Source organism: Schistocerca serialis, chromosome 8 (assembly GCF_023864345.2).
Source record: "Schistocerca serialis cubense isolate TAMUIC-IGC-003099 chromosome 8, iqSchSeri2.2, whole genome shotgun sequence".
Classification (NCBI taxonomy): domain Eukaryota; kingdom Metazoa; phylum Arthropoda; class Insecta; order Orthoptera; family Acrididae; genus Schistocerca; species Schistocerca serialis.
In genome coordinates this window covers 472,687,582-472,831,760 of record NC_064645.1, presented here as the reverse complement: position 1 = coordinate 472,831,760, position 144,179 = coordinate 472,687,582, and the positions used below count along the sequence as shown (strand labels likewise).

General features: G+C 43.5%; 1 protein-coding gene and 1 pseudogene across 1 annotated transcript; one reads left to right on the top strand and one right to left on the bottom strand.

Annotated features, from left to right (window-relative positions):
* The first annotated feature begins 38,044 nt into the window (after positions 1-38,044).
* On the top strand, positions 38,045-131,476 carry LOC126417077 (pickpocket protein 28-like). The gene is made up of 11 exons (XM_050084972.1): positions 38,045-38,256; positions 38,862-39,068; positions 52,225-52,381; positions 58,409-58,554; positions 72,632-72,758; positions 81,152-81,316; positions 89,524-89,668; positions 102,616-102,675; positions 104,802-104,988; positions 117,312-117,418; positions 131,253-131,476. The coding sequence occupies exons 1-11, from the start codon at positions 38,045-38,047 to the stop codon at positions 131,474-131,476; spliced, it is 1,737 nt and encodes a 578-aa protein (XP_049940929.1).
* On the bottom strand, positions 95,748-95,862 carry LOC126417425 (5S ribosomal RNA; annotated as a pseudogene).
* Positions 131,477-144,179: the final 12,703 nt, after the last annotated feature.

Below are 144,179 nucleotides of genomic sequence, written 5' to 3'. Positions count from 1 at the left end.
CAACAGCCTCTGCACAACATTCAAGCACCTGTTCAGTGCAGTGCCGTGATACATCCATGGACTCGAATACTGCTTTTTACGTATCTGGCCACTCCCCCAATCCGCAAAGAACTCGTTGAAACGCAGCCAGCTAATCTGTATCCTGGAAAACGAAGCCTCTGAATTGTCAAATTATTTAAGTGGTGCTGTGATATACAAATAATTTCAGAATCAACATCTATAAGCAATTCACTAACTTTATCTATAATACTTCTTATATTTTGATGAAATATGCCAATTCCTTTCCTACTTGGATACTTGACCTCCTCTGAAGGTGATTTGTGTGTTAGAGGGACTTCCCTTAAGCAGGGATACCTATCAGCTGACTTCAGTCTAAGAAAGGTGCAGCTCTAACATCAACTACTACAGGAATTTTTCCGTGAGTGACCCCACCACCACCCACTACACAGTCATCTACGAGCTTTGCCAGCCTCCCCTTCCCATACCTATTGAGACGCAGGCCATGCCTAGTGACCCCCAATCAATTGATAGACTCATCTGGCACCACTGCAATGTGAGCTACGCCTTCCGCCATCAGTGCCTTCTCCAACCCCATGTTAATACGCTTAAGAGGAGCATTAAGATGAGGTCGATCATGACGCTGAAACAGTTGCAAGAAGTGCACATTAGTGTCTCCAGTTTGAGTGACCATCTTTACCAAGTCACCACATACATCATACTCCCCGCCCCTATGCGGATTATTTCCTGCTACACCCACAAAACTACGTGATCCTCGTTCGTAAAATTCCTCCACTACTCCCCTGTGTTAACAGTCACCTGAGCCAAACCTGCACTAGGCTTTACAATTATGGTGACCTGGGTACTCACTCCCCAACACTGCTGGCCTACACCACTGCCACGCGAACTACCTAACAGCAGAACATTCTTCTTTCTTTTACGATTTGCAACTGACTTAGGCTCCGTAACTGCTGAGGACTGCTGCATGTTTCCTACACCTACAGCTACAAGATGCTCCTCTCCACTCACCTCTGACAGTTGGTCAGATCTATTGATTATATGCAAAGTACAACTGTCTGAATATCTCCTCCTCCTAGCTGCCATCTTACCAACTGCCAGTTCCCATACCTCAGCGCCTTTCACCCTCCTCAACCTATCTAGTTCCTTCTTTGCGTTTTGTAACTCCATTTGAAGGGCACAGCTCTTACGCTCCTGCTCCTCTATCAACTTATTTCTGCCAGAAGTTCTGCATTTCCAGGAGAGGATCTCGCTAGAGTGCCCATTGGCTTCCCCACTGCATTCCCCCCTATGAAAATACTTTGAACAAATCTCACACCATAACCCACTACTCACTAACCTACGACAAAGCCCACACTTCTCACTCATGGTAAAAACTTAACAGTTACTGAAAAAACTATACGTCTACGTTACCTGTGGTGTCACCGCCAGACACCACACTTGCTAGGTGGTAGCCTTTAAATCGGCCGCGGTCCATTAGTATACGTCGGACCCGCGTATCCTCACTGTCAGTGATTGCAGACCGAGCGCCACCACATGGCAGGTCTGGAGAGACGTCCTAGCACTCGCCCCAGTTGTATAGCCGACTTTGCTAACGATGCTACACTGACAAATACGCTCTCATTTGCCGAGACGATAGTTAGCATAGCCTTCAGCTACGTCATTTGCTACGACCTAGCAAGGCGTCATTACCAGTTTATATTGAGATTATAATTCTGTATCATCAAGAGCGATGTTCTACAATTATGGATTAAAGTCAAGTATTACAGCAACTGCATCCGTTTTTCTAAGTTCTCATTTCCTTGTAATGTTCCAGACCTCACGCCAGCCTACGTGAGCTTAAACGCGTGCATTTCGGCCTCCTCTAGCAACACGGTGTTGGCTCTTCTGCCAACACAGTACATGGCGCCGAGGATTTTGTGTTTGTTGTTAGACTGATTTCATTGTGTCATGGCTTCGCCACAATCTCCAGATGTACTGTTCGAATTTTATCGCTTGCAGAATCAGCAGACGCAGGCCTTATTGGATGCCCTTGGACAGCTCGTCCAGGGTCAACGTGCGATGCAAAACGATGCGGCCGCCGCCGCTCCACCGCTACTGCAGCCACAACACGCAGTTGCACCACCTTTTCGTCCTTTTGATGCGGCACTGGAAAGCTGGACGGAGTGGTCACGCCAATTTGGATTCCATCTCGCTGCCTACAGCATTCAAGGTAACGAGCGGCAGCCTTTCTTATTAGCGTGCGTCGGCGTGTCCACGTACCGTGTGATAGTGAAATTGTTTCCCCGACGCGACGTAGCAACTCTGTCCTACGACGAAATTTTGTCTGCATTAGATGCATATTTCAAAGAATCAGTCAATGTAGTTGAAAAAAGGTATACTTTCTTTCGTACAAAACGTATGGCAGGTCAGACTAATAGGGAGTGGGTTGCAACTTTGCAAGACCTTACTACGGATTGTGCTTTTGAGTGTGAATGTGGACTCCCTTATTCAGATACTATGGTGCGTGATGCAATTGCACAGCATGTTTCTGATGTTCGTATAAGGGAACAGATTTTGAAACTAGTCAATCCCTCCTTTCAACGTGTGATAGACATATTGGATAGGCAAGACACACTTGACTTTGCTCTGGAATCATTTGAATCTTCGCCAGCTGTGTGTCCCGTTAATCGGCCCGCCGGGCGAGCTGCTCGGAACGGTAAACAGCCCTCGCGCCCGTCCGTGCAGCTGCCGCCAACCTCTCCGCTACGTGTGTCGCGCAAGCAAGCAAATGCAGTACTAAAATCATGCCCGCGGTGTGCAACTAGACATTCGCGTGAGAATTGCCCGTCACGCCAAGCTATTTGCTTTTTCTGTAATAAAAAAGGACATGTTCAAAGTGTTTGCCGGAAAAAGCTCAGATCGGACACTCCCAACCATTCCAGGCCCTTTGCTTCACGCCGGAATCGGAATCGAACCATGAATACTCAGGCTCGTGAACCTTCGCCCATGGACATTCATGTAGTTAATTTCACTCCACCCAGTGCCGCTCTTTCTAACAGTGACTGTGTTCGTCCCACACATAGTGTGCGTCGACATCGCCGGAAATCGCGTCCAGTCGCAAGTGATTCTGTACCAGTGTTGGTTCATGTTGCATGAGACAGTCGCTCTTGTCGTCAGCAGGACAATAAACTTTTTGTAGATTTGGTCATAAATGGCAACGTGATACCATTCCAGCTCTATACCGGAGCTGCAGTTTCATTAATCAATAAAGACACGTACAAACAACTGGGCACACCTCCGTTGCGTGCCGCAAATTTTAAGTTAAATAGTTATTCCGGTCAGAATATCCCTGTGTTAGGACAGTGCAGCCTTCTTGCAACATAAAAGGGACAAACAAAACTTGTGTCATTTTACGTCCTTCGTTCTTCTTCTGCAGTGAACTTGTTTGGTTTCGATTTATTTCAGTTGTTTAACTTGTCTATAGTAAATCAGGTCCTCTCAGTGAACCATACTGTGCCTTCACCCAGTGTTTCTCGTCTATGTGAAGAGTTTGCAGACATTTTTGCACCGGGCCTTGGTTGCGCTAAGAACTATGAAGCACGTTTGGAACTTATAGTAAACGCACAACCGAAATTTTTCAGTGCACGCAATGTTCCCCACACATTGCGTGATAAGGTCGCCGGAACGTTAAACGATTTGGAATCACAAGCTGTGATTGAACGTGTGCAGGCTTCTCTCTGGGCATCACCCTTAGTAATTTTGCCAAAACCTTCCGGAAAATTGAGACTTTGTGTGGACTTCAAGGCAACGGTGAATCCACAAATAGTGATTGCAACTTTTCTTTTACCCCGCCCGGAAGATCTTTTTGACAAACTGTGCCCGGGTAAATATTTTTCGAAGTTGGACCTCGCAGATGCGTACTTGCAAATACCGGTGGACGAAGAATCCCAGCGCGTTTTGGTGGTTAACACGCATCTTGGTTTGTATTGATTCAAAAGACTGCCATTCGGGTGTACATCCGCCCCTGCATTGTTTCAGCAATATCTGCAAACTGTTTGTGCATCGGTCCCTACTGCAGCAAACTATCTGGACGATATTGTGATCTCCGGAAAGACGGAAGAAGAACATTTAGCCAATCTCAGAACATTATTTCAGGTCTTGCGACAAAATGGTCTTCACTTGCGGAAGGACAAATGTGTGTTTTTTGCTCGTGACTTACCCTATTTGGGACATGTAATCAATGCCCAAGGCATACATCCCAGTCCAGAGCGCCTCCGTGCCATACAAGACTTGCCTTCGCCGCAGAATTTGAAGCAGCTACAGAGTGTGCTGGGACAAATTAATTATTACCACAGATATGTGCCACATGCCTCTTCCATTTCAGCTCCGCTTCATCGCTTACGCTGTAAAGGTGTTCCGTTCGTCTGGACGAGGGAATGCGAACGCGCCTTTCGCCAGTTGAAATAGGCGTTGCTTTCAAATACTTGCCTTACGCCATTCGATCCCCAGAAACCCCTTTTGTTGATAGTAGATGCATCGGATTTCGGGATCGGTGCTGTGCTTGCGCACAAAGATGGATCGCACGATCGCCCTATTGCCTTTGCGTCCAGATTGCTCTCGTCTGCGCAAAGAAATTATTCACAGATCGAGAAAGAAGCTTTAGCTCTAGTATTTGGTGTTACTAAGTTTCATGATTTCTTGTATGGTCGTCACTTTACCATCATCACAGACCACAAACCTTTGACATCGCTTTTTGCATCCGAACAAGCCTGTACCTCCACGTACAGCGCAGAAATTCATTCGCTGGTCTATTTTCCTCTCGCAGTACCACTACGATATCTTGTATCGGTCCACTGCTAAGCACGGAAACGCTGATGCGTTGTCCCGTTTGCCTGTTGCTGAGGATAGGGCATTCGATTCCTCCAAACTTGCTTGCCTGTTCATTGATTCGGAAAACGATGATGTGGTCGGATCGTTTCCGATTGATTTTCGTCGTGTAGCTACAGCCACAGCTGCTGACCCTGTCCTTGCTACCGTTTTGCGTTTTGTTGCTACGCAATGGCCCTTGTCAAAGTCACGGATCGAGGATCCGTTGGTTCGCCGATTTTTTGCTCACAAGGAGAGACTTTTTGTACGACGTGGTGTTTTGCTGTTGCGTTCTGATAATGATCAGTCCAGGGTCGTGGTCCCACGTTCGTTACAGTCCTCTGTCTTACGGCTTCTCCACCAAGGACATTGGGGTATAGTGCGAACGAAACAACTTGCTCGTCAGCACTGTACTTGGTTCGGAATCGATGCTGCGATTACGAAAATGTGCTCTTCTTTCATGGCGTGTGCCGAACAACAATCTGCACCACCGCGGAAATTCTTTGCATGGCCGAAAGCCACTTCCCCTTGGCAACGCATACACATCGATTTTGCTGGTCCCTTCTGGAATGCTCGATGGTTGGTTGTGGTCGATTCATTCAGTAATTTTCCTTTTGTTGTCCGGATGTCTTCCACGACGTCATCTGCCACCATCCAAGCGTTATCTGCCATCTTTTGCATAGAAGGTCTTCCACAGACTATTGATTCCGACAATGGCCCACAATTCATGTCCGCAGAATTTCAGTCATTCTGCAAGGCCAATGGTATTCAACATCTGGCATCCGCGCCGTTTTCGCCGCAGTCAAACGGTGCCGCTGAACGATTGGTCCGGACTTTCAAGTCACAGATGTTGAAGTTGAAAGAGCCGCATTCTCGGGAGGACGCGTTATTGCTCTTCTTGTCCTCGTATCGCTCTCAGCCCCGAGATGGTCGCTCGCCGGCTGAGTTGCTCCATGGTCGTCCTCATCGAACCTTGATGTCTTTGCTCCATCCGCCGCATCAGGTTCCTGTGCAGCGGCAGCCACCTGCTTTTGCTCCAGGCGACGTTGTATACTATCGCAACTATCGAAGTTCACGGCGTTGGCTCGCACGGCGCATTATTCGCTGGCTCGGCCGCGCTATGTATCTGGTTTTGGGGGCCTCTGGTGAGGTGCTTCGGCATCTCAATCAGCTGCGCCTCTGTCGTCGCGCGGGTTCTGCCGCTCCCCGTCTGCTTTCAGCGACGGTGCCGTCCGGTCAGCGCCCTGGGGACCCATCTACTGGCTCGCCTCATCCCCAGGTGTTACCGACGCTGCCTTCCATTTTGCCCCATGGTGACGCGCCGCCGCCGCCGCCGCCTGTTCTCCCGCCGGCGACGCCCGCGGTGGACGCTTCGCTGCAGCCGCCAAGCGCCTCCCTGGGTCACGCGCCGCCGATCGCTTCCCGTGACCCGCTGTCCTCCGACATGGAACTCTTGCCCGCTCCGGACCAGATGGCGTCTTCGCCCGTCGGGTACCCCGACGCGATGGAGGTCGACCCTTCGGCCCCTCCTGTCTCCCTACGGGCGCATTCACCGCATGTTGGCGTGCACCCTGGACTAGGTTTTCGGGCGTTTCCTAGATCCCCTCGGACCGAATGGCAGGGTGCGGGTGGCACAGCCTCGCCTGTTGTTAGGCTCCCCACCTCGTCGCATATGTCAACATCGGGTCCTCCCCACGGCGGGCGGAAGCCTTATAACACAACCGTACGCCGATTTGCGGGGGAGGAATGTGGTGTCACCGCCAGACACCACACTTGCTAGGTGGTAGCCTTTAAAACGGCCGCGGTCCATTAGTATACGTCGGACCCGCGTGTCGCCACTGTCAGTGATTGCAGACCGAGTGCCACCACACGGCAGGTCTAGAGAGACGTCCTAGCACTCGGCCCAGTTGTACAGCCGACTTTGCTAGCGATGCTACACTGACAAATACGCTCTCATTTGCCGAGACGATAGTTAGCATAGCCTTCAGCTACGTCATTTGCTACGACCTAGCAAGGCGCCATTATCAATAGATATTTAACTTGTGATGCCTGTACCGTCAGACCGATGTACACCAATTATGGATTAAAGTTAAGTATTCCAGCAGCAACGTACCTTATTGGCTATATTAATTACATTGTCCTGTTCCAGACCTCACGCCAGTTTGCGTGAGCTTAAACGCGTGCCTTTCGGCATCCTCGCATAGTGACTTGGCTGTCTTGCCAAGTCACAACATTACCTGTGTTCAGTTACAACAATAGAACTATTTAAAGAACTAACAATAGTGATCTGGAAGTTCTCTCTCTACTTTTATTGATACTACTAAACCACAACTAATACCAATACCACCAAAACTTCACACAATTTCTTACCTAAAACCAAAAATTCAAGCGACCACTGGAACACTCTACTGAAATATTTCACTACAAACATAAGAAACGTCAGCTGAAAACTACCGTAAAAATTTAATAAGCGACTTCAACGCACAAAGAACTCTAAGAAGCACAGTGCCGAAAGTTACCAAAAGTTTATTAAACCGTCATTTCGCCAGAAGCAGCACGAGACACCGCTGAAAACTACTAAATTTAATAACTGAATAACAGTGCACAAACAACTTTGTCAGAACTTAAGAACCGCTACAGCTGCGACTGCACGCCGCGAAATTTAAACTTACAGCTCATATTTGGATAAACGAGTGAAAACTACTAAATCTAATATTCGAATACAGTGCATAAACAACTTTATCAGTACTTAGCTATGGAAACGCTACTCTTGCAAATGTGCACGTCTACGCTATGATGTTATGCAAAAGAATTTCCCATAACCCTGTTACTAATTGTGCTGGGGTATAAGTACATATTCTTAACTGCAGTGCACTTAAGTTGTTGAGACTAAGTCTCATTTCGTATAGTAACTCAATTGCTTCAAGTTACTAAGTTTCTTTCTACAAGAGAGCGAAACAACGCTCTCCAAATGAGATCGCCAAGTTTGAGCAGCTTGATCGATGTAAAGAAAATTGCCATCCAACAGTTTGTTTTGAACATAAAATAACGTGAGAAGTTCCCACAACTGTAAAGTTGTAAGCTGATTATTAGTTGTCAGCACCTGTTGATATTCCCTCGACTTTGCAGCAGAGCTAAGAAGAAGCAAAATTGCGTGTGTCGGTAGAAACGGTAATTTTACGCGCGGGCTCTACCACTCAGCATGTCCTCGCAAGTTCGACATATTCTTAAGATGAGAGTGTACGCTACAAGAAGGGCTTTCGGACTGCGTGAGTGGGCTGATTAAGAGAGTTAAGGGCGAGTGTGCAGCAAATAAAGTGCGGAGTGCTACTCAGATCGCGTGTTTGTTATTGCTCATAGCGAGGTGCTAGCTGGCGCGGGCTGACAAGTCTGAAATATTAATGACTCTGCTAGACCCCCATACATCAGTTCCTTTACCAGTTGTCTCGAGCGGGAGTACGACTGTATGTAGCTGTCCAGTTGCTTGACCGACGAACATTATGCGGCAGTTATCTATTTTACGACGTATGTCAAAATGCGGTAAGTCTTCCAGTACGCTATAGAAGATACACAGAGGGTGATTTGCTACTGTTCAACGGCATAACGGGTTTCTTGAGCGCCTTTTCTGCCTGCTACCTGCAAGGGAGCTATCACATCCCTAACGGCCAAAATCGAATAAAAATTATTTTAAAATACGGAAATATGTCTGTTGTACCTACCCATCATGGTCATTTATCTGTTCACCTATAAAACTCTGTGTTTGTGTACAGTCGATGTTTGAACGATAATCCAAGACCAGAGGAGCACAGCTCGTAGGGCAGGGCTTAACGACTGGCCGGTTTTGAGCGCGAGTACTCGCGTCTGCTCAGGCACGTGCTCGCGAGCAGGTGCAAGGTCGCGGAGTAGGGAGGGAAGGGAGGGAGGGGAAATGCGCGCGCGCGTTTGAATAGGGCCGCAGCGTGCCTATTGAATTCGCGCCGACTGTGTAACGTTTAAAGTACTACTATCAGCTCTAACAGTCACTTCGCTGGTTAAGAATCATGTCAAGTCGCCGTTGTGTAACCCCAACCATGCTTTCGCAGTTCAACCCCCATTGGGAGGAATTGTATCTGTTTACAGAAAAAGATTGTGTTGCAAAATGTTTAGTATGTCACAAAACGCTGAATTCTTTTAGGAAATTTAATTTGCAGCGACATTATATGTCGTACCACGCGAAAGACTACGGAAGTGGAAAATGTGATGGACCAGATCGTGCACAGGAAGTTATTAAACTTAAAAGAAAGCTATCCGAAGAAGATCTGGACGACGAAGAAAACTCAACTGCGGCAGCTCTCAGAGTGAGTTACAAAATTGCTTTGCTTTTAGCAAAAACCCTGCGCCCCTTCACTATGGCGATTTAATAAAAGTATGTTTGGTAGTTGCAGCGGAACATTTGAGTCCATCTCAAGTTGAACAGTTTCGGATTGTGCCATTATCTAACATGACCATTATGCGTCGCATACAGGACATGGCAGACGACGTCCAGAGCCAGTTTGCAAATATCTGTAAAGATTTTATGGCGTATTGTCTAGCTCTGGACGAAAGTGTTGATATCACTGGAACAGCGCAGCTTGGCATATTTATTAGAGGTGTTAATAGAGGTCTTCAGGTGAGGGAGGAGCTCCTCGATGTAGTAGCCACGAAGAACACTACAACCGGAGGTGATATTTTAAGTAGTGTTGAAGAAAGTGTTGAAAATATAGAATTGTCGTGGAATTCTTTAGTTTCAGTGTCTACAGACGGTGCACCAGCGATGACAGGGAGAAAGACAGGTTTCGTTGCGCTGTTGAAGGAGAAAATGCAAAAACTGACCGTGCCGAATGAAATAAGGGGCGTTCACTTTGTGATCCACCAGGAAAACTTATGTGCAAAGAGTATCACTCTAAAAAATGCGATGAGTGTGGTTGTTCGTACAACCAATTATATAAGGAAGCATGGGCTACAACACAGGCAATTTAAAAGCTTTCTTGAGCATGAAAGCCAGTATGGTAGCCTGCCTTATTACAGCGAGGTCCGCTGGCTTAGTCGTGGCGAATTATTAAATCGATTTTTTTGCCTATTAGATGGGATAAATATGTTCATGGAAATAAATAACATGTGTGTTCCTGAATTGAAAGAGCCTTCATGGAAATGTGATCTCGCGTTCTTAGCAGATTTAACTAGCCATCTGAATGCTTTGAACATTTCACTACAAGATAAAGATCTGCTAATTACTCATTTCATAGATCGAACACGAGCTTTTAAAATGAAATTGACGCTTTGGGTGAGTCAACTGGAAACAGGAAATCTAGCTCATTCTCCTAAATTATCATCCGTGCAAGATGTTCACAAAGACTGTGAACGTTATTCACATAGTTTAGTTGCCCTTAAGGAAGAATTTGATCAACGGTTTCGAGATCTGACAGCACTAGATAGTGATTTTCATCTGTTCTCCTCTCCATATTCAGCGAATGTTGAAGAGATTCGTCCTGAGCTGTAACTAGAAATTATTGACCTCCAGTGTGACAGAGAATACAGAGACAAATTTCAGAACAAGAAAAACATTTTGGAATTCTACAACTTCCCTCAGGATAGATTTCCTCGTTTGCACAAATTGGCGGCTGCAATAATATCAATGTTCGGTTCCACGTATATTTGTGAACAACTGTTCTCTGCAATGAAATGTAACAAGACGCGCCTGAGAAACGCATTGTCTGATCGAAATTTAAACTGCACGCTGCTCCTACAATGCACAAGAACAATTACTCCGAACATAGACGCAATTGTAAAGAGAAAAAAGTACAAGATAACCAAGAATCCCACACTTCAGTGACATCTTTTATTGTGTAACAGTCCACAAATTAATACGAATGTAGAGGCATACACTAAGCTAATAAAATTATGTGGCACGTGTACATTCTCCTTTATTTGTTTCATTTGTCGCAGTAATAATTCGTGAGTGATATCCCTGCAGGTGGCCGCAGATTTACATTGACTGGCGGCAGCTGTTGTGTGCCCCACGTGACTCTCCCCACTCTCCGCTCTGGTCCGGTAGTGGGGGTAGCGTGCTCGCGCTGCTCCGTGCTCGCGCCTTGCTGCTCACAGCTTGCTCCGCGAGCACGTATGTTGTGGAGCCCTGTCGTAGGGGAAGCAATACTGCCTAACAGACAATTACGTGCAGCAAATTCACGAGAGTCACGAATGACGCATTATTTAGCAAAAATCTGAAAATTGGATTGAAATATGTGTTAACTCATGCTGCTCTTCCCAAAACGGACGCAGTTGTGTGTTGGCGCACGTAGTTTCCTCTTTCGTCACCGAAGTGAAAATGTACAGTTTCAGCCGAGTGATGAAAACACAGTGCAGTGAAACAATATGCACGCTTGACAAAGGCAATATGAGGAAATGCCAGATAATATTCGGTGTATCTGCAGTGGTCTAATGTCGAAAGCCACAGAGATTACTCCGTCTAGATTTCTGCCGCAAGCCATTCCAGCTCGGTGTTCAAATGGTTCTAATGGCTCTGAGCACTATGGGACTTAACGGCTGAGGTCATCAGTCCTTTGAACTTAGAACTACTTAAACCTAACTAACCTAAGGACATCACACACATCCATGACCGAGGCAGGATTCGAACCTGCGACCATAGCGGTAGCGCGGTTCCAGACTGTAGCGCCTAGAACCACTCGGCCACTCCGGCCGGCCAGTTCGGTGTGTCTTAGCCATTTAATTAGTAAAAATATTCGTTGACGAATAAGAAAAGAACACCTGACAACACAACTGCTTCTGTTTCAAGAAACACCTAAAATATTTGAAAGCAAATAAATCACCAGGTCCGGATGAAATCCCAGTTCGATTTTACAAACAGTACTTTACAGAACTGGCCCCTTACCTAGCTTGCATTTATCGTGACTCTTTCGCCCAGCGCAAAGTCACAAGCGACTGGAAAAAAACGCAGGAGACTCCAGTATATAAGAAGGGTAAAAGAACGGACTCGCAAAATTACAGACCAATATCCTTAACTTCTGTTTGCTGCAGAATCCTTAAACACATTATCAGTTCGAATATGATAAACTTTCTTGAGACTGAGAAGCTGATCACCACGATTCAGCATGGTTTTAGAAAGTATCGCTCGTGCATAACTCAGCGTGTCCTTTTCTCACATGATAAACTGCGAACTATGGACGAAGGGCAACAGCCTGAGTCCATGTTTCTAGATTTTCGGGAAAACGTTCGACACGCTGATCCATAGCAGGCTGATGGAATAAGTTCACAGATATGTGAGTGGCTCGAAGACTTCTTCAATAACAGAATCCTGTATCTTGTCCTTGACGTAGAGTGTTCATCAGAGAAGGATATCGTCAGGAGTGCCCCAGGGAAGTGTGACACGATGGCTGTTGTTCTCTATAAACGCAAATGATTTGGCTGACAGGATGGGCAGCAATCTGCGATTGTTTGCTGATGATGCTGAGGTGCACGGTAAGGTGTCGAATTTGAGTAACTGTAAGAAGATAAAGGACGACTTAGACAAAATTTCCAGTTAGTGTGAGTATTGAATGGCAGCTAGCCCTAAACGTGGGAAAACGTAAGTTGATGCGGATGAGTAGGAAGATCAAACCTGTCATGTTCGGATACAGTATTACTAGTGTCCTGCTTGACACAGTCACATCGTTTAAATACGTGGGCGTAGCGCTGCAAAGCGATATGAGATGAAATGGGCATGTAAGAACTGAGGTAGGTAAGGCGAATGGTCGACTTCGGTTTAGTGGGAGAATTTTAGGAAGAGTGGTTGATCTGTAAAGGAGACCGCATATAGGACGCTGGTGCGACCTGTTCTTGAGTACTGTTCGAGTGTTTGGGGTCCGTACTAGACCGGACTGAAGAAAAAAAAATCGAAGCAGAAGCACACAGCTAGATTTGTTACCGGCAGGTTCTAACAGCATGTAAGTGTTGCGGAGATGCTTCGAGAACTCACATGGGAATCCCTGGAGGGAAGACGACGTTGATTTCGAGGAACACTATTGAGAAAATTTAGAGAACCGGCATTTCAAGCTGACTGCCGAACGATTCTGCTGCCGCCAACATATATTGCGCGTAAGGACCATGAAGGAAAGCCGGCCTTTCTGGTCGAGCGGTTCTAGTCGCTTCAGTCTGGAACCGTGCCACTGCTACGGTCGCAGGTTCGAATCCTGCCTCAGGCATGAATGTGTGTGATGTCCTTAGGTTAGTTAGCTTTAAGTAGTTCTAAATTCTAGGGGACTGATGACCTCAGATGTCAAGTCCCATTGTGTTCAGAGCCATTTGAACCATATTGAACCATGAAGGAAAGGTATGAGAAATTAGGGTTCATACAGATGCATATAGACTGTTGACTGGCAATGGCAAGAAAAGCATTTCTGAAGTAAAGAAGTTTGTTAACATCGAATACAGATTTAAGCGGCAGGAAGTCTTTTCTGAATGTATTTGTCTGGTGTGTAGCGAAACATGGCCGATAAACAGTAAGAAGAAGAGAATAGAAACTTTTGAAATGTGTTGCTACAGAAGAATGGTGAAGATTAGGTGGATAGTTCACGTGACCAATGAGGAGGTACAAAAAATGGTTCTAATGGCTCTGAGCACTATGGGACTTAACTACTGAGGTCATCAGTCCCCTAGAACTTGGAACTACTTAAACCTAACTAACCTACGGACATCACACACATCCATGCCCGAGGCAGGATGCGAATCTGCGACCGTAGCGGTCACGCGGTTCCAAACTGACGCGCTTAGAACCGCACGGCCACACCGGCCGGCGAGGAGGTACAGAATAGAATTGGGGAGACAGGAGATTCGTGGCAAAACTTGACCAAAAGGAGTGGTCGGTTGATGGTACACATTCTGAGACATCAAGGATCACCAATTTAGTATTTGAAGGAACTGTGGGGTGTAAAACCGGTAGAGGGAGACTGAGAGATGGATACAGTAAGCAGATTCTGAAGGATGCAGGTTGCAGTATGTATTCGGAGATGACGTTTGCAGAGGGTAGAGTAGTGTGGAGAGCTGCGTCAAACCAGTCTTTAGACTGAAGACCACATCAATAACATATTTTAAGAAATCTGCACAGAAATCTCCACATGCTGCTGTTTCTTCTTGTCTCGCAGGTAGCTCAATAATGCAACTAGATTTCTCATAAATAGCTGAAAAATTCCTAGAGGTGTTCCATAGCCTGTTACAATGATCGTAGGAATATTCTGCAGTAACAACTCAATAGCACAATATTCTATCTGCTGATCAATACAAAATCTATTTGTTTCAGTTTCTTTGACTTTGTGTCCAACTTTTACATATGATGCAATTCCTCCTTTTTCCGTGTCAATTCCACACAAAGATGATGCTAGTCTGTAATCCCTGATATTTAACTTCTCCATCCCTTTGCTTACATGGCGTTCGGAGAGGCACAAACATCTAACACTTCAGAACTTTTCTCATATTCTAGACATAGAAGAAGCTCATCGGCCTTGGTTCCGTCTAATACTCTGATGAAACAAATTAATTATATTTTTGTGAAAATTGCTACCTACGTTATGGTCCTGTTCTGATCCAACTTCTAAAAATAGTGTCTGTTTGTAACCTGCATGTAACCTAAAGGACGTGCCCCTTTGACTCGAGCAATCACAGGGATTTGGTCCTGTGTGCTTGTGGCCCCCATTACACTTTCAGCAAGCTGCTCAGGTAATCTTTCCTTCCACATCCTTTTCAGGTGCAAGCCATGATTTATGTATCCCCATCTCCCAAATGCAGCAACAGGCACGGTACAAATGTGAGACCTTGTTTCAGTCAAAAGCAATTCGATCAGATCTTTATTCGCGTGGTTAACAGCCGTGTTAAGCCAGGGCTCGCCATGTCGCTGCGGAGTCCCCACAAAACCGACGCGAGGGTGTGCTGTTGCTGCTCCCGTTCCCTCCAGGTCACCTTTAACGCTAAACCTAAGTCGCTAGCCATACTGTTTCCTGCTCCTCCTACAATAAGTACCCTATCATCGTTATCACAATCTTTACAGGACGTCCCTTGGTCCTCTGTCACCTGGCTAAGGTTTGGCGCTAGGTTTCACTATGCATGCGGCCTTGTATTCTACGCCTAGCTTTTCCTAGAGCAACTGACCTATAACTCTGCCATGACTGGTACTTAGCAGCGAAATTCTTTCCTTTATACATGTCTTTTCTACTGACATCACCTTAAAATCGTTCTTACGAGTCTGCTGCGCCCTACTTAGCCCAAAAACTCGTTGAACCTCCTCTCCTACTTACGTTAACAAGACAAACTGACTGCTAACCGGAATTTGAAATGTGATTTCTGAGGTTTTCTCCTTTTGCCTATTAATTGTCACCTTCTTTCAGCTCTCACTGTCTCTTTCCCACTTTCACCCATCCAATTCAAAATATACCATTTCTAATCCTGCCCGAAGGGCACAAATCCTTACTTCCGTATTCCACGATTTTCTTGGCTCCACTAAATAATCAATAATTCCATGGAAGAGCCTCATCTGACATCTTTTTGGCTTCCCGCTGCATTATCCCCAGTGAAATACCAATCCAAAATCCTGTTTCTCCCATACCAAGTAACCTACGACAGAAACTAAAAATCACTACAGTACACTTAAACTGTAATAAAATAATAATTAGTAAAAATTTATCTTTCGGTTTGCTGTGCAGCTAACTTCCAGGGGTCAGGTAGACAGTTTTCTTTTATAGTATTAAGGATCACATGTGGGCAGCCTGTATCCGCTTCTTGTGTCGTCGGTGGCAAAAATGTTACTTTACCAATGACAGAGGTCTGTGGGGACTACTACATGGCACTAAAATTGCAGTTCCAGCCAATTCGTCGTAAGCTAGAACAAAGTCTGCCACTCTATGAGCCAAGCACAAACAGACAGAAATGCAAAACTTAGCAATAAGCTGGTGAAGAGCAGTCTAAGAGAGTAAGTTGAGACAGAGAGTCGAAGTCCAGTTCCGAAATATATGCAGTGATCACTGCTGGCAGTGTGAATGCTTACGGTGAGAAAAGTACTGACGGCTGGAACCTGTACCACCAGCAGCGGTAGGTTCGACGTGACACGTCACTGGCGTTGCCTGTGGCGAGGGCTGGCTTCAGCCACGAGGCCTACGAGAAAGGCAGGCCACGGCGCTTACGTCACAGCCGTCTGCAGCGGCGGCCGAGTCACTGTTTAAGACGAGTTTAATAATTCGTAACTACTCTTTTAAATGCAGGCAAGCTTCCGATAGCATACGGCTAGGTTGAGATCCTTAGTGGGTGCCTTTTCATTGACATTTTAATTTCCCTTGGGCCCTACTCGGAGCCGAGCGTTTGCGAAGAATCGCGGACATGACGGCTAGTGTGACGTCACAAGTTCGTTGCAGGGCCCGTATTTCTCGTGGACCCCGCATCAGTCACTGGTGACGCAACCACGAGTATATCGACAATCTTGCTGTTTGTCACGATATGATGCTGTCGTGTCCTGACACTGGATACAGGGAAGACAGGGGGTTTAAGGTCAGTCCGCAGTTCCCGAGCAGTGAGGAGAAAATGCAGAAAGACAATTTCTCAGTGAAGGCGAGCTGGTGTCTTGGATCAGCGCCAAACACTGTCATAGGGCACCTACGAGAGATGCGGATTTTGGGACTCGACAGGATACTTACACCAGGAGACACACGGAATTCAGTGGTCTGATTAGCACTATTTATTTGCGAGGATACTACTTAATACATCGAAGGCTAATTATAGACATTAGAAAAAGCAAAGGAGGCAAATGGTTCCACATCAGAAGTCAGTGTTTGAAGCCACTGGTACGGACGCTGACAGAAATAGCGATCGATAGCAGCACGTTAAGTACAAATTTGAGAGCAGCACTGCAAGTCGTTCTATACAGTTCCCCACAGTCGTTTAATGAACAAAGTAAGAGCACATGGACTATCAGACCAATTGTGTGATTGGATTGAAGAGTTCCTCGATAGCAGAACGCAGCATGTCATTCTCAATGGAGAGAAGTCTTCCGAAGTAAGAGTGATTTCAGGTGTGCCGCAGGGGAGTGTCGTAGGACCGTTGCTATTCACAGTATACATGAATGACCTTGTGGATGACATCGGAAGCTCACTGAGGCTTTTTGCGGATGATGCTGTGGTATATCGAGAGGTTGTAACAATGGAAAATTGTACTGGAATGCAGGAGGATCTGCAACGAATGACGCATGGTGAAGGGAATGGCAATTGGATCTCGATGTAAACAATTGTAATGTGCTGCGAATACATAGAAAGAAAGATCCTTTATCATTTAGCTACAATACAGCAGGTCAGCAACTGGAAGCAGTTCATTACATAAATTATCTGGGAGTAGGCATTAGATGTGATTTAAGATGGAATGACCATATAAAGTTGATCGTCGGTAAAGCAGATGCCAGACTGAGATTCATTGGAAGAATCCTAAGGAAATGCAATCCGAAAGCAAAGGAAGTAGGTTACAGTACACTTGTTCGCCCACTGCTTGAAGATTGCTCACCAGTGTGGGATCATTACCAGATAGGGTTGATAGAAGAGATAGAGAAGATCCAACGGAGAGCAGTGCGCTTCCTTACAGGATCATTTAGTAATCGCGAAAGCGTTACGGAGATGATAGATAAACTCCAGTGGAAGACCCTGCAGGAGAGACGCTCAGTAGTTCGGTACCGGCTTTTGTTGAAGTTTCGAGAACATACCTTCACCGAGGAGTCAAGCAGTATATTGCTCCCTCCTACGTATATCTCGCGAAGAGACCATGAGGATAAAATCAGAGAGATTACAGCCCACACAGAGGCATACCGTCAATCCTTCTTTCCACGAACAATACGAGACTGGAATAGAAGGGAGAACCGATAAAGGTACTCAAAGTACCCTCCGCCACACACCGTCATGTGGCTTGCGGAGTATGGATGTAGATGTAGAAGTGAGAAAAACAGACACGTCGGAGCTTCCCGAGGCTGACCGCGGCGACAGAGTCGGCGCCCCAGCGATCTGACTGAGAACTCCCTCTGAATACAAAAAAACATGGGTTTTTAAAGAATCGCGGCGGCGCACCATTCCACCCTTTCAATAATCGACACACCAGTCCACCAGCACTTAACAATGTTCGGCCAATGTGGCGAGTCGTTCTGCACCTTCAGGGCGCCTCTGGCCAAGCACATTTAGATTCCGCCCCTACTCCTATTCGATAGGTAGGGATGCCTATGGATTTTACACTAACAAACTCCAAATTTCACAGCAACAGCGTTCAGGTGAAGGCTAATCGTCACTACCAATGCTATTACGGCCAGTAACGACTGTGTTTTACGTCACATGGCCCCTTCTGTGGGTCGGAACTGCTGTAGTAGCACTCTAACCTGTGTAAACCCACTGACGTCTCAGGAGCAAGTATCAAACTCGCTGCCTCTGCTAAGAGATGTTTATTCGCGACCATCTTCTACAGAGACCCCTTTCGACAGCGTCTAAGCGGTAAACGGAGTTATCCGGTAATTCTGTGAAGTGAAATTTCTCCCCTGGGACAGCTACACAGAACGTCTGCAGTTTGCACGGCTCTGGTAACGTAAACGCTACCACTTTTGCCTACTCTCTGCATTGTGTCTCTGATTTCTTACCTTGGAGTGCCCTTGATGGCTCCAAATAGCCTTAAGCGTAACAACGTATAAGTCATGTCGTCAATGTATGATAATATGGATGTACCAAGGTAGGGCAAAGAAGTTCTCAGTTGCGAACGTTTGAGTAGATGTTATCAGTTGTATCATTTTTCTGACAGCCAAGGAAAACCCACTAAAAGCATTGATCAGAACTGTGGAAATGGAACTGATTTTGATGTATTTTTGGGGAAATACAATTCCCTGACAGAAACATAAAGAGGGAGACGGAAATAGATAGACAGACAGATAGATAGATTGATTGAGAGAGAGAGAGAGAGAGAGAGAGAATGCAGGACGTCGTTTTCCCGCTATTATTACAACACAAGAGATGAATAACTGTGTTCACTTGCCTGTTCAAGCTTACGACACTAAATCTGGATGGTTCCAACTTCTCTGCGTTGTTTTTATGGGGGAAATGTTTTGGTTATCCCACTGCAATCTATACGAACTAATGTGCTCGAACTTGAGACATTTGCTTTACGTCGGCTAGTGCTCTACCGACTGAACTATCAAAGTATGGCTCACGACTCGTTCTCACAGCTTAACTTTCACTACTACCTCTTATCCTATGCTTGAACTTCACAGAAGTTCTCCTGCATACCTTGCTGGATAACAACTCCTGGAAAAGAAGTGTTGCAAAGGTCACGGCTTCGTGTCTTGGTCCAGCAAAAGGTTTTAATTTTACACTCCGCTGCAGAGCGAGATTCAATTCTGGACGTATTTAATACAATGTTTGGCAGCTCTCAGTATCGTTATGCTTGCTGCACACTCTGTGTGCTAAAAACGGTCCAATACTCAGATTCTTAAACCAATGCTGGATTATTTACTCTTAAAATCCTACAGGGCAGCAACTTTGTTGTTGTTTATGTGTTCACTGCGAATACACCTACATGATGCTAGGGCCAAGATGCGTTATCGCATGAGATATGGTTGTGTTGGGTGCGATTAACAAAGTATTATGTAATACTGACGGGATACATGCTTGTCGCATTTTTACCACTGTGGCAGCCTGTTAATGTGGCGCCGGACCGTCAGCTCTGGAGATACTGACAAATTCCATTTCTCTTATGTGTTACGATGCTTTTCACCTTCAGTAAAGTGGATACTTAAAAAACAATAGAGGAGTGGGGTAGAATAACATGAGTTTTCTCTTTCGCGTTATTTCTACCAGACAGGAGCAATGGAACCATTAGTGATACATACAATGCCTACCAATCACCTTGTGATGCAACACGTAAGAAATACTTGGATAACACAGGAAACGAAATGGATTAGGCTATCTAGCTAACTTATACACACGCACTGAAACCATTCACGAAAATATTTTCGAAATGTTTGGCGAGGAGTGCATCTGTATACAAACACCAGGTACGGATGACGCTCTCATTAATAAAACCTCCGCGAATCTCTACTTTCTGCATTGCCACGATTGATTTTCTCGTATGTCAAGTATAACAGAAAGATATCTGCAAAACATTTTACTGAAAATATTTATCATGAAACCTGTGAAACTTTCTGATGCTAACAATTGCTGTGTTCAGGATCCCCTTCAACTGATAAACAAAATGGTAACAACGTAAGTGTTCTGACCAGCAATTTCAAAACAGTATCGAAAGGATTTTCGTGAAAAGCAGGGGTATAATAATACATAATCATGTGAATGATTATGTTTGTATCTTTACTTCTGCTCTAGTGGCCGCTTGTCTGTGTGGCACATGGTCATACGATGGCTATTCGTAAAGTAACCTCCGTTTATTTATTTTTTTTTTTTTTGAAGCGAATGAAGTTACAGAATCTCTTTTACAATACTGTGAAAGTATGCACACTCGTTCATTTTTACACATAGTTTCCAGCCACATTGTGACATCAGTCGTAGCTCCTGATGACCTTTGAATTTCGGCAGTCGGTAGAATTCTGCGACCTGCATCTATTTGGCATTAAAGTTCTGGTAGTCCAAATTTTCAATAATCACTTTGTACAGAGGAATACGACTCTTCTGTGTAAAATGAAGAAAAAGCTAAGAGATGATTAATCGGCGGTTTCCTCTATCCCTTTCGTCAACCAAACGAATCAGACCTGCATTCACTGTTCCCGATCGACCACTTTTCTCTTCATAATCGATATTGTTTCGTCCAATTTTAAATATACGGTACCATTGTCTTTCACAAAGTTCACGAATTACCGGCCGGCCGGAGTGGCTGAATGGTTCTAGGCGCTTCAGTCTGGAACCCCGCGACCGCTAAGGTCGCAGTTTCGAATCCTGCCTCGGGCATGGATGTATGTGATGTCCTTAGGTTAGTTAGGTTTCGGTAGTTCTATGTTCTAGGGGGCTGATGACCTCAGAAGTTAGGTCCTATAGTGCTCAGAGCCATTTGAACCGTTTTTTGAACGCATTGCATTACCGAAGAGGAGCGGGTGGGTGTGGTGCTGGGGGGGGGGGGGGGGGGGGAGGGAAGTGTCGATGGCAGAATTCTATGATTGTGGAATTTCAAAGCCAGTCAAATATGCGACAACTGTCTGAATGTGGTTGCAATGTACAAAAATAAATTGGAGTGCGTACTGTCGCAGTATTGAAAAACAACTTCTGTAACTTCAATTGTATTTCTTTAAAAAACAGACGGAAGTTACTTTATAAACAGTCCACCTACAACATGAACTGGTAGTTTGATGAAGGGAACGAATCGAAAACCACCTTCTGTAGGGAAGTCCAAAAAACTTTCTCCCTTTCTTATTTTAATTTTATCTAAACCAAACAGTTATATCAGATTCTTTAATCATCATCCTATTTCAGTACCGTGGAAAGATGAATTGGATTTTCTTGAAGGACGCATCACGATATTAAAAACCAAGGATTTGTGCCCTTCTTCAAACTTATAATGTACAACGAATTTCAACTTCTTATAACAACAGGATGAATAGTTACGTGGTCACATATAATTCATAAGAGAAATATTTTGAAAATGTCCATACTACTCACAGGTTTTGAAAGCATTGTCTGTGAAACTTACTCTGAAAATCACTTTCATCATCCCCTGCACAAACACCTCCTTATAAAATGACCTGTACTCACATGGAATGTATGGATCTTCTTGTCTTATGTTAGAATTTTTCCATTGTATATCGTTTCTGCCGGAATGTGGGGCACTCCTGTGTTGTTATTTTGCAGCAAGAAGTATTTGTTACCACACCATCAACGGAATCAGTTGCGGTTAAATAACGTTTAGGTAAGAAGCATTCTAACTGCGTGTAATTGCAAATCGAAAATGAGGAGTCTTCCACGGAGACGCTTTTGTCGAAAGTACGTCAGCAGATCTCGAAAGCAAGTATACTATCACCAGAGGTGTGGGTAACTTTGGATCCTGTCTTCCTTGAGGATTGAGGTGGAGGAGGAGATTATGTTTAAAATCCCGTCATTAGAGACGGAGCACAAGCTCGGATTAGGGAAGGATGGAGAACGAAAACGACCGTGCCCTTTCGAAAGAACCATCCGGACATTTGCCTTAATCAATGTAGGAAAATCACGGAAAACCTAAATCGGGATGGCCGGACGCGGGTTTGAACCGTTGTCCTCCCGAATGAGAGTCCAGTGTGCTAACAACTGCGCTACCACTCTTTGTTTGAGGATTAAATCAAATCATTGTGTTATTATGGTGTGTAAATTCTGTCTAGTCGCCTGATTTTCCTTTTCGCAGACTCAAAATTGCAATCACATTGAAGACAGAAGTGACCGCGCACTGGGAAGTACTGATAAATCTTTGTAAAAGTGCCCAGTAGCAACCAGTGCAAGGAGAAACCGCACTAATGTATTGTTGTGGATTTGACCTTCGCAGTCATCACTGAAATGATGTAGTTCCTTAATCTCAAGGTCCATCTTGTTTATTTTCAAGAACATCACGCTACGTACTTCTTTAGGTCCATGTTTAGCTTCTCCTTCGAGATTAACATAGAAATCGGCAGAATCTGTTTTCATATCCTGTATACAGAATACATATAAGAAGAGTTTCCTCAGATAGGGCGTTTCCTGGACAGGCAGTTTTGGTAAAGGGAGATGTTGCAACAGTCAAATTTAAGTACTCCAACCATCGGATCATTAGAACAAAGAATTTTCTTCCTGTGTTTGTTACAGAACTTCCGAGGCCGACAAACGTGAATGATCTATCCCGCGACAGCAGCTCGCTTTGCCTAGTCATTCAGATAAGGACCTTTCTTCTTTGAAGTTAGTTCTTCACAAGTATCACAGACTTCGATTTGAGTACTGCTTCTTTTTGACATTGCCTGCGTATTCATGATTTTCGAGCAATCAGCCCCATTAAGACTTTGTTCTGCTCTTTTTAGAACGCATATCAAGCAACGTTTTCGAGCTAAGTCCCTTCACATCGACAACCTCTGAGTACATTTACGTTTACAAGAGCAAACACCACTATTATTTGTCTTAGAAGATACTGTTACATCTGTCTCAATACTCGTACATTCGTCTCCACGAAGTCGTTTGTTTTTCTGCACTTGATAACTTCACGTTTCTGGACGTCGAATACCTTTCTTCTTTTTTAGTATAATGGCGTCGGTTTCACTGTAAGAGGTGGACGAAGACACTGTAGCAATAATCTCAACACCAAACAACTTAAACGTAGGGCTACATCAAAAATATGACATCACATACGAAACGCCAAACAAAAACGCTTTGTAAACATGTAGAATTGTTACTATATCAATAACTACTATTGATTTACCTTTAATGAAGGATATCCAGACTCAGACATCATATATTGAACACAAAACAATAATCTGCTCTGCTCACACGAGATTTTAAGCAACTGAACAGCAGTTAGCGCGACCGCGGAATTGAGGGAAGACTAAGTCGAAAATGGGACATGTTCCTTTCTTGAAACTACCGAATAGTAACGAGTCCGATTAAGCCGGCACTTAGTGGTTGATGGTGGAACTACTACATCACAGTGTTATTCTGTAGTAGTCTCCAGTAGTCAATAAATTTAACTTGCATGTTAATAAAGAAAATTGCAAAAGTAGCCGAGGTCGCTAACGTTTGCCTGTGCGGTGGCACTCGACTCGGCGGTACGTTGTTCGAAACCCGGTGGAGGATGAAATTTCCACTGCTAGTATTTGGCCGGCAAGAGGAGGAGATGTAGGGCACAAAGTTCCTGATCGCCACTGTTTGTACCATTGTCCTGGATTAAATTCCAAACCTCTCTGCAGTGTCTCGTGGAATCGTGGCATGTCACACTGGAGATGAGTGATCCGTCCCTGGGATGGGGACACTAAGCTCGATAGCACACTCGGTACTATTCGAGAGGAGTAGGCTTTGTTGGTTGGTTGGTTGATTTGGGGGAGGGGACCAAACAGCAAGGTTATCGATCCCATCGGATGAGGGAAGGATGGGGAAGGAAATCGGCCATGCCCTTTCGAAGGAACCATCTTGGCATTTGTCTCAAGCGATTTAGGGAAACCATGCAAAATATAAATCAGGATGGCTGGACGCTGGTTTGAAACGTCGTCCTTCCGAATGCGAGTCCAGCGTGCCGACTACTGTGCCAACTCATTTCATGGTAGGCTTTGTGCCGGCATTGGAAAATACGTTCTCCGTGTCATACTATCAACATGCGGGGTGATTTTACTTAATAGGGGCATGGTGCAGAGAATTATCCCTGAGAGGTTAAGGAGCAAGAAATGTGTACATCTACATCATAACCCGGTCGAAGTGGCCGTGCGGTTAAGGGCGCTGCAGTCTGGAACCGCAAGACCACTACGGTCGCAGGTTCGAATCCTGCCTCGGGCATGGATGTTTGTGATGTCCTTAGGTTAGTTAGGTTTAACTAGTTCTAGGTTCTAGGGGACTAATGACCTCAGCAGTTGAGTCCCATAGTGCGCAGAGCCACTTGAACCATTTTTTCTACATCATACTCCGCAGGCCACCTAACGGTGTGTGGCGAAGGGTACTTTCTGTACCAGTAACTGAGTCCTCCAACCCCCTTACACTCACGAATAGCGCTAGGGAAGAACGATTGTCGGTAAGCCTCCGTATTGCCTCCGATTTCTCGAACTTTCTCCTCGTGGTTTTATGCTGGGAAGTAACATGTTGTCCGACTCTTTCCGGAAAGTGCTCTCTCGATATTTCAATAGTAAATCCTTTCCGATGGATAACGCCTCTCTTGTAACGGCTGCCAGTGGGGGAAACGCTCTCGCGTCAACTTAACAATCCCGTGACGAAGCGCGCCGCTCTTCGTTGGATCTTCTCTGTTATCAGTCCTATCTGGTAGGAATCTCAGATAGATGAACAATACTCAAGAATAGGTTGGACAAGCGCCTTATAAGCCACTTCCTTCGCGATGAGTTACATGTTCTTAAGATTCTTCCTATACATCTGAGTCTGGCACCTACAGGGTGTTTCAAAAATGACCGGTATATTTGAAACGGCAATAAAAACTAAACGAGCAGCGATAGAAATACACCGTTTGTTGCAATATGCTTGGGACAACAGTACATTTTCAGGCGGCCAAACTTTCGAAATTACAGTAGTTACAATTTTCAACAACAGATGGCGCTGCAAGTGATGTGAAAGATATAGAAGACAACGCAGTCTGTGGGTGCGCCATTCTGTACGTCGTCTTTCTGCTGTAAGCGTGTGCTGTTCACAACATTTCAACGGACTGGGAACGTGACGGATGAACGTGCTGGAAAGGTAGGGCGACCACGTACGGCAACCACAGAGGGCAACGCGCAGCTAGTGCACCAGGTGATCCAACAGCGGCCTCGGGTTTCCGTTCGCCGTGTTGCAGCTGCGGTCCAAATGACGCCAACGTCCACGTATCGTCTCATGCGCCAGAGTTTACACCTCTATCCATACAAAATTCAAACGCGGCAACCCCTCAGCGCCGCTACCATTGCTGCACGAGAGACATTCGCTAACGATATAGTGCACAGGATTGATGACGGCGATATGCATGTGGGCAGCATTTGGTTTACTGACGAAGCTTATTTTTACCTGGACGGCTTCGTCAATAAACAGAACTGGCGCATATGGGGAACCGAAAAGCCCCATGTTGCAGTCCCATCGTCCCTGCATCCTCAAAAAGTACTGGTCTGGGCCGCCATTTCTTCCAAAGGAATCATTGGCCCATTTTTCAGATCCGAAACGATTACTGCATCACGCTATCTGGACATTCTTCGTGAATTTGTGGCGGTAAAAACTGCCTTAGACGACACTGCGAACACCTCGTGGTTTATGCAAGATGGTGCCCGGCCACATCGCACGGCCGACGTCTTTAATTTCCTGAATGAATATTTCGATGATCGTGTGATTGCTTTGGGCTATCCGAAACATACAGGAGGCGGCGTGGATTGGCCTCCCTATTCGCCAGACATGAACCCCTGTGACTTCTTTCTGTGGGGACACTTGAAAGACCAGGTGTACCGCCAGAATCCAGAAACAATTGAACAGCTGAAGCAGTACATCTCATCTGCATGTGAAGCCATTCCGCCAGACACGTTGTCAAAGGTTTCGGGCAATTTCATTCAGAGACTACGCCATATTATTGCTACGCATGGTGGATATGTGGAAAATATCGTACTATAGTTTTTCCCAGACCGCAGCGCCATCTGTTGTTGAAAATTGTAACTACTGTAATTTCGAAAGTTTGTCTGCCTGAAAATGTACTGTTGTCCCAAGCATATTGCAACAAACGGTGTATTTCTATCGTTGCTCGTTTAGTTTTTATTGCCGTTTCAAATATACCGGTCATTTTTGAAACACCCTGTACTTTTCCCATTATTTGTTTTAAGTGGCCATTCCACTTAAGGTCTCACTGATGACATAGAAACAGGTCTAAAATTGTCTACATTATTCCTTTCTCCCTTTTTATAAAGCGGCTTTACTACTGAGTACTTAATCGTTCAGGAAACTGACCATTCTTAAAGGAAAAATTACAAATATGGCTAAGTATATGGCTAACACGGGCGGCACAGTACTTTAATATTCTGCTAGGCACTCCATCATATACATGCGAGTCTTTAGTCTCAGTGATTTAATTAATGACTCAATCTCCCCATTGTCTGTATCAAAGAAGAGTATTTCAGACATCAATCTCGGAAAGGAATATTCCAAGAGAGTTATATGGTTCCCTGTAGAAACTACGTTTTTATTTAATTCACCAGTAATATTCAGAAATAGATTGTAAAATACTGTACTTATATCCGATTTATCAGTAGCAGAAATAAATGATAATTAATTAAAACCCTCACCTGCCGACAGGTGTTGTTGATATACTTCGATGGGGACAGCTGAAAAATGTGTTTCCCGACCGGGACTCGAACTAGGGATCTCCTGCTTACACGGCAGACACTCTATTCATCTTTTTTTTATATCTCATTTTGTTCGTTTTCGTTCGTTGTATCTGCTCTGGGCGGACGTCGAAAGACACCCGTTTCAGTTCGTTGTTGATCCATTAACTCGGTTTTTTTATTACAGAGGGCAGCTATCCCTCTGACCGAACACGCTGAGCTACCGCGCCGGCATAATAATAATAATAATAATAATAATAATAATAATGAGCGTATAGCATTGGTGGCCAGGAGACCCCTGTCCATCTGAGCCACCGAGGCTGCAGGGACTTATCCCTTGCACGCTTCCCGTGAGACCCACATTCCCAAGTGCCCACAATCTACATACGTAATGTACCTAATAGATATTTGCCCATCCACTCACTGCTCGTTCACACTAAGGTTACGATTCCCGTAAGAGTTCGGGCAACCTGTGCGCATTCGCACAGGCATAGGTGAATGGCTGGGTAGCATTTAACTATGTTTATGAAGATAGTAACTGTTCTCGAAAGAACCCCATCGAGGTATATCAACAACACCTGTCGGCAGCTGAGTGTTTCAATTAATTATCATTTATTCTAGAGAAGCTGGACGGTCATCAATGGTATCTGTTCTTTCGAGAACAGTTACTATCTTCATATATATATATATATATATATATATATATATATATCCTAACAGAAATATTTTTACTACGAACTGACTTTATCTCGTGGACCTTGTGCTGCTGAACGGACACATCCTCCAAAACTAGACCATATGGTCTTAATTTTATCCTGTGAATTAGCTATTATATTTTCGTACCACGTACTCTTTTCACGGCCGGCCGGTGTGGCCGTGCGGTTCTAGGCGCTTCAGTCTGGAACCGCGTGACCGTTACGGTCGCAGGTTCGAATCCTGCCTCGGGCATGGATGTGTGTGATGTCCTTAGGTTAGTTAGGTTTAAGTAGTTCTAAGTTCTAGGGGACTGATGACCTCAGATGTTAAGTCACATAGTGCTCAGAGCCATTTGCACCATTTGAACTCTTTTCCCTCCTAATAACATTTTAACTACCTTACAGTACTGTTTGTAGTGACCTATCGTAGCTTGATTGTGAGGATTTGTAACAACAATTCATTTATAGCATAAAATATTAAAAGAAATTAATTGGTCTGCTGCCTGTGCCTACACAATAAGCCTTTATCTGCTTGTAGCCTTTGAAAACGGACAAATTAACAGGAAAAACAGAGTCCTTCAACCTCAGTTTTCACCTTTTAGCACTGACTGTTCGTAGTGCTCAAACAATGCTATGATCCCCGATTACAGAACTATTTTTGAGCAGAGTTTCGAAAAATTAGAATCAGTAGAGGTACACTGGTGACTTTTTGTTCTATTCAACCACTTATCACTTTTCGATAAAAGCAGCGAACGGTGGATGGACTTAGTTTTCTTTTATTTGCCTACTTAACTTAAAATTTTGATTGTATGTGTCTTGTAAAGAGAGAGAATTTTTCAATCTCTATTCGATTTCTTCGTTTATCACTTGAAATAATAGGGATAAAAAACAGGAAATCGTTTACTGCAGAATTTTGTTTTGATCGATGTTAACAGTCAGGTTAAACTAGCGTAGAAAAAGATGGTACAACTGGAAACCTGCTGTTTCAGCGAAAACCGCCATCACTAGTTCCAAGAGAGGTTCACCCAACTGAAGGTGGAGTTAAAACATCTTTGACAGTGTAGGCTTCAGTGACTGAAGGACACATGAGACAACACAAGCCAAGTGTACGTGTTTCAGCTCCACGCTAAAAATGGAAATGTCGTGTGGCTACGGCCTCCCGTCGGGTAGACCGTTCGCCTGGTGCAGGTCTTTCGATTTGACGCCACTTCGGCGACCTGCGCGTCGATGGGGATGAAATGATGATGATTAGGACAACACAACACCCAGTCCCTGAGCGGAGAAAATTTCCGACCCAGCCGGGAATCGAACCCGGGCCCTTAGGATTGACAGTCTGTCACGCTGACCACTCAGCTACCGGGGCGGACAGCTCCACGCTCAACAGGGCAGTAATGTGTTGTCCACGACAACTGCCGCTACACGCATCATTTACAACGCGTGCAGGCCCCATTACCCATGGATATGCCTCCCATAGACTTACTAAAAATCACTACACCACTCACTGGCACTAGTGTAGCGTTCCGATACTGAGGCCGCCATTTGGATGGCAACGCTGTTTTTGCGCTTGGTAAATGATGTCAAATATCAGATAAAACGGTGCATTTACAGTGACTTAACATATGCAAATTACGTTCACAAGGACTCTGTATCCCTGTTAGAAACAAACGCCAGTATGAAATGGCTAGTTCAAGCTATACTGCAGATTACAATTTTTCCAGTCGAAGCTAGCTGAAGGAGAAATACTATCGTATTGTGGGATGAATGGTAGATAATGTTGTGAGATACAAAGATAAATTAAAGACTGAAAAAAGTAAGCGCAAAACACAGAAACAGGGTATGTGTAAGGGGATACTAAACAGGAACTTAAAGTGGGAAACATAGTATATGATAAAATAATCTCACTATATGCTACTTCCTAAGTTTCGTGCAACGGTCTTCCATCTACAACTTGCTGCATTTTCGCTCTTACTTGTAAGAACGAATCCTACATTCTTCAATATACATTTATAACTTCCTGGCTTTTGTTGCAGATCTAAGACAGAGAAGTAGGAAACTACGTTCATTTAAGACAAACTTGATTACTCATTAGAAGCTGTGAAGTAAACAATCTTTTACTTTAGGTTCTTGATGATTCGGCCTGCAGTGAAATATGTGTCTTGAAAGGTCTTTAAGTAAGGTTCTAGTATCACTGCTTGAAACATTTACTTATTTTATAACAGCAATTTCGGAAGATTTCCGTTTTCAAGTTCTTCTACGTTTCCTGGCGGATATACAATATCTGGAGTGGTTGTATCTGGTGACTGTTCTCGTCATATATCAGCTGAAATTCTAAAATATCGATTTCACGTCGATTTTGAGCCGTTTTATACAGTGTGGAGTCATATTTTCATATAATATTGTAAATATTTCCCATAATTTTTTGAGGTTCACACGATAGATGTTTTATCCTTACATAGTTATTGTGTAATGTACAGGATGGCGTAATATTCTGATATGGTATTGTAAATATTTCCTGTAATTTTTTTACTGTTCACACCATAGATGTTTTATATTTACACAGTTACCATGTACATATAAAACACCTATCGTATCAAGTGTCAAAAAATTGAGGGAAATATTTACAATATTATATCAAAATATTACTCCGCACTATACAAAAGACGTGAAATCGATATTTTAGAGTTTAACGTGAAATACACTGAAGTGACAAAGAAACCAGTATAGGTATGCTTATTCAAATACAGAAATACATAAACAGGCAGAATACGGAGCTGCGGTCGGCAACGTCTTTATAAGACATCAAGTGTCTGGCGCAGTTGTTAGATCGGTTACTGGTGCTACAATGGCAGGTTATCAAGATTTGAGTGATTTGAACGTGGTGGTATAGTCGGCGCACGAACGATGGGACACAGCATGTTCGAGGTAGTGATGAGGTGGGGATTTTCCGGTACGACCTTCTGTCGAGTGTACCGTAATATCAGGAATCCAGTAAAACATCAAATCTCCGACATCGCTGCGGCTGAAAAAAGATCCTGCAAGAACTGAATCTACGACAACTGAAGAGAATCGTTGAACATGACAGAAGTGCAACCATTGCGCAAATTGATGCAGATTTCAATGCTATGTCATCAAGAGGTGTCAGCATGCGAACCATTGAACGAAACATCATCGATATGGGCTTTCGGAGCCGAAGGCCCACTCTTGTACCCTTGATGACTGCACGCCTGGGCCCGTCATTACCGACACTAGACTGTTGATGACTGGAAACATGTTGCCTGGTCGGACGAGTCTCGTTTCAAATTGCATCGAGCAGATGGGCGTGTACGGGTATGGAGACAACCTCATGAATCCATGGAACCTTCATATCAGCAGGGGACTGTTCAAGCTGGTTGAGGCTGTGCAATGGTGTGGGGCGTGTGCAGTTGGAATGATATGGGACCGCTGATACGTCTAGATACGACTCTGACAGGTGAACGGATTTGTGGACAGCCCTGCAGAATTCATGGTGTCAGTTTTCTCCAGCACTACTTCAGACATTAGTCGAGTACATGCCACGTCGTGTTCGGGCACTTCTGGGTGCTCGCGGAGGCCCTACACGATTTTAGGTAAATGTATCAGTTTCCTTGGCTCTTCAGTGTATAACGGGAACAGCCACCAGAAACGACTGAAATCACTCAACAGAGAAAAGTCCACTGGACCTGACGGGATACCAGTTCGATTCTGCACAGAGTACGCGAAAGAACTTGCCCCCCTTCTAACAGCCGTGTATCAAAGTTTCTAGAGGAACGGAAGGTTCCAAATGATTGGAAAAGAGCACAGGTAGTTCCAGTTTTCAAGAAGGGTCGTCGAGCAGATGCGCAAAACTATAGGCCTATATCTCTGACACCGATCTGTTGTAGAATTTTAGAACATGTTTTTTGCTCGAGTATCATGTCATTTCTGGAAACCCAGAATCTACTCTGTAGGATCAACATGGATTCCGGAAACAGCGATCGTGTGAGACCCAACTCGCTTTATTTGTCCATGAGACCCAGAAAATATTAGATACAGGCTCCCAGGTAGATGCCATTTTCCTCGACTTCCGGAAGGCGTTCGATGCAGTTCCGCACTGTCGCCTGATAAAATAACAGCCTACGGAATATCAGACCAGCTGTGTGGCTGGATTGAAGAGTTTTTGGCAAACAGAACACAGCATGTTGTTTTCAATGGAGAGACGTCTACAGACGTTAAAGTAACCTCTGGCGTGCCACAGGGGAGTGCTTTTGACAATATATATAAATGACCTAGTAGACCGTGTCGGAAGTTCCATGCGGTTTTCGCGGATGATGCTGTAGTATACAGAGAAGTTGCAGCATTAGAAAATTGTAGCGAATGCAGGAAGATCTGCAGCGGATAGGCACTTGGTGCAGGGAGTGGCAACTGACCCTTAACACAGACAAATGTAATGTATTGCGAATACATAGAAAGAAGGATCCTTTATTGTATGATTATATGATAGCGGAACAAACACTGGTAGCAGTTACTTCTGTAAAATATCTGGGAGTATGCGTACGAAACGATTTGAAATGGAATGATTATATAAAATTAATTGTTGGTAAGGCGGGTGCCAGGTTGAGATTCATTGGGAGAGTCCTTAGAAAATGTAGTCCATCAACAAAGGAGGTGGCATACAAAACACTCGTTCGACCTATACTTGAGTATTGCTCATCAGTGTGGTATCCGTACCAGATCGGGTTGACAGAGGATATAGAGAAGATCCAAAGAAGAGCGGTGGGTTTCGTCACAGGGTTATTTGGTAAGCGTGATAGCGTTACGGAGATGTTTAGCAAACTCAAGTGGCAGACTCTGCAAGAGAGGCGCTGTGCATTGTGGTGTAGCTTGCTGTCCAGGTTTCGAGAGGGTGCGTTTGTGGATGAGGTATCGAATATATTGCTTTCCCCAACTTATGCCTCCCGAGGAGATCACGAATGTAAAGTTAGAGAGATTCGAGCGCGCACGGAGGCTTTCCGGCAGTCGTTCTTCCCGCGAACCATACGCGACTGGAACAGGAAACAGAGGTAATGACAGTAGCACGTAAAGTGCCTTCCGCCACACACCGTTGGGTGACTTGCGGAGTATAAATGTAGATGTAGATACAGTCATACCAGATGTTATACGTACGTCAGGACAACGTAGACGATCTTGAAAATGGAAATCTTCCGAAACAGCTGTCCAATAATCAATAAATGTTTTACGCAGTGATACTAGAACCTTACAATAACCATTTACGTTGTTCTCGATTTACTAGGCCAGTATTCATATTCGTCCCTGCGGTATCGACGGCATCTTTTTCGACTACTCACATACGCCGTGGACTGATCATAGCTACGTGCGAGAGAGAGAGAGAGAGAGAGAGAGAGAGAGGGAGGGAGGGACGGAAGGAGGGGGAGAGAGAGGCGGCACTTCTAAATCTCCCGCCGCGCCAGGTGAGTCCGCTCTTCCGTCGCTCGCTGTTGTCCGATAGGGAGTACCACGCACACACGCGAACAGAGGGTGCGGAGCCGACATGACGTCACTGCTCGCTACTCTGGCCGGCGCGTCTTTCTATGCAGCCGCTCTCAGAGCTTTGCCGCCGGATTCAATGCATCTGTAGAGGTCGGCAACATTACTGCGGAAGACTACACTGTCGTAGTAGAACCCTGTTAAACATTACTAACATTGAGAGACTATCAGAGTGTGCAGGCATATCAGCTTTCAAGACAGTTTGTTACTATCAACACCATTACTCTCATTGTACGAGGGGCGTTCAAAAAGCAATTCAACAATTATTTTCTGAAAGCAGGTTGGTTTTATTCAGGATTCAAATTATGTCATTCCTTACTCTTCTGGCTATAAAATCTTATTTATCAACATTGCGGCGGTCTTATCCCACTTTACTGGGAGGGCCTGCATACCCGCATGGTACCACTCTATTGCTCACGTCGGAGCCAACGTCTTGCTGCATCAGTAAGCCTCCCGTGATTCAGGTACTGCTTGCTGCGGAGTGCTTTCTTCTTTGGGTCAAACAGATGGAAGTCGGAAGGTGCGAGATCCGGAGTGCAGGGTGGATCAGCAAGAACAGTCCAATGATGTTTTGTGAGCTCCTCTCGGTTGTGCAGACTTGTGTGAAGCGTTCTCATGGAGAAGAAGAAATAGGAGAAGAAGGAGAAGTACCACCTCGAATGAGAGTATCCGCACGTCCCAATATTGCAGAAGTCACAGCTGTGTGAGGGCGGCTGACACGCGGGAGATAGGACAGGTTTAGGCTGCCTTATTGCGATGATGAGAGATGCCGCTTCGCCCATCGACTCACTGTGATTTTGTTCACTGCCAAGTCACTGTAGACGTTCTGGAATCACCTATGAATATCTGCGAACATCTGGTTTCCCACCAAAAGAAACTCAGTGACACCTCTCTGCTCGGCACGCTCCTCCATTACAGACGCCATTTTGAAGGCTACGTATAGTGCTGCAACCTCTCGGAACTTCGTGAAAGTATAGGTGCTGAAGTGGCAACATGCCGCCATATTACACAACGAATTCCGCATTTGTAACCGAAATTGGACGAGAAAACGCGCCTCTTATATAACAGAACGACTGTACCCCAAACTGAACTGTCAGCAATCGGTGGGAAAGACTGCAGAATATGTATGGGTCTACGAGTATGTAGGGAAAATATCCAGCATGTTGGAGACTGCGTTACAACCGCTAGCCACGTCTCAGAGCGCAGCTAGTTGAAGGTTGTCCCTCATGTTGGATGAAACGACTCCTCTTTATGTTCGCCATTAGCAAACAAGGTAAAGAGACCAACTTGGTTCAAGCGGTGCCAATTCAACTGACAATCTGCAGAACGGATCAGTGTAATGGTTCAAATGGTTCTGAGCACTATGGGACTCAACTTCTGAGGTCATTAGTCCCCTAGAACTTAGAACTAGTTAAACCTAACTAACCTAAGGACATCACACACATCCATGCCCGAGGCAGGATTCGAACCTGCGACTGTAGCGGTCTCGCGGTTCCAGACTGCAGCGCCTAGAACCGCACGGCCACTTCGGCCGGCGATCAGTGTAATCTGTGATACACCTGTATCTGTCACTGTAGTGAATAGCTAAAAAGGCTTGCATATGTGTGTGATACTCTAATGCTGGCAAATGAAGTGGTAAAGAAATATAGTCAAAAGAAATAAACACACTCTGAGAAAAAAATAGACGCACCTCGAAGGACTCATGCAAATTGGTCACAAATTGATATTCATACAGGTATCAAGAGAAGATGCAAAATTCTATACTTTGGCGGCCGGCTGATGAATATGTGACGCTACAGCGCAATTTTACCACGCGGCTGGTGAGCATAATAAACAGGGAGCATGTCGATACCACGGCATGAAGTTTTTGCAAGTATCATTTCGTATACTCCGTTGGACAGGAAGTATGCCTCGCTGACAGGAACATGATCAATATACAGATATGTCAGCTTTTGGAAAGGATGTGTAGTTAGGCTGAAAGAAGCTGGTTGGAGCGAATGTAGAGCGAATCGCTCTACATTTGAGCAGGAGCGATGCCACGATGTTGGCAGGAATGAGTGATCCGTGGCCAAGCTCAACGTCAAGAAGGAAGCAGTCGACCTAGAGAGATGACAGAACGGGAAGACCGAACGATCGTCTGAGAGGTACTCAGACCACCGGATTCATCATTGTCATCGATCCGAAGTGCAACTGGAGTTTCGGCGGCCACAAGGACCATTAATAGGCGTCTCTCAGACAGGGAGTAAGCTCACAGCGGCCCTCGTGGTGACTACCTTTGACTTCCGTACACCAACAAGCCCGTTTGCAGTGGTGTCGGTCACATTCGATCTGGAATCTCATTGACTAGAGTAGAATGGTCTTTAGTGATGAGTCCAGCTTCGAAATGAGCTCCCATGGCCAGTGACGACGTGTCTGGAGTCGCCCCAGACCACTGTGGGATACCACCCTAACTGTCGCTCGCAATATGGCCCGGCAACCAGGAGTCATAGGCTGGGATGTCTTTTGATTTCACAGCAGGGCCTCTTTCGTTGTCATCCACGGCACTCTTATAGCACAGCGGTAGATCGACGATATTCTACGCCAGCTTTTGTTGCTTTTCGTGGCAACACTTCCTGGGCTTGCAGTTTAACAAGATAATTCCTACCCACACATGCCGAGAATTTCTACTGCTTGTCGTCGTGTTTGCGAAACCCTGCCTTGGCCAGGAAGATCGTTGGATCTCTCCCCAACCGAGAACGCTTGCAGCACTATGGGCAGAGCTTGGTGTTTTGAAGATCTAACGTGCCAATTGGACAGAATTTGGCAAGATATCCCTCAGGAGGACATCCAACCTATCAATTTGTGAAGCTTTTTCTCTTGAATAAATCATCCAATTTTTCTGAAATTTTAATAATTTGTTTGTCTGTACATGTACATCACATCTGTCGATTTCTGTGTCATTCGGATAATTCCTCCGTTGTAGGTTGTTTTGCATAACAATGTGTGATGAATATGTGCAAAATTAGCTGGGTTTGTAAATTATATTAGATGGCTGCGACATCTGCTAGCTATACGGCAGTTTTTTCTTTTCATTTTCAAGGTTAAAAATGGCCTGTATTTACTGCGCTTTGCCCTGCTCACAGGGAGTGTCGTTGCATGCCACGCCCGTCTCTACTGCGATCTGTCCTCACTACATGGCGTACGACATCTGAACGCTCCATTCCTGTCAGAGAGGTGAGTAGAAAACTATGGCACATAACGCATACAACTTTCTGCACTTCCTCACATAAACTAGAATAACACGTAATGTCCCCAAATCCTTACATTTCAGTGTGGATATGCAGCACATAATTTTATGCTAAAGCTTTGTTGAAGAACCACTTCTGACTCTAGAGCAGCTTACTTGGAAAGTTGTTGGATGAGTTCTCCAATACCATGGTGATCGCACGATCAAGAATACTTACTCAAGAACGACATTTTTTGTTATTGAATGCTTCCACACTGGAGATCGATGACTGTGAACCAAGTGCCAATCATGTTTGCTAGTAGCAGCAGAATGCTGCGCCAGCATAACAGTAGCTGGTGCTGACAGTGCAATTGCTGATGCAAGTCTGGTGTCAGCTCTGCAGTGCAGCGAAGCTTTGGCAACTGGGCTGGCATACACTGCATGCAGCTCGAGGCGACTGGCAGGAACATGGAGACGGCTCAAATTGAAACCAGGACCCTCAGAAAATGGCAGGCGGTGATACTTACTGTGCATCCTTGCCTCAGTTGATCCAGTTTGTAGCCTGGAACCATCAGGGCTAGCTGACCGCTAATAGATCAGCAGCTTCACCCAACGGATGATGGTGCATGATGAGGCTGTAGCAGACTAGCCACACAGTTCACTGATGACTGGCACCAAGACCACATGGCACTGATAGAATCTGCAGCTACCAGATGAGCCAGGAATGTATACTCACTCTGGCCAGGTGTACTGGGGCAGTCATTTGAGCAGAGTATGGATAGTTAGCGAATTGTGTCGAAGGGTGGGTAAATTGGAACTTCCAAATAGAATGCTTCCTGCGTTTTCCAGCGCTTTTATCATAGGACATGACGATGAAATGGACGAGGCAGCTGTTTGAAGAAAGACTGTTGACAGACAATGGTACTGTCTGTTCTGATATGCTTCACATATCATCTGGGAAAGTAGGTACATTAAAGCTAGTACAGATACTGTGATTATTCCTGCATAAGGGATTTATCTGAGGGTATTATTACGGAATTTTTTTTTTGGGAATTTGTGGGAAGATCTTATGGAATCAAACTGATGAGGTCATCGGTCCCTAAGCTTACATCACATTACTTAATGTAGCTTAAACTAGCTTATGCTAAGGACGACACACACACCCATGCCCGAGGGAGGACCCGAACCTCTGATTGGGGGGGGGGGGGGGGGAGCCGTGCGGACCGTAACAAGACGCTCCAGACCGCGTGGCTACCCCGCATGGCTATCATTACGTTTGTAATCAGAATTTTTTTTTTTTTTTTGGGTTTGACAAAATGGAGGTTGGATATGTCGAAGTTTTCTAGAAGAGTAGAGATCCAAAATCAAACTGTACCAGTAGGAACTTTGTGTGGGAGACAATATTTCACAAGTGAAGGATGGTCTAATCCCCACAATCATTTAAAACGAAACAGTAGTGCAAAAATGACTATGATGAAATGATAAGAGGCTAAAACAAGAATAAATCTTGAACTAAGTAAACGAAAGGACATAGATAATAATTTCTGAAGATAATTGTATGCAGAAGAGTCGAGGACACAACACACATACACACACTCATATACACACAAAAGGACACTGTTTATGGAGTATCATACGTTAAATGAACTTTGTATGTCCCAATAACAGGCTGTGTTGATGACATTCATGTACAGTGTGTGCAACTCCGCTTGCAGTGTGCAGTGGTGAACAAACTAGTGCGTAAAGATGCTGTCACAGCTCCACCACCACATCCATAGAGATCAGCTCATTCCTATGCAGATAGCAGATATGTTTCTGGTTGTTGGTGGGGAGCTGCATGCACAGTGTATTCCACCTTGGCTTCAGTGCACTATGCAGAGCTGCTTAGTGTGTATAGATGCCTTCACAGCTCCACCACCAATTGTGCAGAGACCAGATCCTTGCCAAGTTGATGGCAGGTATATTTCAGGGTACTGTGGTGAACTGAATGTACACTGTACACCACCACAGCTGCAGTGCATAGTGCTGACCCGATTGGTGTGTAGAGATGCCATCACAGTTCCACCACCACGTCTGTAGAGATAGCTCCTCCCCACTCAAGTGGCAGGTATGTTGGAGGCTTCTGTGGGGAGTCGCATGCACAATGCATGCCACCATGGATGCATTGTGAAGAACTGATTGGCATGTAGAGAAGCCATCACAGCTCCATGGAAACCAGCTCTTTCCAATCTAGTGGCAGGTATACTGGAAGCTCCTGTGGGGAGTTACATGTGCAATGTAGGCTACCCTGGCTGCATTGTGCAGTGCTGAGACGGTTGGTGTGTAGAGACACCATCACAGCTCCACCATCACATCTGTGGAGACCAGCTTCAGCTTGTGCGCGTAGATTCAATGAGAGCCTCACCACCACCTTCTCCCCCATCTAGGTGGTAGGTTTGTTGCAGGCGTGAGGAGTTGTTGTACAATGTACACTACTTTAGCTGCAGTGCATGCCTTTTGGCATGCCCAGATACCACCATAGTCCCACCATGTTCTTCCTCACTTAGTGGCAGGTGTGTTGCAGGTTGCTGTGGGGAGCTGCGTGTGCAGTGTGTGCCATCCTGGCTGCTGTGCTGAGCCAGCTGGCGTTGGACAGGTATCGCCACAGCCCCACCATCACTTCTGTAGAGACCACAGCCTTCCCCATCTGGAACGTGCCATTCCCGGCTCTCACTCTCTGCAACAACAACAAGGTGTATGGGCCAGCTGCGGATCGCTTTATAGAAAATCTGTAAGTTCACTCGCATTACAAAATCAACATTACTGAGCTCTCTAGGCTCATTGGTTTCACACTTTATTTGTTGCTGTGTTTCATCATGGACAGATGTTATTCTAAAAGAAATGGTTAGTGTGTTGTAGTTACAGACTGGTGGAAGGGTTATGTTACCAATTAGCGCATTGTAAGATGTTTAACACTCCTATTTTCTAATGTAAAAAAGCCAGTTTTTTGAGTTATTGAATATTTCAAGGATTAGTATATATTTAATAAAATTGATTCTATTTCATTCTGAATTATACAGCTATCGTTACTTATTTTTCGGAAAATCACCTTGTGTTGCATAGTTGCAGCTCTTTTCTTATTTTCTAATGTATGAGGTTATCCAAGAAGCTAACTCATTGTTATTATGTAATTGCGTCACATCTTATGTATAATTTTATATTACTGGCATAATTAACTACAGCTCTTGCCGTTTTACTTTTCAACATTATCTCAAACAGTTTAGAAACTTCAATGCAGCAAGGTCTAAATGATAGAGAAAACTCATTAATGCACTATTCCCTTGTCAAAGGTTTCAGCGTGTTCAAAATCAAATGCTTTTTTTGAATCAGTCATCAAGAAAGTGTTCATGAACTATTATTTGCTTGACAATTTTAGGTGCCTAGTCAGTACTTCCGTATCGTTTTCTATAACGTGCACAAGAAAATGTTGCAATATTTGTTCGAAATATAGAGGTGCTTCGTTGTGGGGAAGTGCAGATCTTCCTTGTCATTAGTTGTTGCAACAATAGTAAAGAAGAATATTTCTAACTTTTTGTACCTTTTCATGTTCATCATGTTAAGGAGATTACATTAATCCAGAAAAATACAATACTGAATATAAAACCACAGTCTCACATATGGACGGAACTGAACTTCCTCATTTGTAAAATCCTCAAAAATGGTTCAAATGGCTCTGAGCACTATGAGACTTAACATCTGAGGTCATCAGTCCCCTAGAACTTAGAACTACTTAAATATAACTAACCTAAGGACATCACACACATCCATGCCCGAGTAGCATTCGAACCTGTGACCGTAGCGGTCGCGCGGTTCCGGACTGAAGGGCCTAGAACCGCTCGACCACACCGGAGACAACTTCATTTGGCCTCAGAACACGACTCAAGATATGGTGTTATATTTTCAACAGACTAGCATGGATTTAATTGACAGCACCTTGATTTCACAATTCTTCTTCGGCTGTCATTTAGTGACAGGAGCTATCTGTGGTTTTCTGTGTACCTCCTTCGTTAAATTTAGTGTCAGACAGTACATCAAATCTGATTCTTGGGTCTTGTCTCGCAATGCTGAAACAGATTTACAGGCTTCTGTAAGAATTGTCCTCGATGTATCCTTACCGGTTACTTAATGACTGTAGTCCTACGCATATATTAGTTGTTCACAATACTATTGTGGCAACTGCTGCACTGATGTCCCACTTACATCAAAAATGGGCAGCTATACTTCTATCTTGTTGATGAGTTACTCCTAAAACAGACAAGAACTGCATATCAGTATCCGAAATGGCAAAATCCATCCTACTTTATGCTAATGTTAATAAGCGGTTTCACCAGTTTGTTACTGAACTAAATTAAATAAAAGTCGAAATGCCTTTAAAGATTATGCTTTAAGTATTTCTCATAGAATTTTCCTTCCTCTCCTCCCTCAGCAAACGATTTAGAAACACCATGCACTTAGCTCTTCAATACCTGCCAGCCATAGGTAAGAAAAGTTTTACTTTCGTTAACAGAAACCACCAAATCACACGTCACAAGGCATGCGAGGTAGGCGTGGATAAATTAGTACTACCAATGGAAATTCAGAGCGGGGGAGAGGGGGGGGGGGGGAAGGTCACCCAAACTAAAGAGCTGGGTTGCTATTAGAACGAGTGAGTGAAGACTAAAGACGACTGATCCCTGTTGACTGTAGGCCACAGTTCGAGCAGTGGTGGTATCACCTTGGGTTCAACAGGACTGGAACCTTGGTATGCTTGTATTGTTACACACGTTACACAATCAGAGCTTGGGGAGGATCATTCAGATTAAAGAGCGGGAGTACTACTAGAACGAGTGAGTGGAGAATGAAGACGATTGATCCCTGTGGACTGTAGGCCACAGATTGGGCAGTCATGGTATCACCATAATTTCAACAAAATTGGAACCATGGTATGTTTGTATTGCTATACATATTACACATTCAGAGAATGGGGAAGGACACCCAGACTAAAGAGTCGGGGTACTATTAGAACGAGTGATTTGAGAATGAAGACGACTGAGCCATGTGGACAGTTCGAGCAGGGTGATATCATTTTGGGTTCAACCGAATTGGAATCTTGGAATGTTTGCTGTTATTCCTTACAGCTGAACGATATGGGAGTGTATTTGCGGTTATATGCAACTGTTTGCTGCCTAGAGCGTCCAGCTACAGAACTGCGTTCAGAATCGCTTCCTAATTATGTCAGAATGGTTCACCGACGTGACAGGACATGTCATTGGCCTCAGGTCCCGCCTCACCACTGAGTTCATTCAGGGTGTTTCTCAGAGCGACGTGGACGTTCTGGATCTGTATCTGGTAAGCATGCTGTGTCTACTAGAGCCAAGTTTTTTTGCTAGCGTGGCAGACTGTATTTGGACATAGAAATAAGCTTAACACCTGTGCAACTGCTGAGGGTAGAGTGGGGCTATCTGGAGGGGAGAAGCTATTTGTACGCTCAGCTTAATCGGAAGTGACACTAATATGACGTGAACGTGTCCAGCAGCACATTTCGATTAAGCCGAGTGTAAAACTGACACTAGCTTTTCCCGTGGCTGGATGGTTCCTTGGAAATTGCAGAAACAACAGCTAAATATTTAACTCGTAACAGTTCAAGCTATCCTCTTAGCTTCCTGACTAAACACAGTCAAGTTTCACTCGCAGCAATTTGATCCTTCGTTTTCTAACCAGACAGAAGTCACAAAACCGAAGAAACTCATTGCTGAGAAAACAAGCTCAAGTACGTAAGTAACATAAAAAAAACAACAACAAATTAACGTGTAAGAGGACGCGAACCTGTTTCATTCAAGTTTGTGATCCATGTCCTTAACCATTACTTTCGCATTTTGCGTTTTCTTAGGCAGCCCTAAAAATAATCACCATATTGGTAACTCCACCTCCTCCATACATCACTGTTGGCGCTACACAAGATGGCAGGTAACTTTCTCCAGGCATTCGCCAAACCCAAACCGTTCCATCAGGTTGCCCACAGGGTACAGCGTGTTTCATCACTGCAGGTCACTTGTTTCCGGTCACCCACTGTCCAGTGGCGTCGCCCTTTACAGCACTTCAAGCGTCACTGAGAACTGACCACAGAAATTTGTGGCTTATGTTGAGCTGCCCAGTCACTGTACGCCATTCTTTTTAACTCCCTACACACAGTCATTGTACTAGCTCGACTGCTGGTTGCATTTTGGAACCCGCTAGTGATTCCTTCCGTTGATTTCATGAGGTCTCTTGCAACCGCATCACCCAATATAGACTGTGCCTGACCGTCAACACGACTGTGGTTGTTCCTTCGCGTACCCACTACACAATTACATCACCAACAGTTGACAGGGGCATCTTTAGAAGGACTGAAATGATCCTGATGTTTTCGTCACTCAGGTGACATACGAAGGCCAGTCCACGATCAAAGTCACTGAGCTCTCCTCAACCACCCACGCTGTTGCCACTGCTCCTCTGCTTACAACACAGTACTCCCCGCCTCCTTTTATACTGCCGGGTCCGCCTCTCACGACATCTAGTGGTCGATTCTGCATTACATAGGGCTGTCCACCTACTGTTCATCGGACGGTGTATCTGTGATAGATTATTCTGATGTAGTGTCTACAATCCCGCCATACCCCGCATAATTTGGGCGTCATACTCGGTACATCTTCAAATGGAACCACTCAATTCAGTTTTGGCCATTCAGTTCAGTTTTGGAGTGACCTTTTTCTTTCTACATTGAATATGTATCATCGTTTTGTGTGAAGTGTCCTTAGGTCAACATACTGCAGTAAATTATTTACGTACAACATTTTGTAAGGATTGAATGCCACTACGCTTTTCATGTTCTCACTTCTGGACTTAACTCCTCTTACCACAGCGCATCGCTAGCATTGGTATTATTATATTATTGTATGCAACTTCCATTTGTATTTAAATCTGCGAGGGAGTACACGTCTTACTGACAAAAGCTTTATAGCTGCACGTTGAGTCTAAAGTACCGTGTACTTTCTGCAGGCGGAAACTATCTACGCCGGCCGGTGTGGCCGAGCGGTTCTAGGCGCTTCAGTCAGGAACCGCGCTGCTGCTTCGGTCTCAGGTTCGAATCCTACCACGGGCATGGATGTGTGTGATGTTCTTAGGTTAGTTAGGTTTAAGTAGTTCTAAGTCTAGGGGACTGATACCTCAGATGTTAAGTCCCATAGTGCTTAGAGCCATTTGAACCATTTGAAACTATCTACGGCAATAACGAAACAACCATTCAGTGCAATAACTTTCAGTGAACCGAGCTGAGGTAGTAACTACGATGTCAAACCAAAGGACTAGGTTTTATTTCGCATCGTTGCTACCAGCTGCAAATGCGTGTAACCCCCAGAGGCACTACTACGAGTAACCACATCAGGCAACTCAGTTGCATCAACAGCTGACTGACAACAATGTTGTACGGTCTGGGGAACAATTATTTCCAACTTAATTACACGATTGTGGATCTGCATCCATACTGTGCAAACTACTGCGAAGTGCATGACAGAGGAAAATGTTCCCCACTGTACATTCCTAGAGTCATCAGATATCAGAGATTCTTCAAATTTATTAAGTGGGCATTCAAGAGTTAGTGTGCGTATTTCTTCAGTGTTTCCCACCTCAGTTTGCTCTCCCATGGTTAAAGAAATCTGTGACCTTTCGTGCTACCCTCCTATGTAGACGTTCAATATCCCATGTTATTCTCATCTTGTGTGGGCCCTACACACTCGATAAATATTCTAAAATGGTTCGCACGAGTGTTTTGTGAGCAGTCTCGGTTGTAGACGGATCGTATTTCACTAGGACCCTACCAATGAACCGAAATCTGCATCTTCGTTGCCTAAGATTGTGCCTACGTCATCGTACCATTTCGTATATCTAAAAATACTTATACCTAGATACTTGTGTGGGAAGACCGATTTCAGCTGTGACTGACTGACTGATATAATGGTTATAGGATATCACATTTTCCTTCGGTTTGTGAAGTGCACAATTTCACAGGGTGACAATTACTGAAGTATATGAAATAAAATCGTCATAACTTCTGAAAGGATTGCGTTAGGACGTTCAAATCGTACGGTTGGCGGCGGGGCGTGATAGGAATTACTATGGTTTGGTTTAGCGACGCAGCACACTTTCATTAGGATGGATTCGTTAATAAGAAAAATCGGTGGATTTGGGGGACTGAGAATCCGCATTTCGCGATCGAGAAGCCTCTTCACCCTCAACGGGTTACAGTGTGGTGTGCAATGTCAGTCACGCAATAATTGGTGCGATATTCTTTGATGGGACCGTGACTACCGAACGGTACGAGAAGGATTTGGAAGATGATTTCATCTCCATTATCCAAAGTGATCCTGATTTCGACATGATGTGGTTCATGCAAGACGGAGCTCGACTCCATCGAAGCAGGAGAGCGTTTGTGGAGCACTTTGGGGACCGCATTCTGACTGTGGGGTACCCAGAGGCCAATGGCATGGGCCTCGATTTGTCGTCATATTCTCCGCATATGAACACATGCGACTCGTTTTTGTGGAGCTGTATTAAAGACAAGGTGTGCAGCAATAACCCCAAAACCATTTCTGAGCTGAAAGCAGCCATTCAGGAGGTCATTGAAAGCGGGTCATGCAGAATTTCAATATTCGTTTGCACCACATCATTGCCGATGATGGCAGGCATATCGAACATGTCGTAACCAAAATCCGAATATCTGTAGCTACGTTTAGATATTGAATGAAGTGTGTGCACACCGTTGTTTGTAACTAATTTGGTTTTTTTATCAAATAGTTCAGTAATTCTCACCCTGTACGTTTCAAGCTAATTGCCAATCTTTGAATGAATATTTGTGCAACATTTTTCAGACAGCACTTGATTATAGATAACTGCATCGCCAGTGAAAAATCCGAGGTTACTATTGTCTTCAAGATACAGCACGAACCGCAACGGTCCAAGGAGACTTCCCTGGGGCACACCCGAAGCTTTCGTTCGAAGATAACGTGTTGAGTCCTCCGTACCAAGAAATCCTGTATCCAGTCATAAAATTCCCTTAGTACTCCATACGACGGTACTTTCGATGATAAGCGCAGGTGTGGTACTGACAAGAGGAGGCCATCACGTTCGGGTCACGGATTTACTTCAAACATTGTATGCCTTTAGTAGGCCATCGTAACAACATAATGTGCAAGTTGTAAGGTGCGCTACTCTGGCAGTTCCATGAAAATCGCAAGAGAAGTTTTACGTTTTCATTATGTGGCTTATACGTTTGTCGTAGGGGCAGCACCTTAGAGTTCATGGTGGTCAAATGGTTAGCGTTTGAGCGTCCCAGTCTGCTTTCGGCCGGTGAGCGGCGAGGACGTCTTGTTCACGTCCCGTCCGCAGAGTCGCGAGCGCGCGTAGTTTGTTTACTTCCTCGCCGCAGCTAATACTCGAGTCCGTTAACACTGAGTCGCCATGGCTCATTCGTACAGAAAAGCTACCATCAAGATCAGCTTCCAGCCCGACTACCCACGACCACGAGCCTTTGAAGTCGAACGATTCATCCGTGACGAAGTTCAAATACCAACACAGCACATCATCGGTATCCACCTATCCATCACAAGTAGCGTCATTTACGTCAAGATGGTCGATGACGAGTTATGTCACGCAGTTGTGAACAGATGCGCGAACACTGTCAAGTTCAAACACTCCGATGGTCTCATCGGAGAGGTTACTGTTGACCATGCTGGACTAGGATTACGCACACTAAGAGTCTTCGAACTCCCTTTCGAAGAACCACCGGACGTTGTTACCTCAGCTTTCCGCCCTTATGGGACGGTAATTAGCCACGTGGCCGAAAAATGGAACACCTTCGAGACGTACCAGGTCCTCAACGGCGTCGGACAAGTGAAAATTGAATTAAAGAAACATGTGCCATCCTACTTAGTTATAGGTGGCTGTCGAGCAATAGTAATGTACGACGGACAACCTCGTACTTGTTCTGGTTGCGGCCAGGAGGGTCATGTGCGCTCGGCGTGTATTCAACGTCGGGTTACACAACTTCCATTACATGACACGACACCACCTCCTACGCTCACAGCCCTCCCCCTCAATTACGCAGAGGTGACACGATCGACCGTCATGCCAGACGACAAACCCCTCGGAAGACAGGAAGCGTTAGAATGCGCACCTGTCGCCAGTCCTGGATTGACCAACGCCATTACGGTGTCTGCAGAGATTGAAGAACGCCGTCCATCGACTCCACATGAGGATTCGGACGCTAGGGTTGTACCGACCTCTGCCTTTCTACCTGAGGGGGATGCTATACGGGAACCACAAACTCTTTCGGACACAGAAACCCACGTCCGCAAACAAAGGTCACCGAGAAAACATAAAAAGCGACGTCGCACACCCTCAGACGATTGCCTCCAGCGGACGTCTTCTCCAGATGACGACCGGACGGCCGACGAAACGACGAGGAAAATGGATGACACGAGATCGCCCTCACCTGTCACTTTGTCTGATTTTGACAAACCCGATTCCGCTCTCTCGGGCAAACGGATGGCCAGCACAGCGCCCGCCGTTGATACACAACCGGAAACAACTGCGGATTCACCCTTAGTCACTTAGCCCACAAGTGTTCTACCGCAGCCACCGTTAACTTACGGACCTTGGGCGGATGACATTGAAGACGATTCTACGGCAGCTGTGGTGGATGAGAAGAGGGGTCTCTCCTCCCACACCTCAGCCCCTCCCGAGTAGCAACAGATGACGGCGCGGACGCGGCCAGCAGATCACAGGCCCCACCTTTTACGGCGACAGTGACGGCGGCCCCCACCGCAGGAGACGATCTACAGACCTATCGCTTAACGACCATCAACATTAACACCATTCGGACACGTACGAAGTTGTCGCTGCTCCAAGACATGCTCAATGCAGCAGAAGTTGACATTGTCTTTCTCCAAGAAGTCTTCGTCGCCGATTTCCCGGGTGTGTATGGTTATACGGCTCATGTGTCCCACGCCTCGCCAACTAACAGTGGAATCGCAATTCTCCTCAGAGAGGGCCTCGAGGCGCACGAAGTCCGATATCTCCCCGCCGCTAGAGGAATGGCCGTAACAGTGCAAGGCGTCCGGTTTGTCAATGTATACGCCCCTTCCGGAACGAATCGCCGTCGTGACCGATCGCTCTTCTTCGCAGAAGGAATAGCACCGCTTTTTCAGGGCAGGCACGATGACTTGATATTAGGGGGCAATTTCAATTGCACCCAAGCACCTAAAGATCAGCTGCCACGCCATTCACCGTGCCCCGAACATGGGACACTCATCGGCGATCTCCAGCTGGTAGATACATGGGAACATGTCCGAGGAAATAGACAGGAATACACCCATTTCACGAGTCACTCGTCTAGTCGCATCGATAGGATTTACGTCTCCCGTTCTCTCGCGGCAACGGTGAGTGCTCGTTAACGGGCGTCTCTCGCAGTCCCTCCCGATTTTCCGCTCCGTGCGTCAAGGCTGCCCCTTGTCGACGTTACTATATGCTCTGGCACTGGAACCTCTCCTCTGTGGCCTCCGTCAACGCCTCACCGGTCATACCCTACGTGACGTCACATTTCGCTGCACAGCATATGCAGACGACCTGGTTCTTGTGTTCCACAATCGCGACGATGTCATCAGAGCACTAGAATGGATTACCACGTACGGTATGGCTTCCGGCAGCTGTCTCAACGTCGCCAAATCGGTCGCCATGGCCATAGGAGACGGGTTGACGCCAGCGTGTGTCGAGCCCCTACAGCTTCGTGGCACTATCAAATGTCTCGGAGTAGAGTTTCACGACGACTTACGACGCACTGCGGCTCTTACCTACCGCCGCTTATTACAAAAAAATCGGGTCCAGATCTTCAATCTTCGCCTGCGGACCCTCGACATTCTCCAAAGGACACACTTCGTTAATGTTTACCTCGCATCGCGCCTTCCACAAATAGCGCGTGTTCTTCCAATACCGTTACTGATGGCTCGACGTCTATTAGCGGCATTCGGAGCCTACGTCAGTACAGGCATGCTCTTCAAAGTCAGTTATGAGTCACTGACCCTTCCCCCAGAAAGGGGAGGTCTTAGTCTAGTCCATGTCCACGACAGAGCTGTGGCCCTGTATGTCAGCTCACACATCAAGCTGTGGCGCCACCACCCGGAAAGTTTGACAGGTTTGCTGTTGGAGTCCCTAGCTCCGCCCTCCCTTATGCCCCCACTGACGACGCAAGACATACCCCCACCCTTCTACTACTTCGGGAACTTTTACATTGTCCGTATCGCAGTACCACCGACGAAACAGGCGTCGGATAGGGATATATATCATGTCCTACAGCAGAGGCGCCCACCAAACATCGTGGAGACCAAAAGCCCTCAGGTTAATTGGAAGGTGGTGTGGAAGACGATTCACGCGGTTACACTGGACACAGCCGTCTGATCCACATGATACATCACAGTCAATGGTAAACAGATCACCCGATCACGCCTCCACAAGATAAACATGGTGGAATCGCCTCTCTGCGTAGACTGCGGGATACCAGACACGGACGAACACCGTCTCACATGTGGCGCGGCAGAAGACGTATGGCGCTTGGTGCGACAAATTTTGTCGTATTTTCTACGAGTGACTCCGGAACACATTACACCTCGGTTTCTACTGTTTGCGGATCAACAGTATTTCCCGCGCGCCAAGACCAACGCTGTCACGTGGATCCGTGCGCATGCGGTACACTACTTATTTCACGATGGACCTAAAGATGTATTCGACTTTTGGAACTACCTACAAGAACTTCACTGCAAGATCGTACGGAACCCAAAATACAGACAGTATTTTTCTAATTACGTAGGGAGTGCCCTACGCGACCCTCCATGCAGCTGGAACATCAACGGGTAGGAGAAGACACCCATTGAGTGAGCTGACAAGACTAAGTTCGATTCTCGGTGGAATAACATGATATACGATAAGACGTACCTGGATGATGAAGCGTAAGGAGAGTAGCGACACACCCTTCTGCATCCTGTATGCAGCACTTTTTTTTTCGTTTTCCCCATATACATTACCTCGGTGCAGGAATGTCCCGAGATATTGTTTTCTTTACTCAGAGCACGATGCGGTGCTAGATACATTTATTTTTGTTGTGTTATAAAGTAAAACAAAAAAAAACAAAAACAAAAAAAAGAGCGTCGAAATACGAGTGTGGATGAGGCGACGGTTCGACTCACTTCAAGGTTGATCAACTTTTTTTCATCACTGGTCATGTTATTTAATTTGGATGACATTTGAGAGGTAATTTACTGAAAAAGAAACAACGTGTATTTGTGTGAAGTTTCAATTTATGTTTTCCACGTCTGTATGACAAATATCATCCTGCAACGTGTGACGTCGAGAGCACATTCGAGGAGTACTTGTACATTGCTCTTGCGGACTGGCACATTGTGACTTACTGTGTTACTGATTCTGAATAATGTCGTTCGCATCATTATTTATCGTGCTCTTTCCAAGCCTGTCTCTCGTCCTTAAAATTTAATTACAAATAGTAAGTAGTCAAATAACATATGAAAGTCACTACAAGTTTATGAAAATGCACGTGTTTTTTTTATTGCATTACTTCTCAAATGTCAGAGGACCCGCCAGGATAGCCGAGAGCGCTAACGCGCTGCTTCCTGGACTCGGGTAGGCGCTCCGGCCCCGGATCGAATCCGCCCGGCGGATTAACGACGAGGGCCGGCATGCCGGCCATCCTGGATGTGGTTTTTAGGCGATTTTCCACATCCCGATAGGTGAATACCGGGCTAGTCCCCACGTTCCGCCTCAGTCACACGGGTCGCAGACATTTGAAACACGTTCGCACTATTTCACGATTTACAGTAGACGCAGACAGCTGGGGTACACTGATTCCATCCCTGGGGGGTACGGGGTGGCGGCAGGAAGGGCATCCGGCCACCCCTAAAACTAACCTTGCCAAATCCGTTGTAACCACGCTGACCCTGCGATCGTTGCGGAACTATGGCGTAAGCGAAAGAAAGTCTTCTCAAATGTCATATAAATTAAATAATGTGACCAGTGATGAAAAAAATAGAGACTGCACTCAAGCGGTACAGGAATACGAACGGCCTCGTCCACGACCGGCTTACTACGGGCGAATCCTAACCGCTTGATCATAATGATGTCTTACGACTGCCACCTTCGCACAGTTACATCAGTTACACAATAGATGCGTAAAACTTCTTTCGTGATTTTCTCGGAATTGCCAGTGTAGTTCACCTTACTACTTTCACATTACGTCCTTTTAATGGCCCACTAAAGGTGTGCAATTTTTGAAATAAATCCCCGATTCCAACGTCGTCGCCTCCACCTGTGAGTCAAATACTTTTCATAGGTTAGGAAACGCTGCATCTACGAGGGCAGTTCAATAAATAATGCAACACATTTTTTTCTCTCGGCCAATTTTGGTTGAAAAAACCGGAAATTTCTTGTGGAATATTTTCAAACATTCCCACTTCGTCTCGTATAGTTTCATTGACTTCCGACAGGTGGCAGCGCTGTACGGAGCTGTTAAAATGGTGTCTGTAACGGATGTGCGTTGCAAACAACGGGCAGTGATCGAGTTTCTTTTGGCGGAAAACCAGGGCATCTCAGATATTCATAGGCGCTTGCAGAACGTCTACGGTGATCTGGCAGTGGACAAAAGCACGGTGAGTCGTTGGGCAAAGCGTGTGTCATCATCGCCGCAAGGTCAAGCAAGACTGTCTGATCTCCCGCGTGCGGGCCGGCCGTGCACAGCTGTGACTCCTGCAATGGCGGAGCGTGCGAACACACTCGTTCGAGATGATCGACAGATCACCATCAAACAACTCAGTGCTCAACTTGACATCTCTGTTGGTAGTGCTGTCACAATTGTTCACCAGTTGGGATATTCAAAGGTTTGTTCCCGCTGGGTCCCTCGTTGTCTAACCGAACACCATAAAGAGCACAGGAGAACCATCTGTGCGGAATTGCTTGCTCGTCATGTGGCTGAGGGTGACAATTTATTGTCAAAGATTGTTACAGGCGATGAAACATGGGTTCATCACTTCGAACCTGAAACAAAACGGCAATCAATGGAGTGGCGCCACACCCACTCCCCTACCAAGAAAAAGTTTAAAGCCATACCCTCAGCCGGTAAAGTCATGGTTACAGTCTTCTGGGACGCTGAAGGGGTTATTCTGTTCGATGTCCTTCCCCATGGTCAAACGATCAACTCTGAAGTGTATTGTGCTACTCTTCAGAAATTGAAGAAACGACTTCAGTGTGTTCGTAGGCACAAAAATCTGAACGAACTTCTCCTTCTTCATAACAACGCAAGACCTCACACAAGTCTTCGCACCCGAGAGGAGCTCACAAAACTTCAGTGGACTGTTTTTCCTCATGCACCCTACGGCCCCGATCTCGCACCGTCGGATTTCCATATGTTTGGCCCAATGAAGGACGCAATCCGTGGGAGGCACTACGCGGATGATGAAGTTATTGATGCAGTACGACGTTGGCTCCGACATCGACCAGTGGAATGGTACCGTGCAGGCATACAGGCCCTCATTTCAAGGTGGCGTAAGGCCGTAGCATTGAATGGAGATTACGTTGAAAAATAGTGTTGTGTAGCTAAAAGATTGGGGAATAACCTGGTGTATTTCAATGCTGAATAAAACAACCCCTGTTTCACAAAAAAAATGTGTTGCATTACTTATTGAACTGCCCTCGTACATTACTGCCTTGATCCATGGCTTTCAGTACCCATGTGAGAAGAGCGCAAGTTGGGTTTTATCACACAATCGACGTCTTCGGATCGGCCTGTACTCAGCGGCTGGACGGTGTTTCAGGACGCGGGCGACTGGTGTGAGCCGGGCAGACGCCCTGGAGGCCCTGCAGCAGCTGCCGCATTTGGTGAACCCAGTGATGCCTGAGGGGGGCCGGCGGGCGGTGCGGGGGGCCGCCGCCTTGCTCTCTGGCTATCCCGCAGACACGCTCATGCGAGAGGCACGCACCGTTAAACTAACTCTGTGATTTTTTCCTCCGTAGACTGTTTCTTTTCACTTAACGCGCTGCGTCCGTGGACTCGTTTTTCTTTTCTTTCAACTTTCTGTTTGAACTCAAGTCACGAACGATGGCGGTCGAGTTTAGGGTTGTTCTGCGCACATACATCACAAATTCTCCTATAGTCAACGAGAGTTCAGTAGTGTTTTCAGTGTTCTGCATGGATGTCGTAGCCAATGCGAGCATTAAACGTGATAGTAACGAGTTATTTACTGCCAATTGTCAGGGCCGATTGGTGTCGGTAAGCGACAAACTCTGCACTAAGAAGCGAGAGACATCGCAGTATAGACGATTTCTTCAGGTACAGAACACACGTGTGCGTTTACCGCAGCCGAAACAGTGCATTCCACGTCCGTGTCTCGAGCTGCGACAAACGCCATCGTTCGTGGCTCGGGCTGTAGTAATCAAACCTACCTTTCTTTGGACACCATAGATTTGATTTCAGTACAATTTTCAGCGTTCTAATCTTCTTGCAAACTCATCCTAATGTTGGCGTTGAACCTTTTCGGAAAAATAATCATAAATACCACTCATGGACTTCGTTTTCATGATGCATTTTTGACGCCCAGCACTGTGTACAGGGTGTTTCAAAAATACTTTTACAAGCATTGTGGACAGGTTCCTTACACCAGAACGAGAAAAATTTCAGATAAACACATGTCCGAAAGTTCTTCGATTTCAGTTTTAATGAAAGTTAACGATTCAGGTAAATAGAGCTCATCAACATATAACAAATGTTCCAAATGTCCTCCTCTTGCTTCTAAACACGCATGTAGTGGTCGAATCATGGACTGTCGCATCCTTTCTGAAACACTGCCTGACGGTACAGTATGGTTTCGCTGGCTTCGATGACACGCCGATGAAGAGTTTCTGCGTTCGAGTGGTCTGCTGCATAGACCTGTAGTTTAAGGTGTCCCGAGAGATAATAATCCAAAGGATTCGGGGGAACGTGCAGGCCATGCAACTGGTCCGCTACGTATATATGTGTCATGGTATATACCTGTCAGAGCATCTCGAACATTGAGACCAAAATGTGCTGGAACTCCATCATGCATAAACCAAACGTTTCTCCTTATTTGTATCGAGCGAGGTGGCGCAGTGGTTAGCATACTGGAGTCACATTGGGGAGGACGGTTCACAACCGCGTTCGGCCATTCAGATTTAGGTTTTCCGTGATTTCCCTAAGTCGCTCCAGGCAAATGCCAATATGGTTCCTTTGGAAGGGCACGACCGACTTCCTTCCTCATCCTTGACACAATTCGAGCCTGTGCTCCGTCTCTAATGACCTCGTGATGACCTCGACATCGACGGGACGTTGAACACAGTCTTCCTTCTTTCCTTCTTCTTATTTCCAAGAGCATATCTTGTATTAGGTCTTGTACGGTCTTTTGATGAAGTCCCTCAAGACAGCACCTGTAAGACGTGCTGGGAGAATGTATGGCCTTGGCAGACAGTCACCTATAAATCCAACCCGTTCATTAATCTTTTACTGATGCTGATGTCTAGCAAGTACTGCAGCGTAAGGCCTGGTATCGGCCCAAATGTGATGCTTGCGAAAATTTCTTAATCTGTCTCATCTAAACGTGTCTGTAAATAGAACTGAAGGGACAAACAACGGATTGGCCGTTTCTACAACAAACAATCGGCAAAAGTTCTTTCGTGGTGGATGATAAACGGGCGTAAGGCTCCGCACACTGTTGAAGTTAATAAGGATGCATGAGTTGTTCGTGAAGTGTCCTCCATTCTGAACTTGGAGGTGAGCCGCATGCAAGGGCCACTTGTACGACGCCGATACCTGGCTCTTCATCGACAACCTGTAGAACGCATTCTTCCTTATAGGCACACGAGCCACAAGTGGTCTTCCTTGACCCATAGTCTGTGGTGCTACGAATCCTGTTTTATAGTACCAAAGGCTGGATGACACGGCTGTCTTCGTCCTAGAAACGCAGTCTGGTACAGCCATGCGGCCTCTTGCCCATTGCCATACTTGTAGCCTGTTTAAAAGTCGCGTCTGCCGGCTCAGGAAATGAATATCCTGCCATGCTTGAACAGAGGACTTTCAGTAACTCAATATCTGTAGTACTTGTACAAAATGGAGACATTCAAGATAAACGAACGACGAATGTCAACAAGTCTCCCTGGCAACATAACAGCATCTAGGATAAAATGAAAAAAACGGGTGCACCGATTAGTGAAGCTGTTGGGTTGTACCTGGTAAGTCCTTGAGCACTACTTAGCGTTTCTCAATGAAAGAAATTATATAAAAAAATAAGATGTTTTATTTAATTACTATTGGCTAGATGGAGATGAATTAAAATTGAATGTTAATGGATTTTATCTCTGCTAATAAAAGTGACCTTTGAGAAAGCACTGAATAATTGGTAAGAACTGATTGAGAAGACTACATGAACGTTGCTAGCTTTTCTGGAGGCAATAATATTGAAATGATAAAACATGGCATCTAAAAATTTTACTCCCTTTTCTAATAAAGCTGCCTTCCAGCATAGTCATTGCATCAGACCGGCGAGTACGTTGGCAGACGACATTGTTTGGGGCCAATGACAGATCTGAATATTAAGCGGTTCGCATAACAGCGTTGCCCAGGTTTTGAGAGAAGAACACCGGTAAAAATGATCTCAGGCATGTACGAATTATAATCTGATGGATTAAAAGGCGAATGAACACTAACAGTGTTCGGCTGCAGTCACCAAACAATGTACCAGCAACTTCTCTTCGATGCAACCTGAAACTGGACTACAAAAATGCATGGTAAAATCACATATGACGTGGATAATAATGAAAAGGAATCTTCGAATGAAAAAAGCCTACTAAACATCAAATTAACGTAATTGTTCAACAAAAGCGTAGAAGTGACAGTTACACAGCTTCTCCAGGTAGCAAAAAAAAAAAAAAAAAAAAAAAAACAAAAAAACCACCAGAAAGAAAGAAAAAGATAAGAGAGAGAGAGAGCGAATAAGTCGAGTTCCGTTCCGCTTTCTTATATCACTAGGCAGCGAAGGTGCTTACTACGTTTTGTTTCACAGAGTTTTTTCTACACATTTTGATGTGTTGGTAAATGTGCCAACACCTGGTAGATAGAGGAGGCCGAAATCTAACGCAGACGGGCGTGAAATCTGGAACAGGATAAGTAGTGAATTCTAATAAGAAAAGTATGCAGCTCCTCGAATACTTATCTTTTATTCTTTGATGTGAATACAGCCTTCTTGATGAGACATTTCATACGATAGCTATCAAACTATGTAAGGCTAATTGCGCCTTGCTAGGTCGTAGCCATGGACTTAGCTGAAGGCTATTCTAACTGTCTCTCGGCAAATGAGAGAAAGGCTTCAGTGTAGTCGCTAGCAAAGTCGTCGTACAACTGGGGCGAGTGCTAGCCCGTATCTCGAGACCTGCCTTGTGGTGGCGCTCGGTCTGCGATCACACAGTGGCGACACGCGGGTCCGACATGTACTAAATGGACCGCGGCCGATTTAAGCTACCACCTAGCAAGTGTGGTGTCTGGCGGTGACACCACATATTTTAACTCACAGATATTTTTTTACAAAATAAATCATGAATAATTAAAAATACATCTCATTAATACTTCGTTTCCTTCGATTAATATACAAATTTATTTGTACAGGGTGGTCCATTGATAGTGACCGGGCCAAATATCTCACGAAATAAGCATCAAACGAAAAAGCTACAAAGAACGAAACTCGACTAGATTGAAGGGGGAAATGAGATGGCGCTATAGTTGGCCCGCTAGATGGCGCTGCCATAGGTCAAACAGATATCAACTGCGCTTTTTTAAATAGGAACCTCCATTTTTTATTACATATTCGTGTAGTATGTAAAGAAATATGAATGTTTTAGTTGGACCTCTTTTTTCGCTTTGTGATAGATGGCGCTGTAATAGTCACAAACGTATAAGTACGTGGTACCACGTAACATTCCGCCAGTGCGGGCGGTATGTGCTTCGTGATACATTATCCGTGTTAAAAAGGACCGTTTACCAACTGTGGAAAAGATCGACATCGTGTTGATGTATGGCTATTGTGATCAAAATGCCCAACGGGTGTGTGCTGTGTATGCTGCTCGGTATCCTGGACGACATCATCCAAGTGTCCGGACCATTCGCCAGATAGTTACATTATTCAAGGAAACAGGAAGCATTCAGCCACATGTGAAACGTCAACCACGACCTGCAACAAATGATTATGCCCAAGTAGGTGTTTTAGCTGCTGTCGCGGCTATCCGCTCATCAGTAGCAGTCAAATTGCACGAGAATCGGGAATCTCAAAAACGTCGGTGTTGAGAATGCTAAATCAGCATCGATTGCACCCGTACCATATTTCTATGCACCAGGAATTGCATTGCGACGACTTTGAACGTCGTGTACAGTTCTGCCACTGGGTACAAGAGAAATTACGGGACGATGACAGATTTTATGCACGCGTTCTATTTAGCGACGAAACGTCATTCACCAACAGCGGTAACGTAAACCGGCATAATATGTTCTATTGGGCAACGGAAAATCCACGATGGCTGCGTCAAGTGGAACATCAGCGACCTTGGCGGGTTAATGTATGTTGCGGCATTATGGGAGGAAGGATAATTGGCCCCCATTTTATCGATGGCAATCTAAATGGTGCAATGTATGCTGATTTCCTACGTATGTTCTACCGATGTTACTGCAAGATGTTTCACTGCATGACAGAATGGCAATGTACTTCCAACATGATGGATATCCGGCACATAGCTATTGAATAGCATATTTCACGACAGGTGGATTGGTCGTCGAAGCACCATATCATGACCCTCACGTTCACCGGATCTGACCTCCCTGGATTTCTTTCTGTGGGAAAAGTTGAAGGATATTTGCTATCGTGATCCACCGACAACGCCTGACAACATGCGTCAGCGCATTGTGAATACATGTGCGAATATTTCGGAAGGCGAACTACTCGCTGTTGAGAGGAATGTCGTTACACGTATTGCCAAATGCATTGAGGTTGACGGACATCATTTTGAGTATTTATTGCATTAATATATGGTATTTACAGGTAATCACGCTGTAACAGCGTGCGTTCTCAGAAATGATAAGTTCACGAAGGTACATGTATCACATCGGAACAACCGAAATAAAATGTTCAAACGTACCTACGTTCTGTATTTTCATTTAAAAAACCTATCTGTTACGAACTGTTCGTCTAAAATTGTGAGCCATATGTTTGTGACTATTACAGTGCCATCTATCACAAAGCGAAAATAGGGGTCCAACTAAAACATTGATATTTATTTAATACTATACGAATATGTAATAAAAAATGGGGTTCCTATTTTAAAAAAAACGCAACTGATATCCGTTTGACCTATGGCAGCGCCATTTAGCGGGCCATCCATAGCGCTATCTGGTTACCCCCATCAAGCTAGACAAGTTTCGTTCTTTGTAGCTTTTTCGTTGGCCTGGTCACGATCAATGGACCACCCTGTATATGTAAAATTAATTGTAATATTTTCAGGCGTTAATTAAGATTGGGGTTACTTTTTATGCATATTTAAAGTAATTTGTCAGCCTACTTAATTAATAAATTGAAAACGAAAAATTTTGGCATATATTTTTATAAGAACCTTTCCTCTTGTTTTGCTGTAAGGAATCTGTCGCCAAGGTTTGTAAAAGTATTTTTGAAACGCCCTGTGTATCTTACTAAAAGTAGTAATGCCTTCCTTCTCCTCCTTCTGCTCCACATACAGTTACATCCATTTCTTCATCACTATTGCAGTTCCCTATATTTGGATATTTCGTGACCACACTTCTTTTCACGAGTGGTTCGTCTCAAGCTAACCCTCAGCTGCCACGCTGAGAATTCGCCAAGTGAACTGCACTTGCACCGCTATCACCTGTGACGTATTATTACCCCTGAGTTGCGGAGCTGCGTTGAGACAAAAGACGGCCGTGATGTGCAGCTGATGCAGCCCTGCGAGAAGCTGGTGGTGCGCTGCGAGTGGAACGGGCAGCCGCGGCGCTGCGCTGACCTCGTCCACGCGGTGCCCTCCATGGAGGGCTTCTGCTGCGGCTTCAACTACCGTGCCCTGCTGCCGGAGCTCGACCCGTGAGTAGTGCGGCGCTGCCGGAGTGAAGGCGTCGGTAAACCCTAGCGTCCGATTCCGACCGTCGGCTTTGACCAATTACCGTGGATCACCTCCATGGAGGCAAATTGAGTACCCCATTGCCGCCACATTATCCCCTACTTTAGTGTTCTCTGCAACTCATAACCATAATTTTGCCAAGAAGCTCAATCAGGCACGTGCATTAGTTTTTGACTTGATTCTAGACCATTTCAGGTCAAATATACTAATCTTGAATAATGACCATCTATTTTATATGGCCCATACTGCCGGATTATCAGGAGAAAGAAAACTGGCGTTTTACGGATCGGAGCGTGGAATGTCAGATCCCTTAATCGGGCAGGTAGGTTAGAAAATTTAAAAAGGGAAATGGATAGGTTAAAGTTAGATATAGTAGGGATTAGCGAAGTTCGGTGGCAGGAGGAACAAGACTTTTGGTCAGGTGAATACAGGGTTATAAATACAAAATTAAATAGGGGTAATGCAGGAGTTGGTTTAATAATGAATAAAAAAATAGGAGTGTGGGTAAGCTGTTACAAACAGGATAGTGAACGCATTATTGTGGCCAAGATACACACAAAGCCCACGCCTACTACAGTAGTACAAGTTCATATGCCAACTAGCTCTGCCGATGACGAAGAAATTGAAGAAATGTATGATGAAATAACAGAAATTTTACAGATAGTGAAGGGAGACGAAAATTTAATAGTCATGGGTGACTGGAACTCGGTAGTAGGAAAAGGGAGAGAAGGAAACGTAGTAGGTGACTATGGATTGGGGGTAGGAAAAGAAAGAGGAAGCCGCCTGGTAGAATTTTGCACAGAGCACATCTTAATCATAGCTAACACTTGGTTCAAGAATCATAAAAGAAGGTTGTATACATGGAAGAAGCCTGGAGATACTGACAGCTTTCAGATAGATTATACAATGGTAAGACAGAGATTTAGGAACCAGGTTTTGAATTGTAAGACATTTCCAGGGGCAGGTGTGGACTCTGACCACAATCTATTAGTTATGAACTGTAGATTAAAACTGAAGAAACTGCAAAAAGGTGGGAATTTAAGGAGATGGGACCTGGATATACTGAAAGAACCATAGGTTGCACAGAGTTTCAGGGAGAGCATAGTGGAGCAATTGCCAGGAATGGGGGAAAGAAATACAGTAGAAGAAGAATGGGTAGCTTTGAGGGATGAAGTAGTGAAGGCAGCAGAGGATCAAGTAGGTAAAAAGACGAGGGCTAGTAGAAATCCTTGGGTAACAGAAGAAATATTGAATTTAATTGATGAAAGGAGAAAATATAAAAATTCAGTAAATGAACCAGGCAAAAAGGAGTACAAACGTCTCAAAAAGGAGATCGACAGGAAGTGCAAAATGGCTAAGGAGGGATGGCTAGAGGACAAATGTAAGGATGTAGAGGTAAGATAGATACTGCCTACAGGAAAATTAAAGAGACCTTTGGAGAAAAGAGAACCACTTGTATGTATATCAAGAGCTCAGATGGCAACCCAGTTCTAAGCAAAGAAGGGAAAGCAGAAAGGTGGAAGGAGTATGTAGAGGGTCTATACAGGGGCGATGTTCTTGAGGACAATATTATGGAAATGGAAGAGGATGTAGATGAAGATGAAATGGGAGATATGATTCTGCGTGAAGAATTTGACAGAGCACTGAGAGACCTAAGTCGAAATAAGGCCCCGGGAGTAGACAACATTCTCTTAGAACTACTGACAGCCTTGCGAGAGCCAGTCCTGACAAAACTCTACCATCTGGTGAGCAAGATGTATGAGACAGGCGAAATATCCTCAGACCTCAAGAAGAATGTAATAATTCCAATCCCAAAGAAAGCAGGTGTTGACAGATGTGAAAATTACCGAACTATCAGTTTAATAAGCCACAGCTGCAAAATACTAGCCGGCCGCGGTGGTCTAGCGGTTCTAGGCGCTCAGCCCGGAACCGCGGGACTGCTACGGTCGCAGGTTCGAATCCTGCCTCGGGCATGGACGTGTGTGATGTCCTTAGGTTAGTTAGGTTTAAGTAGTTCTAAGTTCTAGGGGAGTGATGACCACAGATGTTAAGTCCCATAGTGCTCAGAGCAGTTTTTTTTGCAAAATACTAACGCGAATTCTTTACAGACGAATGGAAAAACTGGTAGAAGCCGACCTCGGGGAAGATCGGTTTGGATTCCGCAGAAGTGCTGGAACACGTGAGGCAATACTGACCCTACGACTTATCTTAGAAAATAGATTAAGGAAAGCCAAACCTACATTTATAGCATTTGTAGACTTAGAGAAAGCTTTTGACAATGTTGACTGGAATATTCTCTTTCAAATTCTAAAGGTGGCAGGGGTAAGATACAGGGAGAGAAAGGCTATTTACAATTTATACAGAAACCAGATGGCAGTTATAAAAGTCGAGGAGCACGAAAGGGAAGCAGTGGTTGGGAAGAGAGTGAGGCAGGGTTGTAGCCTCTCCCCGATGTTATTCAATCTGTATATTGAGCAAGTAGTAAAGGAAACAAAAGAAAAATTCGGAATAGGTATTACAATCCATGGAGAAGAAATAAAAACTTTGACGTTCGCCGATGACATTGTAATTCTGTCAGAGACAGCAAAGGACTTGGAAGAGCAGTTGAACGGAATGGATAGTGTCTTGAAAGGAGGATATAAGATGAACATCAGCAAAAGCAAAACGAGGATAATGGAATGGAATCGAATTAAGTCGGGTGATGCTGAGGGAATTAGATTAGGAAATGAGACACTTAAAGAAGTAAAGGAGTTTTGCTATTTGGGGAGCAAAATAACTGATGATGGCCGAAGTAGAGAGGATATAAAATGTAGACTGGCAATGGCAAGGAAAGCGTTTCTGAAGAAGAGAAATTTGTTAACATCGAGTATAGATTTAAGTGTCAGGAAGTCGTTTCTGAAAGTATTTGTATGGAGTGTAGCCATGTATGGAAGTGAAACGTGGACGATAAATAGTTTAGACAAGAAGAGAATAGAAGCTTTCGAATTGTGGTGCTATAGAAGAATGCTGAAGATTAGTTGGGTAGATCACATAATTAATGAGGAGGTATTGAATAGGATTGGGGAGAAGAGAAGCTTGTGGCAAAACTTGACCAGAAGAAGGGATCGGTTGGTAGGACATGTTCTGAGGCATAAAGGGATCACCAATTTAGTATTGGAGGACAGCGTGGAGGGTAAAAATCATAGAGGGAGACCAAGAGATGAATACACCAAGCAGATTCAGAAGGATGTAGGTTGCAGTAGGTACTGGGAGATGAAGAAGCTTGCACAGGATAGGAGAGCTGCATCAAACCAGTCTCAGGACTGAAGATCACAACAACAACATTGCCGGATGTTACAGATTAGATATAGACATGTTCCTATGTTCAATCATGACCATTTGTGTGCTAGGTAAATAAGATGTTCATGCATTGTAACCATAGCTAAGCAAGTGCTTAACAATTACGTCTTAAAAATTTCTAGATCTAGTCGTAATAATGACGATGTCAGCTTTATATTATCTTTCCCACTCCTAAGTTCTTTTTAGGTGATCAAACTTTGTGCTTAAGCACAGAAATTTTCCTAGATAGGCCATACCTTGTAAGCACATGTCTTCCTCATATCATGACCACTGAATACTTCATAAATGTTAAGACAGTAGATTTAAGTACGTTCTGCACAGGTTAACATATACGCCCTTTTCCTCAGCTAAACCTTTTATTTCACTTTACTAGTAAATTCAAGGTCAGGAGTTAAGTTCACGTCTTGTCCCAACAAGTAACTATCATACAGTTTATGCGCAGTCGCAAGGTATTGTGTCCGCCTAGGCGGGCCTCATGACGCTACGGTCAATTCCAGTACAGCACTCGTGGCTGCCGCATCGCGGCCGCGAAGTCGGGCCGAGGCAGTTCCAGTTAAGTTTTATAGTCTGACGATAATTTATGGATTTGTAGTTTTAGCTTGACGATGTCCACTATGGACAAACGGTAGTTACTGTTATTCTGAAGAAGGTTGCGTTATCCCGACTGAAACCTAGGTAAATTCTAGGCAAACGGTGCAACTGAGGCTGTTAATTATTAAAATTAAAAGTAATTTGACCAATGACGCTACATACGGGCGATACCTGAAGCAAACGGCGCTAATTCGCATTCAAACTAATGTATCACAGTAAAGAAAGATAATACACATGTGCTCTGGTGTCCAAAATTAAAGCAACGAACCGCTATCTCCCTGTCTTGTGTCTTATCCACCGTATAATCATACAAACTGACAGCAGATTGTGTCTAATTCACCGTATAATCATACAAACTGACAGCAGATGTCCGTACAACCGTCTTCTGCACTGAAAATGGCTTTCCTGTCACGGACAACCGCGTCACCGATGACGCGAGGGCACCTATCAAAGAGGGTACTGTTTGCCGGGTAGTCCCACATCCCCGGTGGTGCAATATGGCACAAAGAAGACGCCTGCCAGCTTCTCTGCGGTGGGGGACCATAAGAAGAATGGAAGCAGGACAGTCGCAAACTGGTGAGACTCGATGGCTCAATGTGAATCGTTCTGTTGTTTCTCGGATGTGCAGGGCCGACCACGTGTGATATCGGAGACAGAACCGTTATTTGCATGTAAGTATGGTTCCACCTTAGCACTGTGCGGCAACTGGCATCTGACTTCGCAGCATCAACTGGACGTGTTGTATCGAGTCAGACGTTGTCCAGAAGGTTTCAGCAGAGTGGCCTTTATTGTCGGAGACCTGGTGTATGGGTACCTCTTACGCGACTTCACAGAAGGGAGCGTCTATAGTAGAGTCGTCAGCATGCCATCTGGGCGGGCGAACATTGGACCAATACAATATTCTTTTCACAGATGAGTCCCGATTTGTTCTGGAGAGTGGTTCTGGGCGCACTCGCATCTGGAGGGAACTGGAACACGATTTCAGATCCCAAACATCATATAAAGATACCGATATTGAGGAGGATCCTTAATGTTGTGGGCAGCGATTATATTGACCACATGAACAACTCTTGATGAAATTATATGGGTGATTGCTGCCAGGTATCGTGACGAGATCTTGAGACCTCATTTGCGAGGTGGTGTGCGCCCAGGTTTCGTTCTGATGGATGATAATGCTCGACCTCATAAGGCGTGGGTGGTTGATGTTTGCTTGGAAACAGAAGATACTGCACGCATGGCGTTGCTTCCTCGCTCTCCCGATTCGAATGCCAAAGAGCATGTCGGGGATGCACTAGGGCAGGCTCGTCCAGACTGTGCCCCTGGGGCGCTAGCGCCCGCGATCGCCCGCGGCCAGCGCCCCGGGCGAAGTTGTATCTTGTCGCAGTGGCCGAGCCGTGTCGCTTAGCTGGCCGAGCGGACCGCCCGCCGAGCCTCGCCATGCCGCTGTACGCGCGCTTCGTGCGTAATTGTCTTCTTTAACAATGTTGACTGTAAGAATTTAAGAGCTTTATAACCTTAATTCTATTTTTAATAAGTTTTCAAACTTGGTCGGTTGAAATTATTACGTACAAAACAGCAAACTAAGGATACGATTTCTAAACTCTGAAAAGGGATACAAAAAGATGTAGCCCGAAGTATAACAAAAAATATTTACTTGTAACTGCTAACAGTAAGAATGAGACTCTATATCCCTTACATAAAATTATTTCTAAAATATTTACGACTCTAGTTTTTTAAGAAACTGATATATTGTTCAGAAGACGCCTATTGTACATAATGACGAGTGTGCATGTGCAGTACTAATAGAATGAACCTGTGGGTCAGAAATAAACTAAGATGTTCTTCGATTCTTGTTTTGGATATTGTTGTCTGAAGCTTTGCGTAGTAATTCTGCCACACGAACACTAGTTCTTACCTAAACAGTAAATTGTTTGCTTGTTTTACCGCTCATCGACCTCTTTTACAGAGGTGTGCTTCCTCTGTTACTTTGTTTACGTTGGATCTGCCTGCGGGACAGTCCAGCGCAGCGCAGCGCAGTGCTGTGCGGTCTCACTTGCTCCGCTGCTCCTATGCCGACTCTAGCGACACACGGTCGCGGACGGGGCGCTGAACTACACTGCCTTGCGCCCGCAGGGGCGCTGGCGCGCCCGGCGGGCGCAATTCTTGGATGAGCCTGCACTGGGGAGACTGGTTGCATTACGTCAGCATCCACCAACCACTCTCCAAGACTTGCGAGCAGCTCTGCACGAAGAATGTGTGTTATTACCTCAACATGAGATTGGTGACATAATTCACAATATGCCCTGTCATTGTTAGGTCTGTACCGCAGCCAGACGTGGTCATATCCCATACTGAGCACATTAACCAGTTGTCAGAATATGTGTGCAAATCCGTCTAGTGGGGAAAAACGAACATTTTTGTCTACCGTTATGCATGTTGCAGTTATTTAAGTTGCGTATTCCTTACATTGTTTCTACTTTACTATCACCTGTTTATACTGTTTTGTGGTAAAATAAACACAACCTTGTAAAATTTCCATTTGTTGCCTTAAATTTGGACACAATTGTATATGATAAAATATAATCACAGATCACGCGATTTATTATATAGCCACGAATTATATCGCACAGAAATTGTGCTAACGAAGAAGAAAGTAACAACAGAAAAAAAAGGATTACACACCCAAGAAACACGTTATGATCATAGTTTACACAAGTAAGAGAAATAACGACAAATGATATTTAAAGTCCAGTAAAGCATCACACATCGCAAACTAGTAATATTGTGGACTAGCAGTAATTCTTAACACTAAATGTTCAATCTAAGAGGACTACTGCGTGGAAGTGGGTGTTTTGGGTGGGGACAAACTGAAATCTAACTCAACAACCGCAAAACGAAGGAAATACTAACATACAGGAAACGTAAAAAGGCCCAACAGGTAATAATGAGAAAACAACAAACCAATCGTCAAAGAAAATACATTACACAATTAATGAAAAATACGAAAAAAAAAACAAACCTTGGAATCGGTCACCAGAACTGATCTATATAGATCAAATACAATTACCTGATACGTTGTTCATTATTGTGCTGTGGTTCCTTGTAGGATTTCTGTTTTTGGTCGTTCTTTCTGTGATACTGGTTTTACATTAGCTGTGTACTCTGCATTCTTTGAAAATTTTCGTTTGTCGTATCGCTCTAATTCTCGATTCCATATTCCTTTATTTTGTGATATTTTCGTTAAGTGTGGATTGTTAATTCGTTAAAGATTTAACCGCATGGTATCGCTCTCTGTACTGCTGCAGTAATGCGGTAAATAACAAGCCTCGGAATTGACAACTACATTTGACCTATATACGTCAGTTGTAGTTAGTGATTCATAGGTTCGTTACTTTCGCTGTAGCACAGAGAGCGATACCAATGTTAAAAGAAAGCGCTGCAGACCCATATTGCAAAAACGCAAATGAAATAGATCTTAGAATCGGCAAGTAGAATTCACTTAGAGAGATCAAATGTGCTCGTCGATTATAACGATCTGTATTATACGCAGTGCTACAGAAAACAGGGCCAAAAATGAAAAAAAAACTAAAAATATCAGTGCACACACCAACTACAAAAACGCGGAAAATAACGAATCTTGGAATCGGTAGCTAGAATTCACCTATGTAGGTCAATTGTCTTTGCTGATTCCAAGGTTTGTTGTTATTCGCGTTTTTGCAGTAGGTTTACCAAGTGATTTCTTTTAGGATTTTAATTTTTGGTGTCGCTGTTTAAAATTGAAGTATATAGGTCTGTTCTAATCGTGGATTCCATGTTCCGTTATTTTTCGTGATTTTTACATGGTGTGAGCTGTAGTTCCATTAAGTATTTAACTTATTCGTATCGCTCTCTAGACTACTACTACTTCTACTACTAAAAAAAAAAAAAAACAAAAAAGGCAAACCTTGCAAGCGACAACTAGACTTGACGTACGTAGCTCAAGTACAGAGACCAGAATTAGAAAAAATCAATCCACACTTGAAGAGAAATCACGAAAAATAACGAACTGTGGAATGTAAAACTCAGAAATCGTGCCTTATTCTGAAAAAAATCCCAAATATTCGTGAGAACCAAGATTATGAATATGGCTGTAGATCGTATCACTCGCAACCATGTAAGATTTGCTCTTGGGTTCCTGCCTAACCTAACCTACGAAAATCGTGGTGCCCACGCAAAAAAAGCGAAATTTGTTTGTGATAACTAAGATCATCAATATCATTCCTAATCGTTTCACTTTCAGCAACTTAAGATGTTCTCTTAGTTTCCTGCCTAATCACACCCTCGGAAACAGTGCCACATTCGGAAAGAAACAACCAAATATTTTGGTTTGAATATACGATTGATAGTTGATTCAGTCACGGCGTTTAGATTCCTGCCTGACTACACCCAAGGAAATCGTGACGTATTTGGAATAAAAACATGCTTTACGACAGTTACTAAGACAACCACAGATAACGTTTAACTAGCCACTTACATCGATCGCATCGTAAACTCATGTCGTCACACACGACCTCACTGGTCAAAGCTGACAAGTGGACACCAGAATTGATCCCAAAAAGTCGCGTGGCACCACTGGCTGGAGAGACGCCTTGTGGCTTAACCGTTCGAATAGGTTTCGTTTAGTCGCAACCAATTGCCACTCTTGCTTTGCGGAGTGATAATGTAGTGTTTTGAGCATAGTTCTCTCATTCAGCAGACTGGGATGAGTCTCCCAGCAAGTAGTTTGAAATTAATGAACACGATGACTGTATTCCAACGTATGTATCTACGGTGTTTGGCCAGTTAATTCCCCTTTGGTGGTCAAAGGATGCGCTGCAGAAAACAGGACATTAATTCCTCAGCTTCACAAAAAACCCTTAGGGCACTCTCTGGTTAAAGTAACCCATCAACTCCAGCCGACAGCCTGTTCAATGCTCTCAAAGCTTTCCAGATGCAGGAATAAACTGTTTGCCGGGTAGCTATCTTTCTCCACACTACCACATGATGCGTCTCAGACCTGTGTACTACAGGCAACAGAAATTTAACGAAACTTCTGAAACCCAACCATCAGCTAGAAAGTGCCTTTGCAGTGGTTGGCGTTGACGTTCTTAGATGATTCTCCATCATGTTGCCTGGTGCTTCAAGACATAGCTCAGGAGATGATATGCTAGCAGCAATGTAGCCTTTGTCTAAATGTGTCTGTGTTATCAACAGAAACAACTCAGAAGGATAGCATGACTTCAGGCTCGATAAAACTAATACTTGTAACGAGAAATAAAAAATCGAAAATTGGTGCGGGACGGGGATTCCAACCCGGGTTTCCTGCTTTCTAGGCAGATGCTCTGACCACTAACCCATCCAGGCACAGTGGTCATCTCGACTTCAAGGATTACCGTAGCACGCCTCCCGTCAGATCCAAATTCTCAGCTTATCGAAACACTACGAATGTAGTGCCCCTTCCCTGTTAACCTCATTACGCTCAGCATTTCGCCGATTCCCGCAGGAGTTCGGGCCTGGTGTACATCTGCACTGAAGAGATCACTGGCTGTCCTCGCATTGATTATATATATGTGATATGTGGCATCGTTCTTTCGCACATGGCTGAAAGAACAGACACCATTTTGATCCAGCATTCACTATGAATTAAGACTCAAAGGAATTACAGACAATGGCTACGAGTGAGCATTGGTTTCTCCGAACAACCCATACTATGCACAAAATTTTAAGAAAAAGTGGAGAGTCAAGCCAGAAAGAGGGGTCTATACTTTATTTTTCCTAAAATGTTAAGGATAGAAGAAAAGAGGGGAGTGGCTGGGCAATACGAGAGTTAGCAATTAAGAAATGGACAGGCAGGATCTAAATCCAACACTGGGGCCTATAGAGACTGAAGAGAGACACTCTTTATAATTGGAGGAGACAGGGCTGGGGGTGGATGGCGGTATTTGTAGCATGGGAAGGGGAGAGAAAAAGAAGGCATAACAAGACGTGGGCCCCAGGGCAACGGGGTGTTACTCAGAGCCTGAGTCATTCAGAGCTGAAGCCATCCACCACCACAACACATCAAAATCGTGAACACTTTACCTTACATATTCTCACATTTCCAATTGGATGGTGAAAACTTTAAGTTCCATGTCTCTAATCCATACACATACACAATTTTTAAATTATTGTCTCAGACAATTGACAACATTGTCCCAATTAAGTTAGATAGTACCCTTCGCCCAATGAGACTGATGTTTTTGGTGGTTTTCCGTGGTCATCATCCAAACGCTGGAACTTGAAATCTCCTCCAAAAAACTTCCAATTGGTATTTCCTCTGATTCATTCTAAACCCGTTGAGATATTTGACAGGACGTAGTCTGCTCTCACGGGTTGGGAATGAAGTATGTAAAAAAAGAAACAATCCTGTAACCGTAACTGATCTCAACTTTCCTCATCATCTGATCAAAAACATTGAATAATCAGATGTCATACTAATTGATCTCTATTCAATTAGTCCAACAATCATGTGCTGCATGGTAATGCACTGGACTCACAGTCGAGAGAGTGCCGATTCAAATCCCGGTTTCACTATGGAGATTAAAGTTTTCCCCCAATGTGTTGAGGTAAATGTCACGATCTAACCACTGAAAAGAACATCATTCATTTTCTTCTCCATCTTCCCCTCAATCCGGTCCTTAAGATACCAGACAATGGTAGACATCGTTACCCATTCCAGCTTAGCTTAAGCCTGGCTCGGGTAGCTGTCAATTAAGGAACACTTTGCTCCAAGCTTTGGAAATCCTGCTTTCTCTTTCACCAATCGTCTACCCGCGATGTGACGATCTCACTAAATCGGCTTGCATAATATCCGTTCCAAGCACTCGCTCATGGTGATTAAGCGGCTAAAGAAGTCACGTGGATTGCCAAACACAGCTGCAATATATCCGCAGCTACTTTGGTATGGCGGGCCTTAAAGGAGGGTGATCAGTCGCAGAATCCAGCGAGCGTCTACCTTTGTGACGTTCAAAATGTCGTGGAAGATGTTGGAAACTGACCCATCACTGATTAGTATTTTTTCCAACTGTCTCTTCGATTATTATACGTCGGTCTTCGACCACCACAGCTTCGCTTCAGTTGCAATTCCCAGACAGTCGCGAGAGGTGGCCTGTCACCTCGTTCTTCGTCATTCAGAGTTGTTTGACCGCACTGGAAGAGTATGCGCCAACTAATTACTGTGTCATATGATGGTGCATTGTTGCGTGCACTTACACCAACATAGCAAGGGTTCTTCCAGTGTTGTTCCCCTTCAAATTTTGAAAACGAATTGACACCTGATACTCGACTTTATTGATGGGTTGCGCCATTTTGTTTTCGCTCCCATAGAGGCGGCGTGCTACGGTACAACACAAAATCGGAGAAATAATTTCACCAAAGCGCTCCAGGATTATATACTGTAACATCTAAATTGTAAGGCAAATAATTACCCAGAAAGAAGTAAGCCATTCTTAGTACTTACAACAATTGCACAAGCATTAATATCGCAGAATCAGTACAAATGTGAGTTTATAAAATCGATGTGCACTAGAAACTAGTAAAAATATATATTATGTCTTTCCCAGACTTAACACATGTTGCAGGCCCATCAGAAAAGAAACTTTTGGAATCAATGCTGAGAACAACTATAGGCAATTGTTGCTGAACATACACGTTAAAATTAAAACAGTAAATATTATAGAGAGCATAAAATTCAACAAACAGTGCCTCACAAGAAAAAATACCAAAATACACATGTACAAATGTGCAAGCGAAATTTAACTTAACGCACCATATTAGAAGGTTTGGAGCAAAAATCTGGATTAAGCATGAAATTACCAATAAGTTAGACCAAACAGACAGAATAAATTAAGACTTATATCTGGCACATTTGATACTATTAATGAAGAATCAATTTTGCCAAGATTGCCAGTAGTTGTTTTTATTACTGTTGCCGGTTTGTACAGAACCATACTGTCATCATCAGATCTGTCGAAACTGGTATTGATGATAAAAAGAATTACTAACAATCTTGACAAACTTGAGGCTTCAAGAATAACATAATATTCAGATCACCTCCAATGACTCACACAATGACAAAAATATACAGCTTACTTATAGTTAAGTAGGAGCCCGTAACCTTTGATATTTAGTCCTGTTAACAGTTCATTAAACAACTATATCTGATATACCAACTGTGAAATACATACTAAAATTTGTATGTTAATAGAAGTACAACAACACAATGTCAAACATGGACCAAAGCAGGAAATCAAAACACCATTTAAACTCTTTGAATGTAAAGAATTCACTAACATTCAGTTAGTTCATAGAACTACTCAGTAGAGGTCTTAAATACAACATAGAATCCCGCCCATATTATACAACTACAAATAGTCTAATAAATACAACTGACGTTACAATAGACATGACAAAATTATCAGTGTGAGAACAAAATGAGTTTATGTCAAAAATAGCAAAATTCGTGGAAAGAGAAATAAAACAACAGAAAATGCTTAAACAGAACTACAGACAATGAACACAATACTCTCAAAAATATAAATAATAATTTGAGCACACAGAATGCAGTAACAATGAAGCAGAGAAACATAATATTGCAGTAATTATGAAACTTGAAAATTATGTTAAAAAGGTATTGCATTCCTTAGAAATAACCCTTAGAAATAACAATATCATAACTATAAGCACATCCCAACTAACAGATTCACTACAAATGTTAGAAAAAAATTGTAAAGCGATCTTCTCAGACCAGGAAAAGGAATCATGTGTTGTAATGAACCTCATCTTTATGAGTACAGCCAAAAATTCACAAAGAATTCTTCCCACTAAGCCTGCAAGTCATTGCACTGATAGTCCAACCTAGTAAGAAACCAAACAGATTAATAACCAAATTATATAGATACACTGAAAAGTACACAATAAAATTCTATGGTATTGACTTACATTATAAAAGTCAAAGACCCTCCAGAGAGGAAAGTTTGTATTGCTGAATATAAAAACCTCCTACAAAGATAATAAGAAAAAATCTTATACACCATGAGAAAGTATTTGCTTTGGAACTCGAATTCAAGAAGAATTAACAAACAATTAGTTGGAGTAACTAATCCAGGGATACATAAAATCTCATGCGGTGATTGTAACAAGTTTCACATTGGACAAACAGTTAGAAACTTGGACGTCAGGTTCAAAGAACATACACAAAACTGCAAAAGTAATCAATCAACATTTTACAAGCACCTACATAGCCAAAAACACAAAGCAGAACGAATAGAAAATGCAACGACAGTTTTGCATTTTGTACGGAAAGGAACTACAATGGATGTTCTGGAAGAATTCAAAATCTATATCCACACTTATTCATATCCAGGAGAAATTCTTAATGAACAAATGTAACTTAAACAGAAACAACATTTGGAAAACTTTTATTGACTTCCTAACAGAAAAAGAATAAATTTCACAACCTCACTAGAGGACCATATAATTTAAAAACAACAGAATTCTCAAGATACAAATATCTTTACACGATACACGAAAACATGTACTAATATATTTGTAATGTTGCTATTACCGTAGGTTTTTCGCAAATTTAAAGTCATTGTAAATGTGTATGCGCCAGTGAAGGAAACATTCCTGTCAAACGAATACATTTGCAAATACAAAAGTGAGCACCTTACGTAATTTCCAACATAAAAACTGATAAATAATTTCAGTAAAACACATTAGGACGCTGTATTATAACTATAAAACACAAGGCGAAAAATTACCAAAATAGATGTAAGCCATCCAACAGGTACTTTTATAATTTCATACAAAAATTATACCTTCATTAATATTGCAGGGTCACTTGAAAATGGCATAATAACTGACTAGTCGTTTATAAACAAGTAATTGATAAAGTCTTTGTGCATCAGAAACTTGCAAAACTGTGTAGTACATAGAATTTTGAGGTGATAATTATGCCGTTATGACTATCTCTCGTAATAGGTAACTGGTCCTCACGTATGCCGTCATACGAACCATGTTCTCTCACTTATGAAGTTCTCACTCACTGTGCAGGTGGGTGAACCCCGCCGAGCCGATGCTGAGGACAGCTATGGCGGGACCCCGCTCCGGTGTGTCCCTCTTGATGGACTGCGAGACGCAGCACTACGTGGCATCGCTAGGCGGCTACTATGGCGTTTCGGTAAGAGCTCTCTCTCTCTGAAACTAGCGCCTGAGACAACTGTTGGTCTGTATCTTATCACATCTTCTGGTTATCCACGGTAGCAAGGCTGATAACAGTGTGCTGGTGGGCACTGAAATCACTACACCCTCTAACTGAAATCCTACTCAACTTAATTTCGATCACTCATCACATCAGTAGGGAATGTGAACGATTAAAGAGGCACCGCAATATCGTCAACACAGTGCAAGGTACGGAGGGCGCAACCATAAGGGGACAGTCAGATGTTTGAGTCGTTAATTGTCATTCTCAAGTTGTATTCCATGAATCTGGTGGAGAGGGTGTCTGATATGGAGAGAAGTGAAGGAGGTACATTTTATTTAAATGCAATACAATGAAATGAATTAAGTTACATTATCAAGTTGTATTCCATGAATTACTTGCAGAAGGGTCTCTGGGATATGGACGAAGTCAAGGAAATACATTCTCTTTAAATACAATGCAATGAAATGACATACAAATGTAAAATATTGTTCAATTAAACTGCTGGTATTAATTAGAATATAATCTCAAATGTCAATTTTCTGTGAATATCCTGTTCAATCGAGTAAAAGGAATTCTCCTACGGAAAGTTCTCCAGATCAGTCTTAAGCTCCACCACGTTACCTATAAGATACTTAATATGCTCTTAGAGTAGTGGGAATGGAGCGGAATTATGCCTTTTCGTTGCTTCTAGGGTGTAGCTTTCCCAAGTAACGTTCAGTTCTACGTACATCCCAAAAAACTTACCACCTGCTTCTTGTATTTTATTATTTGAGCAGACTGTTGTCGCAGCTTGTGGATATCTATGAGAAGCAATGCATTATAAAGTCTGATAATCATTTTTTTAACCTTATGTTGATGTTTAAGATATTTCATTAGCTGCTTTATCATTTCGAGAACTACTAATACTTTCTGTTCGTGTGCTTGCATAATTTGGAGTAAGGATAACATCTGCATCACTAGACAATGCAAGTGGAAGATCATTTATGTTTATCAGAAAAAATGAAGACCTAAAATGGAACCCTGTGGTACATTATATCTGACTGTTCTAAATTTGTAGCACTTATTGCTATTTTATCGACATGAAAATGATACGCAGTGTGTTTGTCGTAGATAATAAACGAAGACAGCTAATAGTGAAGGCCAAAACTGCTGTGTAGGCCCTTTGGAAATGGGTAAAGGAATCAAAATTTGGCCTAAGAGGACTAAATTCCATAAAATTTTAACAGAGACCTGCTAAAAGCCCAGCAGCAACCGGTGCCTTAGCCGGATACTCATACAGACCATTAATAATAAGATAGTGCATCAGTTATATCAACCAGGATAGGGAACACCTAACACAGCCAACAGGAGATGAGAATTTAATAGAGACTTAATGGAGCTGGAACGAAAGCTAGAATCAGATCAGCTAGAGGAAGGAACTACCTAAACTAAATACAGAGATGCGACCCATGCTGAGATATTAGTGAGGTTTCCCTCAGCGTAAAGGGCAATACAGAAGACATAATAATCATTTCGATAAGAAACGAAAGCGATGAATAAAACAAGGAATACAAAATTCCAGCCTACCAGTTTCTTAAAAACAGTTTCGATATCGTAAGAAAATCTTGAGTGAACTTCCTGCGCCAATAAACAGTGAGAATAGGTGGGGTCCATTCCAGAGAGTAACTCTTGCCATGTAATTTAAATCAGTGTTCGCAAGAAGCAATACACAAATACTATATTTCAGGAAAACTGAATTGTCAATCCGGTTTGACACCCGAAATTACATGCACATCTTCTCTTTCAGTACGAAGGGAATGTCTCAGAAATCGCAGCTGTAATCTATAAGGGGCAGTCAAATGAAAACGAGGTACATGGGAAAAAAGTAAATGAACTGTTTATTATTTCAAAGTAATCGCCATAACTGTTAATATTCGTACATTTATCCCACTGTGAGACAAGACGGTCTATGCTTTCATGGAAAATGGTTTCTGCTGCCTACAAACCATAATTAGTCCGTGGAAAATTGTATACCACGAATGGCTTTCTTCAGGGCCAAAAAATATGGTAAGCGCATGGAAAGAGATCAGGACTGTGTGATGTGGAAGGGCTTCCCAAGGAAACTTCTGCACCATAGTCGAAACACTCTTTGTAACACGTGGGCCAGCGTTATCCTGCAACACAATGATGCAGTTTCTACTACAGTGTTGAAGTTTCGCTGGTAGCCTTACACATCCTTCACACAGTCCAATCTCTCCAGTTTTCCGCAATCTTCAGGCAACTCAGATATGGTTAATATAACGAATTTTTCTGGTCGAAATGTCTCCAAGAATAATAATTTTTTCCGCTATATTTACTGTAAAAGCCGCAAAGAGTCATTCCACTGCCTCGTTCGTATGTTCTTCCATGATATATGCTGTTTCTTACGGCACTTTATGTAGGATTAGACAAATATTTTGCTAGGAACCCGGCTTGAGATTCTGCAGATCACTGACAAAACTCGGTCATTCTTAGCCCACGCGCTAAAGCTGTATATCTTATACAACTTAAAGCGTGACTCGCTGCATTTCTTCGTCAGTATCTCTGCTAATTGCTCGATAAAGGCAACCCGATTGCCTTCTTGGTTGCACGAAAAGGATGAGGTACGCAGATAGATACAAATATCTCGCTACCTCCGTTATTATAATCTTGCCTCGTTTCCGCTTCCCTGTCCTCTCGTCTTGACTGATTTGGATTTTCAAGTGGGCCATATAAAACAGATCTACCAGTGGCGCAAGTAAGTTTCACCTGCTCCATCGCGATGGTCACCTTTTTTGAAGGTGTGAGATACTTACAGAAAGTTATGCCTTTTATCGACAAAGTGATCACTTTTATCCTTCAGTCCTGTGACTGTGAGTACTGCTCTGGTCTCTGTCTGTTCTGTTCTATATCAACATCTACATCTACATTACTACTCTGTAAATTACACTTTAGTGCCCGGCAGAGGGTTCATCGAATCACCTTCACACTAATTCTCTATTTTTCCACTCTTGAAAGCGCAAACGAACACATGTATCTTTCAGTGCGAGATACGATTTCCATTATTTTATTATTATGATCTTTTGTCCCTATCTAGGACGGCGTCAACAAAATATTTTCGCATTCGGAGGAGAAAATAGCTGATTGAAATTTCGTGAGAAAATCCCGCCGCAACGAGAAACGCCTTTGTTATAATGCTGCCCACCCCAAATACTGTACCATATCTGTGACACTCTCTCCCCTATTTCCCGATAAGACAAAACGTGCTGCCCTTCTTTGAACTATCTCTATGTACTCTGTTAATCCTATCTGTTAAGGATCCCAACACTGTGCAGCAATACTCCAAAAGAGGACGGACAAGCGTAGTGTAGGGAGTCTGTTTAGTAGCTCTGTTTCATCTTCTAAGTATTCTGCCAATAAAACATAGCCTCTGGTTCGCCTTTCCCAGAACATCTTCTATGTGTTCTTTCCAGTTTAAGTTGTTCGTAATTGTAATTCCAAGGTATTTAGTTGAATTTACGGCCTTTAGATTTGCTTGATTTATCGTGTCACCGAAGTTTAACGGACTCCTTTTAGCACTCACGTGGATGACCTCGCACGTTTCATTATTTAGGGTCAATTGCCAATTTTCGCCCCATACAGATATCTTATCTAAATCGTTTTGCAATTGGTTTTGATATTCTTATGAGTTTACTAGACGACAAACGACACCGTCATGCTGAAAAGAAGAATGTACAGGCGTAACGAGTGTGCACAGGGACAGTGGTAACCATTAGTGTTGCTTCAGTAGACATGTGATTAACTGTGTTCTAAAGCTGAAAATTGTTACCCAGTTCGCTAATATAATGCGGTAGGTGATTCCAGAGTCGAGCCTGCTACTAAGAAGGACTTCGAGAAGGTAGCTCAATGATGGAGTGGGAGAGATGGGATTTTGCTCTGATGGGGATGGGTGTTTCTGCCATGTTGTTCAGACAAGAGCGTTAAGGTCGAGGTGAGATATGGGGAACAGTGTATGTCGATAAGACACTAGAGTAGATGGAGGCTAACCGAAATTTAACGCAGTTTGTTTAGTAATCATTTGGAGGACCTCGCACTTTTTATTGTTTGGGTTTAATCGCAATTTTTCACACTATGTTCAGTCCCAAGAAAAAATCAAATTAATAATGATTTTATTAAGCAATACTTGTCAGATGAAATGAGCTGAAAACAATTGTCACTTCAAGAAGTTAGAGGCCTCAGAGTTTAAGCACTGAGAAACCCTAGTGGATGATATTTGTGAACGGGAGAGAGATAAGGCGCATACGATCAAAACACGCACATTAAGACATTATTTGAACCGCAGTTGGACGACAACTGAAGTTTTAAGTATTTTACGTAAAGTATGGACCTCCAGTAGCCCGTCAGATCACGGACTAATCACATGATGGAACTATTTGAGACTGCGCCAAGGGATACAAGCCCTGATGTCAACGGAAGCTTTCCAGTATACGTAAGTGGTAACATCGAGTGGAAACCTCTAGGAGAAATCAAACATTAAAATATTTATGTGTCAAGGTGAAAGGACTCTGTTGGATTCCTTTCATGTTAATTTCTTAAATCTGTTGTCATTTACGGCATACATTCCACTTCTGAATTTACTGTGGTGTTTCTGACTCCATCTGGGAGGAGACTGAGCAGTGGAACGTGTTACTTTTACACATAAACAAGAACCATCTGTCACACTACTACACTTTAAAACACAATTTATATGTAATTCATGTCACACAGTCTCATATGGAACCTACCTGCGCTTTTTTTTTATATAGTGTATATGATAAGATACTGTCATCCCCGTTCCCTTCTGTGTGAGTGGATGAATGAGCAAATGTATTTCTAGTTGCATGCTGGATGGTAGCAGACAAGCCTGTCTGCTAGAGAACAGTAGGACCAAGGTCGGAACAGGTAGCTATGCTTTCTAAAAGCAGAGGTTTCTATTCTTAGTATGGTCCTGTCCGTCCCTTGTCACGTTGGTATAGGAAGCTCCCTCTCTGGTCACTTCCATTTGTATCTGTGAAGCACCCTCGGTAGGGGCCCATGCCAGTCTGTCCATGGCGAGCGTCTGAAGTGGTAAGATCTCCAGCTAAGCGCATCTCTGCTAAGTCTGTAGGATAATGGATTTCTTAAGTTCAGCCTGACTAAAAATTTAATCACCTTTATTTCAGGTTTAGATCTAAAATAGTTTATGTTATCTTAAATTGCAATGCAGTGTAATTGGAGTGTGAAGTTCAGAATATCTTCCAGTAGTTGCTTTGTCACTACTTTGTGAGTAAAGTGGAACCACGTGTTGATGATCTGTAACTCTAAGATCATCAATCTTAAATACGAATGTGCATGAGATTATAACTGATGTGTCGACAGAAGTGCCGACACAGTGTGATTTGAGGGGACCGCAATGCACGCTATAAACACACGAAGGATGGCGTGAGGTCTGAAACAGGGTACGTAATGAATGCTATAAAGAAAAGTACGTAGCTTTTGGAATACTTAACTTTAATCCATCCTTGTTGTATACATCGTTCTTGATGAGACATGCTTTATACGATAAGTATCAATTGCTATGTAAGGCTAATGGCGCCTTGCTAGGTCGTAGCCATGGACTTAGCTGAAGGCTATTCTAACTACACTCCTGGAAATTGAAATAAGAACACCGTGAATTCATTGTCCCAGGAAGGGGAAACTTTATTGACACATTCCTGGGGTCAGATACATCACATGATCACACTGACAGAACCACAGGCACATAGACACAGGCAACAGAGCATGCACAATGTCGGCACTAGTATAGTGTATATCCACCTTTCGCAGCAATGCAGGCTGCTATTCTCCCATGGAGACGATCATAGAGATGCTGGATGTAGTCCTGTGGAACGGCTTGCCATGCCATTTCCACCTGGCGCCTCAGTTGGACCAGCGTTCGTGCTGGACGTGCAGACCGCGTGAGACGACGCTTCATCCAGTCCCAAACATGCTCAATGAAGGACAGATCTGGAGATCTTGCTGGCCAGGGTAGTTGACTTACACCTTCTAGAGCACGTTGGGTGGCACGGGATACATGCGGACGTGCATTGTCCTGTTGGAACAGCAAGTTCCCTTGCCGGTCTAGGAATGGTAGAACGATGGGTTCGATGACGGTTTGGATGTACCGTGCACTATTCAGTGTCCCCTCGACGATCACCAGTGGTGTACGGCCAGTGTAGGAGATCGCTCCCCACACCATGATGCCGGGTGTTGGCCCTGTGTGCCTCGGTCGTATGCAGTCCTGATTGTGGCGCTCACCTGCACGGCACCAAACACGCATACAACCATCATTGGCACCAAGGCAGAAGCGACTCTCATCGCTGAAGACGACACGTCTCCATTCGTCCCTCCATTCACGCCTGTCGCGACACCACTGGAGGCGGGCTGCACGATGTTGGGGCGTGAGCGGAAGACGGCCTAACGGTGTGCGGGACCGTAGCCCAGCTTCATGGAGACGGTTGCGAATGGTCCTCGCCGATACCCCAGGAACAACAGTGTCCCTAATTTGCTGGGAAGTGGCGGTGCGGTCCCCTACGGCACTGCGTAGTATCCTACGGTCTTGGCGTGCATCCGTGCGTCGCTGCGGTCCGGTCCCAGGTCGACGGGCACGTGCACCTTCCGCCGACCACTGGCGACAACATCGATGTACTGTGGAGACCTCACGCCCCACGTGTTGAGCTATTCGGCGGTACGTCCACCCGGCCTCCCGCATGCCCACTATACGCCCTCGCTCAAAGTCCGTCAAATGCACATGCGGTTCACGTCCACGCTGTCGCGGCATGCTACCAGTGTTAAAGACTGCGATGGAGCTCCGTATGCCACGGCAAACTGGCTGACACTGACGGCGGCGGTGCACAAATGGTGCGCAGCTAGCGCCATTCGACGGCCAACACCGCGGTTCCTGGTGTGTCCGCTGTGCCGTGCGTGTGATCATTGCTTGTACAGCCCTCTCGCAGTGTCCGGAGCAAGTATGGTGGGTCTGACACACCGGTGTCAATGTGTTCTTTTTTACATTTCCAGGAGTGTATATATATATATATATATATATATATATATATATATATATCACCGGTTGTCGTAAGATGACTATTAAAAGATTATAATTAATGTTAGTCTGGTTGGGAATTTGGCAAGCTAGACTGGATACCTGGTGAAACAGTTGCTCAGTAATGCAAGGTTAACTTCCCCAGATAGCTCACAAATTTAATCCGCTTTTATTGTCTTGAATATCAGCACCGCTTTCAGAGTAACTTAATGCATCAACTTTACAAAGGGAGCCAGCTGATGGAAATATCCCGAACGGCTATTATCGAGGGTCAGCTGCGACGTAGACGATATATAAGCAAGAGATAAATTGGGAAGAGTTAGTCTGATGGAGAAGTCTGATGGAGGATTCTGATGGAGTAGTCTGACGGAAGAGTGAGAGAGCAGTAGTACGCCAGTCCGCCGCAACCTGAGTATGCAGAAGTAATATTCTCAGCGAGAAATCGGTGATCAGATCTGGAAACACACACAGCAGCTGCAAGATAACTAATCGTTATCTGTTCTGGGGAATAGCTCTGAACAGAGACGATCTGTCTTTGTCTCAAGGAACAGCTAGCATTTGTAGCTTCATAATTAACAAGAAAAATTTACGGAATAGCAATTGTCTCTTGTAAGCTTAGGCGAGTGACCTGCTGACAAGAGTAAACTGAGTCTGACAGGTAATACAGAAAGGGGGTTAGGAACTGGCACCTCTTTTATAAGTTATCGAAGAGAATAAAGATATTACTTAAATAAATACTGAATTCTTCAGCATACCCAGCCTGCCATTAATCCTAAGAGATTACCACTGTAACCAATAACCACCCAGTTCTACCTCAGAGAGCTTTCTCCCTCTCATCTCTGACAATAAAGGTGGACACTCGAACAACCCTCAGATTGTCGTCAACGTTCCGATCGCACTACAAAACAGTGCTGGGACACAACAATATTTTTGCAATTCGTTTTGATTTTCTGTTCACTTTACTAGATGCTAAACGACAGCAACATATGTAAACAATCCAAAAGAGCTGCTCAAATTGTTCCTCTCCTGCCATTTATGGCCAAACACTGGCGGTAAAAATTTCTGTCACCATCGGATTATGACCCAGATACCTCCGAGCCGCACGCCAAAGATCAGGCGTGCGTTAGCTAAGGGCGTGTCTTCCCGTCCGTAAGAACGTGGAGGTGGGCTGCTACCTCCTAGAAATAACTGTCAAACTTACAGTGAGTGTAAATTTAAAAGAAATCAGAAGAGCACGAGTAGACTTCGGTAGGTGGATCTGACGTTGCAGGTGTTCGTGCACGACCCGCAGGACTACCCGGAGACGTCGGTGCAGCAGGTGCTGGCGCAGCCGGGCACGGAGGTGTCGGTGGTGCTGGACCCGCGGGCCATTCACAGCACCAGGGACGTCCGGCGCCTGCCGGCCGAGGCGCGCCGCTGCTGGTTCGACGACGAGGTCGGTCACGCTCCGATCTCGCTACTGGAGGGGGAGCAGGGTGGAGTTGGGGAGTTTGATGTTGACTCTGTCTTCACTCCCCTCCCCCACATCTTCAAATACACTGATCAGCCAGAGCATAATGATCACCGACCTGCTGTCGATATAAACCCGTCCAGCATTAGCAGCGTCACTTGGCGGGGAATGACTGCTAGTCATGTAGTATCGGTCAGCGTGCTGTCCTTATTTAGAATGGGGAAAGTGCGCTGTCTATCTGAGTTTGACCGAGGGCAGATTGTATGTTCCGCAGGCTCGGAAACTGCACAAATTGTTGGTGTTTGAGGAGTGCTGTGGTGAGTGTCTTCAACACGAGGCGAAACCAAGGTGAAACCACGTCCAGAGATCCCGTGGAGGTACTCCTCGTTACAGTTGTCGGACGTCGTAGGCTGGACAGACTGGTAAAACAGGACAGACTGCGAACTGTAGCGTGACTGACATCAGATTTTAATGCTGTCTAGAGTACAAGCGTATCTGAACCCACACTGCATCGAACACTCCTAGCCATGGGCCTCCGCAGCCGACAACCTGTGCATGTTCCCGTGTTAACACCACGATATCTGAAACTACGACTGATATGGGCACGTGACCATTGGCACTGGATGTTGACACTGTGGCAGAGCGTTGCAAGGTCTGATGTGTCCCGATACCTTCTTTATCATGCCGATGGGAGGGTGTGGCCCAGTGGTTCTGGACGCTTCAGTCTGGAACCGCGCGACCGCTACGGTCGCAAGTTCGAATCCTGCCTGGGGCATGGATGTGTGTGATGTTCTTAGGTTAGTTAGGTTTAAGTAGTTCTAAGTCAAGGGGGATGATGACCTCAGATGTTAAGTCCCATAGTGCTCAGAGCCATTTGAGCCATTTTTGGAGGGGGTGAATCCATCATCTTCCAGGGGAACAGCTCCTTGACACGTGTACTGCGGGACAGAGACAAACTGGCGGTGGCTCCATTATGCTCTGGGGAACATTCACGTGGGCATCCATGGGTTCAGCAGAGCCCATGCACGGTACTATTTTGGCCAAGGAGTATCGTACACTGGTTGCAGACCACGTACACCATATCATGAAGATCATGTTTTCTGATGGCACTGCTTATTTTCAACAAGACAATCCTCCATGTCGCTACGCCCAGAGTGTGATGGAGTAGTTCGAGGCACACAGTGGCGATTTCCTACCTATGTGCTTGGCCCCCGAACTCGTCAGATCTGAACTCGACCGAACAGATCGAGGATGTTATCGAACGTGGTGTTAGATCTCATCACCGACCCCCCTCCCCGCAATTTACGGGAATTAGGTGATTTGTGTGTGGAGATGTGGTGCCAACTTCCACTACCGACCTACCAAGGTCTCATTGCTTCCATGCTATACGCGTCGCCGTTGTTATCCGTGCCAAAGGTGTACATACTGGCTATTAGGTAGGTGATCATAATGCTCTGGCTGATCAGTGTAGACTGTTGTTGGTATTAACTTCGTCTCTGTCTTCGCTACTATAACGCGTTCGCTATCCTGTTCGTAGTAGCTTACCATCATTGTTCACTTTTTGGCCTACTGTTGCATTATCCCTACCTAATCTGAGTTGATAGCCCTGTACTCACCTGACCAAAAGTCCTGTTCTTCCTGCCACCGCACTTCACTAGTTTCTACTATTTCTAATTTCTACCTATCCATCTACCTTTCGAAATTCTCTAATCAACCCACCTAACGAAGGGATTTAAAATTCCACGTTCCGACTCGTAGAATGCCAGTTAATTTTTTCTGATGACGACATCGTTCTGAGTAGTCCCTACTGGAGATCCACGTTGGGAACTATTTTACCGCAGAATATTTTATCCAGGAGGGCATCCCCATCATTAACCCAGTATAGGGCAAAACTTTCTTTTTAAAAGTGACTCTTGAAGTCTAATTTGTTAAATTACTTATCATACCCAGACACATAAAAAATATTTAAGATATGAAAAATCTTATGGTACTAATTACTATAAATTTTCATGCTTGGAAAAATATCGACCACAATCCATTCACTGGAAGTACTGTTTTTGTGGTCGGTAATTTAACCAAATTGTGAAAACGGGGTCTTTTATTGAAACAGCAGTAAACAGAAGAAAACAAAGCTTCATTTATTGTTATCTTTTGTTATTTTATATACGTATATAAAAATGCATATAAGATACACACACATTAAATCATAAACTTGATTTGTTCTGTTACGTAGTTCTGCTGGTGGAAGGGTTCAAAGTGTTGTCTGCTCAAAGCTTCATTGCCAGCAGTCACGCTGACTTACTACGTTTAGGTTTGCTTTGTATTCTATAAGATGCACACCTCCCTGATGCACCCGTTGAAGCCATATGCACAGTCACATTCCTGAACTGCATCGCTTGGAATCCTGTATCTCTTTTGTGAAGTTTTGACCTGCTAATTACAATTTTTTGGGCTGGGTGTTGCTACCGTTTTCGGTTTTGACCAGAAACTTCCAGTTAGCTCGTTGCCAGAATATTTCGAAATTTTAGATGTGACAGAGGTTTTATATTCGCAGCAAGAAAGCTAGTCCCCTTATAAAGAGCATACTAATTTATTGTTGTTGCATCAATGAAGTTCATCCATCCACGCCTGGGAACACTAGGACCAAATAGTAGTAAACGTATTTGACATGGGTTCCTTCTCTGTTTAGAAAACTTCAGCAGATATGGAGTAACTACAGGCATATTAGAAATTTTAGAATCTGTTTGTGAACTAGAAGTTTACTCTAACACTTCTTCACTGTTTGACTGACCTTCATCCTCTGGATGTTCCTACTAGAACACCCTCTTCATCTGTGTCTCCTTCATAAACCGATGTCTTCTAATGCATTTCCCAAGAAAAGCTGTCCTTTTCCATAAGGGATGAAGACTGATTTTCACCAAGCCTAAGTTGTTCCGTCGTAACATCAAGCGCCGGCACGTCGGCCTGGAACCTCACAGTAGAGAAGGCTGTGAGACGACGTCAGCCAGTAGAACGCTGAGTGGGACGACACCACGACAGGAGCAGCACCTATATGAAGAGAATATTAGCGCCGCTCCAGCTAGCCTCGACCGCACCAGAAGAACTGTACTAGAAGACGAGCCGTCATCTTAACTCTTTAGTCGTGACTTGTGATCTATATTAATTGCTTGCATGGAAATTGTATACATCGAAGGATATTGATTATTTGCATGTTGCCAATTGCCTGCGACACCTATTTGTAAAAAGGCAAAGTTAAGTATTGTCAATCTAACTTACTGTAATAAACTCCATTAATAATATTTGCTTGAATTGTTGTCTAGCTATCCGAGAAAACAGCTTCCTAGCCACGATATAGTAGAGTGGGCATGATCCCACATAAATTATAAAGAAATATTAATGATGTTATGATATTGTAATTTTTGTGCAAATATTTAAGAAACGATATAGAAACAAGAATGCAGATTAACACTCTTTACTGAGTGGAATACTACAGGGTGATTCAAAAAGAATACCACAACTTTAGGAATTTAAAACTCTACAACGACAAAAGGCAGAGCTAAGCACTATCTGTCGGCGAATTAAGGGAGCTATAAAGTTTCATTTAGTTGTACATTTGTTCGCTTGAGGCGCTGTTGACTAGGCGTCAGCGTCAGTTGATGCTAAGATGGCGACCGCTCAACAGAAAGCTTTTTGTGTTATTGAATACGGCAGAAGTGAATCGACGACAGTTGTTCAGCGTGCATTTTGAACGAAGTATGGTGTTAAACCTCCTGATCGGTGGTGTATTAAACGTTGGTATAAACAGTTTACAGAGAATGGGTGTTTGTGCAAAGGGAAAAGTTCTGGACGGCCGAGAACGAGTGATGAAAATGTAGCATGCATCCAGCATGCATTTGTTCGGAGCCCAGGAAAATCGACTCGCAGAGCTAGCAGAGAGCTGCAAATTCCACAATCAACTGTATTGAGAGTCCTACGAAAAAGGTTAGTTATGAAACCTTATCCCGAGGCGATGGATCGGCCGCCAGGCAGCCCGTGACAGAGCACTTCATCACTAGCCTCCAAGAAGCCCTGATCTTACCCCCTGCGATTTTTTCTTATGGGGGTATGTTAAGGATATGATGTTTCGGCCACCTCTCCCAGCCACCATTGATGATTTGAAACGAGAAATAACAGCAGCTATCCAAACTGTTACGCCTGATATGCTACAGAGAGTGTGGAACGAGTTGGAATATCGGGTTGATATTGCTTGAATGTCTGGAGGGGGCCATGTTGAACATCTCTGAACTTGTTTTTGAGTGAAAAAAAACCTTTTTAAATACTCTTTGTAATAATGTGTAACAGAAGGTTATATTATGTTTCTTTCATTAAATACACATTTTTAAAGTTGTGGTATTCTTTTTGAATCACCCTGTATAATTCTGAAACTACTTGCTAAAAACATCAAGTAAATACTGAGGTACCATAACAGCACGAAATAACTTGTGCAGATGTATTTGTTTGCAACTTAAATATTACTATAAATTCGCGGGAAATTAACGTCATGTACGTATTTTTGGCAACACGAGACAAAGAAACTCATTTCACAATGATTTGCACTAGGTGCAGTGAAACTGGAGGCAGGTTACAATTGGCATATGTTTATTACACTATAGTATTAGAATAATTATAATAAATCTATTCAATTTCATAAATGCAAAGACTTATCCAACACCAAAATTACGACAGATTGCGTGCACTGAAAACTTCTCCTTCGGCTTCCCGTGCTCTTTGCAGCTCTCTGCTCACAAAACGTCGACCTTGCTGCACTGACGTGCCTATAACATCTGAGCGAAATGCTATATTTTAGAAACTGTTTGATAAAAGTGTCAAGCAATTACTTAGGTACCAAAATACACAACATAACGTGTGCAGAAGTACTTGTTTACAACTGAAGTATTACATAAACTCAAGGAAAATCGAGATTATGTACGTCTTCTTGCACACGTGAGACAAAAAATTCATTTTACAGTGATTCGCAGTAGATACAGTGAAACTGGAGGTAGATTTATGTACTACATCAATATTATACTAGAAAATCATAATGAATAGACTAAATTATCTAAACGTAAAGACCTACCAGCTAAATTACGACACACTGCTGAGACTGCTTCGTGGTTAAAAATCGAGATTATGTACGTCTTCTTGCACACGTGAGACAAAAAATTCATTTTACAGTGATTCGCAGTAGATACAGTGAAACTGGAGGTAGATTTCTGTAATACATCAATATTATACTAGAAAATCATAATGAATAGACTAAATTGTCTAAACGTAAAGACCTACCAGCTAAATTACGACACACTGATGAGACTGCTTCGTGGTTACTTTATCGACCACAAAGTACAACGAGTGCCACCATGCGTTGACAAAACAACGTAAGTTCATTGTGGTTGCTTTGTTGGCCACAGGTTGGTCCCAAAAATGCAGTAGCTGAATGCGATAGGGTCGTTTAGAGGCATCAGATTACTGATATTTTGAATCTTATGTGGTGTGGTTAAAATATCGACCACAAACCTATAAAGGATTAACTAATACAGTAAAGCTGCATGCTCTCGGGGGAAAAAATTATGGGTGTAGTTTCGCCTTGATTTCAGCTGTTCGCAGCATCAACACAACAATGTTGTGTTGGCTAATGTTACAAGGGCCTGTCAGCCAGTCATCCAGGCCGTTGCCCATTGCAACTACTGAAAAGGCTGTTGCCTTCTTCAGGAAGCACGGGTTGATCTGCCCTTTTCTGCAGATACCTGCCTCTCGTGGTTGCACCTGTGGTACAGCTATCTATACTACTGAGGCATGCAAGCCATCCCACCTCACCCCGGTCCAAGGTTCATGGTGAAAGGAGGAGGACAATACGGGAACAAAGATAAATAGAGTACATAATCAAACGAAATGCAGCTATTTTATTTTAAGTACAAGTTTTTTTTTAATTTATTCTTCGTAGTGATACAGGTTGCACGACAAGCTCATTTCGGCGATTTGCCATTATCAGGTGTGCCTGTGAAGATGATATAGTAGGTATAATGTTGTTCCTTACGGCTATATTAGTCTCTGTCTACATATGGCACTTTATGCTTACATCTTAGCTGGTATGACGTGGTCCATGCGGCATCTTGCAGTGTAAATATTGCTTGCCTTTTGTTAAAATATTACCACGTTACTTACATGTTTACTTTTTTGAGTGATATTGTAAAGTTATGTTTTGACAGCTTTCCTGACAGCTTCGGCTCCAGCGATGCTGTTTGTTTACAATGGAATTTCTGTTTCGCGAAAGTCTGTGATTGCGTTTAATTTATCAGAGATAGCCATGGTGCCAATATCATAACGAAAACACAGCCGACATTTACGCTCTAAGATGCCATATGGACAACGTCATACCGGCTAAGACGTAAGCATAAGGTGCCACATTTATACAAGGACCAACATAGGCGTAAAGAACAATATTATACCTATTACACCATCTTCAGAGGTACACTTGATAGTTGCAATTAGCCGAAACGGGTTCGTCGTGTAGCTTGCATCACTACGAGGAAATAATAATGCAGCAAAGAATTTATACTTAAAACAAAATATGTCGTTCTTCGGTCTCGTGTAGGCAAAGGAAATGCAATTACTCTGTACCCAGCCACAGTGAACAAGTGTTCTTCGTATCAGTGTACTCGGAAAATATCCCTGAACAGTCTTTGAGATTTCGTCGATGGAGTTCCGGTTTACTTTGCATATCTTGATCCAACCTGGACTAACAAGTAGAGGGCCCCAGTGATGCGATCGACTTTTTATAGCTATCCGTACGGTGATGTAGGTTAAGAGCCCAGGTATCACACACTGCAGCCATTCACCCTGGTAAGCCCTCATTTGCAAGTAATTGACGAAAAACGAAATTCAGAATTTTCTGTGATACTCAGTTACGTTAAGAAAAGGTGCATAACGTAGTGTGGCTACGTGTTGTAATGGGTAGGATAACAGATTCGCATGCAGTACTTTGTGGGTTCGAATTTCATATTTTTTATTTTTCGATCTTTATCGTAATTAGCCTGGATTATTAGTTTTGTTAAGGTAATTGGTTTAAATGTAATTTTTTATTTCTGTTCCTTATCACATCATTTTAATCACCGTATGAACTTTGTAATTTGTTTCATTTTTTCTTTATTACATTCATTTTCGAATAGGAAATTTTGTGAATATGAATTTTATTACATTTACCTATTACAAAGTCTAAGCACTTGAAAATGCTGATGTATTGTTTAAAAGGCAAAAGATGAAATAATCTGTCTATATTTGTGCAATGGTGTGAAAAACGTATTTTTGTTACCAGATTTGCGATTTTTTTTTGCACAGTAACTGTCATACAAACATTTAAAATATAACCTAAATACCTGTTACACTACGGACAAAATAGCGCGGTTGAAAATTTAAATAAAAGACGGGTTTATAAGTAAAACGAAATTCAGGCAAAATGAGGAACAGATATAGTGAACGCAATAATGGGGACGAAACAACAGGGTGATAAAACAAAAGAGATTAAATCGAAATTAATACATGAATTTGATTAGAAACTCATGAACAAACGTTTCAAGTGGAGAAAGAATGGCAGGACGAAAAATGAGAGCAGATGAAGAAGTTATTATGGACAAAGGAATGGAATTAAAAAATTATATTTAAATCAATTACATGAATAAAAATGATGAGCAACGTCGTTTCGATAATGATTTGAAAATAAAAAGAAACTTAGCGCTCCTCTTTAGAGTCAAACCCCTAACCTCCAGCATGCAAAGCTGTTATTGTATCCATCAGTCATTTCGATAAAGATTTGGAAATAAAAAGAAAACTTAGTGCACCTGATGAGAGTCGAACCCATAACCACCTGCATGCAAAGCTGTTATTGTATCCATTACACCATGCAACCGCGCTATGTAATGAAACTTCTTGCCGCTATTATCACATAAAATTCTTAATTTTTTTTTCGTTAGTTACTCTCCAATGAGGGCCTACTAGTGTGAATGGTTGCAGTGTGTGATACCTGGGCTCTTAAGATACATCATCGTATATACAGTTTCAAATACTCGATCGCACCTTGTAAGTGTGCCATCTACTATGATCCCTATGTCAACAGCGTTGTGCGGTGTACTGTCAGCGGAGTGTTGCTCGCCCGGCAGGGAGAGACTGCGCACGCCCCCGCCCTGTTGCAGGTGCGCTCGCTGTCGTGGGCGGACGACTACAGCCACCAGACGTGCATCAGCGAGTGCCGCCGGAACCTGCTGCTGGCGCTCTGTCACTGCGCACCCTTCTACTACCCCAGAGGTGAGCTAACCTGCGTTACGAGCTGCAGTGGGTGGACAGAAACATGCAGACACCAAACACACAACACACTACCTTGTCTAACATGTGTAGAGCTCCAGTCGTCTCGGAGTGGATAAATACAGATCCTGTATGGTTTTCAAGGGAACCGTATACCATTTTCCCTCCAAAGTTGGGGCAACGATGATGGGGGTGAATAGTGATCATGCACCCTTCTTTCCAAAGTAGTCCATAAAGGCTCAATAATATAGAGATCTGTTGAGTGTGAATGCCAGAGGAGATGTGGCAATTCATTCTCGTGCTCACGACACCACTGTTCGATGATGCGAGCTGTGTGGACAGGGACCCTGTCGTCCTGGAACGCAGCATCACCATTGGGAAACAAACATGGATGAAACTGATCAGCCAAAGGGTAGAGCCTACCGTCACGTTAGCTCGTCCTCTCTATAGATCCTTGCATCAGACTGCGTTCACAGCTTCCCGTTTGCTTTAAATTTTGCACGAGGCGTTTCGGGAAATGATTTTCAGATAAGTTTTTCGTGCTCTATACCATTCGTTCGTGATGTTTTAGATGTTTGACGTGCGGCATTGTTCTGTTTTCATTCGATTTTCTCTTGGTCCAATTATGCAGAGACTCATACATATAGTAATTTTTGAGAACATTTCTCTTAGAGTACAACCGCTTTATTATTACTTAACAATGAACATGAGCAGTAACAACCGCAAGAAACTTTCTTTATGAGGTTAGCGGTTTCTGCCTATTTTAGACCATCTTCAGACCAAACAGCGTGATAGTATGTAAGTCTGTAGGCTTTCGTGGCCGTTGTCACTGAAGTTAAAATCTTCTGGGTTATTAGGCCGCGTCATATTTCTTCTAAAATGTTCGACGTTTCGATCCCTCTTCTGGGATCTTCCTCAGGATCTTTTGGTGTCCACTACTGTTAGAACACTGTCAGAGACTAGTGTCGCGTCCACTTATAAAGGGGGAATTTTCTGGAGTTAGTGCGGAGAAGTGATAGTATTGGTTACAATTCATATGGCTACCATTGGTGGGCCATAGTCATAGGCTAATACAGAAGAAGGGGCATTGGTAGCTTATCTCCTGTGGATACCATTGGCGGTCATCGTCATGGATAGAAAGGCACTATTCCACACTATGCTGGAGAAGGGTTATTGGTTGAAATGCCTGCTACCGCTATTGGTTGGTCGTCATCAGTGTATAGATTCGAACCGGACAGAGCAAGAGAGGGGGAATGTTTACCCAAAATATTATTCTCCGCCGAGGTGACTTGCAGCGCGTTGTTTATGCCGCTACCACACCGCGGCCGCGTATTTACTTCCTTGATAGCGGGGAGCCACGATGCCGGAAGCCAATAGCCGTCCTCTCTATTGAAATTAAATACATTCTTAGAAATTTCAACCGCTTCTCGGACCTTTCTTCTATCGGCAGTAGCGGAAAATCACGAGAACTGTGGCTCTGACATCGATTTTAATAACGTACGTGTACTGGCTAAAGAAACAAACATTTACAGAAGAAAGGTCCGAGAAGCGGTAGAAAACTGTGTGTAACGTATAATATGTGTTAGTTTTTGCAGAAGTGGATCACAAGAAAACCCAAAGAGAATAGGGCAGTGGAGCACCTCATCCATCTAAAACATCGCGAATAAATGGCATAGCACACGCAAAACACACTTGAAAATGGGAATCACTTATCAAGATGCCTCGTGCAAAATATAAATGAAAAGTAATTCGTCACTGGTAACAGAAAAAGTTATTTTATTAACAAAGCCATTAAAAATTCTAGGTGAAGCAATACATTGTATACACTCAAGAATTACTTGAGTAACACACAGCAGAGGCTTTGTAAAAACTGTAACACAAGTAAATAATAGTAATGATAATACTGATAATAATAAATATGTCTTACGTAACATATCCCTACTATGTTTCTTCTCTTCTTTTTCTTTTATTTTCTGGAAAACGTTATTCCACAAGCCACGCAATGTAAATTATAATACTAAGACCTTATCTTCTTTATGAGCTCAAAATTTCACTCATTATAATGCAATTAGACTCAGTAGTTCAGGCTGCCAAATAGGAAGTTGCGGTACACAAAATGGAAACCAAACATCTTCGCTATGGCCCTAATTTCAGCTGACAGCGTGTGTCCTGTTATTTAATTATTTTCATTCTTCTTCCTTTTGTTTTGCCTTTGCCCCGCATCGGCGCAGGGTCGGCATGGTTATTAAGGGATTTAGCGCGGTTAGTTTAAGGCAGGGGTCTCCAAACTTCTTAGTCCGCGGGCCACATTGACTCCTCCACGAAGTCATAAGGGCCAAGATCTACCTAGTGGGATTAAAGCACCCTAGCACTCCATGATCACCGTAATGTAAGGCTAAAGGAAAGATGAAATCGCAAAAATCTAAGGTTGTGGGAATACCTAGCACTGAAACGAACTACGATTTTTATTTAATTACATAATTTTGATTGGTGGACGTAATTGACCAAAATTCTGGCGTATTTTATTCTGGCGAATTTCACCGACAAAAAAGTATGTCACTGCACATTCTTCACGAAAGCGTCCCGCAAAGTTAACGAAATCTCAAAATCATTGTTAGCAACGCTATTACTGCAAGACGTAACGGAGGTAGTGTATGTCAACGCATTGCTATTTCAAGCGGCGCAACAATAAATTTAGTTATGTAGTCTTGTAGCAAGTAGCAGAGTCAGAGCATATATTTGATAGTTCTGTCGCGTGATTGTGTCTATGTTGCGCGTGTCTCACGACTTTTTTAGTGTTTTATGTGTACTAGTAGGTGAGACGACGAAGCGTGGGACAATTCAAAGTTTGAATTCGAAGAGACAAGGAAAATCTGAAAATCGAAATACGTATAGCACGACTTGAGTATTTTTTCACTGTATTTTTTGGTGGAACTACAGTGTAATTGTGAGTATTTAATTTAGTAATTAAAGTACCTTAAAAATAAATTGATTGCAGTTTGTTTGGCAGACTACTCCCTAGTTTTATTAGTATTAAATAGTACAATTTTACTTTCAGGTTACAATCTTTTGTGAAATTCTGTACAAATATGGAAAAGAAACGAAAGGTTGACAGTGAATATAAAATTTTTAAGGAGCAGTGGGGATGTCAATATTTCTTGGTGCAGTCAAGCAACAAACCAATGTGTATTATTTGGATAGCCACAAGTTTAACCATGACCTTCCGCTTTGTAAAGATAGAGCTGCGACAATGTCGCGGTGTATTGCTCGCGATAGGCCTCGAAACTCAATTGTTGGCAGTATAGGTACCACTTCAAATATTTGGCGGGCCGGATACCGGGGATGTCCGGCCAGCTAACGCGGGCCGGTTTGCCGGCCCCACGCGGGCCGGTTTCGGCCCGCGGACCGTAGTTTGGAGACCCCTGGTTTAAGGGGTCGCAGGATGCCCTTCCTGTTGCCAAGCCGCTACCCCCAAGAACGGAATACGTGTGTGTCTACCGCAACTGTCTGCTTGCAGTGTTGCTCGTGTGAAAGCGAGGGAAAGTTTTCTAAATGTTTGCGAATCGTATAACTGAAGCGGAACTTGGATACCAGCCCGTTATTCACAGAGTGGAATGGGGGAAACGGCCTAAAAAAACATCCACGCTGGCGGCACACCGACCCTTGTTAATCCGCCGGGCGGATTCTACCCTATGCCGGCCCACCTCCCCGTCCTGGAAGCGGCAAATTAACACGCATGGCTATCTGGGCTGGATTTCTGTGTGTATATAGCGTTCCATTATGAAATAATGTGTATATAGCATGTGCAGTTTTTGCAGTGTCTGGTGGTGAGAAATGAACTAGCCTTTTACATTACTAATCGTAGGCCGGCAGGAGTGGCCGTGCGGTTCTAGGCGCTTCAGTCTGGAACCGAGCGACCGCTACGGTCGCAGGTTCGAATCCTGCCTCAGGCATGGATGTATGTGATGTCCGTAGGTTAGTTAGGTTTAATTAGTTCTAAGTTCTAGGCGACTGATGACCTCAGAAGTTAAGTCGCATAGTGCTCAGAGCCATTTGAACCATTCGAACTAATCGTAAATAACTGCTCTGAAAAACAGTATCGTACACGAGGGGTAAATCAGACGAGGTAGCACTGCTTTAAAAAGACTGGCCTTGTACTCGGAGGGATGGAGGTTCCAGTCTTCATCCGGCCATTCTGAGTTAGGTTTACAGTCGTTTACTTCAGACAAATGGTGGGATGGTTCCTACTACCGGTCACATAACTAGACCTGCAAGTATGTAAATTCCTGTATATATTAACCATATTATTTGCGTTGTTCTTAAATTGTAATACCGTAACACGTCCAGTAACCTCGTAAAAGTAATCCACGAATAAATAAAATTAATACTTGTACTACTCCCACAAGTAAGTCCGAAGCATACAGCGATTGATCTATGAAGCACGGTACTGTAATCACAAATATATGTGGGCTGTGGCAGGGTTTCGCGGTGGTCAGCCAAGTGGACCAAGCGACGTCGCAAGTTTGGCCGCCGACAGAATGCGTTTCGCTGTGGGCAGGGTTGCAAGTACGACACACTACGGGACGAGGCTTTATTCGAGTGCCATACTCAGTGCGCTCTCTGAACCGAAGCTGCCAGTGAAGAACGGGGAACAACCTGAGAGTGGGGCTGATTCTGTTTGGTAAATCATTTAGGTATATATTGAATATACACTGAAGTGCCAAAGAAACTGGTATACAGATGTATGTCAACAGGCATAATACGGCCCTGCAGTCGGCAACGCCTGTATAAGCCAACAAGTGTCTGGCGCAGTTGTTAGATCGGTTACTGCTGCTACAATGGCACGTTATCAAGATATAAGTGAGTTTCAACGTGGTGTTATAGTCGGCGCACGAGAGATGGGACACAGCATTTCCGAGATAGTGATGAAGAGGCGATGTTCCCGTACGATCATTTCAAGAGCGAATCGTGAATATCAGGAATCCGGTAAAACATCAAATCTTCGACATCGCTGTGGCCGGAAGAAGGTCCTGCAAGAACGTGACAAACGACGATAGAAGAGAATCGTTCCACGTGACAGAAGTGCAACTCTTCCGCAAATTACTGCAGATTTCAGTGCTGGACCAACAACAAGTGTCAGTGCGCGAACTATTCAACGAAACATCATCGATATGGGCTTTCGGAGCCGAAGGCCCACTTGTATACCTTTGATGACTGCACGACACACAGCCTTAAGCCTCGCCTGGGCGTATCAACACCGACAATCGACTGTTGACGGCTGGAAACATGTTGCCTCGTCGGACGAGTCTCGTTTCAAATTGTATCGAGCGAATGAACGTGTACGGGTATGGAGGCAAGCTCATGAATCCACGGACCCTGCATGTTAGTAGGGGACTGTTCAAGCTGGTGGAGGCTCTGTAATGGTGTGGGGCGTGTGCAGTTGGAGTGATATGGGACCCCTGATACGTCTAGATACGACTCTGACAGGCGACACGTACGTAAGCATCCTGTCTGATCACCTGCATCCATTCATGTCCATTGTTCTTTCCGACGGACTTGGAGAATTCCAGCAGGACACTGCTACAGAGTGGCTCCAAGAACATTCATGTGTGTTAAAACACTTCCGCTGCACAGCAAACTCCATAGACATGAACAATATTGAGTATATCTGGGATGCCTTGCAATGTGCTGTTCAGAAGACATCTCTACCCCCTAGTACACTTACCGATTTATGGACAGCCCTGCAGGATTCATGGTGTCAGTTGTTTATTGGTATTCTGAAAATTCGTATGTCGCATATCGAAATCAAAGTCCGCATAGATCAGCCATGTTGTGAAATACGCGAAAGTTCATTTAATTTTTGCTACACTCAAACTCCTCCCGAACAGGCCATGAAGGCCCAAACGTACTGACCGGCCGCCGTGTCATCCTCAGCCCACAGGTGTCACTGGATGCGGATATGGAGGGGCATGTGGTCAACACACCGCTCTCCCGGCCGTATGTCAGTTTCCGAGACCGGAGCCGCTACTTCTCCAACAAGTAGCTCCTCAGTTTGCCTCACAAGGGCTGAGTGCACCCTGCTTGCCAACAGCACTCTGCTGACCGGGTCACCCATCCAAGTGCTAGACCAGCCTGGCAGCGCTTAACTTCGGTGATCTGACGGGAACCGGTGTTACCACTGCGGCAAGGCCGTTGGCTTAATGTTTGTTGCTTGTAAAATATTTAGTATTACAGCGTACACTTCCGGCCTGACTCGTCGAAATCGTCTTCTGGAAAAAAGAATATTACTTTTGGTCACTACCCATGAACCATGGACCTTGCCGTTGGTGGGGAGGCTTGCGTGCCTCAGGGATACAGATAGCCGTACCGTAGGTGCAACCACAACGGAGGGGTATCTGTTGAGAGGCCAGACAAACGTGTGGTTCCTGAAGAGGGGCAGCAGCCTTTTCAGTAGTTGCAGGGGCAACAGTCTGGATGATTGACTGATCTGGCCTTGTAACAATAACCAAAACGGCCTTGCTGTGCTGGTACTGCGAACGGCTGAAAGCAAGGGGAAACTACAGCCGTAATTTTTCCCGAGGGCATGCAGCTTTACTGTATGATTACATGATGATGGCGTCCTCTTGGGTAAAATATTCCGGAGGTAAAATAGTCCCCCATTCGGATCTCCGGGCGGGGACTACTCAAGAGGATGTCGTTATCAGGAGAAAGAAAACTGGCGTTCTACGGATCGGAGCGTGGAATGTCAGATCCCTTAATCGGGCAGGTAGGTTAGAAAATTTAAAAAGGGAAATGGATAGGTTGAAGTTAGATATAGTGGGAATTAGTGAAGTTCGGTGGCAGGAGGAACAAGACTTTTGGTCAGGTGAATACAGGGTTATAAACACAAAATCAAATAAGGGTAATGCAGGAGTAGGTTTAATAATGAATAGGAAAATAGGAATGCGGGTAAGCTACTACAAACAGCATAGTGAACGCATTATTGTGGCCAAGATAGATACGAAGCCCACACCTACTACAGTAGTTCAAGTTTATATGCCAACTAGCTCTGCAGATGACGAAGAAATTGAAGAAATGTATGATGAAATAAAAGAAATTATTCAGATTGTGAAGGGAGACGAAAATTTAATAGTCATGGGTGACTGGAATTCGAGTGTAGGAAAAGGGAGAGAAATAAACATAGTAGGTGAATATGGATTGGGGGACAGAAATGAAAGAGGAAGCCGCCTGGTAGAATTTTGCACAGAGCACAACATAATCATAACTAACACTTGGTTTAAGAATCATGAAAGTAGATTGTATACATGGAAGAACCCTGGAGATACTAAAAGGTATAAGATAGATTATATAATGGTAAGACAGAGATTTAGGAACCAGGTTTTAAATTGTAAGACATTTCCAGGGGCAGATGTGGACTCTGACCACAATCTATTGGTTATGACCTGTAGATTAAAACTGAAGAAACTGCAAAAAGGTGGAAATTTAAGGAGATGGGACCTGGATAAACTAAAAGAACCAGAGGTTGTACAGAGATTCAGGGAGAGCATAAGGGAGCAATTGACAGGAATGGGGGAAATAAATACAGTAGAAGAAGAATGGGTAGCTTTGAGGGATGAAGTAGTGAAGGCAGCAGAGGATCAAGTAGGTAAAAAGACGAGGGCTAGTAGAAATCCTTGGGTAACAGAAGAAATATTGAATTTAATTGATGAAAGGAGAAAATATAAAAATGCAGTAAGTGAAACAGGCAAAAAGGAATACAAACGTCTCAGAAATGAGATCGACAGGAAGTGCAAAATGGCTAAGCAGGGATGGCTAGAGGACAAATGTAAGGATGTAGAGGCCTATCTCACTAGGGGTAAGATAGATACCGCCTACAGGAAAATTAAAGAGACCTTTGGAGATAAGAGAACGACTTGTATGAATATCAAGAGCTCAGATGGAAACCCAGTTCTAAGCAAAGAAGGGAAAGCAGAAAGGTGGAAGGAGTATATAGAGGGTCAATACAAGGGCGATGTACTTGAGGACAATATTATGGAAATGGAAGAGGATGTAGATGAAGATGAAATGGGAGATACGATACTGCGTGAAGAGTTTGACAGAGCACTGAAAGACCTGAGTCGAAACAAGGCCCCCGGAGTAGACAATATTCCATTGGAACTACTGACGGCCGTGGGAGAGCCAGTCCTGACAAAACTCTACCATCTGGTGAGCAAGATGTATGAAACAGGCGAAATACCCTCAGACTTCAAGAAGAATATAATAATTCCAGTCCCAAAGAAAGCAGGTGTTGACAGATGTGAAAATTACCGAACTATCAGCTTAATAAGTCACAGCTGCAAAATACTAACACGAATTCTTTACAGACGAATGGAAAAACTAGTAGAAGCCAACCTCGGGGAAGATCAGTTTGGATTCCGTAGAAACACTGGAACACGTGAGGCAATACTGACCTTACGACTTATCTTAGAAGAAAGATTAAGGAAAGGCAAACCTACGTTTCTAGCATTTGTAGACTTAGAGAAAGCTTTTGACAATGTTGACTGGAATACTCTCTTTCAAATTCTAAAGGTGGCAGGGGTAAAATACAGGGAGCGAAAGGCTATTTACAATTTGTACAGAAACCAGATGGCAGTTATAAGAGTCAAGGGACATGAAAGGGAAGCAGTGGTTGGGAAGGGAGTAAGACAGGGTTGTAGCCTGTCCCCGATGTTGTTCAATCTGTATATTGAGCAAGCAGTAAAGGAAACAAAAGAAAAATTCGGAGTAGGTATTAAAATTCATGGAGAGGTAATAAAAACTTTGAGGTTCGCAGATGACATTGTAACTCTGTCAGAGACAGCAAAGGACTTGGAAGAGCAGTTGAAAGGAGGATATAAGATGAACATCAACAAAAGCAAAACAAGGATAATGGAATGTAGTCTAATTAAGTCGGGTGATGCTGAGGGAATTAGATTAGGAAATGAGGCACTTAAAGTAGTAAAGGAGTTTTGCTATTTGGGGAGCAAAATAACTGATGATGGTCGAAGTAGAGAGGATATAAAATGTAGGCTGGCAATGGCAAGGAAAGCGTTTCTGAAGAAGAGAAATTTGTTAACATCCAGTATTGATTTAAGTGTCAGGAAGTCATTTCTGAAAGTATTCGTATGGAGTGTAGCCATGTATGGAAGTGAAACATGGACGATAAATAGTTTGGACAAGAAGAGAATAGAAGCTTTCGAAATGTGGTGCTACAGAAGAATGCTGAAGATTAGATGGGTAGATCACATAACTAATGAGGAAGTATTGAATAGGATTGGGGAGAAGAGAAGTTTGTGGCACAACTTGACCAGAAGAAGGGATCGGTTGGTAGGACATGTTCTGAGGCATCAAGGGATCACCAATTTAGTATTGGAGGGCAGCGTGGAGGGTAAAAATCGTAGGGGGAGACCAAGAGATGAATACACTAAGCAGATTCAGAAGGATGTAGGTTGCAGTAGGTACTGGGAGATGAAAAAGCTTGCACAGGATAGAGTAGCATGGAGAGCTGCATCAAACCAGTCTCAGGACTGACGACCACAACAACAACAACAACTTTTGGTCAGGGCGTCAATGATATAGATGCAAATGATTTTTTTATTGACATTTGCCCCTCCCGTTACTACTCCGTGGATTCGCACATTTGTATATCTGATCTGATTCGTATTTCAAGAACATGAGGTGCTGAAATGCGTCTGGCGTTTGTAATTTGCTCTGCTTCGGCGAACGAAGTTGCTGTTGTGATAGTAAGAGCATGAGCTAGTTGCCTTGGAAAAATACACTACTGGCCTTTAAAATTGGCACACCAAGAAGAAATGCAGTAATAAACGGGTATTCATTGGATAAATATATTGTACTAGAACTGACGTGTGATTACATTTTCACGCAATTTGGGTGCATAGATCCTGAGAAATCAGTACCCAGAACAACCACCTCTGGTCATAATATCGGCCTTGATACGCCTGGGCATTGAGTGAAACAGAACTTGGATGGCCTGTACAGGTACAGCAGACCACGCAGCTTCAACACGATACCACAGTTCACAAAGAGTAGTGACTGGCGAATTGTGACGAGCCAGTTGCTCGGCCACCCTTGACCAGACGTTTTCAATTGGTAAGAGATCTGGAGAATGTGCTGGCCAGGGCAGCAGTCGAACATTTTCTGTATCCAGAAAGGCCCGTACAGGACCTGCAACATGTGGTTGTGCATTATCCTGCTGAAATGTAGGGTTTCTCAAGGATCGAATGAAGGATAGATCCATGGGTCCTAACAAATCTGAAATGTAGCGTCCACTGTTCAAAGTGCCGTCAATGCGAACACGAGGTGACTGAGACGTGTAAACAATGGCACCCCATACCATCACTCTGGGTGATACGCCAGTATGGTGATGACGACTACATGCTTCTAATGTGCGTTCACCGCGATGTCGCCAAACACGGATGCGACCATCAGATGCTGTAAACAGAACCTGGATTCATCCGAAAAAATGACGTTTTGCCGTTCGAGCACCCAGGTTTATCGTTGAGTACACCATTGCAGGCGCTCCTGTCTGTGATGCAGCGTCAAAACGTTCCCATCTGTTGACTCAGGGATCGAGACGTGGCTGCACGATCCGTTCCAGCCATGCGGATAAGATGCCTGTCATCTTGACTGCTAGTGATACGAGGCCGTTGGGATCCAGCAGGCGTTCCGTATTACCCTCCTGAACCTACCGATTCCATGTTCTGCTAACAGTCGTTGCATCTCGACCAACGCGAGCAGCAATGTCGAGATACGATAAACCGCAATCGCGATAGGCTACAATCCGACCTTTATCAAAGTCGGAAACGCGATGGTAGGCATTTCTTCTCCTTACACGAGGCATCACAACAACGATTCACCAGGTAACGCCGGTCAAGTGCTGTTTGTGTATGAGAAATCGGTTGGAAACTTTCCTCATGTCAGCACGTTGCAGATGTCACCACCGGCGCCAACCTTGTGTGAATGCTCTGAAAAGCTAATCATTTGCATATCACAGCATCTTCTTCCTGTCGGTTAAATTTTGCGTCAGTAGCACGTCATCTTCGTGGTGTAGCAATTTTAATGGCCAGTAGGGTTAAAAAAAGGGAAAAAAGGAATGTAAGTCAGGCAGATGGCGAAATAATCTTCAAATCATACACACATCAAAAACGTTTTGCATCACCGCAGTTCCCAGAACTCTTGAAGATAGACACTGACTGTGGATATTGTATCACAGATACAGTCGCTTTGACTGTTCAGAGATGTCACTAAACCCGCCCAAAGATGTAAACAACCATACATGAGCAGCGCCTATTAGACGGAGGCCGCGCGGAGTGGCCGTGTGGTTTGAGGCGTCATGTCACGGACTGTGCAGCCCCTCCCGCAAGAGGTTGGAGTCCTCCCTCGGGCATGTGTGTGTGTGTGTGTGTGTTGTTCTTAGCATAGGTTAGCTTAAGTTAGTTTAAGTAGTGCGTAAGTCTAGGGACCGATGACCTAAGCAGTTTGGTCCCTTAGGAATTCACACACATTTGAACATTTTTGAACATTAGAGGACGGGGTCCGACAGCCGACCAGTTCCAGTCTTTCCACCAGGAAGAAGGTGCACGGTTCCTGTTGTCTGTAGTTAAACCATGCCTAGACGGTCAATACCGCGGTTCACTCTTGTCCGCATTGTTTCTTTGTGCCACGAAGGGCTCTCAACAAGGGAAGTGTCCAGGCGTCTCTGAGTTAACCAAAGCGATGTTGTTCGGACATGGAGGAGATACAGAGACACAGGAACTGTCGATGACATGCCTCGTTCAGGGCTACTACTGCTATGGATGACCGCTATCTACGGATTATGGCTCGGAGGAATGCTGACAGCAACGCCACCCTGTTGAATAATGAATGCTTTTCGTGCAGCCACAGGACGTGTTACGACTCAAACTCTGCGCAATAGGCTGTATGATGCGTAACTTCACTCCCGACGTCCATGGCAAGGTCCATCTTTGCAACCACAACATCATGCAGAGCGGTACAAATGGGCCCAACAACATGCCGAATGGACCGCTCAGGATTGGCATCACATTATCTTCACCGACGAGTGTCGCATATGCCTTCAACCAAGACGATCGTCGGAGATGTATTTGGAGGCAATCCGGTCAGGCTGAACGCCTTAGACACACTGTCCAGCGAGTGCAGCAAGGTGGAGGTTCCCTGATGTTATGGGTGGCATTACGTGGGACCGACGTACGCCGCTGGTGGTCATGGAAGGCTCCGATACGTGAATGCCATCCTCCGACCTATAGTGCAACCATATCGGCAGCGTATTGGTGAGGCATTCGTCTTCATGGACGACAATTCGCGCCTCCATCGTGCACATCTTGTGAATGACTTCCGTCACGATAACGACATTGTTCGACTAGAGTGACCAGCATGACCAGACATGAAGCCTACCGAACAATCCTGGGATAGATTGAAATGGGCTGTTTATAGACGACGTGACCCACGAAGTACTGTGGGGGATCTACGCCGAATCGCCGTTGAGGTGTGGGACAGTCTGGACCAACAGTGCCTTGATGAACTTGTGGAAAGCATGCCACGACGAATACAGGCAAGCATCAATGCAAGAGGACGTGCTACTTGATATTAGAGGTACCGGTGTGTACAGCAATCTGGACCACCACCTCTGAGGGTTTCGGTGTGTGGTGGTACAACGTACAATGTGTGGTTTTCATAAGCAATAAAAAGGGCGGAAATGATGTTTATGTTGATCTCTGTTCCAATTTTGTGTAGAGCTTCCGGAACTCTCGGAACAGAGATGATACAAAACTTTTTTGATGTGTGTATATTCGGCAAATGCCTTCAGAATGTTAATGCACTGACCACTGCATATGCACGTTACTGAACGGACTAGCAATCTGCTGAACAGTAACAGTTTTGTTTTCGTGTTGCAGAAAGAGAAGGAATTCGTGTTTGCGGCTTGCAGGACGCCGCTTGTATCGAGCATCACCAGGGTGAGTTTGTATTGTATTTTCTTTCCTCAAAATGTCATATTAGTGTCATACTCATGCGTTCAGATTTCTTCTGTTTTACAGCAATTCTTTCCTTTCTAAAAGTCGAACTGACGGAAAAAGTAAATATCCCTTTGTTATGTAATTATTTTGAGTTCTCCGCTGTTGCCGTTAATCTAAGTTCGAAGCAAACACTCGAACTATATCGAAACGATAGCTTCAGAATGTAGGCTCATTGTTCATCAACACTTTAATTTTCAACTAATACCAGTTGTTCCTGATGTAACATCACACAGAATTGCTCGAAATTACTCATCTCTTTTCATATCGCCGTTTTTATTTATCCAGTCAATTTGTATTGTGCCAAACCCTTTCCAAGTTTCATACATCTATGATTTATAAATGTGCAGACTGAAGCAACGAATGAAAATTTGTACCAAGGCCTGATTTGAGCTCAGGTCTGCTGCTCACAAGGCAGATGCACTAACCACTACGCCACTCTGGCATAATGGCTCAGCAGAACTCCATCGACTGCCGTAGCATGCCTCCCCACTCAATCCAAATTCCCATTCACGCCTCAACCCATACGGTATTCCCGCTTAACTCGGAGCGCACTGCAGAGGCTCTTCAGCTGCATTGGTTTATCACATCAGCATCGAAGAAACGGGGGATTCTGCCTGAAACCCAGGCATAGGTGCTTTAATCAACTGACTCAGTATGTCTCCAGACCTTTTCAAATCTCAATCATTTATGATGTATGTATATGCAGACTTAAGTGACGAATGAAAATTTGTACGAAAGTCAGGATTCGAAGTACCTACCCCTGGGATTCGGGCAGGATTCCCCATTTCATTCGCTGCTGAGGTGCTATTCAAATACAGTTGGAGAGCCTTTGCAGTGCTGTTTGAGTTTAGTAGGAATGCCAAGTGGACTGAGAGGAGTACAGGAATTTGGACTGAGGAGGGAGGCGTGCTAGACTAGTCTGTACAACTGTGCACCGCCAATGTGCCAGGGCGACGTAGTGCTCACCGCAACTGCCTGGTGAGCAGGAGACTTGAGTTCGAATCCTGGGCCTGGCACAGCTTCTCATTTTTCGCTTCAGTCTGCATGTATACATCATGAATGTTCTTACTTACATTTACTTTATTACCATACTTGGTGTAATTCACGTTTTTACAATTAACTCCACTTTTAGAAATTATCCCCAGAATTTATTGAATGTCATGATCATGTCTTGTCCGATTGGTTCGTTGGAGCTACCATCCAATGTGGGCTATTTACCTCCCGCCGGAGGTTCAAGTGCTCCCTCGGGCACGGGTGTGTGTATTGTTCTTAGGATAAGTTAGTTTAAGTAGTGTGTAAGTCTAGGGACAGATGACCTCAGCAGTTTAGTCTCTGAGGAATTCACACACATTTGAACAATTGTGGGCTATTTATATTCCAGTGTGAGACTCAAAAGTCGTTCTGAAATGCCACAAATGAGGAATTCTCTATCCCTCGTGGGAAAATCTTTTATTGTCAGCTTCCACGCAGCTGTCGTTTCCATCTTGGACCGTCTGGAGATTTTGTACTGGGAGAAGTATACGTTCGGCTATGGCAGTGGTGCGAATTTGAGAGCGCCATCGCATCACTTTCAATAAAGTTCACTTGCTCTTTATGGTAAAACATCTTGCCGTATGGACAGTCTGCTGTCATGCGACATTACCGTGTCTAAATAGCTACACTGGTATCTGAACTATCCGCAACATGTATAGTGATGACCGACATCTTCTGTGCGCTTTACTGACCCCCTACCCCCTCCTTAAATATGGCTGCGAAGTCCAACGAGATGCGATTTCACACTAAACCCGTGTACTGCGGTTGCGTGGATCAAATGCTTAGCACCACTCATTGTTACTTTAAGCCAGTCTGTGTCTTTTGCAGCTTCTCAAGATGAAAGGGAAGCTGTAGCCTCTCATTGCGTTTTTCAAACCTCCTTTTGCCACCTCGAAGAAAAAGGGGGTGAATTATTGTCGAACAGTACAGATAACAACGCTAGTGATCAGAATTTTCTTCAGTACTTTGTGTGATCCTCTCAAGTATCTTAGTTTAGACGACTTGGTTTCAGACGTTGTGATGTGTTTTTCCAGGTGAGTTGGCGCGCATGCGATTCCACACGTCAGGTGGAGACCACGTCGGGAACGGTGGAAGAGGTCGGGAGTCGTCGGATCCAACCGCCAGCTGCGTGTGCCTGCCCCAGTGCTCCGACAAGTTCTACTCTGCCACCGCCGAGAAGGTCGTTCTCACCCCGCAGCTCTTCAACTCGTCCCTCGTCCTGTGAGTCTGCACGTACATATGTACGTGAGCCGTGCACGGCTCCAGTTCATGCCATTTATCGTTTGTCATCTTCTACTACGGTACTGCCGCCTCGTTTTCTTATTCCATTTACTCGCGTCACTAACTTCCTGCCTTACTTGCCTGTGAGTGGAAGCGGCAGCGGCAGCGCGTATCGATAGTGCACTGTCGTACCATCTCCGGAGCGACCGATAGTATTTCCGGGCCGTCGTGCGTCTGAAAGTCGGTTGAAGACGGACCAGCAGTGCAGTCGGAACGCAGCAGCACGGAAGTTCAGTCGGGCACGGAGCAGCAGTCGGGTACCAAGCTGGCAGTCAGTAGCAGGCGGATCCGCACGGTGCAAGATGCAGACGGAAGGCCGTTGGTCGGTCGGTCGGCTGGTCGTCGGATGGTGACATGTGGACAGCTGAGCACTGGCGAAGGTGGGCTGCCGTTGGTCGTTTGCTCGACCGGTCGTCTCAGCCGACGATGTCTTGGAACCTCGGAACGAACACCATTTTCCGAGTTGGGATGTGGTTGGACATTGTCGTTGGATCTGGCCATTGGAAATCGGTCAGATTGTCGGTCGGTTGTGAACCGTCCCTAGGTCGTGTTGCCTCCTGATTAAGAGGTTGTCGGTCTGGCTGCCTGTCTCATCTAAGCGTGCGTTAGTGTTATTTCCCAGGCCGACCCTTGGAACCTTCTGAGCGCCGCTCCTTCTATTTTACATAGTGATTTCCTTTTATTTTTAAGTACTGTGTGTGGCCTTCAGTCGAGGTTTAGCTTATTTAAATTGCAAGGCTGTTCTTTTAGGCCTTAAGCCGTAAAATTGTTTTCTGCATGGTGTGTGTGGCCTTCAGCCGAGTTTTAATCTCTCTTAAACTAAAAATTCAAAATTTTGGTATTGCCCTTAAGTCATAACATTGTTATTGTTTAGTATGAGCCGAGTTTTACATGAAATATCTTAAGCTAAGGACCTCAGCCTTTTTAAATTAAAAGCTCTTCTTCCTAGCCTTTCACCCGTTAAATTGTTTTGTTGATATGCGGCCTTCAGCTGAGTTTTCATATTATTTAGAATTAACTTTGAAAATCTTTGTTTTGGCCTTAAACCGTAACACTGTTCTTGCTTAATGTGAGGCCTTCAGCCGAGTTCTACGGGAGAGATTTAAGCTAAGGCCTTCAGCCTATTTTTATTGAAGTAAAAGAAGTGAAACTTCCAGAAGAGCTACTGTACCTCATCCAAGGCCTTGGGCCTTGGATTTTCGTATGTGGCCTTCAGCCGATTTAAATTAAATCTCAGGAGCTCTTACGTTAAAAACCTGAGAGTTTTATAATTCTTGCTTATGCTATTGTCTCTTTTAAGTAATAAAATTTATATGTTGAGTGTAACTGGCAGCAACTTATTTTGGCCCCTTTGCACGCCCGCTCTGTCCTGCTAGATCAGGGATTTCAATACATGTACGATTTTTATACATACACTTTCGGAAAAAAATTAGTACTCCCTTTCAGAGGTTTCTAATTCACTCTAAATTTATTGTTGCAACAGTGCATATGGAGTTCATGAAATGATTACGTTTCCAAATCCATAGAATAAACTGTTATGAGGTACCAGGTATCGACCCAAGATGCAACATCCGTATTAGTACGTGGTGTAGCCTCCTCGGGCGGCAATGCAGGTGCTGACCCTGGGATTCAGTCGATAGTGCAGATGGTGAATACTGTCCTGGTATACATTATGCCACGCCTGCTCAATCTGTTCACGTTGTCCTGTAAGAGTTGTTAGTTGACGTGTCGCACGAGTCACTTCTTATCCCATTATATATCACACGTGTTCAACTGGAGACAAGTCCGGAGGTCGTGCTGGTCAGGGAAGCTTCTGATGCTTTCAGACCATCCTGAGTTTCAGTAGCAGTGTGTGAGCGAGCATTATCCTGTTGGAACAACTCATAATGTTCCTGTTGCAAGAATGACAAACGAACCGATCTAACAACATTCGAGGGCTGGTTAGCGTCCCTCCAGAAGCAGCAAAGGTGAACAAGAGTTATAACTTTTCGCACTGTGGGGCGGGCCAGTGTGTTGGAGGAAAGCATTCTACGAGACAGCGTTCATCAGGCCTACGTCGTGCACTCAAACGAACATCACTTGTGTGCAGGCAGAACCTGCTTTCATCGCTGACGACCACGGCGCGCCATTCCATCTTCCAAGTGATCCTCTGGTAGCACTTGTCGATCCGAACTGTGCACGCCGATGGTGTGGCGCGAGAGGAAGATAGGCTAGAGTTGTGCGTGCCCGTAGTCCCACTGCTAATAACTGGTTCGCAACAGTTCGTGTTTACACGTCTCAGCACACAAGCCCTCTTATCTGTGCTGTGGCAGCTGTTCGATCTGCCACTGCTGCCCCTTCCTATACGATGATCCTGACAGACGTCTGTGCTGCGTGGACTCCAAAACCTCGTCTACGGCAGAACGTCCTCGTGGCCGTTGATACCAGCGCGTCCAACTTGTGTGGCAGTTCTCCGAAAGGACCGTCCCGTCAATAGGAAGGCCACAATTTGTTCCCTTCCAAACTAGCTCAGTTGGCTGTAGGAAGCATGAGTGCATCTCTGTGGCACGGTCGCCTGCTCTCTCCACACTTTCGCAACACAGTCTTCTGTGATGGTACGCTGTTAGCTACGCCACAACGCTATCTGTTGGCGGACGACGTTGAAACCATTACAGTACTTCTACTATCTACCAGGTGGCATATTCCGTCATCGGATCAAAATCAATATCATCTTTCCAGGTGCGCCAATATTTTTTCTGGTAGTGTATTTGACGTGCAAAATTTACCGTGTTTCCAGTAACTTCGGCTAGAAGAATGAAAGTTCCTTTCGAAGGTACCCACCACTTCTAGTCACTTTACGGAAACCGTTCTTATTTTGGTGCGTCAGAGAACTATCGGGATCTTTTCGATTATTAGTTTCCTGCCTTTCCTGTGCTCATTTTATTGCGATGCTCACTTTTCCTTTTTTCTGACCTTGTTCCTTGTTTAGTGTTTTAAGATTCCTCTTTGTTGATTTCATTTTCTTCTTTGGAAATGGGAAACGCTGAAAGTGCCAAAATTCGATATTTTCGTCTTTTTTTTCTAAACCCCTGAATGTGTCACGGTTGATAACTTGAGGTACGTTGGAAGTACCAGAGAAGCGTTCGCGTTCTTCAAAGAACCCACACTGCGTTTAGTAGTGTTAAGTTCATTTGTTCGTGACATTAGGAACGTCTTATGTGTCGAGGGTGTCTGACCGTGGTGATACACATGTTGTAACGTGTTTCTCGCTTGCTTTCCTATGTGCAACAAGCAGTAGTTCATTTAACTTCATTCAAGTTATCTTTTACTTGTATCTTTTGTGTCCAGTTCTTTATGATGAAAAAGAAAGGCAAGGTTAGAAACACAGAGAATCATAATGAGTTAAGAAACCAACGAAGCCGCATGTAAGAAAGAAATGGCAGCTTTTTCTCAGAAAGAACAACGATAAAATTATGTAAGTTCAAACTGTTAAAATTTAACTACATACTGGACAGCGTAATGAAATAAAATTTCGTGTGATTTTGGGTTCAAAGTGAATGATCTTCCCATACCAGGAAATATTCCTCATTTTCCATTAACCAACAAATTAATTACTGAAAAAAGAAAGACCTATTAGCCACGGTCGATTTTCTTGATGTGAAATGACAGGGAATTGTATTTTTTTCTGTGCCAGTGCTCTGTATTCTTTATCGCTGCCTAGAAAATAAATGAGGTGATGCTGTGCACATTCAGTGATTCCTTGGAAGGGAAGCATGGCAGTTACATCTTTACCTAAACTTCCGTTTCTTATATTTTTTAATTATAAACGGATTACACTTCTCCGACACATTTTCTGTCAGACGTTACAAATGATGTGAAACAGTCATAATTTACATGCCTTCGAATAAAAATGTTTGTGATGTGACTCTTTCTTGGATTTTTCCTGTTTTATTACATTTGGACATTTATTCCTATGAAAAAATTTGTTCTTGATCTATTCGTTGGTGTTTTTCCTACTTTAGGTTACTCATCTTGAGGTCACAGGTCTCGTATCCGTTTCTGTGTACAAATTTGTCCTTGGGCGGGACCCCCCTTGAGCAAAAACAATTTTCTCTTCTTTTACCCACAAAAATTTTGGTGATGTAACTGTATTATCAGCGGGATTTTACTTCATTTTTGTTAAACAGTACGAAAAATGCTTTTACGACCCGTACAAATATAAACTGAATTTCTTATGCGAGTATTCATAACTTATAAAACAGACAAGACTTTTTATATATACTGTAGTTCTTGGGGTTTTTAATGTTTTAATTTACAGTTGTTTTCCTTTTACCGTTTGTCATCTGTAGCCATATACAACTTAATGTACAGAAGTTATTTACAAAGAAAATTTACGAGTGGAGATGTAATGATAGGCATTACATGAACTAGTTCTGTGTTGGAGACTGTATGTTTGTATGTGTGTGGCTGTGTCTGTATATGCAAACATTTCACTTACTTTTTTTGCTAACGTAGTTTTGTAAACCGTGACAGTGAAAGTAAAAATTGTAGTTTTTCTCAGTGAAGATAAAGAAATTACAAAAAATTAATTCTTATAAGAAAGGTTTTTCAAGGTATTCCAAGGTACAACGTGGTCACGTACATAGAAAGAGATATTCTGTTCAAGTTTAAAGATGTTGCACCCGAGATAATCATGTCAGTACCACATTTAATTGTCTACGCGTTACATTATTACTCTACTACACACCATTAATCAGTAAGTGAAATCAAATTAAGTGGAAGTATTATCAAAAACCAGTTACAAGTTAAAAAACCTTTTAAAATAGAAGTTGAAGGCAACTAACAGAAATTTCCATTTTCAAGACAGGGAACGTTTTTAAGACATTGAAGAGCTCAGTTCATTTGAAAACGTCACTTGTTCCACGGTAGAAGACATTTCGTTTCGAGATGCAAGTCGTGCATGACTGACGAAGTATGACTTAACTGTCCACACGCTATGTAACTAGTTGTAAAAATATGTAGAATGTTACTCATCACTGAAACTCTGTAATTGAAGAATTAAAAGTATCCTCCAAACACATTTAATATATTACATAGCAATAGAACACATAGGACTCGTAATATTTGCAAACGCAACCTGATGTCTCACAAGAATACAAATACCAGAAAATGATGCAAACTGCTTATGGCACCGATCAGGAAACATCATGTGATCCTAGGTACACTGTCTTCTAGGTACAGCAATCTCCCTATGGTGAATATTAGTAGTCATACAACAGTGTCTTGGGTACACCCGGAGTTCTTTCACGTATGAAGATTTCTCTCCGTTAAGAATAACGTGCTCAGACCTCTTAAAGCCGATCACAGAATTCGTCTATTCCGTACGCTCATATTTCTTTCATTAGATGGCGGCTCGGAACTGAACGCCTTCCTTCAGTCAAGGAAGACGGCATCAAACTGGGCGCCTGTATCTATTGCTTTCTGGATCTCGTGGACGAACAGATGGAGCTGGGTTTCACTCAATAAACGTTTCCGGAATTCATGTTGACTTCTACAGAGGAGATTTTCAATAAACATCACATAACACGCGAGCATAAGATGTGTTCTAAAATTCGACAACAGAATGACGCCTGTGACAGGAGTCTGTAGATTTCTGCGTCTGTTCGACGGTATTGCTCCGTGCACTTTTTCAGTGAGTAGAAGCCTTCTGTTCTCCCAGCGGCCGAGGACCTACAGCAGACTGTTGCCAGAATAAAAGCACGTTGTTTCACACTATGTAGAGTCGTATCGAAATCCCATCAGTTCCTGTCATCTGTGCTATGCCAAGCGATTTCAGCTGATATTTGCTCACGCAGTTGTTTATTTCGACATCTGTCATTTTGACGTTCGTGCGACGACTGAAAAGTGAAACCGCAGTACTCTCTTCCCCGGTGAAATTATTTTAGAAAAAAAAAGGTTTGTTTATAAATAACTCATCTGCTACCAGTCACGATTTTTTTTTATTTTTCTCACGACGCATTTCAGGAAATGATTCCAATTTTTAAGTGAGTTTTTTGTGTTTGTCATGTCATTCCTATGTGACGTCGTTGATGTGTGAGATAGAAATGACATAACAAACACAAAAACGCACTTGAAGAAGGGAATCATTTACCGGAACGCGTCGTGAGAAAAAGAAAAAAAGAAAATCGTGACTGGTAGCAGATGAGTTATTTATAAAGAAACCTATTGTTTTCACAGTCGCAGGCTTTCAGAACCATTTATAATGGATCAAATAAGATTTTAGAAAAAAGGGATTTAGTACTTCGGGCTTCACTCTGTCAACCTCTGTTTCCATGCCGTTAAGGCACGGAGAAGTTGGACAGATCGCTTGTTTAATGATTTAACGTAAGACCAAAATCAGTTAGGGTTTTCGGACAGGTCAACAGACAGAGTTTTATTTTCGAATCTGTTTTAGGCTTCACGCACCGCTCTCCATCTGCTAATTACGTTTTTTCGTAGTTTTGTTTATCCATGAGGTTTTGGTTACGTTTAAATCTGCGCTGAAGCTCTCTTTGCTTTCGGAGCAGCTTTCTGACACGGCTCCCGAACCGTAGCGGGTCATTCCCACCCCTCACAATTTTGCTCGGCGTACATTTGTCTAAGTTGTCTAGTCAATACTCTTCAACTTTGTCCATTTATACACGTTATTTTCAGTCTCAGAGAAGAATGTTTTGCTCTGATTGCTCAGGTTAACCGTAAGGTCTTTCTCGGTCTTCTTCTTTTTCTGGTTTCATCCGGATTTCTGGCGAGCGTTATGGAAGGTGGCCTGTTCACCGGCATCCAGGCTTAACGCGCAACCCAGTGTAGCCACAGGTGCATTACTCGGCCGATACTATCGTATTTCCTTATTCTCCATTCCAGTAGGTTTTCGTTCACATTGGGTCGATGATTTTCACTTGATTCAGTACTAAAAGTCTCTCAACGACTTCCTAATGAGTAATCTCAGATCCGTAAAGCAAAACAGACATAGTGACTGGCTGATAGAAGCAGGTTTTGAGATTTGAGGAGACGGATCTTTATTTATTTATTTATTTATTTCAAAGACTGCCACAAAAAACAGACTTTGAATTCTATATGTATTTTATCACTTTTAAGAAGGCTTCCTAATTATTTAAAACTGTTGGCTGTTGTAGACGAGCTACAGACGGCTGTCTATAGAGTGTGGAGCTGCTAGATTAACTGATCAAAATAATTTTCGGGTTCTTCTTCAGTTTCATGTAGACCCACTTTCAAAGGAACTGTATAACAGTTTTCCGTAAGACTTTTGAAATCTTCTGTTGAGACGATTTTAAGTACTTCACCATTTGCGTGAGCAAACCTACAGGTGGATGCAACATTTGGGTCGATGATTTTCACTTGATCCAGTCCTAAAAGTCTCTCATCGACTTCCTCTTGAGTAATCTTTTGTGTTTCGTTTTCATGACTTTTCTGTCAAGTTATATCCAAGGTGATATTTAAGGCGAAATGGATTTTTCCTGATTTGACTCCATCGTAAACTCTGAATTTCTTTGCCACAGTCGTCTTCATTCTGTAGGATGCATATATTTGTAACGATATGATGAATTTTGTGGGGAATTTGCATTTCGTTGACGATATTTATTAATTTTTGGTGATTTATGGCGTTATACAACATTTTGTGAGATACGAAAAGAAACTGACATCTGTATTAAGTTCTATTGTCTATTATTGCCCCAGATGTGATTAAGTAATGTTTTATAGAAATGTTCTTTCGAAAGCAACAATGATAGTCTGCAATTAGTTCTGATCTCTTCTGGAGACACGCGGAAAATGTTTTGTATGTAACCTCCAGAAAGCAAATGGTCTGCAATTGCTACAAACAAAGGCCTCAGTTTTCTTTTTCGTGCGGAGCTGATAATTTCCATAAAATATTTTGTTCTGCAATACGTTAATCGCCTTTTCTATACCCGACAGCGGTGGAGGTTTGACTCCTGATCTGCCGTGTCTGGGCACAGAAATTAAAATGAAGCTGCCTGTTTTTGCAGTTGAGAACATCAAAGAAAAAATTCACCGACTTTTTAGTGATTTAGTTCTTGACTGTTAATATGTTACCTTGCTTACTCTAACCAAAGTGGCTCTTTTGTCAAAATTATTTGTAGTTATCCTAAGACCTTGCTGCGTTTTTTTGGTTTTATTATATTAAATAAAAAAATCTCGTTAGGACTGCCATGAAATCACATCATTTGCTGGTATCTTAGGGGCTATCGTGTTTCCCTGCGTATACTAAAAGACCTCTGGTCTGTTACAGCACTGTCTACATATTTCTATTGCTCTGATTCTCTGCAATACTTTTTATTCATGTTTTTGATTAAAATACTTCATATTCGTACTTTTCGTTTCTTCCAAAACTTCAGACATTGGATCGTGCAGCCCGCCGCTTGCTTATTTTCATTTGTCCTCCACTTTAGAACAGAAAAAAACAGTCTTGGTTTCACAAGACAGGTTTCTTTAATTTTCACATGTGACGCGTTTCGCCTGTTCTAGGCATCATCAGACAATCTTGGGAAATTACAAACTGGTATTCGTGTAAATTGCTGTTAAAGGCAACAGTAAATGAATAAATTAAAAACAACAAAAGGAATACATACACTGATTGGACTATGGAGCACAGGGTGATGAAGGGTATAGATTTCAACTCATAAAATATTGCACCATAACTGAACTTACCGATAAAAATTCTTGCAAATCGTGACCGAGGCGTCAAACGTAATTAAAAGTCCCATAGAACTGGGAGGTAACAGCCAAATAACGACTGTCAGTGCTTCATTACATCATCTAGAAGCAACACGAAAAAAGGTAACGAAAGCAAGGGAAAGAAAGGTTCTAAATCGTGCAAGGAGCACCTAACGCAGGTAAATAGGCTTGAGCGTCGTGCTTAGGTAGCTCAGCAGGTAGAGCGCTTGCTGCGAAAGGCAAAGGTCCCGAGTTCGAGTCTAGGTCTGTCACACAGTTTTAATCTCCCTTGAAGTTTCATATCAGCGCACAGTTCGCTGCAGAGAGAATGTTTCATCCTGTATATAAGACTTCCTTGGAGACAGAACTCAATATGTATTCATAAACGGAGTACCTCATGGGGGAGTTATACGGCCTTTACTGTTACACTGCCCAGTTTGATGTGTTTCTTGACTTCCGAAAGGATTCGGCACAGCTCCACTCTGTCATCTGATGGACAAAGTTCGATCTCGCGAAATATCGAACCACCTTTGTGACTAGATTCAGAACTTCTTAGGAGAGGAAATAGTCAGTTGTAAAAGTAACTTTGGGAATACCCCAAGGGAGCCCTTATAGCACACGATTTATGTATAAATTATCTTTTTCCCCGTGGCTTTGCTCGCATTCGTGTTCGACATATATATTGTGTACATCTATGCTCCCTGTCTGACTCCATTTCTTACCCCCCCCCCCCCCCCCCCCCTCTGTCCACGTTATCCTTCCTCCTCTGTCATTATCCATTAAGTGCCCCCCCCCCTTGCCCTGTGTGTAGCCATGCCAACCCATACACGTAACCCATGCAACACATACCGATACTGCCCACAAAACATGCTTGGCTTTTGGAGGAGCCTACATGTGAGGATCTGAAAACCCTTTTCTCCCATATCTCTTGGCCTATGTGAGATAGGAGGTTCTAGTGAAAGTGAAACTCCCTGGAAGATTCTAATGCTCACAGTGCTAATTATCATATAGCAAGGAATTTGTGTACCAGGTTTGCCTGAAATCGATCCACTGGTTTAGGAAGAGATGCTGGATATAACACACACACACACACACACACACACACACACACACATATATATATATATATCGCCGGCCGGTGTGGCCGAGCGGTTCTAGGTGCTTCAGTTCGGAACTGCGTTACTGCTATGGTCTCAGGTTCGAATCCTGCCTCGGGCATGGATGTGTGTGATGTCCTTAGGTTAGTTAGGTTTAAGTAGTTCTAAGTTGTAGGGGACTGATGACCGTAGATGTCAAGTCCCAAAGCGCTGAGAGCCATTTGAACCGTTATATATATACATCAAAAAAAGTTTTGTATCACCCCAATTCTCAGAACTCCTGAAGACAGACGCTGACTGTGGATATTGTATCACAGACACAGTCCCTTTGACTGTTCAGAGATGATACTAAACCCGCTCAAAGATATAAACAACCATGCATGAGCAGCGCCTATTAGACGGAGGATGTCGGACAGCCGATCACTTCCAGTCATTCCACCAGGAAGGAGGTACTTGGCTCGTGTTGTCTGTAGTTCAATCATGCCTAGACGGTCAATACCGCTTATCGATCGTATCTGCATTGTTACTTTGTGCCAGGAAGGGTTCTCAACAAGGGAAGCGTCCCGGCGTCTCGGAGTGAACCAAAGCGACGATGTTCGGACATGGAGGAGAGACAGGAACTGTCGATGACGTGCCTCGCTCAGTCCCCCCCAGGGCAATTACTGCAGTGGATGACCGCTACCTACGGATTATGGCTCGGAAGAACCCAGACAGCAACGCCACCATGTTGAATAATGCTTTTCGTGCAGCCACCGGACGTCGTGTTACGATTCAAACTGTGCGCAATAGGCTGCAAGATGGGCAAGATCACTCCTGATGTCCATGGCGAGGTCCATCTTTGCAACCGCGACACCATGCAGCACAGTGCAGGTGGGCCCAACAACGTGCCGAATAGACCACTGAGGATTGGCATCACGTTCTCTCCTCCGGTGTGTGGCATACGTCTTCAATCGTCAGAGGCGTGTTTGGAGGCAACCCGGTCAGGCTGAATGCCTTAGACACACTGTCCAGCGAGTGCAGCAAGGTGGAGGTTCCCTGCTGTTTTGGGGTGGCATTATGTGGGGCTGACGTACGCCGGTGATGGACATGGAAGGCGCCGTAACGGCTGTGCGATACGTGAATGACATCCTCCGACCGATAGTGCAGCCATATCGGCAGCATATTGGCAAGGCATTTGTCTTCATGGACGATAATTCGCGCCCCCATCGTGTTTATCTTGTGAATGACTTCCTTCAGGATAACGAAATAGCTCGACTAGAGTGGCCACCATGTTCTCCAGACATGAACCCTATCGAGCATGCCTGGGATAGATTGAAAAGGGCTGTTTATGGATGACGTGACCCACCAACCACTCTGAGGGATCTACGCCAAATCGCCGTTGAGGAGTGGGACAATCTGGACCAACAGTGCCTTGATGAACTTGTGGATAGTTTGCCACAACGAATACAGGCACGCATCAATACAAGAGGACGTGCTACTGGGTATTAGAGGTCAGGTGTGTATAGCAATCTGGGCCACCACCTCTGAAGGTCTTGCTGTGTGATGGTACAACATGAAATGTGTGGTTTTCATGAGCAATAAAAAGGACGGAAAGCATGTTTTTGTTGATCTCTATTCCAATTTTCCGTACAGGTTCCAGAACTTTCGGAACCGAGGTGATGCAAAACTTTTTTTGATATATGAGAATGCTGTTTGATAAATCACTGTGAGTAGCAACAACTGTAAAATATATAGAAGTATCTCTTTGGTCCCAAGTAAAACTAACTGGAAAAGCAATTTCAAGACTAATTTTCATTGGAAATATCTTGGGTAGATATAATTCATCCACAAAAGAAGTGACTTAGAGAATAAGCATTTCGATCGATTCTTATGTATTGCTCTCTTATTTAGTATCGTTATCAGATTGATCTGATAGAGCAAATGAAGACAGTAGAAGGAAGAGCGGTGATTTTCATCACGGTTTCGGTTTAGCCATTGGGAGAGCATTACAAAGGAGCAGGCTCATCTCTACCATATGCCAGGTGCTACAAGGTAAGAGCTGTGTACCACACCCGAGTTTGCTGTTAAAGTTCTGGGAACGTACATTCCAAGAAGAATCAGGCAAATTATTACTGTCCTCCACGTATGTCTCACGAATGACCACTTCTTGGGAATTGGGGAAGTTGCAGCTCATACGAGTGTTTGCGTGCTATTGTTCTTTCCAAGCACCATGTGTGGATTGAGTGAAAAAAAAGGGGGGGGAGATTAAATTGACACCAGAAGTACCCTCCACCTCACACTGTAAGATGACTTGTGAAGTGTAGCTGTGGATGTGGAAATACAGTCATTATGTGCTCGGCATTTTCATGCGCGGTATGTAGTTTCTGCTCATTCCACGGAATAGCAGTTTGAGTGACTTCCTTCTCGCTCTTTGTTTTCAGTTGTGACAGTGTTTTGTGTTTGTTCTTTCAACCACAGGAAAGGCCAGACGTCTCCAAACCTCACGGTCCTAAACGCTTACTTTGGTGACATCACATGCATCAAGTACCAGAGGACTGTCTACATGACGTGGGACAACCTGCTTGGTAAGTGCCTCTCTCACTTCGCTATGTGTTGAAACAATGTGACAATGAATTTCTTCTATAGATCTCTTTAGCCCGTGTTTCCATTTGTTTTACTCGATGGTCATTTAACTATAAGAGCCAGTATGTTGATCTAGATCAATAGTGCCCAACCTGGAGCTAATTCCCCCCTGAGGGGTAAGATGAAATTTTCTAATGGGTAAAAATCCAAAAACGTGTGATTGTGTTTCACTCATGAAACTAAATTACTTTTAAAACATCATTACCATTAACACAATTTTGGAATACGTTAATGCTGATTGTAATTCTTTTTCCTCAGTTACTAGTATTAACGCATGACACCATGCAGTGGAGGTCACAGATATTTCACATAGATCACTGATTACACACGTACTTTGTACTTGGAACTGTACCTCTATGAAAGTGAAAGTAAGACTTCCGCAACAAACGTTGAATATCTCATGAAAATATCTTCTGTATTGTAGATAGTTCCTGCAATAGACGAGAAGTTGCTTCATTACTAACTTAGAAATGTATACACTATGTGATCAAAAGTATCCGGACACCCACAAAACATACGTTTTTCATATTAGGTGCATTGTGCTCCCATCTACTGCTAGGTGATACATATCAGCGACCTCAGTAGTCATTAGACATCGTGAGAGAGCAGAATGGGACGCTCCGCGGAACTCATGGACTACGAACATGGTCAGGTGATTGGGTGTCACTTGTGTCATACGTCTGTAAGCGAGATTTCCGCACTCCTAAACATCCCTAGGTCCGCTGTTTCCGATGTGATAGTGAAGTGGAAACGTGAAGGCACATGTGCAGCACAAAAGCATGCAGGCGGATCTCGTTTGTTGACTGACAGAGACCGCCAACAGTTGAAAAGTGTCTTAATGTGTAACAGGCAGACATCTATCCAGACCATCACGCAGGAATTCCAAACTGCATCAGGATCCACTGCAAGTACTATGACAGTTAGGTGGGAGGTGAGAAAACTTGGATTTCATGGTCGAGCGGCTGCTCATAAGCCACACATCACGCCGGCAAGTGCTAAACGACGGCTCGCTTAGCGTAAAGAGCGTGAACATTGGACGATTGAACAGTGGAGAAACGTTGTGTGGAGTGATGAATCACGGTACACAAGTGGCGATCCGATGGCAGGGTGGGGGTATGACGAATGCCCGGTGAACGTCATCTGCCAGCGTGTGTAGTGCCAACAGTAAAATACGGAGGCGGCGGTGTTATGGTGTGGTAGTGTTTTTCATGGAGGGGGCTTGCACCCCTTGTTGTTTTGCGTGGCACTATCACAGCAGAGGCCTACATTCATGTTTTAAGCACCTTCTTGCTTCCCGCTGTTGAAGAGCAATTCGGGGATGGCGATTGGCCGCGCATGATTAGCCGAGCGGTCTAAGGCGCTGCAGTCATGGACTGTGCGGCTGGTCCCGGCGGAGATTCGAGTCCTCCCTCGGGCATGGGTATGTGTGTTTGTGCTTAGGACAATTTAGGTTAAGTAGTGTGTAAGCTTAGGGACTGATGACCTTAGCAGTTAAGTCCCATAAGATTTCACACACATTTGAACATTTGATGGCGAATGCATCTTTCAACACGATCGAGTACCTGTTCATAATGCATGGCCTGTGGTGGAGTGGTTACACGACAGTAACATTCCTGTAATGGGCTGGCCTGCACAGAGACCTGACCTGAACCCTACAGAACACCTTTGGGACGTTTTGGAACGCCGACTTCGTGCCAGGCCTCACCGACCGACATCGATACCTCTCCTCAGTGCAGCACTCCGTGAAGAATGGGCTGCCATTCCCCAAGAAACCTTCCAGCACCTGACTGAACGTATGCCAGCGAGAGTTGAAGCTGTCATCAAGGCTAAGGGTGTGCCAAAACCTTACTGAATTCCGCCATTATCGATGGAGGTTGCCACGAACTTGTATGTCATTTTCAGCCAGGTGTCCGGATGCTTTTGATCACGTAGTGTATATGAACTAACAGTATACTGTTGTACACATAGTCATTATCATTATTGTTGTTAGAGTAGTCAGACACAAAGCGTTACCGGCCTGAAGTCTTGCAATGTGTGCCACTTCAGAAGTAGAAGTCCAGCAATCAAGTGATTTAGAAACAGTAACGGCAGTGCACACATTTTACCTAGGTGGATTTTAAATGGGGATGCATGGTGTGGGTGAAGCAAATGCCGCTAGGGACAAGCGTAGTGCAGAGAACGCGCATTTTGTTGCAAGTGTCTACCATCACTGGGGATGTTACCTTTCGTGACTGAGCTGTGGGTAGCACTCGCTCACCGGGAATTGCTTCATCAGTCATTACAGTACACACACACACACACACACACACACACACACACACACACACACACACACACATAAACTAAATATCATGTATCTTTCATCATTTTAAAAACATAGCTTTTCAAACAAAATTATTTTTCATTCAAAAGTTTAGTTAGGCGTTAAAGTTGATGATGGTGGGGAATCGGTTGAGGGGTGGGAGTGGTGTAGGCGGGGGCGGGGATACTATGTAACAGATTGCACTTAGGGATATGGGCATGGGTGTGTGTGTTGTCCTTAGCGTAAGTTAGATAAAGTAGTGCATAAACCTAGGGACCGATGACCACAGCAGTTTGGTCCCATAGAACTTACCACACATTTCCAAAATACGATGGTTGGAACTCAAATAGTGGCAACTATTCATTCACAACCGGTACAAAAGAGTTACATGTTTGCACCTCTTACTGTCCTTCAAAGTAGTCACCAGCGTTGTGTAGAACCCATAGCCAGCGATATGGAAGGCGTAGTATACCGTTAGCAGAGCCTGTTCTGTTGACGGTGCGAATGGAGCGGTATACTGACTGTCGAATCTCTGGAATAGTTCTGAAGCGAATGCCACGAAGTGGCTCCCTCATCTTCAGAATCAAATCAGAGTCACAAGGGCTTAAGTCCGGGGAGGATGGTGGATGGTACAGTACTTCCCAGTCCCATCGACCGAACAAAGCTGCCACAGCTTGCCCACACATTGTCGTGCAAAATGAGGGGTAGGTTGCGCAGGAAGTGTCGCCGCTTCTGTCGTAAAGCTGGTCGCAGGTGATGCTCCAAAAACGAACAGTAATACTGTGAATTGACGGTCTGCCGTGGAGGAACGTAATGCTTTAGGACAACACCTTCACAGTTGTACACGAGAATCACCATAACTTTAGACAGCTCCATTCGCACCATCTACAGAATAGTCTCTGTTAACGGTATACTACGCCTTCCACATCGCTGGCAACGGGTTCTACACAACGCTGGACAGTAACAGGTACAAACATGTAACTCTTTTGTATCAGTTGTGAGTAAATAGTTGCTACTATTTAAGTTCCAACCCTCGTATTCTCATTTCATATCAGACGAAGGTTTCTTTCAGTAGCATGGGATATCTTAATAACGTTTCTGTTAGACGTGTTACTGCCCTTGTCTTCCTCCGACCTATTAAATGAATCATCAGGGTAGTTACGGGTGCTCATACAGCGTGACACAGGATCCAAATTACAGCGCAACTTCGCAGCCTCTTCTTAGGTAAAGTGTTGCCAGCTGTGAAAGCCAAAAAATGGTTCAAATGGCTCTAAGCACTATGGGACTTAACATCTGTGGTCATCAGTCCCATAGACTTAGAACTACTTAAACCTAACTAACCTAAGGACATCACACACATCCATGCCCCGAGGCAGGATTCGAACCTGCGACCGTAGCAGTAGCGCGTTTCCGGACTGAAGCGCCTAGAACTGCTCGGTCACAGCGGCCGGCTGTGAAAGCCAGATTAAGCCCCGAAGCACAAATAGACCGAGAGGGACAAAACTTTAAACCTGCAGCAATTAGTAGCTTGCCTCAACGAGTCGGTAAAACTTTAGAATTGCTGAACTTGGATGACAGGTTTCGCAATTATTGAGTGTGCCCACTAGGTAGTGATGTTTTGCGGCGACTTTCATAAGGCAGAAATGTAATTCATGGAAATCACACACGTGTGAGGTGGTTTAGCACTCTTTCGCAGTTTCATTTTAATTAAGAGTTTCGTATATGTTGTTGTAGACTTATTTGTGATTTGACTCTGAATTGCCTGTTAAGTTTCCTTCTCGTTGATGATAGTGATGTCAGTAAATATTTCTCCATCAGCTAACCGTTCGAAAGAGTGATCTAGGAGTGCGAAAACGAGAAAATAGGATAACAATCGTCTGTCGACGTCACAAGCCCACAGATTTAGGTATTAGAGTTTCGGCAGTTTGAAACCCAACAAATTAAAGACGCGTTTAATAACATAGCTTCTTCAACTTACTAATAAACCTACCCAAAAATCTTGCAAGATAAATGACCCTGGATCCGATAATTTTCTCCCAGACCAAAGTAACACACAAGTCCAAGTAATCAGGAAACTTTCCTAGCGATGGCAACTACTCAGCAAATGGTTACTTCTGAGGTAAGTTCACTATCTGATCAAAAGTACGCAAATACATGTTAATGGGCATTTATGTGGGAGGGGTCCATCCTTTGTCCTTATGAAAGCTTGGACTCTTCCAGTGACACTTTCAACGAGCTGTCTGAATGTCTGTGGAAGAATGACAACCCATTCTTCCTCAAGAGCCTAAACCTGAGAAGGTAGTGATGTCGGACGCAAGGGTCTCGAGCGAAGTCGACGTTGTAACTCATTCCAGAGGTGATCCATTGCGTTTAGGTAGTGACTCTGGGCAAGCCAGTCCATTTCAGATGTGTTATTCTTCGCAACCCATTTCCTCACAGATTCTGCCTTATGACACGGTACATTGTGATGCTGTGATGATGATGAGATTTGGTTTGTGGGGCGCTCAACTGCGCGGTCATCAGCGTTCGTGCAAAGACCCAGTTTCTACACAGTGCTATCCAGTCACTGTTACGAATGATGATGAAGATGAAATGATGAGGACAACACAAACACCCAGTCCCCAAGCAGAGAAAATCCCCGGCCTGGCCGGGTATCGAACCCAGGACCCCGTGATCCGGAGTCAGCAACGCTAGCCACAAGATCACGAGCTGCAGACGCATTGTGATGCTGGTAGAATCATCGTCTCCGGACTGACCCTCTACTGCATGCAATACACTGTGCTGGAAGATGTGTTCACATCCTTCTGAAGATAGTGTTTCCTTAAGCGCAATAGGGGGATCACACCCTAACCAAGAACATCCCCATACCCTAACATCACCTCCTCTGTACTTCATTGTCGGCAGTGTACATGACGACTGGTAACGTTCTCCATGCATTCGCCAAATCGTTACCTTCCGTCTAACTGCCGTAGCTTATAGTGCGATTCACCACTCCGAATCACTCTTTTCGATTAACCCACTGTCTAGTGGCGTCGCTCATCACTCCACATCAAGCGTCGTTTGTGTTGGCTACAGAAACGTCTGGCCACTGAGGAAATAGACGACCATTGTACCCGTTCATTTTAACTCTCTTATGCACAGTCATTGTGCTAGCTGGATTGCTGGTAGTACCTTGGAACTCACGAGTCATTCCTTAATTCCTTCCACTGATTTCATGCGATCTTTTACAACCACAGCGCTTGATGGTTGTTGTCCATCAATACACGAAGTCTGCCTGGTCTTGGTTTAGCAGTTAAGTTTAGTTTAGTTATGTCACGTTCCGTAGATCATTTTTACGATTATTTTATCGATATGATGTGGAACAAGTCAGGTTACAAGATATATATACACACATGAATAGTGCTAATATTAATATAACTGAAATTTTTAGTTCTACACATGCAACTACATGTAGAGGTACATTTTTTTTTACCCGTTCTGATACAGAAACTCGTCCATGGAACAGAAGGAGTTTTCCAAAAGAAAAGATTTTAAGATAGATTTAAAACTTGATCTGCTACCTGCCAGACACGTTCTGTTGTTGGGCAAATGCTCAAAGACCTTTGTTGCTGAACAATGTACTCCTTTTTGAGCAACTGACAGCTTTAATAACGGATAGGAAAGGTCATGTTTCCCTCTAGTGTTGTATGTATGAACATCACTGTTCTTCGCGATTTGAGATGGATTATTTGTAACGAATTTCATTAGCGAATATATGTACTCTGATGGTGCAGTTAAAATACCTAACTCCTTGAAACGGTGCCTACATGACGTCCTTGGGTGAACACGACTAATTATTCTCACTGCTCTCTTTTGTGCAATCAATACTTTATGTCTAAGTGGTGAGTTACCCCAGAAAACTATTCCATAGGCATTATTGAGTGGAAATATGCAAAGTACGTTAGGAGGCTGATCTTTTTATTACCAAGACTAGCAGTGGTTGTTCCATTGCGTTTCCACTTCACAGTAACAGCTCTGACAGTCGACCTGAGCAGATTTAGAAGGGCTGAAATGTCTCTAATGGATCTATTACTCGGTTGACATCCAGTGACTAACCCACGTTCGAAGTCTCTGACCGACCCATTTGTAACACGCACTGGGGTACAACTGGTGGGGGAACCTTAAACTGTTCTCGCTTTAACCGTGCGCCCTGCCCACGCTACATACCTGGTGCTCTCGCGGCGGCCGTGTTCTTTCTGCTCCACACTACTGCTTGCTTGCCTCAAATTATGTAGGCTATATAAATATGCAAGCAGGTTTAGAGGAGCCATTAAACACTAAACACAACACTGTCCTACGTCTGGTATGAACGATTCTATTTTGAGACGATAAGAAAATCGCAGGTTTACATACTAAGTCGTAACAGTTGATGACAAGTAACGTTCTTGCTAATTTGATGAGAGGTCATAATTATCATTCCCTTATTATTGTACAGTGTTTTTGACGATGTTAATGTCTGTCACTATTGTACTTCACGCCGTCACACGTATTTCACAGTCTTACTCTGGCCGAACCTTCAGTGATAGATACACAGGCAATGATGATGGTGATTAGTTATCCACAATTTTCACTTTGACGAGCGTACGCATGACTGACACGGCGGGGGTATTGTTGATGATGCGGAAGCCGAATGGTCGAAAGAAAGTTCTTACGCTCGTCACGCACACACAATATCTGGTACCAGATTGCTCTCCTTTGTGCTAAATTATTTTACTGACTCACATTAGTTTCATTCTGGGAGGCCGAACTCGACGCGGATGATTGATGTTGTTAGGTACGACACGCAAACGGGCGGACACTCAAAGACATTATAGGCGGCACTGCTCATACTTAATTACATCTTTACGCACTTTTCACTGAATCCACTTCCATAACTCATTACTTCACAATAACAATACTTGCAGCCACACTTGAACTGACATAATAATGCCTTCCCCATGCAGAGCTACCCACAACACAACACAGCATGCGGCGAGGCGGGGTACAAGTCGCGTTGCGTTGGGTAATTGTCTGACCACTGTCTTTCGTCGTACTGTGCACTACAAAAAGTTCCATCTAACTCAGTAAGGCGTCTGGTCACCAGCCCGATTCTCTGCATACGTAGATACTGTTCAGACGATGTTAAAAGCAGCGTCGAAGAAAAATGTCGTCAATACTTGTTTGCAAAGTTCGCCTAAACTCTGGTAGCAAGCTATCCTGTAATATCTTATAACGATTTTCGGGTGGGGGGCGATTGCTTCATTCTTTTAGAAAGAAAATGGCAAAATTCCGAAACAAGTTCTTTATTTTTTTACGTTCAAAATTAAGGAATTAGCCATCAGCTCGTATTTATTTAAACGACTAATACCAATGTCCTCCGCTCACAGTTCATTCAACCCAATATACACGCGAGACAGCTAGAAATGTACTTAAGTCCGACCCGAATTATTGCGTGATCTACAGTCGATGCTCTGCTACAATATATGAGTTTCACATTCGGTCTTAACACTTCACAAAGCTCAAATTTCCACAATTTGTCTGTAAATGCAACTGCTTTCACGGCAATACCATCCGGACGCGAAATACCATTAACTTCTTCATTTTACTCATAACATAGACGGACACGTCCAACATGACCCGTACGTCCGATAGCTAGCCAACGACTGACTCCCTGCCGTTCCTTCCAGGGCCTGTAACTACTTGATATAGCGCGGGAAATGCGTAACTCTGATTGGTTGTTCAAAATGACCAGCCAATCACGACAATCCTTCGAGTTCTATCTCGCGCCAAAACTGTCGTACGCCAATCAATATTCACAGATGCATTTACGTCACTTCATCCCGAAAATCTTAATTAAATGTTTAACAAAACCAAACTAAAAGAAAACTAATCTTGAAACGACATCGGACAATCGTTACTCTGCAAATGGTTATTCCGGCTGCCTTCTTACAAAAGCAAGTACCCTTGGACATACATCATCAGCAAGGTAGTGAAATTACAGGTTTCATTGCAACTGCTTGCTTCACACTTTGCCATGACATAGTTACGTAATGTTTAACATCAGATAATATTAAATCTTTACGTATGTCCCACAAATACATTCTCACTCACTCTCATTTATTCATACAACAAAACAAATAGTTATTAAATAAATATTAATCCTTTCTGAATTGTATGTTACGAAAATGAAAAATAATGAACGTTTTTAATTATAAAAAATCCAAATAAATCGTTCTGCCATTTAGTGAACTTCAGTAGTAATTCCAAATGATACTAAAAGACAAACTGCAATGAATCCTAACTGACTTTAATCTTATAAGTGTCGGTTTTTGGTGTTTTAGGTAATTGTCTCTAAATCTGAAAGTATCTCAGATAGATAGCTGAGATTTTAATACAACCTTCCTTTTAATAACAAAGGGCTTCATATTGACTTTTAACAAAACTGAATAATATTTAATACTGTTTATTTAGATTCTTGGGGGCTTGAATATTCTGTCACTCCAACTTAACACAGGTTGCGCTTCCCACGGCTAGGCTAGCGACAGGTGCGAGTGAGTCACGCTTAGATACCAGCGGCTGTATATTGCCACTGCCAACGGCTCCAAAACTACGAACCCGTACTTCAAAGTAGCTTGCTGCAATAAAATGCTATTGCGTATTGACTCGCGACGTGACAAGCAGCTCCACGTCCCGTGCTCGACTCTGGAATGCAGACACTCGCAAAGATACTCTGCAACCAAGTTAGTGATATGACAATACGCTTACACATTCTGCTGTTCCTGCCTCTCTACTGACACCACCGTCTCCTTTTATACTGGTGGGTCCGCTTCTCGTGACATTTAGTGGTCAGTCCCACTTTACGCACGGGTATGCCCATAAAATATGAGCAAAAGAGAGTAAGTTTCAGTTGCCTCGATGAGACAGCTGAGTACCATTTTGCAGTAGGACTGCGTAATAGCTGCACAGTTTAGCGACGAGCAGCGGGAAACAGAGACTTAGCCAAGCCAAGCTTATTTGCTGACCGACATACCTTCTATAGAGACCAGTTTCGCTGTAGGAAAAATAGTCGCAAGGGAAATTTGCTTTGAATGTCTACAAAAATTTCAGGAAGATTGATTACAGTCAGAAACGCTTACATGTTGACCTGATGCTCTGGGAGAGTATTGGAGGCAACGGTCGATCCCAGCTGCTCTGATTTGCGACTGCTCTTAATGGAGACCGCTCTATGGACACTACAGAAGCGGAAAGTGCATTGTTTGACGCATTTTCACGGAGTAGCAATATCATTTATCTAGTGAGTACTCAGATGCACACGTACAGAGCAGGAATTTTGTCGTCAACATAGTTGCGTCCCAGGTAACGTGACGTCTGTATGGTGTAGGGTTTGCCCGTAAACGGTGTGGAGATGTCGAATGCCGGTACGATCGGATTCCGTTCAAAAATACCGTGGGTTTTGCGCGTGGATTCCATAGATATCTGAAGAATTTGCATTGGACATCTGGAATGAAATAAAAGCTTTGAAGAAATAAATACAACGCCATTTAGCTTGTTTATGATAAATGTCACAACTCTGATTTTATAACAGTTCTCATTTAATCTTCAGTTTTAATGACACATTTTTTAATACGTGATACGATTCGATCTCTCTGGATTATTTGAGATCTATGTAGGTGCCTCAGCAACCTATCATATCTATGTCAGATCATCACATCTGACGTGAGGTTCTGACACAGACACGACCGGTTACAGAAGCAACTACATAGATATGAAGATGATATAGAGAGATCGAAACATGTCCTATATCAAGAACTGCCCATCTAAGACTGAAGAACACGTGAGAATTCTTTTACGTACCAGTACAGTTTCTGTTCTCTCGCAACTAATATGTCGCCTGTAGTGTAAACACTTTTGTTCTTGTTACTGGGCAATAAGTGTAACTCACCGCTGGTTTCTAGGTTTTTTACTGCAGACGATCGTATTGTCGAGTCTCCGCTCCACTAAATTATCCCTGTATTTAAATCTTACCGAATTATATGGCGCATTTACAAGTGTCCTCCAGATTACAGATCAACGTTGTTGTCTGCTCTTGTGGTCTTCAGCCTGAAGGCTTGTTTGATGCAGCTCCTCACGCTAGATTACGCCGTTTAAGCCTCATCATTTCTACAGAACAACCGCAGCCTACATACGTTTGAAACTGCTTACTGCACTCAAACCTTGGTATCTCTCTACAATTCCCCCCTGCCCCCTCCTCTCCACTTCCTTCCCGTACCAAATTGACAATGAAGATAATTCTCATTTATTGTTCTGTCTCAGTTGCACATTTTCAATTAGACTACGTGTTTCGATCGCTCTCGATCATCTTCAGATCTAAGCAGTCGTGTCAGCAACCTGTTTTCTCTATTCACAACTACAAAGCAGATTACTGCGTTTTGCAAAAACACAGTACTCTGATATGAGGTTCTCAATATATAAGATAGGTTGCTGACGCAATTTCGTAGATCTGAAGATGATGCAGATTGGTCGAAACATGTAATCTAACGAAAACGTTAACTGAGACGGAACAATAAATGACAATAGTCTTAATTATCTAAACACTAAACAGTTGCTGAATATCTCAAGAAGGTTATGCCAACTGTTCTGAAACTGACAATTTATTCATGCCTCTGGACGTCTCCCATCTTTTTTTCCCCAGTCCAGTTCAGTACCTCCTCATTTGTTATTTTGTTTACCTAGCTAAGCCTCAGTATTCTTCTACAGCACCACCTTTTAAAAGCTTCTGTCCTCTTCTCGTCAGAACTGCCTGTCGTCCATGTTTGACTTCCATACAAGGTTACTCTTCGAACTCAACGGCTTCAGAGAAGATTTCTTAACACTTAAATTTTTATCACATATTGACAAATTCCAGTTTGTTACAAATGTTATCCTCGCTTTTTCCAGCCAGCATTTGATATTTTCTATTGCGCCACGATTACTGAATGCCTGGCCCCAATGCAGCAAAATGACATCTTAAGGAGCGAGGTGCAGTCATTAAGGTGGCCACACACTATGGAGTAAGAAGACATATTCAGAGTGCAACAGTACATACTCAGTACGCTGCCGTTGCAAAATACGTCCGCTACCACTTCTGAAAAGCGAAGCCGAGACACCTTTCAGCTACAACACGGAGTCCAGAAGAGATGATCTGACGAGAAAAGCTGGCTAAGTGAAATCACGAGGAAGGGCAGTAGTTGTTTTGGTTTCTGTGCTAAAGCGCTGTAGAGAGGAATACACTACCTGGCCTCATTGGTATAAATAGACTTCAATCAAATCCTTTTCCTCGGTGTGCTTAGATTGGTTGTTTTGGGGAAGAAGACCAGACAGCGTGGTCATCGGTCTCATCGGATTAGGGAAGGATGGGGAAGGAAGTCGGCCGTGTCCTTTCAGAGGAACCATCCCGGCATTTGCCTGGAAAGATTTAGGGAAATCACGGAAAACCTAAATCAGGATGGCCGGACGCGGGATTGAACCGTCGTCCTCCCGAATGCGAGTCCAGTGTCTAACCACTGCGCCACCTCGCTCGGTGGTGTGCTTAGATGTTCACATGCAGTATACAGATGTTTACAGCATGCTAGACTGGGGCCATGGGGAGGTCTTTCAACGAAGTGGGTGCTACTCGGAATGGGCAAAGGCTGCTTCTTTTTGGCCACCATTTTGTAGGTTTTCGTTATATAATTGGCAGCTAATGCTATGAAGCTGGAATTTTGTGTACATTTACTCCTGTACCTGTGGAAGTAATTGATACCCGTCCGTGCACTTTCCAACATGAATGAACATGTAAAACTCAATTATAAATTATTATTAAATGTAAACTAATTATCATATCAACAATTAAATTACAGAAATATATTTGTTTAATTATTACTGATTAACTGATAGGGTTGCTTTCCATATTTGAGATGCTACGAGTTGTTACATCATGTGATTTATTGAGAATACCCGATTGGTTCGCACATAGCTGCTATGACAGGTGATCCAGCATGTCACGTGGTACAGCCTCGTTGCTTACACGCGTTGTCTGGTCACTGCTCCGTATTACGAGCTCTCTGGGTGAACTGTCAGTATTTCTCATCAGCAGATTTTGAGTTAGCCTGCGACTGGGGCGTCCTTGTGCTTTCCAGAGGCAGAATATTACAGGGGACACAGCTTGAAGTAAAATGTATAAAATTAATGAAAATAAACACACTACGTCTGTGGGGTTCTGTACAGGCATAAGTGGATTTCCTGATGTCAGTGTGTTGAATGCCTGCAGCACGTGGGCTGAAAAGTATTGGTGCAAGTACAAAGCCCTGTGGGAGTCCACTCTTCAGATTTGTATCGTTGCTGACTTTCTTGTCTCGTATTTCGCAATGGATTGGGCCTTGCTTTATTGTCTGATCCACAGTGATAGAATGAATGTTGAAAGAGAAAAGTTACAAGTACAGAGCCCTTCGTGAGCCCTTACTTCAGCATAATTCCATTACTGATTGCTAATACCGGTCGCCATGTCCTGAAAGGACGAATTTTGTGAGTGGTGTTATTTCAACTTAGAACAGATAATGAATTCATTATTCAAGAAACGTAATTATAGCTTTTTGTACCAGTATGAATGTAACAACTACTAAAATGATTTCCTTTTCAAACATTACTTTACGAACTTTTCATAAGCCAAATGAAGTTAGTATATGTCATTTAACTGACAATACATTAAGACTTTTAGTGCGTAAATTGAAACAAGTGAAATTTAAGTGAGCATTATAACAAAGCAACACATCAGAGTTGTGTATCTCCACTTTCTTTCTTTAATAAACCACACAATGATACAATAATTTAGCACACATTACTTTTAAGACACAATTTAATCAGAGTAATGGTAGGTACTCGAAATAACATGATGGCACTGGTACCAGAATGGACGCTGAAAATAACTGGTACCAGTAAAGATCCCTGTGGCAGTCCATTCTTCAGAGTTGTTCAGTTTCTGATTTCCTTTGCTCTTATTTTGCAGCAGACTTTCTGAGAACTGACCCGTAGTACCAGAATGAAGGTTGAAAAGAATTGGTGCCAGTAGAGAGCCCAGTGGGAATCTATTCTTCAGATCTGTTCCATTACTGGGTACCTATCCTAGTATTTTGTAGTGGACGTGGACTTGTTCTACTGACTGACCCCCCAGTGTCAGTATGCAGGTTGCAAAGAATAGTTGCTGTCACATTCCATGATTCAGAACTATTCTGTTAGGATTTTCTTGCCCAGAATTTTGCAGCGCGCTTTTATTCGCCTTGCTGACTGATCCACAGAGCCAATATGCAGGTTGAAAAGAATTGGTGCAAGTACAGAACCCTGTGGGAGTCCACTCTTCAGAGTTGTTTCATTGCCTAGCTTTTACAGCGAACTTGCCCTTGCTCCGGTGGCTGACTCACGCTGCCTGCCGTGCCCTGCAGCGACTATCGGGGGCATCCTGGGCCTGTGTCTTGGGGGCAGCCTGCTGAGCGTGGTGGAGCTGGCTTACTACGCCACCCTCTTCCCGTGGCTGCGCCGCCGCCCAGCGCCGCCCGCGTCGCAGAAGCTCCACGGCCGCCATCTGAAGTCGGTGGCACCGTGCACTTGCCGGGTGCTGCCGCCCGCTTATGGTGCTGCCAAAGGACGGCTGCCCTTCTTTTTCTAACACGGCCCAGCGAGAGGATGGTGTCTGGAAACATTCGGATCGCCAAAAACTGATAAAGTTAAACTTCATATTCTTCACATGTATCGAATCTGGTAATAACTTATGGCAATGCTGCTGGGTAATGCTGCCGATTAGCGTCGATGTTTGTAGAGAAGAACACCTCCTAATTTTCAAAACATAAACGGAATGAGAAACGCCAGACGTTATTCACAATGAAACATTAACTAACGATGGGCAAGCAAGTGCTGCCAACTCTGTCCCTCTGTTGTTGGACTATGGAGGTATCAGGATCCCTGGTAGAATTAAGCAGAAATTCCCATTTCAACAGCATCTGTAATGACATCATCTCAGCAGTGGGAAATGCATGCGAAAATCTCTGTGCTTCTGTATGCCATTGTATGACCGGTAGCAAGACAAAGTTCTGCCATCACAGCTTCTCTCGGCTGTTCAGAGCATGTTAGTTAGTTAGTTTCATGTTCCCAGAATCATCTGTGCAGTTATTCGCTATGACGTGGAACGAGTCATTTTACATTCATATTACACCTTCATATGTAATTTTTAGCTTGATGCTGACCATTTGCAATTTTCTTTTAATTTTCTACTTTTTTATTGTATTAAACACAGACGTGAATTTGACATTTCTCGCCATCAACTCTTACACCTTACAAAAACAGAAATTCTGCTACAGAACAGCAGGCATAGCCAAGGAGAAACCTTTTCACCCTCTTTTCTAATTTAATTTTGCTGTCTGACAGTTTATGTCACTGGGTAAGTGATCAAAAATTTTGGTGGCTGCATTGCGCATCCCTTTTTGTGCTGAAGACAACTTTCACATGTAGTAATTAATCTCTTTTCTTCTTCTGGTATTGTAATTATGTACAACATCGTTCTTTTTGAACTATAGTGAGTTATTTAGAACATACTTCATGACAGAATAAATATACGTGAAGCATTAGTCAAATTGCCGAACTCCTTAAACAGATCTCTACAACACGATCGAGAGTGAGCACCAAATATTATTCTTACAGAACGTTTTTGAGCAATGAAAGCTTTCTTACTCAAAGATGACTTGCCCCAGAACATTATTCCATATGATACATGAAAATCATTGCAACTTAATTTGTCCCATCCCAAAAATTGTAATGATTCTAAGTGGAAATGTGATTTTTTTGGGGGGGTTCCCAAATGCTCTGTTTCCAGTTTAAATTCTAATCAATGTGGACACCTAAAATTTCTAAAGTCACCACCCTAGTTATTATTTGCTCAATATGTGTTACACTTGTCATTACTGTAGTGGCTATAAATGTGTAGAACTGAATATATTGTATCATTCTGGAAACTGAGAGTGAAGACATTTGCAGAAAACCACTCTTACTACTTTTAATAACATTATTTAACATTTCTTCCGTTGCTGTATGTGTGTTTGGATTTATTAGAGTACTAGAGTCACCTGCAAACAAAAAGAACTAGTTTTAGTTGTTGTATAATGGACGGAAGGTCGTTTACATGCATGAGAAACAATAGTACACTTAACAATGGATGTTGTGGAACCCTACATATGATTCCTCTCCATTCAGAAGTCTCTCTTGCTTGCATTGGTCGAATTATTAAGTGCAAATTTCTGCGTTCTTTTGATTATATGCCAGCCCCGATAGCTGCATGGTCAGCGCGGCGGTCTGTGACGCCACGGGCCCCGGGTTCGATTCCCGGCTGGGTCGGATATTTTCTCCGCTCAGAGGCTGGGTGTTGTGTTATCCCCATTATCATTTCATCTTCATCAGTGGAAGGCAACGGGAAACCACCACTAGAATTACTTCCCTAGACGCTCATATGGTGGAACTCTGACTAGGCTTCCCCAATGACAAGATCTGCCGTAAGGCAGAACACAAAGTTTTAATTTGCTTAGGTATGATATCACACTCTGCTTGGCTATACCATCAGTCCGTAAAACCTCACTTTATCCAAGAGATTGGTCACAAAAGTACTAACCGGTGCTATTTCTTATTTAATGCTTGTAAAATTTGGTTAGTGAACGTGTAAATAACATTTGCAGTGGAGCAACTCTTCTGAGATACAAACTGTAATTTACTGAGGATATTATTTTTGCTTTGTTGGGATACTATTCTAGAATACATCACTCCTCAATTTTTTAAAAATGATGTTGGCTCCTATCACCTTCCTTGTAGAGGGGTTTAACAGCATATTTTTGTGTCTTTGGAAAAATACCCTAAGTTAGTGATGCATTACATATTTCAGCAAAGACTACAGTTATTACATAGTGACAAGTGTATATTACTCTGGAAACACCATCATATCCAGATGCTTTTGCTCTATGCACATGTCCTTCCAGTCCTCACGGGTAAACCAAAACTGTCCTTTATAGTCCTTGAAAGGAGACCACTGAAGCCCCGTTTCCTCTGAATAGAACCAAACCTGTAGCATATACTACATACGTAAGGTGAAAACCTCTAGACTTAGGCTCTACATCGTCATTCTCATTACTCACTTGATTCATGCTTAGTCGATAGCATAGCGCCCGACTGATCTGTTTCTCTCTGTATCCATTCTGGCGGAAGTTAACTTCAAGGTGAACCATCTTAACTGACATACATTAAGGGTCTGAGATGACGCGAATCCTGTAAACCAAGGTATGAAGTTCTCCTTAAAGTTGGATGGTGACACCTGATAGCCAGAAGATACAATCAGTGTGTTTCGAGAATGAATTTTCACTGTGTGGCAGAGTATGCGCTGATTTGAAACTTCGTATCGGATTAAAAATGTCTGCCGAATCTGGACTCGAAACTGGGACCTTTACCTTTTGCAGGCAAATGCTCCACCGACTGAGCTATCCAAGCACGACACACTACCCGCTCTCATAGTGCGACTTCCGCCAGTACCTCGTGTCCTACTTTTCAAATTTCACAGAAGTCGTCCAGCATACCTTGCGGAAGTAGCACTCCTGGAAGAAAGGATCTTGAGGAGATACAGCTTTGCCAAACCTTAGGGGATTGCGTAAGTTTACTTCCTATAAATGTCATGCTCCAATGTACCGTCATCCTTCCCAGCACGTCGACGAAGGGAATGCAGCAACCCTTTCCCCCTCCGTAGTGAAGCGAATAACGGGTGGATTGAAATCACATGTTCTAAAAAGATGCGTAAGTTCTCACATATAGTTGATTAATACTTCTCTATCCGTAACGTCTGATGTTGATCATGTTTGGAGGCACTAGTTGTTTACGATGTGCTTTTATAGGAAGCCTACACACTCTTTTCTATTCCAAAATGCAGTGTTATCTTATTATCTTTTACCGCAAATGTCTGGTTCTGCCTGTAAAGCTGTGCGACACTGCTAGAACTCTGTCTGTCTGTCATTATGTATAACATTGAACTTACTACTAAAGACAATAAAATTATCACTTTAAACACTTTTTTCGAAAAACTGAAGTCTCTTACTAACGTTAACCGCGTCTGAACGTTAATTAGGCTATCATACTACTTCTGGTGCATTCAGCTGGCAAACAAACCGAGGGTTGTACCCAGAAACAAAGTACACATTTCACAGTTACCTGTAATTATTATTCTGATAACTAATGTTTCCCACTAAAGCGCAGTAACAGCATTCATCACTGAGCCATGGACCAACACTAACTCACCACGAGAGTTTTACTCACGACAATCAATAATTCTGATTGCTAATACCGGTCACCATGTCCTGAAAGGACGAATCTAGGAAGTGGTGTTCTTTCAACTTCGAACAGATAATGAATTTATAATTCAAGAAACATAATTATAGCTTTTTGTACCACTATGAAAGTTACAACATCTTGAATGATTTCCTTTTCAAACATTACTTTACGAACTTTTAATAAGCCAAATGAAGTTAGTAAATGTCATTAAACTGGCAATACATTAAGACTTATAGTTTGTAAATTTAAATAAGTGAAATTTAAGCGAGCATTATAACAAAACGACACATCAGAGTTGTATATCTCCATTTTCTTTCATTAATAAACCACACGATGATACAATAATTTAGCACACGTTACTTTTAAGACACAATTTAATCAGAGTAGTGGTAGGTACTCGAAATAACAAGGTGGCACTGGTTAGCCTTAACTGTCAATAGAGCGAACCAAAAGCCCTTTTCAATACATTTTATGTTAACACAGGCTGTCTCTCATGTACATGAACAATGAAATAATTTGTCTGTAGCTTGCCTTATCAGATGCAGTGATGTTGAGAACGTGGTGCAAAAATGCTTCCGTAAATTCTTCACATCCCTTACTAATTACCTAGATCAGACTCCATAATGACTAACTTTGAGAAAGATTCTTGAAATAAGATGGTGGAACACAATATTTTAGCCAATATGAGTCTTGCATCCACGGCGACGATTTGCATGAGACGACTTATTAATGCAGAAGTGCTAATTATCGATCTCTTCCATAAATGGTACTAATGGGAGCAGAAATATTTAATGTCTTGAAGAAAGTGCTCACCAATACGTGACCTCATTCCAGTACAATTAGCAGGTTTCTCTTTACTGTTCAGTTTATCTGCTATATACCTCGTCCCATATAAAAAGCGCTCCCGAAACGGAAACAACGAAGCACGCCTGCCAACCCTATATCGGCGCTGTCCATTGGATCAGCCTACTGCGGACTTTCACTGACAGAAAAGGCGTTCACTAAATGGAACGACATGGCGAAAGGCTTGCTCGTCTTCAGGTGTAATGGCTTTCTCATTGGCAGAGTACTTCTCTTTTTGTAATAATAAAACATAACATCATGAGGAAGGACTCATACTTTACAAATATGACAGCTTTAAATTCTTAAATGTATGACATTGAAGTCAGAGTGCAGTTACTAAACACAACTGATTTTTACAATTTTGACAACTTTTTTCCACGTCATCTTCATAAATTAATCATTACTCAGTCGTTTCAACTATCGACAACACACTATCAATTAAAAAGTAACGCTATTCCGTTACACGTCGTCTTTCTGTTTATACTGTCTTTTAATTCCTACTTCGCGTAGCTTCGTCCATCGATTATTTAAGTTGCCGCTCACATTGTTCTGTCGTTTCCATTCTGCATTGAAAATGGTGGTCTGGTCACCTATCGAAATATCGGCGGTTGTCATAGCTGTTACCGGGCAGCATTCCTGTAAGTTATTTGAAATGGCAGGGTTTGTCGCCTTTTGTGTACTGTACTTACATTATTTGAAAAACGGGATAAGTGGTGCTTTCAGTAATTACCTCAGTGAGGGTCTCTCGTAGTGGAATAATAATCTACTTGGATAAACTGTTAGTAGGTTCAGTAACAAAATCATAAATGACTGTAGTCAGCAGTTTATCAGCTTAATGAATAGCAAAACGAGGAGTGCGTGTCAAACACTGTGGGATTTGTCTTCTGTCAAGAAAAACGTGTACCGTGGTCGGCTGCCGCCAGAAACAGATGCATCTCCGTGGTTTAAGAATGTTGGATCACAAAGCGAATTATGCACATCTGATTAAATCGTAGCTTTTTCCACCTTTCCTGTTGTGCATAGGAATAAAGGAATTTCAAATAACTGAGTTTTGCAATGAAGCACAACGACTTGAGTTATGTAGTACTTTTGTGTTTCAGGTACAAGACGCAGTTAAAAACTTTCTTTCAGACAATGGTTACTAGAGAATGTCTATTCCAACATTAGTTATAGTGTTGTCCGACTGACCTTGCGTTGATGTTTAGCTTAATCCCTTAACAATGTTTGATCTGGTTGTGCAAAAGCGGTGTAGGTGTTAATGCGTATGTATGGTATGCATATTCTTTGACTTCATTAATTTTACATATTTCTTTGAATGACAATTTCTGGAGATGTTTGTAGACATTCTTCCTCAACTGCTATTTCAATGCTGATTATCTTGCCAATAATAAATTCAATTATACTATGCCGCAAATAAATCTTTCTCATTTTTATTCACGCACTTTTCAAGTAATTTTTCAGGGGTTCACAAAGGAAATTATTGTTATAGTAATTATTTTCTTAATAATAAACAATTTATCTCGAATTACCTGGATTTAGATATGTACTACTGTTATGAAACAAATATATTTAATGTTAAGTAAAAATTGTTATTAAAATTATTTTCTTTGTAGACCATTAATGACGCACTTTTGTATGAAATGTATGTAGTTAAAAATAAAATAAAATTTAGCTGTAAAAGAAGCGTGATTATTATTTTTTATCTGTAGTACTCTGTGCTGCAATAGTGGTATTTATTATCCCACAGACGCTTCGCTTTTAGTATAAAAGGTATTTTCAGCAAGTATTATGTTCCAATCAAAACTATGACGATACTCTTATTAAATGGCTTAATTAATTTCCAGACTATCATTGAAGTATTTAAATCACCTTATGGAGACATAAGAAAGTTTGAAAAACCAAAAGAAGGAACACTTTTGACGGAAATATCCAGGAAATTTTAGTAAGTGAATCCAGACATAACCTTTAGTCTCTGATCACATGAGGGAAACACAGATGTCACCAGAAAATGGAAAAATTAATTAGCGCTTACTGAAGACGCCTTTCTCATAAAATGTAGAATATATCTGCTGGTATAAATACAATTACTGCACCATCAGAAAAGAGTTTTATTTGTAAAGTGATCCAGAATATTTATCTGATGTCATCTTTCATGTTTACGTGAATCAAAATGTTTTTTACTCGTGCTGCTGATCAGAACTGGACGAAGGTACATTCTAATAAACACGGTCTCAACTACAAGGGACTTTGAGCCGACTGATAGGTGTTATGTTGTCATACAGATTCAGTTAACAAGCGACAAACGATGTAACTGTGAATCCCGTAGACTGAAAGATACTGACAATAACTGCAAGTTGGAAGAAACATTGCTCGTAAAAAAGGACTACTTTCGTATTAAATGCTTAATGTTACCTTGGTACAAAACTATAGTTATCCGCTTAATAGAATAGTAGCTTGAACATCATCTATAATGTTTAATCTTTAATGTAGACGTAAAGACATCATTTTCGCTCTCCTTTGCATGTTCAGTATGATCTGATATGAATCTGTGTCTTGATGCTTAATATTCTATACTCAGTTGATAGCTTTTGTTTAGAGTGGATAGGAACCATTTTCTTGGAGAATAAATGCAGGTAAAGGTAGTGAAGCAGGGCCAAGATATAGCTATCGAGGAATTGGGAGAGAATATTAAATTATCTTTATTCTTTTTCAGAAGGATGTAGGTTGCAGCAGATACTGGGAGATGAAGAAGCTTGCACAGGATAGAGTAGCATGGAGAGCTGCATCAAACCAGTCTCAGGACTGAAGGCCACTCAACAACACATGAAAAAGAAAGTTGTAGTACACAAAATTTGCTTCAAAAATAGTGTTGTGTCAGAAAAGAGCCAATATACTAGTATACGTGATCACCGTGCTCCATCTTTGAGCTATAATCGAAGTAACATACGAGGTGTGATCAAAAAGGAACGGGAATTTTTTGATTTTTTTTAAAGAATCTTTATTTATTCGTCAATATCAACATTGGTCCTTTCAAAGGAAACCCCTCAGTTATACGGACGGTAATACACTTGTGCCAACGCTTTTTCCAATCTTGAAAGCACTTCTGGAACTCGCTATTCGTTACGGTATTCAGCTCTTTCAGCGATTCTATTTTTATCTCATCAGTGATGGCAAAACGATATCGTTTCATGGGTCTCTTCAGCCTCGGGAGTAGAAAGAAGTACAGGGGGCCATGAGCGGCGAATACTGTGGCTGAGGTAACATACCGATTTTATTTTTTGCCAAAAAATCACGAGAGGTATTGAGGTTTGAGCGGGAGGATTGTCATGAGGCAATTTCCACGAGTGGTTTTGCCACAAATGTGGTCGGTTTCTTCGGAATGCTTCGCGCAAACGGTTCGTAGCTTCCAGGTAGTATTCCCTACTGACCGTATGATAATAATGTAGGAACTCATGATGCGCTATCCCATTGTAATCGAAAAAAAACAGTGACAAAAACCTTAACATGTGATCGAACTTGTCGACCTTTTTCCGTCTTGCTTCTTCAGGCAGTTTCCATATGGACGATTGGGACTTAGTTTTGACGTCATACCCGTATACCCATGTTTCTTCGCCTGCTACAACCTTCTGAACGACATATACGCACCCGTCGTGTTTGGTCGAAATTCAACAATATCGGAATTAGCTTTGCTTCTACATGTTTCATGCCTAAAATATCCGAAAAGATTGCTTGGCATGAGGCAGAGCATATGCCGACATCATCAGCAACCTCTCTGATGGTGATTCGGCGATTTTCCAGAAACATTTTCTTTACTTCTTCCACATTTTCGTCTGTAATTGATGTGGTAGAGCGTCCAGGGCGGTCGTCGTCTTCAACGTCTCCTCGACCCTCTGTGTAACGTTTGTACCACTCGTAAACTCTTGTCTTAATCACAGTAGATTCGCCAAATGCCATAGTCAGCATTTAAAATGCGGTGCTGCACTTTATTTATTTTTCAAGCAAAATATTACGCAAATTCTTTGATCCATCTTTTTGGAAAGTAAAAATTTGTTTAGCACTCTGAAACAAGTATAACATTTTCACCTGTCAACGGTGAAGTGAATATCAAAAATAAATGCAAATGCAAATATACATCAGGGGCATGTGTACCGACAAGATATATTTTTTTAATTGAATGTATGCAGCCCGCGACATTAAAAATTCCCTTTTCTTTTTGTTCACACGTATAGCGGCCGAGTGCCTACACATACAGGCCACGTGCACAACACATCCGTCAAGCGGGTCCCGGACAGTGCAGGGGCCAGCCGTCGGTCGCGAAGCGAAGTTTGGGAAACACCGGCAGCCGCTAGGAAGCATTCGATACGCCGCTAGAGGTCGCGATATGCACGGACTACTTCATTGCGCATAGACACTTGACTGAAAATAGTACGCATAGTATTCTTGCGCAAGCAGTCCATTTAGACCGCGCTCGCACCGCAGGAAGCAGTCTTCGCCGAGTAAGCCGCTTTGCCAGCCGTCGACATTAACTGCTTTTCTACAAGCAGGGGCTTACTTTGGTACCTCCAAGAAGACGCGAAGGAGTCCACCAGCGTTACGCCGCTGAGTCTTGTTCCCGGATCAACCACCATGCTCCGGACCATCACCAGTCCCCTTGTGGCCTACGAGGATGTCTGGATCTGCGAATTATGCTGGTTGTTGACTTTGGTTGCACCGTACTCTAAATCTCTCTTCTGTTGTGGATATTGATCATCAGTGATTAAGGTGTACCTCCAGAAAACGTAATTGATATACTTGGTTTTTTTTTTTACTAAACTCTGTTGACAACATAATTCAATCTAGTTTAAGTACTTTTAAGCACTGGCATTCGGCCTGTTTAGTTAGTGGTCTTATTAATGATATTTCTTCAAGCTAGAAACTGGGATGAATGCACTGAGATGTGTGGCCAGAAAATAGCGAGGATCACACCCGAAAATCCTGCTCAACTTTCATAGGACTCTTGTGAGACCATTCTCGGATTATGGATGCATATTTTATCATGTGTTGACAGATGTGAAAATTACCGAACTATCAGTTTCATAATTCACGGCTGCAAAATACTAACACGAATTCTTTACAGACGAATGGAAAAACTGGTAGAAGCTGACCTCGGGGAAGATCAGTTTGGATTCCGTAGAAATATGGGAAGACGTGAGGCAATACTGACCCTACGACTTATCTTAGAAGCTAGATTAAGAAAAGGCAAACCTACGTTTCTAGCATTTGTAGACTTTGAGAAAGCTTTTGACAATGTTGACTGGAATACTCTCTTTCAAATTCTGAAGGTTTCAGGGGAAAATACAGGGAGCGAAAGGCTATTTACAATTTGTACAGAAACCAGATGGCAGTTATAAGAGTCGAGGGACATGAAAGGGAAGCAGTGGTTGGGAAAGGAGTGAGACGGGGTTGTAGCATCTCCCCGATGTTATTCAATCTGTATATTCAGCAAGCAGTAAAGGAAACAAAAGAAAAATTCGGAGTAGGTATTAAAATCCACGGAGAAGAAATAAAAACTTTCAGGTTCGCCGATGACATTGTAATTCTGTCAGAGACAGCAAAGGACTTGGAAGAGTAGTTGAACGGAACGGACAGTGTCTTGAAGGGAGGATATAAGATGAACACCAACAAAAGCAAAACTAGGATAATCGAATGTAGTCGAATTAAGTCAGGTGATGTTGAGGGAATTAGATTAGGAAATGAGACACTTAAAGTAGTAAAGGAGTTTTGCTATTTGGGGAGCAAAATAACTGATGATGGTCGAAGTATATAGGATATAAAATGTAGACTGGCAATGGCAAGAAAAGCGTTTCTGAAGAAGAGAAATTTGTTAACATTGAGTATAGACTTAAGTGTCAGGAAGTCGTTTCTGAAAGTATTTGTACGGAGTGTTACCATGCTTGGAAGTGAAACATGGACGAAAAATAGTTTGGACAAGAAGAGAATAGAAGCTTTCGAAATGTGGTGCTACAGAAGAATGCTGAAGATTAGATGGGTAGATCACATAACTAATGAGGAGGTGTTGAATAGGATTGGGGAGGAGTTTGTGGCACAACTTGACTAGAAGAAGGGATCGGTTGGTAGGACATGTTCTGAGGCATCAAGGGATCACCAATTTATTATTGGAAGTCAGCGTGGAGGGTAAAAATCGTAGAGGGAGACCAAGAGATGAATACACTAAGCAGATTCAGAAGGATGTAGGCTGCAGTACGTACTGGGAGATGAAGAAGCTTGCACAGGATAGAGTAGCATGGAGAGCTGCATCAAACCAGTCTCAGGACTGAAGACCACAACAACAACATTTTATCATGAAGGGGCAGGAAATTCGATATCGAAGCTAGAGAAACTTCAGTATTGCTGTATTCGAATATACACTGCAGCCGTGATATCCACACCTACTAATGCTCTCCTTGTTGAGGCAGGGGAACCACCACTCAGTATAAGAAGGGAAAAACTTGCGAATAAATTCATTTTGAAACGAATCTCTACTACGTAATCAGTGGAATAACGTAATATTGGTCAATTTCCGAGAAATTTAACTGTTTCTCTGGAAATAGAAGAAATCAACTGATTATGAAACTCTTGAACGCTGGGTCTTGTATGAAAATAAAATACAGAAATATTATGTATTACCAGCATTCGTAGACTATTTCAGCCACAGAGAAGAAAATGTACTAATCGTTGATAAAATAGTACAGTATAAAGATTCTCCAAATTTGGAGATTGAAATGAAGATTTTGCTGAAATCTTTTTTCCTGTATCCGACGAAGATTTATACTGACGGATGTAAGACCATCGACACTATGTGCAATATACAATATGGAGCAAATAAAGGTGGCCCGGAGAACAGAGTTCCAGGGTACAAAGAAATACAGCAGAGGAAAGGAAATACAGTACCAACCTGACTACAGTAGATGTTGAAAGTGACCACCGTTCATCTCTTGACGCTTTTGGGCCCTGGTCAGCAAGCTGCTGAAGACGGGTCTAAACTGGACTGTTGGAATTATAGCAATATCATCCGAAATGTTTTGCTGCAGTTCTTGAAGACTATAAGGGTTATTGCGATACATTTTAGACTTGAGGGTAACCCGCAGGCTCCCCAAAAACGCACACTGACAGATCAGGTGACCTGGGTGGCCTGCTGGGCCGCGACCAGACTGACCTCTGCTACCAACTCTGTCAGGCGTGAAGACTGTGCAAAATGTGCTCCAAAGTTTGGCCGGCTGTGTGGGCGGTTGCTCCATCCTGTTGGAAGTAACTGTAGGTTTTTTCCTCCTTTGTTAATGCTGAAACAAATGGTTTCAAAATGTTGGCAATGTAACGCGTCGAAGTCAGCGTCTCATGAAAGAAGATGGGACAAATAACGCGGCATGCAGACAAACCGTCTGATCATGCCTCGATGTTTCTTGGAAGTAATGCGGGTTCTCCGCTGCCCAAAACTTGTGATTCTGTTAGTTGATATAACCAGTCAGGTGAAACCAGTCTTTATTAGACATAAAGAACAGACCATGTCCAAACCATTCACTGTTGCTTCAGTGAACAGCCACTCACAATACTGGAGGCGCTGAGTAGCACCTGCTGGTTTTAATGCATGTACAACAGACAATCGGTAGGGATGCATGTTCGGTCCAGGTGGAGTACTCGTCCGCAAGATAGACGTGATATGCCAGTCTCTTGCGACCGGCGTCTCGTTGATTTGGTAGGACTCTGAAGCATTTTATGGCGAACTGCAGCCACGTTTTCTGGTGTGCGGGCACGTTTCGGATTGTTTTTTGACTTGTTCAAAACAGATCCTGTCTGACGCCATTTTCGGACTAAGCGTTGCATGGCACTCTTTGCTGGCACTTTGACACCATTAAACTTCTCAGCAAACAACTGACCACACCGTTTCCACGATTCTGTTGTCACTAACTTTCCATTACGAACCCTCGCTGTTCGTCCTCTTTGCACTGCTCCGACACAGCCCGCTCTGAACCTGTGTAGATCATGTGGGCGACGTACACGCGCATGTCACGGGGTGTGGTTATATGCATACATTCACGTCCAAAGGCATCCAATCGTCCGGATCACTTGTGTATGCCACACCATGAACAACCATGCAGAAAATTAACAAGCCTCATGTTCTCTACTATCTATTACGC

What these genes read in the sequence shown, in the direction of transcription:
- LOC126417077 (XM_050084972.1), top strand. Translation starts at nt 38,045, where the DNA reads ATGCTGTCACAGCTCCACCACCACATCCATAGAGATCAGCTCATTCCT. An exon ending in GATCGCTTTATAGAAAATCT is followed by an intron (nt 39,069 to 52,224) that starts GTAAGTTCACTC and finishes ACGGTGTTTCAG; the next exon opens with GACGCGGGCGACTGGTGTGA. An exon ending in GACGTGGGACAACCTGCTTG is followed by an intron (nt 117,419 to 131,252) that starts GTAAGTGCCTCT and finishes CGTGCCCTGCAG; the next exon opens with CGACTATCGGGGGCATCCTG.